This window comes from Danio aesculapii, chromosome 18, assembly GCF_903798145.1.
Source record: "Danio aesculapii chromosome 18, fDanAes4.1, whole genome shotgun sequence".
Classification (NCBI taxonomy): Eukaryota; Metazoa; Chordata; class Actinopteri; order Cypriniformes; family Danionidae; genus Danio; species Danio aesculapii.
In genome coordinates, this window is record NC_079452.1 from 35,604,767 (window position 1) to 35,748,945 (window position 144,179).

The 144,179-nt window shown below is 35.5% G+C and overlaps 1 protein-coding gene and 1 long non-coding RNA gene across 5 annotated transcripts; one reads left to right on the plus strand and one right to left on the minus strand.

Annotated features, from left to right (window-relative positions):
* The first annotated feature begins 4,316 nt into the window (after positions 1 to 4,316).
* Positions 4,317 to 88,137, plus strand: sema3d (sema domain, immunoglobulin domain (Ig), short basic domain, secreted, (semaphorin) 3D). 3 transcript variants are annotated; one of them, XM_056478218.1, is made up of 18 exons: positions 4,317 to 4,592; positions 23,326 to 23,525; positions 38,491 to 38,651; positions 44,502 to 44,564; positions 46,658 to 46,777; positions 46,904 to 46,997; positions 48,818 to 48,946; positions 52,523 to 52,665; positions 57,085 to 57,199; positions 57,369 to 57,438; positions 60,214 to 60,358; positions 60,678 to 60,900; positions 61,857 to 61,945; positions 62,025 to 62,066; positions 65,433 to 65,590; positions 72,621 to 72,685; positions 72,963 to 73,099; positions 86,958 to 88,137. In XM_056478218.1, the coding sequence occupies exons 2-18, from the start codon at positions 23,357 to 23,359 to the stop codon at positions 87,333 to 87,335; spliced, it is 2,301 nt and encodes a 766-aa protein (XP_056334193.1). In that variant the 5' UTR covers positions 4,317 to 4,592; positions 23,326 to 23,356; the 3' UTR covers positions 87,336 to 88,137. The 3 variants fall into 3 exon arrangements, with proteins under 3 accessions (XP_056334193.1, XP_056334195.1, XP_056334194.1); XM_056478220.1 differs by having other exon boundaries at positions 65,436 to 65,590; XM_056478219.1 differs by having other exon boundaries at positions 4,333 to 4,406.
* A 47,266-nt stretch (positions 88,138 to 135,403) lies between these two features.
* LOC130245801 (uncharacterized) lies at positions 135,404 to 143,440 on the minus strand. 2 transcript variants are annotated; one of them, XR_008839363.1, is made up of 15 exons: positions 143,110 to 143,439; positions 141,799 to 141,994; positions 141,447 to 141,508; positions 141,090 to 141,159; positions 140,680 to 140,757; positions 140,305 to 140,382; positions 139,926 to 140,002; positions 139,529 to 139,598; positions 139,131 to 139,208; positions 138,756 to 138,833; positions 138,377 to 138,453; positions 137,979 to 138,053; positions 137,163 to 137,214; positions 136,870 to 136,949; positions 135,404 to 135,656 (listed from the first exon to the last, which is right to left on the minus strand). It is a non-coding gene; the product is annotated as an uncharacterized LOC130245801 (long non-coding RNA). The 2 variants fall into 2 exon arrangements; XR_008839364.1 differs by lacking the exon at positions 136,870 to 136,949 and having other exon boundaries at positions 143,110 to 143,440.
* Between the last annotated feature and the right edge of the window lie 739 nt (positions 143,441 to 144,179).

Below are 144,179 nucleotides of genomic sequence, written 5' to 3' on the forward strand. Positions count from 1 at the left end.
ATTTGTAATTAAAATTCTCTTTGGATAATATTTCTTTTTCAATAAAAATAAAACATTGACACTGTTCTTTTCTAAAAATACATAAACAAATAATTAAATAAATAAATAATAAAAAATAAAATAAAGTAAATCCCAGTGAACCTTTTCAGACTTTGTTGACACCTTTTTACTATAACACTATTACATATCACATTTACAAATAGCAGACATTTAGGAAAGCGGCATAATGTATTAAAATTGAAGTTTCTGTATGTCTTTGTTAATGCTCCTATATGTCGTATTTCAGGAAAATAACAAAAAGCATATACAGTCACAATATATAGCACAAAAAAACTGACAAAGCCATAATGCTGAAATACTACAATTGTATTACTAAAATGAAAAATATAAAAATAAAGACGCAGGTGCTGTGATGATATACAAATGACACAATCCTATTGTGTTTTTTGTCCTTTTGTTTGCACACTCATAATGCATTGGCCACGCATTTGCATCTGGGTTTGTACACTTGCATGAAGGATGTTTCTGGCCTAACTCGCACACAGACAAACACACATTAAGGCTCTTTCCAGGGGAATATTCCACTTATTACGTCTTTGGCAGCATTGTGGGACAGCAAGCCACTTTTCTCAACAACACCCATTTGTTTTTACAAAGGCTGTCCTGCATTTTATCCAGAGCACAACCCAAAAAGGGTCATTTAGCTTTTAGCAAAGCCTTCACTTTTTAGGAGTTTCCTCGCCAGATTAATCATTTTTTGCAGTCTTTTTTTCTGCCAAATAATGCAACTGCTTGTTATAATCTCCATCAGAAAGGATTTGCTTTGATTAATATATCCAGAAGGGCAGTTGAGTTTAGATTCTGAAGCACTTTGAGTGCAATATGTTGTGATTAATTTATGGGGAGGGGAAAGTAAAACAGCTCAGTTTCAGTCTCATATACTGTACCGTATGTAATGCTACTCCAAATGTGGAAGTGAAAAATCACATCATTTGAGGGATGTCATTGCTCAGTGCGTTCTCTCTCACTGTGGGAGTCTTGCTGGCCAAAGGCTCATACAATGACTGAATTGTGCCTCACATTCGGTACAGTAACAGGCTTCTGAATTTATTGTATGTGTCAGCCTTCATAAAGAACTATACAAGTCACTGCACAAATGAATGGCATTAGCTACCGTTAAAGACGCTCACAGGCAAAAATAAATGACTCATATTGTGATCTCGACCAAGCCTTGGTTTTACAGCACAGATGTGACCACTTTTTCTGGTGGCATTGGATGCAGAATAATTTTTCCCATCAATCTTCAGAATCAGTAAAGAGTTATAAAAGGTAAACGATCATACATTCTTAAAAATAAAGGTTCCACAAAGAATATTTTACATCTGTGAAACTTTTTCAATGTATTGTACAAATGATTAATTGGTGGAAAAAGGTTCTTTAGATTATTAAAAAAGCTTTAAGAACTGTTCACTACAAGGTTCTTTGAGGAACAAAATAGTTCCACTATATGGCATCACTGCAAATCCTTCATTTTGCTATCTATTTGAGGGTATATTTAAATTAGTAGTTTTGTTTTGGTTTTGTTTCAGCTTTAATATCTGCTCATTTTTATTTACTTTTTTTGAAGTACCATACATTGTTAGACATTTTATTGTATTTTTGCGGTACTAGCAGCACTGTTGCCAGCAAGTTACCGCAGTTGTCCCATTACAGTAACCTACATGTAAATGTGTTTTACGGTAGCAGGGCTCAACTGCAATTTAATTTTTACAGTAAAATAGTCTTACCGCAACTTTTTTTATGGTATAATGCCCTTTACCAGGTTATACATTTAGAATATGACAATTTTTACAGTAGTTTTACTCTAATTTATTTACATTATTTACACTAGATGACGGTGACACAGTGGTGTAGTAGGTAGTGCTGTCACCTCACAGCAAGAAGGTCGCTGGTTCTGCTGGGTCAGTTGGCGTTTCTGTGTAGAGTTTGCATGTCCTCCCTGCGATCGCGTGGCTTTGCTCCGGTTTCCCCCACAGTCCAAAGAAATGTGGTACAGGTGAATTGGGTAAGCTAAATTGTTTGAGTGTGTAAGGATGTTTCCCAGAGATGGGTTGCAGCTGGAAGGGCATCTGCTGCGTAAAAACATGTGCTGAATAAGTTGGCGGTTAATTCCGCTCTGGCGACCCCTGATTAATAAAGGGACTAAGCCGAAAAGATAATGAATGAATGAACACTAGATGACAAAACCTTTATTTTTAGTATTTCCTATTTAATTTAATCAATTCCAAACAAGTGACAATTTTTTCATCAACTCTCATTTTTTTCATCAACTAGAATAACAGTGCTCGATTACTTTGATTACAGTAGAATATTGCAAATTACTAATATGCAGTAAGTTACTGTTTAAATTTTAAAATGACCCACATTGCAGTGCATATTACAGTTGTGAACTATAAAGAGTGAATGTGACATTTGACTGGGGGGTAAACTTGCTGCAAAGTCTAACAGTACTGGTGATTTTTACAGTAAATAACTGTAAAATTGCGGCAAAGTCTAACAGGTTACTGGGGGTTTGCCAGTAAATAACTGTACAATTGTGGCAAAGTCTATTCAAGGGTATATTTAAATTACTTTACAATTGTATTGGGGGACTTATTAGTTTTTACTTGTGTACTTTTAACACTGTTTTGAATAAAATGAAGTACTATAGAAACACTATAAGCTCTATAAGTAGTAGTACTTAAAATTAAGTAGTGCTGTAGAAGAATGTATTTAGGGATTCAAATAATCAATTTTTCATAGTGCGATTTTCTTTTCTTTTTTCTTCTTCTTTTTTTTTTTTTTTCACTGTACAGAAACGTGAATTGGAAAGGTTTTTTTTTGGAGACCCACAATCTTTGGAACCCACAAAGGTTCTTTACAATGGAAAAAGCTTATTTACTTTAGCTTTCACTAAGCAGAACCACAACAAAAATAGTGGATGGGGTGGGGATTTCTGTGGCATCACTTTCAAAAGCCCTTTTATAGTCTTCTTGGAATAATTGGAAAAAAAACTATTATCATCTTACAGCCCCGAATAGATCAGTTGACATTTCTGTGTGGAGTTTGCATATTCTCCCCGTGTTGGCATGAGTGCTCCGGTTTCTCCCTCAGTCCAAAGACATGCCCTATAGGTGAATTGAATAAACTAAATTGATGGTAGTGTATGGATGTGAATGAGTGTGTGTGGATGTTTCCCAGCACTGGGTTGCAGCTGGAAGGGCATCTGCTGTGTAAAACATATGCTTAATAAGTTGGCGCTTCATTCCGCTGTGGCAACCCCTGACAAATAAAGGAACTAAGCCAAAGGAAAATGAATATATGAATCAAACATTTACATATTGTCTCTTGTTCTACCTCAGAATTGGTTACTCCACCTCACCCTACCCCCCTCTCATCCCCTATTTTGCCCTTCTGTTTATCGTCTACAGTTATTTCTATACTGTAACTTGTTGTTTAGTGTGATTTGTAATGAAAGAATATATTTACACATTTGCACTGAGTAGTAAGATGCACTTAATCTCATCGCACATGTACAGTAAATATTGTACATTGTATATGTGTACATTGACAACAAAAGGCATTCTATTCTATTCTATTCTTCTCTAAAGTGGTGAAGCCATCTTCCCACGACATTCATTTACAGCGGTCAAGTTTCACCCCTTAGCAGTAGTTTGAAACTGGTCATGAAGCAGCCATTACCCTCACCACAGTAAACTAGTTAACTTTAATATAATTAATGTATTAATATAGTTACACTAAACAAACAACTAAACCCCAATAGTATAATAAATAGGTTAAAAAGTGTAGGATTTATAGGACTAATCAGCTTAAAAACAATACTGCATACTATTATTTCCCCCTGAAATAGATAATAATGGGTAATTCTAACCTCTTGCTCATAATTTTACTATGCATCAAGTCTGGTGTAGGCTACTGTGGGTCTAGTGAAGAAGCATTTCAAGCTTTCTCCTGTGCAGTCATGGAAAACACCTTACCAATGGGATGTTTCACTTCTAGCACCATAATAGGCTATTATTTACTTGTGTAGGACAAAATTTCGAGCTGTATTGAACACTTTTTGTCAGTGTTAAATTCAGATCCAATCTAACATTTTTTCATGTTACATAGCCTATATAACAAATAGCTTTCAATCAAATTTCAAACCAACTGCTCGTCGAAAAGGTCAGCATCTCCAGCTTATGGAAATAAGTGTGAATATTGAACATGAAGCGTGCGGTTCCCGCCCTCTTCCAAGCGCGCAGCCGCTAGCTAATTGGCGCTGTGAGCTGCAGCCAGCGGACACGACGGCACAGACGCGGAGCCCTCAGCCAAACTCACAGAGTCCAGTCACACCGACAGAACAGGTCACTAAATGTTTATTTGTTCTCGTTTTATGTTTCTCCCCTCATTAAGTTAAAGAGAGATTAGTTGTGGGACAGCGGACGCCCCTTCAAGATATTTCAAGCATGACTGTGGATAATAACGGATCTTGAAGTGTCAAACTGCGCCTCAGACTTCCAGAAAATAACGACAGACACCAGCTCTCACAGGTACACATAACAAACATGTTTAGTATTAATATTTAATTGTTTTGTGTATATATGTATTTCATTAAAAAGCATTTGAGTGATAAAGAAGTGTATAGTTTATAAGAATGCCCGTCTTTAGAAGTTCAAACATTTTAAGGCTCCACTTGGAAGTAAAATAGTTTGTGTCTTTTATTTTGATAGTGCTAGCTCTTTTCCATTATATTATATTATATTATATTATATTATATTATATTATATTATATTATATTATATTATATTATAAACTGTGGCGTTGTCTGCTGTGGGTGATAATGACTGTAAAATAAATTGCTCCCAAGAGGTGAAATATTTGTGCTGATGTTGTTTGTGACATTGGCTGATCGTTTCTCTAGTCTTATTTTTAGGTGATAAGAAGCATATTTAATTTCAGATTATTCAAATCCCAGCTGCGCTTTGTTATTTTGTTTGTGTAAACAAATATTTGATTTTAACAAGTGCATGAAGCAATTGTATAACGGCATCTTAACAAAAGTACACGTTCATTAACCTGTATGTTTGGCCAATGTAATTTTTATTTACTGTATACAGTGTTAATGTATTATTAAAATAATTATAAAAATAACGAATGTGTAATTAGTACATTAATTTAATTGGATAGTTTTGAGCACCAAGAAAGGATTACCAAAACTCAAAACTCGAAAAAATACAAAAAAAAAATATATATATATAAATAAATAAAATTGTTAAATAATTTTTATAATCCTTAATCACAACATCTGACATGCAGTGCTCAGCATAATTGAGTGCACCTCTTTTTGAAAATTTATATTTTTATCAATTTCTAGGTGAATATAGGCAATGGATTTTGGTGCATTTAAACAAAACAGATTTATTAAACAGATATATTTATTGAAATAATATTTTAGTCACTAAACATCTTTAGAAATTGAAAGATAATACAATTTAATTCAAGCAAAATATTGCAAAAATAAATTACAACCTACAAAATTTCAACAATTTTTTTTTTTTTTTTGCTTCTCTTAATTTTTCCTCTTTTTAAAATGTAATATTTTTTATAACATATAAATTTGGGTGTACTATTTTTTTGGACCGTTCTCATAAGTTATTTTGTTAGATAAGCTCCAGATTTGGCTTCATTACTGACTGATTTAATGTATATGCACAAATATAATATTGTATAGTTTCCTATTAGAAATATAAATTAAAATGATAGCTCTGTGAAAGGTGTACTTATATATGCTGAGCACTGTATGAGCCTAGCAAACTACATCTGTGTGTATATGCATACGCAACTTATTTGACAAGCAGTTTTATCTGTTCATTTATTTTTCATTAGTCTTGTATGGTGGTATTTTTTCTCATGGAATATATATTATAATGTATTTTAGTTCAGTAATGTATTTTATTTTTAGTTTATTTTATTGTGCTAGATTATATGTCGTAGTTTAATAAAAAAAATACATGTTTACCACTTTTTGAGTGTAGTTAAAAGTCTAGTTAGGTGAGTGTAGTTAGGTAAATGTTTTATATGCAAATTATGTTTTCCAAAACATGTTTTTATGACCTAATTGTTATGACCCTCAAAGCCAAAGCCATTAATCTTAACTGCCCCCCACCCCCTCTCACCTCTTTCAAATGTGAACTTGATATCTCAAAAAGTGAGCTTTTTTGGTAAGATTTTATTTTGGCACAGTAATGTTTCAAATTGAGATGAAATTAGTCTCCGAATTGCTTTCAGTGTGGTCACGAGGAGGAAGTGTGAAATCTTTTTTTTCTGTTAAAATGTCTGAAAAGCAAATTGTCTTACGTTTTCTTCCCAGCTGTGAATCATGATTTGTCAGTTGTTATCGTTAATCAGTGGCAGGTGGTATTAGAGGAATGGGACATGTGATGGATGTGGTGTGTGTTTGCAGGAGGTCATTTTAAGTCTCACAAAAGTGTGTACTGATGCAGGCTCAAGCACAGGCCAACATCACCAAATTAAGGGACACATACATAGACAAACCACAATGGCTTTAGGACAGCATCTGGAACATTTACCTCATGTAATAAGTAGTTTTGTTTACAAGTAGTATTTGTTACAGCTTTAATATCTGCTCATTTTGATCAACTTTTTTGAAGCAGTTAAACATTTTATTGTGTTTTTGCGGTAACCTTCTGACAGCACTGTTGCAAGCAAGTTACAACAGCTGCCTTTTTACAGTAACTTACCGGTAAATGTGTTTTACAGTAGTAGGGCTCTACCACAATTTCATTTTATGGTAAAGTGCCCCTTTACCCTCATTCTAAATGTACAGTATGTCAATGGTACAATCTTTTTACAGTAGTTTTATTGTAAATTATTTACATTACTTACACTAGATGACAACATTTTATTTGTAGTTTTTACTATTAAATTTAATAAATTCCAAACAAGCAAGATTATAATAGTTTTCATTACTTTTAGTTTTATTTAGTTTTGACTTTTTTTTAGTTAATTTTAATTCGTTTTTAGAGGGAGATTTAATAGTTTTTATTAGTTTCTTTATTTTGAAATTGCTTAGTTTTAGTTTAGGTTTTATTAGTTTCAGTATTAGTTTTAGTTTTTTTTTTTCTAAATAAGGATATTTGTTAGATGCAAGACTCAAAATCAACAGAATAAATATTGTATAATAAAAACTCAACCATACATTTAAAAAAAAAAACCTGTATTCAGCGGACATATGACCACTACCATCTACCACTGTCTACCATCTACCCAGCCTCAAATTCAAAAACAACAGCCCACAAGATAGCAGACGCAGCCTTAAGTACAATATGTGTGCAAGGCTGCTTCTGAGGTTAGCTACACAGTAGTGATGAAAGTTCAGATATTTACCGCGGATGTTAGGACTCAACATATTAAAATTATGTAGTCAACAATAGTAATTTCACTCAGTTAAAACATCATCATGATCTGAAAAATGTCTTACAGTAAAGTTTTGCAACCCAACTGAAGCATGATTCATTTAAATTGTATTACGATTTTCTGTTATGAAATAAAAGTAAAATTTTTTTTACCAGATCTTCTCATTTAAGCCCTCGGTTTACCCGCGTTGCAGTTGTTCAGGTTTAGTTCAGTCACAGCAGGCTGTCATGTACTGTTTGTGTTTGGTTCACTGAATCACACATGTGCAGTATTATCGGTTAACCTGCTTCTCAATTTGATCTCAGTGTAACGTTACTGTTCTAACAACTGAATAAGAGTATATATTGGATTATTTAGAGTTAGAGGGCAGTATTAGACTTGTTAAAAAGTAAGTAGTTTGTGGATGAGTGCTTACTGAAGACGCGAATTGTTTCAAATGATTCAGTTCGATTAGGTGAGCTAGTTCAGCCGGTTCACTTAGAAGATCCGGTTAAAAAGATTCATTTGCGATCGCGATACAGAAATAAAACCCATTATTGGGCACAAACGTGTTAAAGTAATAGTTTTAAGTCTCTGTATTTAATGCTATTACCGTGCTGCTGTGATGTCCACTCGTTGTTTTTGTCGCGGGAGCAACACCGAGGATGACTGGAGGAGAACCAGCTCTATCTGGCCAGTGGCAGCAGGATTACAGACTCTGAGGTGCCGTACGGTACGGGTCAAACACCTGCAGCGCGGAGTAAATAGATTTTCTTCTAAAAGGCTTACAGTAAGATTATGTATTTAATACATTTACAAAGACGAAAACGGAGGTTTTTGCTATAATTTTAGTTAGTTTCAGTTAGCTTTGTATGTACACAAAACAGATTCAGTTAGTACTAGTTTTTTGAAAACCTCTCGTTTTTATTTTTATTTCAGTTAACGACAATTATTTAATTTTATTTTTTGTTTTTTCGTTCGTTTTTGTTAACTATAATAACCTTGTGACAACTTTTTTTCATCAACTGTCTCATTTTTGTCTTCAACTACAATAACTTGATTACTTTGATTACAGTAGAGTACCGCAAATTACTAATATGCAGTATTGTTAAAGTTTTAAAATGACCCACAATGCAGTGCATATAACAGTCTAACAGTGTACTGGGGGTTTTGCAGTTAATAACTGTAAAATTGCGGCAAAATCCAACAGGTTACTGGGGGTTTTGCAGTAAATAACTAAAACTGCGGCAAAGTTTAACAGTGTTTTTGGGGTTTTGTGGTAAAATGTCTAAACGGTTACTGGGGGTGGGGGGTGGTTTGCAGTAAATAACTGTAAAATTGCTGGCAAAATGTAACAGGTTACTGGGGCGTGGGGGTATTGCAGTAAATAATTGTAACATTTCGGCAAAGTCTAAGTTTACTTAGTTTACTGGGGAGTTTACTGGGGGGTTTCGCAGTAAATAACTAAAACTGTGGCACCGTCTAACAGTCTACTGGGGTCTTTGCAGTAAATAAATGTAAAATTGCGCCAAAGTCTAGCAGTGTACTCTGGGTTTTGTGGTAAATAACTGTGAAATTGCGGCAAAGTATAACTGGTTAATGGGGGGTGAGGCGTGGTTTGCAGTAAATAACTGTAAAATTGCAGGCAAAATGTAACAGGTTACTGGGGGGTGAGGGATTTTACAGTAAATAACTATAAAATTGCGTCTAACAGGTTACTGGAGGTTTGTGCAGTAAATAAGTGTAAAATTGTGGCAAAGACTATCAGGTTACTGGGTGTTTTGCAGTAAATAACTGTAAAATTGCGGCAAATTCTAACAGTGAACTGGGGGTTTTGCAGTAAATAACTAAAATTGTGGCAAAGTCTAACAGGTAACTGGGGGGTTTTGCAGTAAATAACTGTAAAATTGCAGCAAAGTCTAACAGTGTTCTTGGGGTTTTGCAGTAAATAACTAAAACTGTGGCAAAGTCTAACAGTTTACTGGGGGTTTTGTGGTAAATAATTGTGAAATTTCAGCAAAGTCTAACCGTTTACTGGGGGATGGGAGGTGGTTTGCAGTAAATAACTATAAAACTGCTACAAAGTCTAACAGGTTACTGGAGGTTTTGCAGTAATTAACTGTAAAATTGCAGCAAAATCTAACAGTGTACTCAAGCACATCGAAGGCCTCTAAAACATAAACTCCCATGGTTGACTTTAAATTAAGAAAAAGATTAATAAGGTTATGAAAGCAGATACGGTTTATTTTCAAGCAGCTGGCCAGATCTGCTGGTGAGGAATGTTTGATGGGAGTAAAGCGTGTCTGTGGTGTCTGTCAAGGGAATGAAAGATGGTAGATTCTCAGTCTGCCTCTGGTCCTCCTCACACGTCTGCGCCAAACAGCTGAGCTGGGATTGGCGTTAACTCTCGGCTCTGCGCTTCTTCAGAGGAATAAGCAAACCAGAATGCAGGGCTTGAGTGGACGAGAGGGGGCTCTTTCTCTTCCCCGCGGCATTTGCCTCGTGTTAACGTGCCGGATAATACCTCTCTATGATGCACACAGACTTTATGGAAACTCTCACTCACACACCCTGCGGTTTTATGAGGTGAGACCAAAGAAAGACTCAGTCATAAGCCACAGATGCGGTATAGACACTTTACATATGTGAGTGCGTTTTGGTTATTTAGTGTTGACTGATTGAAATAAATATTAGTAGCTCATTAAAAAAATATGTAAAGTACATATGAGCATTGCTGTTTTATTTTATTTTATTATTTAAATATGTATTTTATTTTATTCTGTTATTTAAATATGCATTTTATTTTTTTTATTTAAATATGCATTTTGTTTTATTATTTAAATATGTATTTTGTTTTATTATTTAAATACGTATTTTATTTTATTATTTAAATATGCATTTTGTTTTATTATTTAAATATGTATTTTGTTTTATTATTTAAATACGTATTTTATTTTATTATTTAAATATGCATTTTGTTTTATTATTTAAATATGTATTTTGTTTTATTATTTAAATACTTATTTTATTTTATTATTTAAATATGCATTTTGTTTTATTATTTAAATAGGCATTTTGTTTTATTATTTAAATATGTATTTTTTTTATTATTTACATATGTATTTTATTTTATTATTTAAATATGTATTTTATTTGGTTACTTAATATGTATTTTATTTTATTTTGTTGTTTAATATGCATTTCATTTTATTATTTAAATATGTATTTTATTTTATTTTATTATTTAAATATGTATTTTACTTTATTATTTTATTTTATCATTTTATTTTATTTTATTTTTTAATTATTTTTTTATTTAATTTTTTGTTCGTGTGGGTTTCCATTCGGGGTGCTCTGGTTTCCCCCACAGTCCAAAGACATGCACTATAGGTGAATTGGATGAACTACGTTGGCCGTAGTGTATGAGTGTGTGTTTGTGTGTGAATCAGAGTGGGTATGGGTGTTTCCCAGTACTGGGTTGCGGCTGGATAAGCATCCGCTGTGTAAAACATAAGCTGGAATAATTGGCGGTTTGTTCCACTGTGGCAACCTCTGACAAATCAGAGACTAAGCCGAACGAATGGTTATTTTATTTTGAGGGAGCATATAGTTAAAGGGATAGTTCACCCCAAAATGAAAATATATTCAGTATTTACGCACCCTTAAGTGGTTTCAAACCTTTCTTCTGATGAACAAAAAAGAAGATATTTTGAAGAATGCTGGAAACCAGTAACCATTGACTTCCATGTTTTTTTCTAATATGAAAGTCAATGGTTACTGGTTTCCAGCATTCTTTAAAATTTCATCCCATGTGTTCAACAGAAGAAAGAAACTCTGGCATGTGACAAGTGAGTGATGAGTAAATGATGACAACATGTTCAGTTTTGGGGTTAGCTGTCCCTTTAAGTTCTCAATATTATGTTTTGATTTAGTTTAGCAAGCTGGACCTCTGACATATATTTGGAGAGGAAAACATGATACCAGAGAGGGTGGAGAGCTGGATTTCCTCTATGCTGAGGAATCAAAGTAGGACAGTAACTGGCAGAGAAATGGGTTTTAGTTACTGTGCTTGTGTGTGTGTGTGTGTGTGTTCGTGTCTAAGTGTGTTTACTGTGCGTCCATGGAGCATAGTGCCACCTGGGTGTTAAAAGGCTCTAGCACAGAAGTGCGACTGATCTTTAGACTTCTGTCTGTCTCTCTTGTACACTTTCTCCGACTGTCTCGCCTCACTGTCTCTCCTCACTACATCAGCAGTATATGAGTCAGTAATACAAACTAACCTTGACTCTTTTAAATCTTGGATTGCTTGACTCGTTTAGAAAGGCAGAAGGCTATGCATGTGCTTCTGTTTAAAGACAAGAACAATATTTTTCTTGCTTGCCATGCAAAAGTAGCAATCACAGTGCTTGTGGTTGTTACAGGGGTTGCTATGGTGTTGTGATGTGGTTACTAGGGTGTGGTTGTCCTACAGCATGTCTGTTGTTTTGGTTTCTCAGTATTGCCCTTCTTCTTGGTCAATTTACAAGCAGATATGAAGAGCATCTGATCACATAGAAAATGTGCATCAGAATTTGAGTTATCATTTGGCAGTTCACTATAGGTATGTTATGTAGATCTACGGAGGATTGAAAACTCTAATTTTAAGAGTTGTGTTAAATTTGACAAACAAAACCAATCTGAAGGGATTTAGATGAGCATGTTCACGTGTGTTTGAACGTTCTGAGGGGTTTGAAACAGATGATATTACAAAAAAATCCAGTTTAATTCAGTTCAAATGTTAGCTTGATTGAGTTTTTGTGAAGAAGTTAGAACAATTCACTTCTCTGCTGGAGATTAAGAGGTAATTATGAAAAAATATCATGAAATAAATTGTGTTAACAAGGCTGAAGAAAAAAAAGACAGGGCTTGCTGCTAAAGTTTGAGACAGCAGCTGATAGAAAATATCTGATAGAAAGTATTTTAGTGCAAGTGAATCAAATGAAATGATTTATTAGGCCTTAAAAGAAAACAATTGATTCTGTTACTGATTGTTGTTTATAATTTTATTAAACTTTTGAAATCATAAAAGATTTGACAATAAAAGAGTTTTTTTCATCATTTTGTGCTTTAACTAAAGATGGTAACAGGGTATTCCTAGGGTTTAAAAAGTCTTAAAAGGCCATAAAAAAAAAAAAAAAAAATAGGCCTTAAAAAGTCTTAAATTCACTGAAATAGTGTTGTAGGTCTTAATTCATTTAAAACAGGTCTTAATTTTTCTATTTTCATGTAAATCTATAGCCAATCGAGCTAACACCCATCCAATCCCTAACATTCCATCTCAATAAAAGTTTTACCAAAAGTTTATTTAATTACTCTATTAACCAACATGATTTAATTATCTTCCTTACAATAACATAATTTTAAATGTTTTTTAATGTTTTAACTGGGCTATTAGTACAGAAAGAATCCTTAGTGTTTAGGCTTGTGTAAGTTTGAAATTTCATTCATAATGGTCTTAAAAAGTTCTTTAAAAAGTCTTAAATTTCACTTGATGAAACCTGTAGAAACCTTAGCTAACCTCAAACCAGATAATACATCTTTGTCTAAAAACTAATTTTATGTATTTCCATCAGATTATTGTTTTTAAAATGTGAATGAGAAATTCACAGAAGTGTCACAATAACAGAGATGACACATAACTACTATTGGTGTATCTTAAACATTTTGTACAAATTAATGAGAGAAGAATATATGGCATGCCTCAACTCTTTCCAAAGCTTCCCACTAGAGAAAGTGACATAACTTGGAATTTACATGCTTTTTTTATAACGGGTGACCATAACAAAGGGACAGACACCAAATGTAAAATGAAAAATAAAAAAAATAGGTATTTCATACAATTGTTTACCGAACCAAGTTGAGTAAACACACCACAAAAAGATGAAAATTAGACTTAATCATCTAATGATAACTAAAGCTGAATGTGTGATTTAGGAGGCAGAAAGAGCCAACAATAGGTATAGTGTCTTTAAGTTAATATTTTGAAGACAAATTGTATATAAATATACATGCATTCATTAATTTTCATTCAGCTTAGTCTCTATTTCAGAGGTCGCCACAGTGGAATGAACCTCCAACTATTCCAGCATATGTTTTACGCAGCGTTTCACACTCCTACACTACGGCCAATTTAGTTTATTCAATTCACCTGTAGTGTATGTCTTTAAACTGTGGGGGAGCACCCAGAGAAAACCCACGCTAACACGAGGAGAACAGAACACAGAAACACCTCCTGGACCAGCAGGGACTCGAACCAGCGACCTTCTTGCTGTGAGGCGACAGTGCTAACACTGATCCACCGTGCCACCCCCAATATACATACAAACATTTTTTTTTTTTACATTATTTAAGGTGTGTTGTAATGCGACTGGAAGGCCATCCACCGCATAAAAACGTATGATAGAGTAATTGGCGGTTTATTCAGCTGTGGCAACATCTGATAAATCAGGGACTAAGCTGAAGTATTGTGAGTGAGAAAAGTTGTGTTATAAATCAAAACTTTTTCATTAATGTAGTTGGTTTTGAAAAATAATATGTGGTTTATCTTGGAGATGTAAAATGTACGCACAATAGGGTATTTGCAGACAAACTTTTAATTTTCAGTCAGCCAGCCTAAGCACTTCCGGTGAACTGTATGCCGTTATAAAATCGCCACGTTTAAGGTCTGTTCTCTTTAAAAATCACTGCCTGATTAAGGTACAATATAAAGTGAGTGTCAAACTGTACAAGAAGCACTGCACTAAATTACATTGTTCTGCGCCGTGTCTTTAAAATACAAACATTTATTTTTCCCCTAGTACTTTCAATGGAGTTTCAACGCTAGCCTGCTGATCCTAATGGAAAACGGCCATGTAAATGCCTTTTATCTCGCTTTACACTTGAACAACTAAATGAATGATTAAGTCTATTTAACGAATTATATTTTAATTACATTACAACATCGATGCTGTAAAGGGATCCGTAAAAAAATTGAAAAAAGTCATATTAACCGTTCCCCAGAATTTTATCAGTAGGGTTAGTTTAACATTAGTTGTACATATACCCTATTCCAGAATCACCTATATGTAACCTGAATCCAAGCTTTTCACTAGTGCTGTTTTTAGTGTGTGAAAGTGTCATCTTCAAATGACTGACTGACATGTTTCGTTCAGCCTTGTCTCCCTCAAAAGGCTCCTGTCAGTGACTTCTCACACCTGAATACTCTTGATAAAAAACAGAACAAGGTCCAACACCTCGTCTTCACACAGGACTAAACCTCTCACCATCCACCCCTTAATCACCTGTGTGTGGGTAACAGTACAATTTCTAATCCGCTCGCTCCAAACACAGCTAATCGACAGGAGACATTATCCCAGCACTTTGTCTGCTCTCCATTACGGCTATGGAGGTTCCTCTCAGGATGTATTGAATTACCCATAATTCCCTAAAGCTGTCACTCACGGACAGACAGACAGAGTGTCAGGTATTCCTGGCATATAATGAGGTTTGGGAATGTTGGCAGAGAGGAATTTCTTCGCTCTTTCTGCTCTGTTATTAGATATGCACCTGGCTTTCCTTGAGCTAAGTGCAGGTAAAACATTTCCTCCTTTAAAGATGAGAAGGGGGATTAAAGCATATGCTTAAACATGGACTTGGCACATACAAACAGGTCTAAGGACAAAGTATCACCTTTTTAATGTTTGCAGAGCACAGTTGAAAGTCTTTTTATGGTACTGTTGTCTCTGTATAACATTGGCGATACTTGATACTTCTTTTGAATCGCCTTTGCCATAGCAAGCAGAGCGCAACGATGCATGAATGATGATGATAACCTTCATAGGCGGCTGTGGGTATTAAAAAAAACTGCCTTAAATCAAACTTAGAGTCTGTAGGAAACAGTTGTTGAGGATTATAAATGAAATTGGAGATTGAATCTGTATGACATCGCCTATGTGTCTCCTTTTTTGTGCTGTGTTTAAGTTGAGGCCGAAGGACTGTCCAAAGTGTCATGAGAATACTATTCAGCAAGTTCAAGCAAAGGTCCGCTTTTCCATTGGCTCCATATGCAAGCTGTCAATCATTCAGTTATATCCTGAGGCAGATATTATGTTTTCACTATAAATGAGGGAAATGCGATTTTACATATGTTTTTGTTATAGGTATTAGCTGGGTTGTATACACATTACCGGGTCACAGAGTCACATGTACACTGAAAGTGGAGTTATGACTGAAATAAATGGTGCTTTTTGTAAACGAAGGACTCTTTATGTTAGTCTGGGCAAATGAATGCATTCAGTGGAGATGTCATCACTTTTATTTATGTAATGCTTAACATAGTTATACTGTTGATTTATTTTTCTCCGTGGTTTTTTAAGCATTCGTCTTCTGAGAAACTCTCATAGCTATTTCTATGTCTACTTGCAGTACGTTTTGCAAATTTTACATACAGTATGATCTAGGGATGTTTAGGGAGATCTCAGGCTACGAGATCTTGTAAGACTAAACTCCAACAAGATTTCACGTTGAGGTAAAAAAAAAGTCTTGTGAGTTGTGAGGTTATGATGTTATGATTCTTATTTTAGTCTTATTATTGAAGTGCAGTACAGACATGTAAAACTCCTGAAAAATTAAAAACCAAAAATTACATGATTACATACATTTAAAAAATAAAGTTAAATATGTGGAAAGCAGTTCGATTTTCAAGGAAAACTGTACAGGTGAGAAGCCAGTCAGTAGAGTTTATAGCTAAATATTTAGCAGTGTTTGCATGTCTTTTATGGCATAATTAATTAAAATAAATGTAAAATAACAAGTTAATTTAAAAAAGCACCTAAATTGTTTTGCCTTTTGTGACTTTTTTCAGGTGAATAAAATTCTATTTTCCATTCATATATTAGCAAAACTTTAGCAGTGTTTTCATGTCCTTTACAGCATAGACTTTGTTAAAATAGAAGTGAAAAAAAACTTTCATTACAAATTCATTTTTAAAAAAGCATCTAAATAATTTAGCTTTTTTCAGTTGAATAAAATATTTTCCATTCATGCATTTCATCATTGAAGATTTATGAAAAATGGTGTAAAAATCTCTTCTTGTTCTCGTGAACCCAATCTCATGTGTTGTCTGGAGTAGAGTAAATGTCTCATCACACCCCTAATATGATCAAAATATCATATTCTGCATTAGGGAATGCTCACATGATTCGTAGACTCCAGAAATCAGTCTATCGATAGTCTTAAGTTATTTTAGAATGTGATCACACTTTGCAGGATTGATTTGATTAAAACAAACTTTATCTCAATTGTTCTGTTAGTGTGGTTAGTTATAAGTGCATACAAACACAGCCATACAAACACTGCCATTCTGGTGCACACCAGTGAACGGAGAGTGCTACAAATATGGTTCTTGATCTGTTTTACATGGACAAAAGACATCTAAGTGAAAAACAGAACATGATGTCAGAAGATGAAACTTTAAAAAGGACTGAATGCTTAAAGGTTTTTTCTTGTCATAGTTCCCCATTGGCATGGTGGCTCAGTGGTTAGCACTGTCACCTCACAGCAAGAAGGTCGCTGGTTCGAGTCCCTGCTGGGTCAGTTGGCATTTCTTTGTGGATTTTTTCATGTTCTTCCCGTGTTGTCATGGTGGTCATGGTTGTTAAGGTGCTGTAGTTTCCCCCACAGTCCAAAGACATGCTATAGGTGAATTGGATGAACTAAATTGGCCATAGCGTATGTGTGTGAATGTTTCCCAGTACTGGGTTGCAGTTGGAAGGCTATCAGCTTTGTAAAACATATGCTGGATAAGATGACGGTTCATCCCTCTGTGGCAACCTCTGATAAATAAAGGGACTAAGCCGAAAGAAAATGAATGAATGTGTGTGTGTGTGTGTGTGTGTGTGTGTCTGTGTGTGTATAAGTGTGCATGGATGTTTCCCAGTACTGGGTTGCAGTTGGAAGGCTATCAGCTATGTAAAACATATGCTGGATAAGTTGACGGTTCATCCCTCTGTGGCAACCTCTGATAAATAAAGGGACTAAGCCGAAAGAAAATGAATTATTGTGCGTGTCTGTGTGTCTGTGAATGAGAGAATGTATGGGTGTTTCCTAGTACTGGGTTGTGGCTGGAAGGTCATCCGCTGCGTAAAACATATGCTGGAATAGTTGGCGGTACATAATGAATGAATGAATGAATAAATAAATAGTTCCCCATTCAGTTGAGCATAGATATCATGAACATGCCTCCTTGTAGCAGATCCTAGTTTTTGTGTGTAATTAATGATTTCATGGCACTTTTCTGACTGCTTTACACAAGTAAAGCTTTCTAAGTTCTTCATTAGTTCTCAAGTGAGAAAAATAGACAGCAGCATTTAGCCCAGAACACAACATTGTTTTGGACTTTTAGTGAAATCAGTAGCAAGAATAAAGCTGTAATATTTGGTCTGTAATATTTAGCCTATATTAAAAGTCAACCTATTGCAAAAAAATGTAAAAATAAAATAAAATGATACAGTGTAAATAGTTCAAGTCTTTTTTTACACAAAGTATAAATAGCCTTTGCTTTTTGTTTAGAGTAATTCAGCTTCAGTCATTATAATACAAATAGAGTCATGTGAAATAATAAATCAGTGCTGCCAAACTAATTTAGCTCCATTTGAGTTCAATCAGAACAATGTTTCTATTGTCTCTGGCAGCAACTAAACTGCATTTCTGTTTCTCATTATAACATTTTGCTTAGGTTTAGAATTTGTCTTTTTCAAATGAACAAAACAGTAGCTTTTCCTATGGTGTACATAATCCTCAAAAGTTTAATATGATATAATTTATGGAGGACGAAACCTGCAAAAACAATAAATAAATAAATATGCAAATAATTACATACATGTGTATAAAAATCCACAAATTCCTGCATAAATAAATAGAGAAATATTTAATAGTGGGGGCAGGTTGATTAAATAAATTACACGAATATAGGGGTCCTTTCAAATATTTATCCATTCTTGAACGTAGTTTCGTATTTACTTTTCCTCAGCTCAACATGCTAATGAGAGGGTGTCTGTCAATCATCAGAGGGCGGTCAAAAAAATCTAATGCAATTTTTTTTCTAACGATCAACCAATGATGGCATATAGACCGCCTTCTAATGATTAACAGACAGCCTCTCATTAGCATGTTGAGCTGAGGAAAAGTAAATGCGCCACTACGTTCATCAGTTTAGCATTTTCTTAATCCCTCAACATTCGTGTAATTTATTTAATTATTTACCTTCACAGCTATTAATTAATTATATATTTATGCAGTAATTTGTGGAGTTTTATATAATTTTTTTTCATATTTATTTATTTATTTATTTATAATAATTTATATTAATAAATTCAATTTATAAATCAATTTATAATGATTATTTACTCATTTATTTATATATTTATGTATTTATTAATACATTTTTTTGCAGGTTTCGTCCTCCATAATAATTTAGACTGAGGCTGCATTAAATATAAATACAAAAAACCCATATATCTGCAGAAGAATATTTTAAAGGTAACTCTGAGGAGGCAAATGATTGGATATTATTTACCTTCTCTAAAAACCAATGTTGGTCTTACAGACTCCAACTGCGATCTTGAAAATGATATGAATGTCTTGTGATGTATGAAGACAAATTCTCCTTGTATGTTATGATTATGAAAACATAACATGGCCTTGGTGTCTGTGTGCTTTTGTTGATGTGAACGTTATTTACACAGAGCAAGGGCTAACCCTTACACCCGACCACGACCACAGCGAAAAGATTGACCTCTGCCAAGAATAACACAAATACGTAACCTGAGCTCATAATAATGAACTTGAACTGACCTTTTGTGAAACTAAATGGTAAAATAATGTAGTGGACTGTCTGTGGTAGGTGTAGGAACCCGTCCAGGAGATGTTTGCTTGGCAAAAAAGCTTTAATGTCAAAGGATAGAATAAATGTGTTTTCGTTGAGGAAGAAAACAAGTTCTATTGTTTGATATATGAACTTACAAGACTCAGGCATTACCCAGGAGGCCCTTTGCTGATATCCCTGTGACACTTGCTCTCTGAAATCACCCCCACAGCCCCTTTAAATCTGCTCTACATGTCACAATAGCAAGGTTTTCCATCATAATCAAAGCTATCTTTGATGTCTTGTTCTTTAAATAAACAGACAAATCAGACTTATCTTTATGTTAGACTTAGAGATTTGTCTGTCTGCTGTGTTTCTGCAAATGTGCAGCATTAGAGGAACATTCTTTAGTGGCAATGTATGACCTTATCAGACATGTCTAAAAAAATACATAGACTGTGTTGCAGTAAATAAATGGACAGTATTTGCATTACATTGAATTGAAAAAGGGGTGCTTTAAAAGATGAATATAGAGGCAAAACATTTCTGGAGGGATTTTACAGTAAACACACCAAAGCACAGCAAGCTGTCAGCACGCTCAAACCCTCGCTGAGAAGTCTTAATTCATTTCCTTTAAAGGGCTAGTTCACTTCAAAATTCAACACCCTGGTGTTGTTCCAGTCCAGAATGCCACTTTTTTTTTTGGACCACAGAAATAGAAGTTTAAAAAAAATGCTCTGCTTGCTCTCGTCCCATTTGACATCCTGTTTTCCACATGTTATAGGGGTTTACAAAACAGTTTGGCAAAACGAACACTAATTTTATTAAAAAATCTAATGTCTTTTGTTCATTTATTTATAGAGCACATTTAAAAACAGACACAAGACTGACCAAAGTGCTGTACATAAGACAAAGTAAAATAAGAAGACAATATAAAAACATAAAAATAAGATAAAAGAAACGACTGAAACATTTTTTAAAATCATAGTAAAAGCCAAGCTAAATAGGTACGTATTTAGTAGTGATTTAAAAATAGGTTGAGATGGAACCATTCTAATCTCACAGGGCAAAGTGTTCCATAACCTGCCACAGAGAAAGCTCTGTTCCCTACGTTTCAGTCTGGACTGAGGAACTAAAAGAAGATTTTGATCACTTGATCTAAAACATCTACAGTATTCAGGAGTGTAAAAATGCAACAGCTCTGAGAGAAAGGTAGGGCCTAGATTATGAAGCGATTTATATACCACTAAAAGCTCTTTAAAACCAATTCTGAATTTAATGGGCAGCCAATGGAGGCCCCCATAAGCCGAGTTCAGACTGCTCGATTTTCAAAGTAATCGTGTCACAGATGTTTTCACACTGCTTGACTATTAGGGCTAGCGTTTTGTCGCTGCTTTGTTTACACTGCAAGATGGATCGGCGACAGGGGGTTTCACACTGCATGACTTTACAAAAGGAAGAATCGCCGACAACTTTGTCAAAACTATGCCTCACAACCAAAAATCATGCAGTCTGAACTCGGCGTTAGAAGAGGGGTAATGTCATATTTCCTACAATTACAAGTAAATCTAGCAGCAGCATTTTGGACCAACTGAAGGTGAGAAATTTAAGTCTTTAAGTCTAAAATGTTTTTAGTCTAACACCTACTTCTTCTAAAAGTCCACAAAAAGGTAGGGCTTGTTGTACAGATCACCTAGCCCAGTGAACCACTGATCTAAGGGTGCTTACAGACCTAGACTTTTTGTTTCGGAACCTGGCGCGTTTCCCCAGTTAGCGCGATTCACTTGGCATATGTGAATCCAGCAATTGCTCTCGGATCCGTGCCAAAACAATCGGTCCAAGATCACCTGAATGAGGTGGTCTCGGCTCGATTGAAACGAACTCTGGAGCATATCTATTGTAGTGAGAAAGCAATAAATCCGAGTCCGCTATATCACAGTCAATTATGGATATGTAATAGGCATATATATACGGCAATATGAAAAGGGAATTATGAGTAGGGCGGGATGTCATTCCTACCTGTAAATGTGCGTTCATGTAAAATATAAAAGTGAAAGCATGCTGAAATATTAACGAGAGCTGTTTATCCGTTAGGAAAATTGACCGCACTGCAGTCTTGGTTTATCTGTTTTTTCTCTCTATAATGTAAAGCCTATAATGCGTAATTCTAGCCAAGTGCTATGTATGAGAAAGTCTTACCTCTGATTTATATTTGGTGACGATGTCTGTGGGTGTCACCATTCAAAATGAAAGTGCAGCTTTTCTCTTAAAATGTCTTATTGCTCATTGTTATAAATTAATATAAGGAGGCATGACAGCTAAGCGGGACTCAATGTGAGGAGAGTTTACTTGCAAGCGACTTTGTTTTAGCTCTTTTGGTCCATTTAGAAACTTTGCCGTGTGAAAGCAAACCACACCAAGAACAAAGAGCAACATTGTAACAATTTTAATCCCTGTTTTGGATCAAGAGAATCGATTCACAGGTGTGAAAACACCCTTAAACCGTTCCTAATCCCAACCAAAAGTTTTTTTCAAAAGCAAACAGAAGAGAAAAGTAAACTGCTGCCAATTTTACATTGTTTTTATCTCTTTTGTGGAACCTGAGCACTCTGCATCTTAAGTGTAACATTATACAAATCAATTACCAACAAGAATATTCGATTCCAAATCTTAGACACTGTTAAGTGTTTTTTTGGTATTTATCTCATGTTGTGCAAAGAACTGTATGAAAATATTCATTTTTTTCGTCTATAATATGTCCTTGTAAATATCATTAGTATAAAAGGAACAAAAGTTGTTGGCATCATAATGCCCCTTAGCATTCATTTTACATTCAAACTGCTGTCAAACATAAGTTTGCATTTATGTTTCACAAAATATACACATATTTCCAATAAGTCTGTGTTGGACCAAAGAGGAAAGTATACAAGTATTTTATGTTGATTCTGTTTATCTTGATTTCTCACAGTTTGTGTGCTTTTCCTAATGGAGTCGTAATGAACTGAGATGCTACAGTAATAGTTTTTTTAATGCAAGGTAAAATGTAGAAGACTAGCAGAAAATAGGATATTGGTTAAATAATACAAGTTTTTTTTTTTTTTTTCACCAAACCTATTGTAAACTCCCAACACTTGAAATTAGTAGCACATGCTTATACAGTACATAGTTTAATCATTAAATCATGAATTGTACAAATACATGAGTGCATTATATAATGAACAACCTGGGTCTTTTTTTAACAATTAACTATTGTTTTCTGAAAAACGAAGAGTAATTGATAATGAGTAATTGATGACTTAATTTTAAGTTGATGACTTAAAAACTCTTCAAAAAATCTGCATAAACACACTATTTAGTCGTTGGACAACAAATGTAAAGTCTTTCCATCCACTCTTTCATTCAGTCATTTGCTTGTTTCTTTTATTCAAAATAATGGGACCCTTTTGAGAGCCCCTGCTCTGGAGTGTGTGAATCCGTGTTCTTCGTGATTCCCTGCCGAAGCAAATCTCCTAATAAAGACGAACTACTAGAGTTTTCTCCGAATTTCATGGCACTCTTTTGCCTAATGAAGCAGAGATTCAGACATGATCGTCGCCCCAGCTTCTCCCAATTCAGAATACCGTTTGTTATTCAAGCAAGAATAGGAGACGTGGACAGAACAGACGAGGGATGGTGTGAGAAAATAAAAGAGAGGCATTTGAAAGAGGGCTGAAAGTGGCCGTCCTCATCAAGCTGACCTTTTGTTTAGAGACAAACAGATTTAGAAAGCATGCGTGTTGGTGGACAAAAGAATGGACTTGAATAGAGCAGCAGCTGATGCGGGGCTGCTAAAATGCATAGACATGCCTGAAAGAGACCACAGTAAAGCAGCTGAACATTCGTTTGGGATTTAATAAGACCTCAGACGCACACACACACACACATACACACACCTCCCACAATGATGCTCAGACACTCCCTCTATCTAACTGTCCACTCCATCACAGGCCTACGGCTGCAGAAATCTTCTCGTCCATCATGAAGACTGCAGGGGAGCCAGACAGACGGAGACAGAGGAGACAGGGACAGGTCAGGACGGGACGGTTTTCATGTGCTTGGTGGTCTACATCGGTGATGCTCTTCTTCTCTCTGCCTGAGGGAAACTGCATGAAGGAAAGTTTGCCAAGAGTTAAACTCAGCTATAAAGGTAAAGTTTGTTTTTTTGTGTGTGGCTTTATTTAATATTCCATTTATTTCATTTATAGCTTTTCAAAATAATCTATTAATTCTTTGGTGTTTTGCCGAATTCTGCTGTGTTTATTTGAAACATCTGCAGGCATGTTTGTCATTTTTAGAGGATACGTTTTGAAGTGCATGTTGGAGTGTGATGAGAGGTTTACAGCTCACTTGTATGAGGTCAATATTTAGACTGCACATCTGACTGATTGAGTGTACATAAGGGATGTGCGGCATATCAGTAGCAGTACGCAAGCTTTGTGTTGTATTTAATTCAAGCACACATACTTGGATGGACTGGATGATAATATACGATGTAGATGTGTTTCGATTTTATATGAAGATAGTTTTAATGGCTGTAAGCCAAATAAATCTGTAATACAATCTTTAGAATTCCTTGAAATAATAATGTTTGTCTACAGTATATCCTATAATACAGTATGTTTGTATTTTGCCTTTGGACATTGCCTGGAATAAGCTTCCCTACCACCCCCCCCCCCCCCCCCCTTCCACCCCCGAAAACAATTGTTTCCAATTAATTATCCTGTTCTGTGACGGTTAACAAAGTGCCAATTACACTTTATTTTTAATGATACAAGTCAACATGGGCTTGTGAGTTTGCAGGTTGAGGTACAAATGATTGTGGGACAGTTTAACTTTAAAATGTACAATATTATTTCACAGATATGATGTATATTTTTCATATTAATCAATAATGAGAAGAATATTTAGAATATCCTTGTCACATCAGCAATATGCTGTAAGGGATAAAAGAGAGAATTAATTTATTTATTTTTTGCTGGAACAACACACAATAAAAAAGTCTTGCTGCCTTCATTTTTTTTAGTTTAGAATTAAGTTAACTTTTCTTGTCATCTCAATTACAATACATCAATCAAACTGACTAAAAATATTGAGATAAAATTTTGTATAAGCTTAAAAAGTTAGTTGTAACAATTCATTTATTAAAATAATTTAAAGTAACATAAAAACATTTACTGTCATGACTTTCAATATCTCATGACAGTTCGAAGCTTTTTGATTTAGTACCTAATTCATATGATTTTGTATCTCATTCATACAATTTAGTTTGATTTGCTGGGTGGGGTTTGGTGCCATGCCTACTTTTGAAACTGTACATTTTTGTATGACTGAACTCGTATGAATTGGCTTGAATTAGCCTCTAAACTGACAAAATATAAAATAGTTAAGGTTCCTCATGAGATCAGGTTTTGACGTTTTATCATCAGTGCAGCATGTAAATTAAATACAAATACAGATATTTTGCTTTATTTAATGTTTACATTTAAACTCTCTAATGTGTATTTTAGCCATACTGAAAGCAGTCATTCAATTTGTACTTTAACAGGGTGTTCACTGGGTCTTAAAAGTTGATAAATCAATGTAGAGAAATTTAAGGCCCTTAAAAAGTATTAAAAAGTCTTAAATGCTAATTTACAAGGTATTACATTTTATATCATTTTTTTATTATGCAATGGATGGTTGTATGCTAACGTTTGCCTGAAGTAAATCTGCGAATATCAGGTTGCTGTGTAGTTTCTGAAATCAATAAAATCCTGCTGGATTTGACATCATGCTGCTTTGTTTAATGCAGTAATCAAGACAACATCTTTATTTCTGCAGCTCTAAAGGTGCCAACCTGCTGAATTAGCTAAATTTAATAGATTTTTATTCAGTATACAAATAATGTTTTAGTTTTAGATTAGTTTACTACATCAATATTTAATAACTATACTGTAAGTTAAAATCTCGCAAGTGTTTCTAGGTGAACCCTAAATTGGTTTTAGGGTCTTAAAATGTATGGAAAGAGTCTTAAAAAGGTCTTAAAAGGTGTTGAATTTCACTCTCTGATTCCTGTATATACTCTGTTTAAATAATGCAAAATTTGTTTATATTGATAACATTGTAAGCATTATGTTAATTATACCCATCCAAACATTCATTATAGTTGCTCAAAGCCTTATTTTTGACTTTGTCCTGTATAGCAAGACCACTTAGCAAGGCCTAAAACACTACAGCAATGGTTTGGCAACCACCTGACATTGTGTAAGCAAATTTATGTAGAACCCCAAATCAGAAAAAAATTAGGATAGTATGGAAAATGCAAATTAAAATAAAAAAAACACTGGCCTACCTCCAGTCCTGACCTGTCTCCAATAGAGAATGTGTGGTGCATTTTAAAGTGCAAAATGCGACATCGAAGACCATGTACTGTTGCCCACCTTAAGACTTAAGTAAGAATGGGACAAAATTACACCTGAAATACTTCATACAAATGTCCTAAAATGTAAGTGTTGTGATAAGGAATGGCAATATTAAAAAGTAAATGCTTTACAAGAACCAAAACTGGAATACTTCATTCATTCATTCATTCATTTTCTTTTCGGCTTAGTCACTTTATTTATTAGGGGTCGCCACAGCGGAATGAACCGCCAACTTACCCAGCATATCTTTTACACAGCGGATGCCCTTTCAAGCTGCTACCCAGTGCTGGGAAAACGAGAATACTTGTTTATTTAAAAAAAAAAAAACAATAAAAATAATGAAGAGTACATTAAATAACATTTGTTGTGTTGTCTGCAAACAAATACAAGTCAAAGTCAATTTCGAAATCACTACTTTACTTTTTTATTTGCGTTTTCCATACTATCCCAACCTTTTCTGATTTGGGGTTGTAATAGCACCACTCACATATGAATGCATTGAACACCTGCATTTATTTGTTTGAGTACAGGACTGTAGGTTTTGCTGCGTCATAAGTTCTAAGACATAATGAGAGGTTAAAGAATGCCATGCCTATTATGGTCTGGGATTTTACCCAGTACCACACTGTAACTGGCCGCTTCTCTTGTGGTATTTGCTAACCACTGTTGCATGCTGTGAGCGTGTTCCCTCCCTCTACCTGTGGCTGTGTTTGATCGCTCTACTGCAGCTGCTGCTTCAAAGGTTTGATAAGTCAATAAGGCGTTAACGCTCTGATCTCAACAGTGATCCCTTGAGCACAGCACATTTTAGCTTATCACTGGAGTCAACACTGAAGTAGTGCCACACGCTCAAACACACAGGCAAGATAAACGCGTGATGCCATAAAGTGAGTGAGGCGTAAAAGCAACAACTGTTAAAAGTAACAGCATTTAAGTGCATTGACTCGTGCATTGTTAAAAGTCATGCATACTTTGTCCACTCTTGTAGATGTGATAAATCTGCACTGAGCTTTATAACATCAGTAGCACCATTGATGGATTCAAGCACACGTTTTTGATAGTGCCGTCCAGTGATAAAATATCTCCTTAATGTTCTTTCTAATCGACAAAAAGTGATAAAAGTCTCCATTTGTTTCTTTACTGTTTCACTTTTACATTCAATCCCTGTCTCGTTTTGATAATGGAGTGATTGTTTTATGCCACCGAGGGAAGTTATAGCTCCCTAAAAACTGACCCACAGCAGGTTAGCACTACTGAAACAGACCTTCATCCATATCAGGAAACTCGCGCCACTAAAAATATGAGTGACTGTGGTGAGCCGTCTGTTTATTTTCAGTTTCTCTAGCATAAAATCCTGCATGCTGTGCGTAGGTTTGCCATATTTTAGAAGCTGCGCTGTTGAGAATGTGACATGACCAAGAGCAGAGAACAGACAGATGCCTGATTTGTACATTGACAGAACTTTTTAGGAGATTTTCAATAAGAAATCAATACAAGATGTGTTTTGTGACTATTTAAAGATATTTTCTGAATGAAAAACATCAGGGCACAATGTGTTGTATTTTATTTATATATACAGCTGAAGTCATAATTACTAGCCTGCCTAAATTATTAGCCCACCTGTCCCCACCCCCCATTTGATGTTTAATGGAGAGAAGATTTTTTTGCCATGATGACAGTACATACTATTTTAATAGATACTTTTCAAGACACTAGTATTCAGTTTAAAGTGCAGTTTATAGGCTTAAGGCTAATTCAATTATCTAGGCAGAATAGAGTAATTAGGCAAGTTATTGTATAACGATGGTTTGTTCTGTAGACAATCAAAAAATATATAGAGCTTGATATAAGGGGCTGATCACACAGAACATGATTTTACGTTCGGATCAACGTGCGGTGCACTTTTTTATGTCAATAGGCAACAACTGAATCAGCTGTGTATTGTGCGCGAGTGTTATTGGTTATTGATATTGGTATAACTGTAACTGTAATATTTAATAATATTGTGATATTCAAGATTTGGAACATAATCCAGCTCTCGATAACTTAAAACAGCGACCGCTAGTCTCTCCTTCATTTTTAAGATTCTCCATAGTCGTCTTGACAACACAAACACTCACTGCTTTCATTTGATTGGAGAATGAAAACAACGAGACTGACGTAAATCGCTTTTTATGCTCAAAGTTGACTTTTTTCAACTGCAAACGCACATCGTGCAATGGCAAAAAGTACGTAAGTACGTTAGTAAAGTACGTTTTGTGAGATCGGCCCCTAAGAGCGCTAATAATTTTGACCTTAAAATGGAAATATATTAAAAACTTATTAAAAATTAAAAACTAACCGAAATAAAACAAGCTTTTTTTTCCAGAAGAAAAAATATTGTCGGAAATACTGTGAAAATTTCCTTGCTCTGTTAAACATCTGGGAAATATTTAAAAGAGAAAAAAAAAAAATCAAAAGAGGGCTGATAATTCTGACTTCAACAAGTATATTTCCCTATTCTTTTATTTCTTTTTCGTTCTTTCTTTCTTTCTTTCTTTCTTTCTTTCTTTCTTTCTTTCTTTCTTTCTTTCTTTCTTTCTTTCTTTCTTTCTTTCTTTCCTTCTTTCTTTCCTTCTTTCTTTCTTTCTTTCTTTCTTTCTTTCTTTCTTTCTTTCTTTCTTTCTTTCTTTCTTTCTTTCTTTCTTTCTTTCTTTCTTTCTTTCCTTCTTTCTTTCCTTCTTTCTTTCTTTCTTTCTTTCTTCTTGTGTATATAAAATTGGACAGAGAAAGTTATTTTAAAAATGTTATTGTGTGTATTATAAGTTATAATTTTGTATTTTAATCAGGGTGTACTTGACAGTTTTTTTAATCTTCTGTATATAGCATGATTCTCATATTTTTATTGCGTAGTTAAAATTGTAGGTCTATCAAGAACAACTATTATGAAGATAATCAATTTTTTACATCACTTTTTGCCTTTAGTGTACAATTTAAAGTACAAATATAGATTTGGTTTACACTGCAAAAATTATAATTTTCCCAGGAATATAAACTGTTATTTGCTAAAATATACTGGATGCCAAAATAAAATACATACAAATTCCCTGGCCTTATTGAAAATATTTTTTCTCTAATTAAAAAATAGCAATTATATTAATGGAAATGGGAACTTTATTTATTATGTTGTTTCTTAAAACTTTTTGACACATTGATGATTCAGTATTTTTTATTAATTTAGATATTGTTGTATAACTAGAATTAAGATATAGATATTTTACCTGGAGATAAACAAATACTATTGCACTTTTTTTGTGAGATGGAGATTATAAGATTATCCAGTCCTTTCAGCTACAGCGAGCAGGTCAGTTTGATCTTCCAGATCTCTCTTCCACTCCATGTTTGGTGCGTTTGGAGAGGATACAGAAGTACAGTCTTTCACAATCCATCATCTGAGCAGATGCTCTCATAAAAACATTGACGGCGTTTCTGCATCGGTGCACTCTTTAAAAACAGAGTGTGTCATTATCCAGAAGAATGCAGGACTGGTGCACACCTCAGGGTTCCTTTTTTTTCTCTTAAAACAGGGGAACATCTGATCTGCGTTAGATACATCCCATAATGTCCTCTGGAGTCATCTAAACAATATCCTGTCTGTCGAAACATCACTCCGAGATGACAATGTCCAGTGAAACACATCAAAATATTGTCTTAAAGTTGTGTAAATATTTCTATTAACACAGACTCCCTCAACTTAAAGATCCTGAGTTGATGGTTTTATGAGTGTGTTTTTTTCTTGAGTTTGACATACATGCGTACATGCACGATGGTAAAGACATGCATGACATAGCGTTCTGCAAACACAAATCTTTGTTTTGCAATAGGAACTCAAAGTATGCTATACAACGAATTTATAGCAAGCTCCCAGTTAGCTGTGTCTTTCTAAACAGATGTAAAACAACCAGGTTATAAATACAGCCGTGCGTCTTTCTAATGTACTGTACACAGAGTTACACTGGTTTCCATTAGTTTGGCTCTCTTCCAAACCACAGGCAGGATATTGATTACACCTAAGAGTGTAATTCGTTACCATCTGAGAAATCTTAAAACAAAGTCTCTGTGACATTAGTTTTTATATGTGTAGCTTGGTTTCGGGTCAACAGCCTTAATTTGTCATGGCCTCTAATTGTGCATTACTTCATAGGTTTGTATTTCACTCATCAGCCTTTATGCTTGGCTGTTGCCTGAAGACGAATGATGTACCTGCAGTGCTGTAATGGTTTGCAATGTGAAGGCTGAACTGTACAGCACAATGTAAAGATTGATCTGAACGGACAATGCTTTCTTTATGTTTCCACTGGGAGTCTGTGTTGCTTTTAGGAATAATTATTAAGTCACCGCGATCAGCAAACCGCAGAAGTGTGCCATTACACTGTTAGCTTATAAAACTGGACTGAGAAGTTGTTATTGGAGTTAGTCCACTCTGTTGCCTTTCTGGTCCTGGAAGTAAAGTTTGTACTGTGAATGAAACAGAATATAAAATGAAATTATAATGTAGAATTTTCAACTCCAAACTCAAGTATGCATTTACATTTATTGATTGATTTACATACTTGCCCATTTTCTGTTTGTTCTTTTTGGAGACATTTGCTACCATACATTTCCAATCCATATTTCAAAGTTTGAATTATTCATTCATTCATTAATTCATTAATTCATTCATTCATTCATTTATTCATTTTCTTTTCAGCTTAGTCCCTTTTTTTTAATCCAGGGTCGCCACAGTGAAATGAACCGCCAACTTACCCAGCACATGTTTTACGCAGTGAATGCCCTTTCAGCCGCAACCCATCTCTGGGAAACATCCATACACACTCACTCACACTCATACACTACGTACATACCATACCATATCAATATATAATAATAATAATAATAATAATAATAATAATAATAATAATAATAATAATAATATAATACATATCATATACAATACCATATCCATCTTATCCATCTCGACTCCCACCATAGGTATTTATTTTTTAGCTCTGGGTTCACCTTTGGGCCGCTCCAGCCAATAGCAGAGAAGCAGCTACTGGGGAGGTGGGGCTAAAGATAGTAAGGTCCCAACTGATTGGTCAAATTTAGATAAATATTCAGTGCATGAAATAAATGTCATTTATCACATGTCTGCGATATGTATGTGCATATACTCTTATTGCAATAATGATAATTTTGCGATTATATTGTGCAGCCCCAGAGCTGTATATTTAAAAATGCAAATAAAATAGAAATGTAAAACATATAACCAAGCCTATATGTTAACATGTTTTTAAAAAGGCAGATTGAACATAAGACAAACAAGCACACAAATAAATGCATACATAAAGTATTTGTATTTCTCATCATTTTAAATACTTTGTAGACATATTGACCTTTGTAAAAAAATGAAGCCTTACTTATTTCCAATAATCCTGTATACATTTCTGTCTTCTATTTATGTGAAGGTGAAAAAATTAAGATGTAAAACAAATATCTGGTGATTATTTATTTTTAATTTGCATGAGTTGTTTAAAACTACTTGCAATAAACTATTTTGTCCTTTCTGTTGGACAACATTGGTCCCCATTCACTTCTATTGTATGCAGTAAATCAACTTTCATATGTAATAAATCATATAATATTGGAAGGACTTAAGGATGAATAAATTGTAAGATTATGTTTTGTCTTTATTGCTTTAAAGCTGCCGTATTGACTGTTACATTTTCCCTCATTCTTTTTTTTTATTGCCTCCTCCTTGTACTGTCTCTGATATTACTTGATAATCTTTGTAATGTAGAGACTTGTCACTGCAAAGTTTAACTAATTGTCAAGCAGTAATGGATAGACCACTAGTGTGAAGGGTTTATTCCCCTGAGGGGTCCAGATAAATCTCTAGAGCTCTTCTTTGCTAAGCAGGGATCTTTCAGCAGGCCTCTGTCCTAATACTGTTTGCAGAGTAGATTAGTGTCATCTAGTGAGGCATTAGAATGAAAGAGGTATTATTTTGAAGAGGATTTTTTTTTTGTCTTACAAATAATGATCAGAAATGACCTGTCCTCGACCCTGAACCCTAAAAAAACACATACTTAAGTCCTAATATTTATTCACCTTATTGAGTTTCTATACTTTCAACCCTAACACATGATTCAACAATAATGTGCACTCAGATACAAACCTGATATATGGCAATCTATGCAAATTGCATTCAAGTTCATAATTGAATTTTGCCCATATAAAATGTCATATCCGCAACATTCATTCATTCATTTTCTTTTCAGATTAGTCCCTTTATTAATCAGGGGTCGCCACAGTGGAATGAACCACCAACTTATCCATCATTTGTTTTATGCAGCGGATGCCCTTCCAGCTGCAACCTTTCATTAGGAAACATACTCATTCACACACATACCCTACCCTACTAACAACTTAGCTCACCCAATTCACCTATACCGCATGTCTTTGGACTGTGAGGGAAACCCGTGAGCTCCACACAGAAATATCAACTGATCCAGCCGGGATTCGAACCAGCGACCTTCTTGCTGTAAGGTGACAGTCACTACAGTTGAGTGAACTGCCAACTTATCTAGCATATGTTTTACGCACCGAATGCCCTTCCAGCTGCAACCCATCATTAGGAAACACCCATGCACTCTCATTCACACACATACGCTATGGACAGTTTAGCTTACCCAATTCACCTCTAGCGCATGTCTTTGGACCAGAGCACCCGGAGAAAACCCACGCGAACACGGGAAGAACATGCAAACTACACACAGAAACGCAATGTGACCCAGCCATGGCTCAAACCAGCAATCTTCTTGCTGTGAGGCGACAGTGCTACCCACTTCACCACCGCGCCACCCTTATTATACTATATAATAAATAAATATAAATAATTAGACTAAAATCTTATTGACTTTTGCACAGCACTGTATGTTGCTTATATGTGAAATCCAAATATGAACTTGTATGTAATATATGTAATTTGCATATATTGTCATATATCAGATTTGTATGTGGGCAGATACTCAGAGGTACCTAAAAAGATGGAGATGACAAAATGCCAAAGAAATGTGTGGCTATGTGAAATTCAGAACTGAACAAAAAAGAGATTTGGAAAACACAAACGAATCTGCAGACCTGCTTACCATGGCATACACTGCCAGATTTTCTTGCTTTAAGGCTGCTGGCAGATGGATATGTTTGTGAGTATGGAGAGCAGAACATAGGGTGGAGAAATGTTAGGATTGTGTCCAAGTCTACAAAGACCGTGTGCTTGAGTCGAGCATCATGACGTGTTTCAAAAATATCTCAAGAATTATGTATCTAGAGAGTTTGGTTATTACACACCGAAGAGAATACGAACAAGGATTGACAACGTCACCTTTGCAGATTTTATGTTGGTGTTGATAGCCTGGAACGATTCTGCGTATTTGGGTTATCAAGACAGCTTTTGGCTTACCTTCAATCTATGCGCACACGCCAATCTTAACCGCATCTCAGCTGTCTAAGCGGCAAACCAGCATTTATCCACAAGAATAACAGAATGTGTCATTGCTCCCTCGGAGAGATCCAGAGGTGAAATATGAAACGTCCTGCAAACGAACCATCCAGCTAATCTGTCGTTTCACTGACGTGTGAGAAGTGATAGGTGGAGCAATTATATCCAGCTGAGGCTCATGGCAGGTGAAATGAGGGCTAGATGAGGGAGGTTTTAGGATGTTAAGGAGAAGCGTGAAACCTTATCAGGGTGGAATCTGAACACACAGATGACAGATAGCCCCGAGGTTATGATTACAGTATATCATAGCGAATATAGAGATAATGGTGCCTCTCAGTGTGTTAGGCGTGTGAGAGATTATAGGCAGAGGGCCATAGGGGAGAGATGATAAACTTTCTGATTTATTGTTACACTTCACAGTTATGCATAAACTCATTTTCACATAAACGCACATACAAGCCATTTATATTGCTTTGAAATTTCCTCTCTTGGGTTGGTGAAAGCACTGAAAGACTTATGCCGAGTTCAGACTGCATGATTTTAGCCCTGATTTTGACTTGCAGACAAATGAGAAATCGCCGACAAATGCCTGAAATCACAGGCAAATTGGTGCTCGTTCACGTGAGTAACAGTCACACAGTGTGAACTATCAAAGACTCGATCTGAGAGAATCACCGGTGAGTCGCTGACACCCATCAGATATTTGGCATGCTAAATAATTGGAGCTGTTGGCGATTCAAATCATGCCGTGTGATATGTGTTCTGATTGAAAATAACATTGGTGATCACCTACAGCCAATGAGAGAGCAGCATCCACTAGTATGGGTATCTGCAGGCCAGCAGGATGTTGGGGAGAAGTTAAAAGCGCTTATTTTCAGTTTATTTGGACCCAGGAAATGGAGGAAAAAATAGTGGAAATTTGGCAGGGGCACCCGTGTCTGTTTGACCTGTCATCTGAGCAATACCACAACCGGGTCGAAAAAAAAAAGTAGAGGAGAAATTGCTATTTCTCTTCAAAAGGCAAGTGAGCAAAATAAGTACATTTTCTACCTCACTAAAGGCTTCTTTCTCATTATGAAGTTAATAACAAAAGATATGTGACCTTGCGTTGTTTACATGTCACTTGACACGTTTGCGGACCGAGACAGTGTTGTTGGTTATTGTTCCTATTGCAAAGTCATGCAATGTGAAACCCCCTGTCACAGATTCATCTCTAGTGTAAACAAAGCAGCAACGAAATGCTAGCCCAGATAGTCATGCAGTGTGAAAACATCTGTGATATGACTACTTTGAGAATCGTGCAGTCTTGAACTCGGCATTGAAATACAATTTTTGGTCATATACTGTAGAGCAGTGGTTCCCAAAGTGGGGGTTGAGACCCGACAGCCTGATTGCCATACATTGAATGGGAGGCCACTTCGTGATTTCCAAAAATCCAATTCATTTTGTTAAATCATTAGAATTACCACATTTTATCCATAACCTATAGACTACAAGAGATTTAAAAAATTGCTAATAAAAAGCCATCAGCCTTTCATAGTTTTTTTTCATTGGATTGCGACCGCCAGGATGATTACATTATATTAAAGTCATATGCAGCAGATTGATTTTATGGCACCAGGGTAAACTTTCTGGCACATTTACTTCACTCACATACATTAAAAATAGAGGCCATGACTGAATTTGGAGGAAGGTCTGAGAGTGACGTTTTCCAAAATCATATGAAGAATAGACTTGGGCCTATTAGTGTGTGTGCACTGGTGCATGCAAGGTTTATATATTTATAACCACCTCAGAGGATATTGTGGGTCGAGAGTAACTGGCATTGTTATTTTGAAGGTCGCGGGCTGACAAGTTTGGGAACCCCTGATATAGAGTAAGACATCATTTGAAACGGTAATGGGTCTAATTGTGTACATTTATAATAGCAACAGAAGATGCACATTCTGCTTTCTCAGACTCACACCATTGAAATTGATAAAAACTCACAGATATAAGAATATTTTCATGCTTGGCAATTTGCTAAATAAAGGAATGATTGTATATTAATATAGCCTTTTTTTATCTTATTATTATTTTTTCCCCTTCCCTTTTTCCTCCTGAATCAAGTTAACAATAATGTGTCTGTTGCACTTTTCTCTTTGAACATTTATATGTAATTTTAGTTTGTCTCTGAAAACAATAAAAACTTGGTCACAAAAAAGTATATATATTCTGATGTACATGTCATTTTTAATTGAAAGGAATAGTACAGCCTAAAATAAAAATGTATAGTCACCATTTACTCACACTCACGCTATTTTGTAGATAGTTGGTAGCTGTTATGATTCAATACATTGTCTAGGGAGAGAAAACATAACATTTAGAATATTATATTATTACTAAAGAAAATGGCTGGAAATAAACAAGGACAGACAATCTTAACACTTAATTCGTTTATTCCTCTATAAGGTAAAATAATAAAGCCAGCAAAAGAGAGGCATGTATGAGCTTTGTACAGCGCACTTGAAAATAAATAGATGCAATCATGGAAATGTAATCAAACCAAAAGTTACAGAGGGGAAAAACCATTAGAGTGGTGCCAAAGCAAAGAACTAAATAGCCAACAACCAACAGCCACATAAACTAGAACACAAGATCCCCTCTAAACTTACAAATGAAAATCAAAAATGTGAAAAAGAAACTGAAATCTTCAAATCAACTGAAATCAACGTATGCAAGGCCAATGATGTACACTCCCTAAAATAATGAACAAAACTACAAAAAACAGCACTCACCCACCTACCTAGTGTTTTCGAACAATTCAAGTAACAATGGCCGAAATGTATTTTGTAATGTAATGTATATTTTTCCCCAAAACGGAATGATAAACTCTTAAACCAAATTGAATTTACAATTGTTTGGATTAGTTCAGAGACACGGAACAAATCATAATACAGAAACAGAAATGAGCGTACACAGCACAACAAACCCACACACACAGCACTGAACAAACAAGGTGTGCCAGTCAAATTTAAAGTCTGAGGAACAAAGCCTGAATGAAGAGTGACAGACTCCAATCAGCAGATACCTGTAAAGGCAAAGAAAAGTAGAACACAAGGTGATAGGGCGAGACAAAGAACGAATGATAAAGAACAAGGAGAGAGAGTGACAGAGAAGGAGAAAGCAACAAAAATCCAAACTCCAACAGACTGTAACAGCAGCCAAACAGTTAATGGTAACAATTGACTTTGTAGCATAGGGGAACAAATATTGTAATGTAGAAGCCAATGGCTATCAACTGTTGTTTGCCTTTTAAAATTCTCTAAAATTACTTATTTTGTGTCCAACTGATGAAATAAACTCATATAAATTTTGAACAAGTAAGTAAATGATGACAGAAGTAAATTTTTGGGTGAACTGTCCTTTTAAGAACTCTGAGATTTCAGCAAAAAACATCACAATAAATCAACAGAGCTATAGTTTATAGTTCAGGTTCAGAACACACAGTATTTTTGTCAATGTCTCTGATTATTTAGTTGTATTGTGGACAAAAAAAAGCATGTCATACCACAGTACATGTTTCTTCCTGACAAATCATCGCTTGGAATCTTAAACAATGTGTGTGATGTCATCAAGGAAGTTTAACAAAATGAGTATAAAAATAATACTAAGGAACATCATTAATAGGACAGGAAGGATTATTGTTGCTGTTGCTTCACGATCATTCCTGTATGTGGCATAATTCCACCTAGTAACACTAGTACCAGTTCATCTGTCATTCGTTATGCCATATTTGACAGCTGTGTATAGAAGAGCTGTGTACAGATGTCATGAGGTTACAGAGCCTGTCATGGAGGGCTGAATGTAAAATAATAATAATAATAATGTGCTGGTCTTTCTCTTAGGAAATTGTGAAGCATTCCAGATGTGGTGTTGGTTGTTGTAGACTATAAAACACTATCCGTTCTGTGCACCCTAATGCCTATTTATGTTAATAAATCAGCACAACACCCTATGTCAAACAAATATATACTGTATAGTCTGACTCCAATATTAAGAACTGAATGAATATTGGGTGCAACTTTACTGTAAGTTTCCATTAATTGTACAGCATGTATTAATCATTTTTCAACATTTACTAATGTAATATCAAATCCAAGTTGTGTTTGTTAACATTAGTTAATGCATTGTAAGTTAACAAGAACTTTATTGACAACTAACATCTTTTTTTTACCTAAAACTAAGGTTAACACAGATGAATAAATATTGCATTAAATGTATTGTTCATTGTGTGCTCATGTTAGTTAATACATTAACTAACAGTAACCAATGGAACCATATTGTAAAGTGTTCAAATTCAGATTGAAATCTCCTCTCACTGCAGTTTTTGAGATAGGGCTCTGGCTGCAGACTCGGTGCAGATGCAATCTGATCTGCATGCAATGCTTTTGATTGGGCTCACCTAACGCCACACCTAACCCCTACCCGTCACAGTGACATCACTAGCTCCATTGAGTGCATTGTGTCTGACATTGCATCTCAGAGAGATGCAATCTCAGCTTGCATCATAAAGGCTGGATCCAGATACTATTGGTTTTGGAGTGTAATCTGATCTGTATAAGACATTATTTGGTTTGCTTCTAATAATGATGACCTTTTCTTAACCTTTAAAATGGTACCTGATCTAAGTTATTTTCTTGTTTCTTGGCTTCAACCTGTTTGTATACAATAGGTTTGGTTAAGTGATGTTACATATTATTCTTGTCTTGATTAAAACCAGTTAATTCAGTCCATACCATTATAAGTTTACTTTTTTATTTAGAGAAAGCAATTGCAAGATAAGGATAATTTTGTTTTAAGTTTTGTAAATTAAGGGTGAATTTTAGGGGAAATATGAATATTTTTTGACAAACTTGCATTAAGTAGTTTCTGTCCTCATGTATAATATCATTACACATCTGATATCAGCCCAAATATGTTCTCCTAATACATACTGTAAAAGACTGTGGTAATTGGCATTTGGACATACACTTATGTCTTTGTGTCTATTCAAGAATAAAAAAAAAAAATTTCATAGTTTTGCTATTTCAAAAGTTTATTTAAATTATTTACTCACATTCTAACGATGTGTAAAAAATGATTGGTGATGAAAACTGACAGAAAAATAAGAATGATTATTTTGTGTGATTCTCATTCGTCTTCTCCAGAGCTGATCCATTCCCGAAGTGTGGTACCATTTGTGGGTTCCAGTGAAGGGCAGCAGTTTCAGACAGTCTTATTGGATGAGGAGAGAAGCCGATTACTGCTGGGAGCCAAAGACCACATCTACCTACTTGACCCAGACAACATCAATAAACACCCCAAAAAGGTAAACACACGCACACACCCTAAAAGGCTCACACCTGCAGACAGGCAGAATCTGGTCTCTGTGAGAAGGCACGTAATGACTTAACACTATGTGTGGTCTGAGGCAAAACCTAGCTTTTTTTTTCCATAAAATTATTTAGAAAAGCATTTACTCAATTTTAGACTGTTTGTTTCATCTTGCAAAAGCACCCTTGGATGGTGTTTTCAATAGAGAATAATGGACTTTTTTTCTAATCATTTTTTTAGGTGAAGCATGTTCTCCTGTCTCTTGATTGAAACTTACGTTGACTCTTGTCATTGATTTCAAACAGTTTGAAACAAGATAGATAGATAGATAGATAGATAGATAGATAGATAGATAGATAGATAGATGGATGGATGGATGGATGGATGGATGGATGGATGGATGGATGGATGGATGGATGGATGGATGGATGGATGGATGGATGGATGGATGGATGGATGGATGGATGGATGGATGGATGGATGGATGGATAGATAGATAGATAGATATACAATATGATAGATAGATAGATAGATAGATAGATAGATAGATAGATAGATAGATAGATAGATAGATAGATAGATAGATAGATGGATGGATGGATGGATGGATGGATGGATGGATGGATGGATGGATGGATGGATGGATGGATGGATGGATGGATGGATGGATAGATATACAATATGATAGATAGATAGATGGATGGATGGATGGATGGATGGATGGATGGATGGATGGATGGATGGATAGATATACAATATGATAGATGGATGGATGGATGGATGGATAGATAGATATACAATATGATAGATAGATAGATAGATAGATAGATAGATAGATAGATAGATAGATAGATAGATAGATAGATAGATAGATAGATAGATAGATGGATGGATGGATGGATGGATGGATGGATGGATGGATGGATGGATGGATGGATAGATATACAATATGATAGATGGATGGATGGATGGATGGATGGATGGATGGATAGATAGATATACAATATGATAGATAGATAGATAGATAGATAGATAGATAGATAGATAGATAGATAGATAGATAGATAGATAGATAGATAGATAGATAGATAGATAGATAGATAGATAGATAGATAGATAGATAGATAGATGGATGGATGGATGGATGGATATACAATATGATAGATAGATAGATAGATAGATAGATAGATAGATAGATAGATAGATAGATAGACAGATGGATGGATGGATGGATGGATGGATGGATGGATGGATAGATAGATATACCGATAGATAGATATAAAAACCGATTCTGATTCTGATTCTGATTCTGATATACAATATGATATATATACAATATGATGGATAGATAGATAGATAGATAAATAGATAGATAGATAGATAGATAGATAGATAGATAGATAGATAGATAGATAGATAGATAGATAGATAGATAGATAGATAGATACTGTAGATAGATAGATAGACGGACGGACGGACGGATGGATGGACGGATGGATGGATAGATAGATAGATATACAATATGATAGATAGATAGATAGATAGATAGATAGATAGATAGATAGATGGATGGATGGATGGATGGATGGATGGATGGATGGATGGATGGATGGATGGATGGATGGATGGATGGATAGATAGATATACAATAAGATAGATAGATAGATAGATAGATAGATAGATAGATAGATAGATAGATAGATAGATAGATAGATAGATAGATAGATAGATAGATAGATAGATAGATAGATAGATAGATAGATAGATAGATAGATAGATGGATGGATATACAATATGATAGATAGATAGACAGATGGATGGATGGATGGATGGATGGATAGATAGATATACAATATGATATATATACAATATGATGGATAGATAGATAGATAGTATGATAGATAGATATACAATATGATATATATACAATATGATGGATAGATAGATAGATAGTATGATAGATAGATAGATAGATAGATAGATAGATAGATAGATAGATAGATAGATAGATAGATAGATAGATAGATAGATAGATAGATAGATAGATAGATAGATAGATAGATAGATAGATAGATACTGTAGATAGATAGATAGACGGACGGACGGACGGACGGATGGATGGACGGACGGATGGATAGATAGATAGATAGATAGATAGATAGATAGATAGATAGATAGATAGATAGATAGATAGATAGATAGATAGATAGATAGATAGATAGATAGATAGATAGATAGATAGATAGATAGATAGATAGATAGATAGATAGATAGATGGGTGGATGGATGGATGGATGGATGGATGGATGGATGGATATACAATATGATAGATAGATAGACAGATAGATGGATGGATGGATGGATGGATGGATGGATGGATAGATAGATAGATAGATATACAATATGATGGATAGATAGATAGATAGATAGATAGATAGATAGATAGATAGATAGATAGATAGATAGATAGATAGATAGATAGATAGATATATAGATAGATAGATAGATAGATAGATAGATAGATAGATAGATAGATAGATAATGATCCTATAATGTAGATCCTACATGTTTAATGAAATAATATGGGTACAATCAGGATGTTTCTAAAAGGTTCTTCTCTGGTTTCTTTGTTCTTGACTCTTGATTTTATGTTGAAATATGTGTCTGTCTTTTGCCAAACAGGTGCATGTTTATTGTGGGAGGAAATTTATTATCTCTTTTTCACTATTAAACCACTTGACTTGTCAGCTGGTAGTACTCCTGCACTTGGACATCTTAATCTGGGTTGAAGTGCAAATCAAAACTGTTTATAGCTTTTTAATCTCACAAAAATGTCCGATAGTGTGGTTTGAGAGCCTCTGGATTTGTTTAGCCTGTGAATACATTTGTGGTGTTTGAGTGTGTTTCTGTTTGGTAATCTGCCCTAAGAATCTGCCTTTTCGTTCGCGTAATACTTTCAATCCAATCCAACTGATTTGAATGATATTCCCTCAGTCTCACCTCAGAGTTACTGACCTGACCCTTCACTATCACACCTGTCAATCACAGTGGTCCCATGACAACACCACATCATCATCACCTTCACACAAAACAACCCCCCAAAAAACAACTCTTCCATCATGGAAAGACATTCAAAGACATGCAAAAATAAAAGAAAATATTTATGAAATATTCTTGAATTAAACTGTAATATGTATAGATATTAATATGTATTTACTTATACAACATTATTTAACTTGATGCATTTAAAAAATAGCCAATACTTATAATCTAATAAAAGCTTAAAATTATGATTAGAGAAATGCTTTAACAATTTAGTAACTTGTATATTCTCATATTTTTTGGATTGTACTTGATTGTGACAGCAAAAATGTTTTTTTTTTTTTTTTTTTAAGCAAGCATCAGAGCAATACAAGTGCTATACTGCATTCAAATTTCCAGGAAGCAACTTCTTCAATTTTATTTTGTTCTATTATGCGTTTTTTCATAAAATTGAAAGTCCACGTGCACAAAAATGTTGTTCAATTAAAAAAAACGAATTATTTGATTATATAATTATACTTTTCTACCATCCTTTACCGATTTGTCAACACCTCCTAGTCTTTTAAATAAAAAGGCTATATGATCTATCATTTCATCTATCAGAATAATTATCTATTTTAGTAAGTTAAATGTCAGATTCAGAATAAATATGTTGTTTATATAAATAGGTTACAGTAAACATTGATGAAACAATATTTCACTGATATTTTCACATTTAATTTTTTGTTGAATATAAAAGAAAGTTTTGCAAACAAAAAATAAAGTATTGAGCAAAAATAAATAAATAAATGCAAATCTTTAAAAATCGCTAAGCGAAACTGCAAAAGGGAAAATTAAGCTTTGAGAAATAAAAATGAAATTTGCAAACAAAAAAATAGCTGCAAATAAAAATCAAGCCGTGCAAAACAAAACTATATATTTATATTGTCTTTACAAAAGCCATTTAGTCAATTGCAATGCTCATTTTGATTTGCTTTTAGTCAACCGTGCATTTGTGATGCTGTTTTTCCACTTCGCGCTTCATGGCCTGCTGTAAACGCCCAAGTTCCCTTGACTCTGCCCCCTTGTCAAATCAGGGCCAGAAAATGAAACGTGCAGAAAAGTGAAGTGCAATGTAAAAACAGCATTGCAAACTCATGGTTAAATATATGCTTTTTGTTTGTTTTTTGCACTGCTTGATATTGATTTGCAGTTCTTTTTATGTTTGCAAATTTCATTTTTATTTCTCAAAACTTAATTTTCCCTTTGCAGTTCCTTTTCTTTATTTTTGCTAGCAAAACTTTTTTTTTTCTTTTGGAGATTTGCATTTATTTATTCACCTTTGCACAATATTTTACTTTTTGTTTGCAAAACTTTCTTTTTTTTTGCGAGTATATATGGCCCTAGATTGACTCCATAGAATACTAGTATCTTAAAAAATATCTACACTGTAAAACTTGATAAGTTAAGCTAACTCAAACCGTTTAAGGAAACCGATTGCGGCAAACCATTTAAGTTTTGAAACCAAATACTTTGAGTACTGTAAAATATATATTGAATCGTATGCACGATTTGAGTATGCATAAATTATTTGAGTTCATATCGTCAAACATTAGAGTATTAGTTACTTATACAGAAATGATAACTGAACTTAAAATGTTTGAGTTCAGTTACTTTAACGATTTAAGTCAAACAACTGTATAGCTACTCAAACAGTTTGAGGAAACCGATTGCAGAAAATGGTTTAAGTTGACTGAACTCAAATGAATAAAGTTGGTCAACTTAATTGGTTTACCGCAATCGGTTTCCTCAAACCATTTGAGTAGCTATACATTCTAGTACCTGAACACAAATTGATTTGAACATGAAGCCAAAACTAATATGTTTAAACAAGAAGTTACATAAAAAGGAGGTATTTTAAGACAAATTTATTGAAATAATAAATTCATTTCAGTCATTTCAGTCAAGTATATCAAGTTCAAAACAAGTTAGCAAGTATTAAACCATAAATTTTATGAGATTAAAAAGCCTGTATAGTAAACTATTATTTACAGTCATCATGGCACAGAAAAAATAAATGTTATTAGAAATGAGTTATAAAAACATCATGTTTAGTAATGTGTTGAAAATATCTTCTCTCTGTTAAACAGAAATTGGAGCAAAAGTATACAGGAGGGCTAATAATTCTGACTTCAACTGCATACACACACAAAATACAAGTTTACATAAGACATGCAAGTGTGTGTGTGCGTTTTTAACTCGTCTGTTTATGGCTCTTTTGTCCCGTTTGTATGGTGGAAGGGACACACTGAACTGTTTTCAGTTTGCGGTAGGTACGACAATCTTCAAAAGCGGCGTCATGTAAAGTCGTCTCACGAGCGTGTGTAATCGTGGATTTCATATTACATGTAGAGACGGCTCTTGGAGGTCAAGGTCAAAGGTCAGCCCTGCGTATGCTAAGCGCTTAAGCCTTTTATAACACATGTTCGCAGAGACAGGACCAGCAGCCCCTTCATCACTCTTTATCTGAACATCGTCCTCCCTCTCATGTGTGTACAGTATTTCACGTGTACAGCTTTTCATCTCTTAAATACACAATGGATTACACTCTGTTTAAATTCCTGCTTCTGAGTCACGGCATGATCTCAGTCTAAATCGAAGTTTTGGTATGGTTTACACTACTTGGTTGATTTACTTTTCTGTTACAATGTCAGGAGAGACGATTGTAAACACTTTTGCTGACTATATATAAAGTTGTAAGATTTTTTCGTTTGCTCCTGCTTTTCATTGGCTTGTCTTGCTTTTGTGTGTTTCTTGTTTGCAGTTGAGCTGGCCGGCTCCGAGAGACAGGGTGGATATGTGTATACTGGCTGGTAAAAACCCTCTTGTAAGTATCAGTCAGAATATATGTCTGTTGAATGAACATTTTAATACACAGACTTTCCTCTGTATCTCAAAGCTGTCTGGTAAAAGAGAGTAGTAACATGTTTAACTTCAGCCTTACAGTTTTTTTTTTACTCCTGAGATTTATTACATATTTTTTTAATAAAAGTATATACAGGGTGCTTTGAAAAGCCTTAAAGTTTCAAAAACAAAATCTTACGCCTTAAAAAGTCTTTAATTCACTGAAATATTGTGTTGTGTCTTAAATCATTTTAAACAGCTCTTATGTAATTTTCCCCTATAAAGCTACCCAATCGAGCCGACACTTATCCAATCACCAACAATTCATATTAATAAAATCAGGGAAAGAAAACTAAAAACAATTACACAGTTCCTCATGATAATAACAGAACAATTTATCCCTTTACATTGCCTTCCATTCATACAAAAAAACTATTTACTGAAATAAGGGGGAGTAGACATAATATTTATAAATAGGCATGAAACTTTTATAAGAGAAATGCATTAGGTTAAATAAGGTTATACTTAATCAATTTGGACCAAAAGTCAACAAATATATATTTTTGATTATTAATTTAATTGCCTCCACAATGAATATACATTTAGCAATGTTAAACTTGTAATATAAAAAGAGAAATATTATTGGTAAATAAAAGTTTATACAACTACAATTTTCTTGTTTTGACACATTAAAGTATGTCACTAATAAATAATTACATTTGCTTGTTTTTGTGGCAAACCAGGCCATTACATATAATCGTTAGTGTTTAGGCCTGTATAAGTCTAAAATTACATTCATAATGGTCTTAAAATGGTCTTTAAAAAGTCTTAAATTTGACTTGATAAAACCTGCAGAAACCCTGTTTATATATTCACGCTAAGAGACAAAATTAACTGATGTCATATCAAATATTTAACAATGTTACGAAAGCTTTTTATTTATATTAATCACTGTTCTTTCAAACTTTCTGTACATCAAATAGGGTTTCAAAAAGTGTGTTACGATTTACACAAAATGAACCAGCATAAGTGTTTTAAATATTCATTCATTCATTCATTCATTCATTCATTTTCTGTTCAGCTTAGTCCCTTTATTAATCAGGGGTCACCACAGCTGAATGAACTTATCCAGCAAATGTTTTACACAGCGGATGCCCTTCCAGCTCCAACCCATCACTGGGAAACACCCATACAATCTCATTCACACACTATGGCCAATTTGGTTTGCCCAATTGTGCATGTCTTTGGATTGTGAGGGAAACTGGAGCAACCGGAGGAAACACGGGGAGAACATGCAAACCCACAAAAATACCAACTGGTCGAGCCAGGACTCGAACCAGCGACCTTCTTGTTGTAAGGCAACAGTGCTAACCACTGAGCCACCGTGCCGCCTTATTAAAACATTAAAACAAAATTATTTAAACACTTAAGCCCAGTGTAATCTTTTTTTAGTTTTTTGTTAAATAAACAACAGGGTGTTTTTTTACACATTTATGAATAAGGTTCCCTTTCTGATGTATAGTTTATGTGAGGAGAATACCTAAGGTTTGCAGTTAACAGTAATTTGCTATTATTTAACACTCAAAAGCACATTATAACCTGTTTTGCATCTGTGTTGTTGGTAGAGTACACACACACACATTCAGTACACACCATTATTAATGGTGTCCTGACGTTTTATCCTACCCATGAGATTATTCTACCAGCACTGTATTTAAATGGTTCTGAGGTTGGTAGGTTAGGGCGATATTACAGCTTCATATCACACTACTCCACATTAAAATTTACACTGGTAGCAAAATCTGATGGGTAGCATATTGCGTCACCAAAATGTGCTACCTACTTTTTGAATGGGAGGTAGAGCAATCTGACAAGATAGAACAAATCGATTTTAATTAATTAATTTTGGTCCTGGTTTATGTGCTTTTGTCACTTTGGAAATGAGCTGCTATGTCTTTGATTCAAATTTGGCACTTATTTTGCTGATATTTTGTTGTCTAATGCAGTGACATTCATACATGTTTTAAAACTAACCTAAACATTACTAAAAGATTTCCTCTCCTTCTCTTTCTGCAGACTGAATGTGCAAATTTCATAAGAGTTTTGCACAGCTATAACCGGACCCATGTTTACGCCTGTGGCACTGGAGCCTTCCATCCTACATGTGCCTTTTTAGAGATTAAAGGTCACAAAGAGGCAAGCAAATCAATTAAAGATTCAGTTAAAGGATTACTTGTCTACTTTATTGACTCATTTTCTAAAAAGAGAGATTTTTTTCTGTATGTATGTAAAGTTATGTTGTGTGTTTTGTGCACTGTGCAGGACAGCTGGCTGCAGCTTCACAGCAACACTGTGGAATCTGGCCGTATGAAATGTCCGTTTGATCCGCATCAGCCCTTTGCTTCAGTGCTCACAGGTGAGACCGAATTTAACAGCTATTCTCTAACACAAACCTGCTGTAAAGGGCAATTGACTCTTTACACAGCTTTCTCTCAAGAAAAAATCTGGTTCCTCTGTTCTGTCTGTCAGACATTTGCTTTTGGCTTCAAGTTAAACCAACCCTCATGTTTCCAATGGAGGGCTATAGAGAAATGTCACACCCTGTCAAGAGCACCAGCTGTAAACTTTCCTCTCTTTTTTTCTTTGTGTATTTCAGTTTTTGGGGGCTTGCATTGAAGCCTGAATTTTTCCAGCTGAGCAAAGTTTGATTAATTATAGCTATTAGTCATTACAGATCCTTCCTTCCTACCAGAAATTGTATTTCTGCAAAGTAATTTTCATAAAAAGACCTGGATAAGGAAAGTTTTCAAGGAGTAGTTTAAAAAGCTGTCATCATTTACTCGCCCTCATGTTAGTCCATGATTTAAATGACAAAATTCTGCATTAAAAGAACAATATATATATATAATTTTATTATATACTGTATATTATTTTATTTTTATTTTTTTCAATCAGTCAATCTGGGGCTGTTTACATCTGGTCCCTTCATGCATTTTTTCTGATCCGATATCTATCTGATCGAAAGACTATATGCCCTTTAAAACACATTTGAGACAGATATAAATATGATCACTGAGTCCACTCCAGGAAGTAGTCTGGGATGCATTCCAGACAATACTGGACAAGTTTAAATGCATCTGGTGTTGAAACCAATTTTAAAATAAAAATAAAATCATGTGGACGCACATGTTGTGGTCTATCTGATATACAAGCGCAAATGCACAACGGAAGGCCACAAAGGATAGTTTGAGATGTTTGTTTGTTTCATATATTTTAATATTTTCTTTTTGTTTCATTTTTGACTGTGAAATGATGAAAATGTTAATTTAATATCAAATGGCAGCATTAACAAACAGAGACTCAGCACACACCTTTATGCCTGTCACTATAAAGAGGGGAAGAATAATGGGAAAATATACCATTTTAAGCTCTTTCTGATTCTGATTCATTTCGTTCGTTTACAAAGGCAGGTTGTTTTGTTTTTGGGAGAGTAGGTTGTTCACAAATTAATGTAAACTCTTTACAGTTTTGAATGCTGTCTTGCACATATATCTACAACAAAAATAGGTGTTTCATTTAGCCTTAATAACAGTAATCACAGAGCTTTGTGTGCTTGTGATGATTTTTTACAGCCTGCAAAACTGTAGTCAATCAATCAATCAATCAATAAATCAATCAATCAATCAATCAATCAATCAATCGATCAATCATAAAAACCACTTAACTTTGAGTAAAGAAAATGCACCACTTTTTTAGTTGATAATGTAAGTAATGCAATCCAAATGTAAGTAATGCAATCCAAAGTAAGTAATGCAAACGAGGATTTAACTTTTGGGTGAACTCCTCCTTCAACAGTGTGGCTCAGTGTGTTTGTTTATTTGCACTGACAGACATAATTAACAGGGGAAAACTCTAGGAGAACACCAGTGTCAAAGAGATTTACTCCAAACCGCATAGAGAGATGGGTGAGGTGGGGTCAAGGCCCAAAACCAAATGTTAATCAGATCATTAAAAAAAAAAAAAAACATCATCCAGAAACCCCCGTTGTTTTTTTTTTTTTTTTTTTGTGGAAACTGCAGAGACAGTCATTTGTTTATGGAACATCAGATCTTGTTTGGAATTGTGCACGTGTGAGGAAAAAGGAAAGTAATGGTGATGGTTGATGGTCAGATGCTGTAAACGTGACTGACCGCAGGTCTGTGTTTATGCTGAGATGCTCTCGTTTAATGTTTTCAGATCAGTATCTGTATGCTGGCACGGCGTCTGATTTCCTGGGCAAGGACAGCACGTTTACCCGCTCTCTCGGCCCACCTCCAGGCCAGCAGTACATTCGCACAGACATCTCAGAGGACTACTGGATCAATGGTTGGCAACAGTCTGGTTTAATGCACTCATACTAACATTCACACATACTGAATGATATCCTAGCTGTTGCTGTTTATAGCATTTTCCTTCTTTTTTTAGTTGTTGAAAACTAAATAGGCACTAAGCTATAAATGTGGACAGTCAAATGTTTTCAGTTTAGTTTCACTTGATAGGCTGGGTTAGCTAAAGGGAGTTTTTTCCTGCATTTATTACTCAAAAGTTGCAAACATCATTATTATTAAGACTAAATTTATTTGCATAAATTAACAATAAAACAGCAACATTATTATAATTTATTCTTTTGTTAACTTAAAGTTTATGCATCATTTGTCCAGTATCTAATGCTGTGTAAACCTGAATGCTGCGTGAGTCTGATTTCTGCTGAATTGCTGCTCATTAACCATTTTTTGAATCATCAATGAAATTAGTTGATCTACAATTTTTTTTTTTTTTTTTTTTTTTTGTGCAGTTGTAATCTATTTTTAGGATTAATAATGAATAGAAAGTTAAACAAACATGGTTTATTTAGAACAGAACTCTTTTGACCATTATGTTGCTTTTCACGTGATCATTTTAATGCCTCCTTGTTGAATTAATTCAATAAGTTCAAACATTTGAACAGTAATGCACTGTAAATAAAAACAGCATTTTGTCCACACACTCATACTAACACACATGCAAAACCTAAATGACAGAATGAGGAAAGCCAAAACCACTGAAAATTGCACAGTCATTAATATGCTCTTACCACAAACTGATTTACTGTGAAAAATGTATTACAGCTTTAAAAGATGCCAAATGTGAGGATTGTTGCCTGTGTGTCTATGATATGTAGTGTAACTCTGATGATTAACAGAAAAAAAATACTTCAGTCATAAAATTGTCAAATCACTCCACAGGGAGGAATGAACGGATGGCTGAGTTGCCAAGGTGTGCAAAAAGAGCCTTTTCTGTTATTAACTCAACTCTAAGCTTTTATATATGCCCGTAAAAAGTGTCAAATAGTTCACAAATGTTATTTTTGGACTTCCACATCTTGCTATATTAAAACATGACACTAAAAATGTAATGCAGTATAGTACATCTTACTGCTTGAACTCCAATTCTTTATATTGCAAAAAAAATATTGAAAACTCTAGCACTTTCTTCTGATCTACCCTTCTGTCTTCTCACGTTCCCTTTCTCTCGCTCTTATTCATTTGTAGAGAGTCCAATATAATACAGTCTTTGTGTAGTCGGTGAGTTAATGACTGTCTTTCTTCCACCTTTTCTTTCCTTCTAAATGTTAGAGCCGTTCTAGTTTCTGATGCAATTTAATGGAGTTTAAAACCCACACAGTCTATTTTCCAACCCTAAACACCCATTTACTGTCTGCTGTGGGTCCAAAAGGAAATGCCTAGCATTTACGCTAAACATTAGGATACAGTTTTGTCTTTATACTCTCTCACACACACAAACAGCAGGGGTCTTAAACATTTTAATATGCTTTCAGGCTTTCTTACAAGTCTTATAAAGGGATTGTTGGATTACCATCACAGATATAAATTAAATCTGACCAGCTTTTCTCTCTCGTATCCCTACAGAGGGCAAGTTTATTTCTGCCCACCCCATCTCAGACACCTACAATCCTGATGATTGACGATTGTTGTTTGTGTTACTTTTCATGGCAAATTTTTCCTAATACACAATAGCCCAGTAGACTAAACAATTATAGCATTAAACAAGATATTTCTAAAAAGCATTTGAACAAAATTTTTTAAGACATTTACCAATTGAACATTATTTCGATCAGAATATTGATTGTTTTATCATTTTAAACTAATTAATTAAATGTTCTTAATAAAAAAAAATAAAAAAATAAAAAACACTTAAAGGTGCAGTATATAAGTTTGACACCCAGTGGTTGAACTAGGTATTGTACTTCTGGTTCAAAAAAACATGCAAGCGCAGGTTGCCAGATTCATGACACAAACAGGAGTGGGCCTGACTATCAAGCCTTAAGTCGTGTTCTAAATAAAAACAAGGGCATGCGATCAAAAGGAGATTTTCCATATTCATTCATTCTTTCATTAATTTTCTTGTCAGCTTAGTCCCTTTATTTATTTGGGGTCGCCACAGCGGAATGAACCGCTAACTTATCCAGCATCTGTTTTACGCATCGGATGCTCTTTCAGTCGCAACCCATCTCTGGGAAACATCCACACATACTCATACACCACGGACAAATTAGCCTACCCAATTCACCTGTACTGCATGTCTTTTGGACTGTGGCAGAAACTGGAGCACCCGGAGGAAACCCACGCAAACGCAGGAAGAACATGCAAACTCCACACAGAAACGGCAACTGACCCAGCCGAGGCTCAAACCAGCGACCTTCTTGCTGTGAGGCGACAGCACTACCTACTGCGCCACTACTATGCCATTTTCCATATTGAAAGGAGTTTTTGTTCTAATTCACACCCGAAAAACAGATTTTAGAAACAGCTTATATTTCTTGCAGCTGAACAACAGAAAACTGACACTGATCACCTCAGCTACACCTCATGTGCTTTATTCAGTGCTGAATGCTAACAATGTGAGTTTGAATGCCATTTTACAAGACATTTATTGCCATACAACTGAAAGCAGCAGCAGATAGTTCACCTCAGATCTTGAAAATAAAATAAACCATTTGAAATTGAAGTTGTGACTCAATGAAATCCAACACATATCAGTGATTCAGCATGTACATTTAATAATGTTAAAGAGGTTTAATATGTATTAAATAAATTATCAACCTTATCATTTTGTTGAAGTGCAGTAAGTGCAATATTCTGTGCTTCTGAATAGCTTTATTTAAATTTCTGTCATGTTTCGTCTGGTGCAAAAATTCAAGTTGCTTATTACTGCGACTCTCATCATGTAGCATGTTGTTAGGACACGACCACCTCATGTGGAACTCTGAATCTACATTTCATTTCGGAGTCTGCTACTGTCCATTGGAGGTCACATTTCGGTCACGGATCTGTACTTTGAGACCCTTTCTTCATTCATCTAAATGAATGAAATATGCTGTTTTACACCAAGGCACCCTGGGGTGCTGAAATATAATTGGCTAAACTGGCAGTTGGCGGGTTAAAGAACCAAAAGACATCTGTTCCGGCACGTAACTGACTTTGTCTGACTTTGTTTTTCAAACAAACAAAAATGTTCACTTAGCATGTTTCTTAAATATCTGCAAACATATTATGGTATTTTTATGCTTTACAAGAATCAAAAACGTACATACAGCACCTTTAAGCCTAGTTTTACTAACAGCCAGTGCAAAAGCTAATTTTTTGTGAAATAAACTGCATTCAGAAAAATTAGGCTTGGACACAATTTGTTTTGCAGCAGACTTTATCACATTTGCATTTATGTTAAAGGTTCCCTTGCTAATGTATAGTTTATGGGAGAATATTATTTTAAGTTTGCAGTTACTGGTAACAATTTTAATAAGCTTCCACACTTTCTTACAAGATTATAAAGGGATTGGTTGGATTACCATCACAGATATAAATGAAATCTGACCAGCTTTTCTCTCTCTTATCCCTACAGAGGGCAAGTTCATTTCTGCCCATCCCATCTCAGACACCTACAATCCTGACGATGACAAGATTTACTTCTTTTTCCGTGAGGCTTCTCGTGATGGGAGCACTACGGACAAGAGCGTGCTGTCTCGTGTCGCCCGGATCTGCAGGGTAAGGCCAGTCCTCACGCTGCCTGATCACAGAGACACTCGCCTCATCTCTCTGATCCTCCTCAGACCTGAAGATTAAATGTGCTTCCTCTGGGGAGGAGAGGCTTCCTGGTATGTTTCCCTTGATGTGATCTGCTAAAAGAGGACCAAACCACTGTCAGGCTGGGTAAATCATAGTAAAGGTCTGGCCATGTAATTGCTGCCTGAACTGTCATTCCTGATGAGAGTCCCTTGTGTTGGGAAATAAGTGTGTTTAGTGTTTTAGTATAATGTTTTTGTTTTGTTTCTTTGTTCTGTCAAACACAAAGGACGATATTTTGAAGCTAATATCCTGTAACCACTGACAATAATAGTTGGAAAAATAGGTAATGTTCAATTCAATTCAATTCACCTTTATTTGTATAGCGCTTATACAATGTAGATTGTGTAAAAGTAGCTTCACATAAAAGGTCACAGTAAATAGGAACAGTGTAGTTCAGTTTTTAGTGTATAAGTTCAGTTCAGTTGAGCTCATTTCAGTGTGGTTTAATAATCACTACTGAGAGTCCAAATATTGAAGGGCAAATCCAACGATGCACAGCTCTACAGATCCCGAACCATGCAAGCCAGTGGCGACAGCGGAGAGGGAAAAAAAACTTCACTAATAGCGAAAGTGAAGAAAAAAAACCTTGAGAGAAACCAGGCTCAGTTGGGCACGATCATTTTAATTTCTCCGCTGGCCAAAAGTCTTGTGCAGAGCTGCAGTTACAGGTTTCCAATATTCTTTTGTGTTCAAGAGAAGGAGGAAACTCATAAAGGTATGAAATAAGTATAGGGAGAGTAAATGATTACAGAATTTTCATTTTTAAGTGAACTACAGTATCCTAGGGTTGATTCGATAGACGATGCCATCGTCCATCACGATCCTCCGCAGCCAGCCGCTTGCAGAAAACACACTTAGGCCCCATTTACACTAATACGTCTTAGTTTTAAAATTTCATTTTAGAACTAAAAAAATCCAGGTCCACAGTGGTGTTTCATCTAGCATTTCTGAAAAGATGAAAACGCACATCACGTGACCACACACACACACACACAGACCCTCTGTCATTTGCTCTAGCATATGCGCACGTCTGAGCTCCAGGCAGTCACCGAGTACTTTGAGCACAAAACCCCAGAGAGCAGTGCACGTCGGACAGTTTTTCAAGGATGTTCCGCCGGATCGCATCTCACTATAGTTGTTAAACATAATTTTTAATTAATCTTGTCTCTATCTATCTTTTCGGTCTTCTAAATCTATCAGGTAACGTGTCACAGCATCAGTACTCTGCTTCAATCTTTCGCTTTCACGCTTGAACTTAGTAATTTTAGTGAAAACCTCAGATGCTGTTGGTTCCTGTTGGTTGTGCACCTTTTTTACCAACCAAGTTTGTTGACACCAATATAACGACACAGATCACTCTGACTACTCTGACTACCAGAGTCCCGCAGGAAAAAGTGATTGACAGGTGGTAATTTGTGTGTAACCTATCTTCATTTATTTATGTTTTGGTTATGGATAAAACAAAGACCATGCTGGTCTAGGTAGTTGAAACGGTAGGCTACAAATAAAAAATTAGTTATGATTTAATTATTCATAAATAATTAATTCACCGCCACCTATGACGACGATGCCATCGTCCATGTTTTACATTAGACATGGTATGATGCCAGATTGGTCGACAACACCCAACCCTACAATATCCCTTTAATTAGTGGTCCACTATGAGGACTTGGTGTCATTATCCATAAATAATGAAGTTGAATCATGTGGTAGAAAGTTTAAACATTTCATTGATTGCAAATTCGTCATTTTAACACCCTTCGAGGGCACCATTCTCAAGGATATTCCTGAGGAATGTTAGCAATTGAATCCCTTCCACAAGGTCATCACGAAATCATACAAAGGATGGAAGTAATTTAGGTAATGATCGCTCACCAAAACCCTGAGTTTGATTTAAAATGGTAATACTTGAATACAAAGCATGTGGTAAGACAAATACTGTACATATGGAAAGACTACTCTAGATCTGTGAAACGAATATTGAGTAGTCAGTTGGCCATTATTGTAAAATAATATTGTAAAACAAATAGAATGACCTATTAAAGAACTGCTTAAATGGACAATTCATGCCAAAGGGAAAGTTTTATTTTCTTAAACACAAAAGAAAATGTATACAACACAGTAGAAGGTATATATGTTAAATAAACGTTATTGTCCTTGACAGGAAATTTGTTATGGGCATCACCGTATTGCTGCAGACATTCCATAAAAACAATACAAGATACTGTATTTACAATAATTATAATGCTAATTAAGAGAAACTCTTGTTAAATAAACCCACTGAAATGGATACAAAGGGTTTCTTATATCAGTTCAACCTACACTTAGGGACTCTATATCTCCTAACAGAGGGAAGCAGTTCATAATGTGGAAACAAAAATTTAGTTGGATCATTTAGAATCCTTTCCACCTGATTAAGAACAATTCTTAAAGCAAGTTTCTATTTTTATTTTAAATGCAATTTTTATGTTCATCATTAGAAAAAAAAAATTCAAACAGGTTTAGTGAATAAAAATGGACTACAACTGAATAAAAACTTTCACTTTAACACAAAAAAAGGATATTGGTTTTTGATTTTTAAATAAATGTATTAGCTGAAAATAAAAGACCCCAGAGTGGTACAAAAAATAGGTAAATTAGTTTGTGGATATTAGTCAGTGACCATTTCTGGATCACACACACACACACCTTAGACCCTTAGACCCTAAGGTTGTGTGTGACTGATGAAGAAATGACCACTGAAAAGTTAAAGTGAAAACGACCAGTGAAAACCAGTGATTTTTTTTTTATTTATATAAATATATATATACAATACCGGTCAAAAGTTTGGAGTCAGTTTAATTTTTTTTTTTTTATTTTTTTTTTTTCAAGAAAACTATTCTGTTCATTAAGGGGGCATTTATTAAATGGAATTTTTAGAAACTGTTTTAAAGTTTTAAATTGCTGCTTTCTTATTGTATGTAGTTAAAAATGAAAATATTACTCCAGTCATTATTGCTTTTATTACTATTACCATTGATGATAACAATAATAATAATAATAATAATAATAATAACAACAACAACAACAACAACAACAACAATAATAATAATAATAATAATTAATATTAGAGTGATTTCTGAGGGATATTGTGACTGAAGACTGGAGTAATGAAGATAAATTTCATCTTTAAAATCACTGGAATAAATGAAGTAAATAGGGATAAGCTTATTTTAAAACATTTAAAAATCCTACTGACCCCAAACTTTTGACCGGTAGTGTATTTTAAAATGGAATACTGTAAATTAGAGTAACAGATTACAATATTGCTGCTTTTATTAAACAGATGAAACCTTGGTGAGCATACAAGAAAACATTTTAAACAATCTTATCAGCCCTAAACATTTTAACCTTAGAGAAAATGCTATATGTTGGAAATGGAAACAAATATTTCAATTTGTAATGCCTGCGATTGACCAATCAGAATAGAATATTGTTAAGAGCTGTTAGCTGATTTTAAATAACCGTTCGCACATGTCAGCTGTCATCCAGCAGCAATTATAAAACATCAATGATTTAGAGCAGTTTTCTTAATGCTATAGACTCATCCTCCCAGGCTGTATGCTATAAAAATTCCAAGCTGTATTGCAAAATTCTTGGTCTGAAGCGGGAGGGTTTTTATAGCTTTAGGAGAGAGCTGTAAAGCAATCCGAGGCCAGATTCCTCACTGGATAACTGGCCTAACACGAGAAGAGGGCATCTTTGAAGATTAAAGAATTTGGAAAACACCACTCCTAAACCTCTTTTAGGTCTCTTCCCCCCTTTTTTTTCTCAAGTGTGTGTTATTCAACAAGGAGAATGGCCGTGGAGGAATATGTTTGCTGCCTTAAGCGAGTGTAGATGAAATCATTGAAATCCTTTGATTAAACCCTTCTGGCTGTAATGAGGAGATTCGTTTAAGTGTTCTCAGCATGTCTTCTCTTTCTGAGACCTTTCAGTGATCTTTTGTGCATCTAAATACGTAAAACCTGCTCATGGAGAGGGTCATTATATTCCCTTTATAAACTCTCCTCGCTCGCTTTTCTCCATTTCTTGAACAGTCTTTCTTTGTCTCTCTTGTGTGTGCATTTGTGCTCCTCTTTAGCCTGTGTGTTACTGAAGGGCTTGTGGTTTGTCGTCGTCTTATGCTTAATTGAATAAGCTGCTTTAATCAGAAGCAAATGCTGGGTTTACATTTTATTATGAAAGTCTATAAAATATATAATAACAGAGGATTTAAATGATAAACACATGCTTTCAGAATGACTTCACTGAAATGTCCTATATTTGCTTGTGTCTGTGTGTGTTTTTTGCATGAAGAATGATGTTGGAGGTCTGAGGAGTCTTACTAACAAGTGGACAACATTTCTCAAAGCAAGACTCGTGTGCTCCATTCCTGGACCAGATGGAGTGGACACACACTTTGATGAGCTCCGTGAGTGATGTGTTTTATGTGACTTCTCACTCCCACAAACACACACAAATTTTAGTTTTATCAGACTTTTTTAAATGTGTGTGTGTGTATGTGTGTGTGCGTGTGTGTGTGTGTGTGTGTGTGTGTGTGTGTGTGTGTGTGTGTGTGTGTGTGTGTGCGTGTGTTACAGAGGACATCTTTCTTCTCCCTAGCAGAGATGAGAAAAACCCAATGGTGTACGGAGTGTTCACCACTACCAGGTGAGTGTATCAATATTTGATTCATCTTGGTACTGAAGTTTAAAAATCAACCTAAATGTGTTTAATCTGGTTAACTTCATACTTTATTTGTGTTATTTGACATTCTGTTGCCTAATACACAACTTTGCAGCTTAATGTCAAATTTCAGTGCAATAAAATGTATGTATATACACTGGCCACTTTTTTAGGTACACCTGTCCAACTGCTCGTTAATGCAAATTTGTAAACAGACAATCACATGGCAGCAACTGCATTTAGAATGGGGAAGAAAGGTAATTTAAGTGACTTTGAATGAGGCATGGTTGTTGGTGCCAAACGGGCTGGTCTGAGTATTTCAGAAACTGCCAATCTACTGGCATTTTCATGCACAACCATCTCTAGGGTTTATAGAGAATGGTCCGAAACAGAGAAAATATCCAGTGAGCGGCAGTTCTGTGAACACAAAAGCCTTGTTGATGACTGATTCAAGCTGATAGAAAGGCAACAGTTACGCAAATAACCACTCGTTACAACCGAGGTATGCAGAAGAGCATCTCTGAATGTTCAACACATGGAACCTTGAGGCAGATGGGCTACAGCAGCAGAAAACCACACTGGGTGCCACTCCTGTCAGCTAAGAACAGGAAACTGAGGCTAGAATTGGCACAGGCTCACCAAAATTGGACAATAGAAGATTGGAAAAACGTTGCCTGGTCTGATGAGTCTCGATTTCTGCTGTGACGTTCGCATGGTCGGGTCAGAATTTGACATCAACAACATGAAAGCATGGATCCATCCTGCCTTGTATCAATGGTTTAGGCAGGTGGTGGTGGTGTAATGGTGTGGGGGATATTTTCTTGGCACACTTTGGGCCCATTACTACCAATTGAGCACCGTGTCAACGCCACAGCTTACCTGAGTATTGTTGTTGGCCATGTCCATCCCTTTATGACCACAGTGTACCCATCTTCTGCCACAGCCATGTCACCCTGCAGCCCAAGACCGGTTACTCACTGAAGCTAAGTAGGGCTGAGCCTGGTCAATACCTGGGTGGAAGACCACATGGGAAAACTAGGTTGCTGTTGGAAGTGGTTTTAGAGAGGCCAGCAGAGGGCGCTCAACCTGTGGTTTGTGTGAGTCATCATACCCCAGTAAAAGTGAAGGGGGCACTATAATATCAGTGGGCACCGTCTTTTGCATGAGACGTTAAACCGAGGTCCTGACTCTCTGTGGTCATTAAAAATCCCATGGCACAATCCCAGGGGTGTAACCCCGGTGTCCTGGCCAAAGTCCCTCAATCAGCCCTAACGATCATGGCCTCCCAATCATCCCCATCCACTGAATTTTGCTCTATCACTGTCTCTTCAGTCCACCAATAGCTGGTGTGTGGTGAGCGCACCTCATCCATGCTGCTCACTGGTGGTGGTGTGGAGAGACCCCCGCCCCCTTATGATTGTGAAGCACTTTGGGTGTATGGCCATACATGATAAATGTGCTATATATATATATATACACATTACAGTACATTACATTACATACTTCCAGCAGGAGAACGTTCCATGTCATAAAGCGCGGATCATCTCAGACTGGTTTCTTGAACATGACTATTTGTTCACTGTACTCAAATGGCCTCCACAGTCACCAGAACTCAATCCAATAGAGCACCTTTGGAATGTGGTGAAACGGGAGACTTGCAGCCGGAAAATCTACAGCAACTGCGTGATGCTATCATGTCAATATGGACCAGAATCTCTGAGGAATTTTTCCAGTACCTTGTTGACTATCTGCCACAGAGGATTAAGGCAGTTCTGAAGGAAAAAGTGGGTCCAAACCAGTACTAGTAAGGTGTACCTAATAAAGAGGCCGGTGAATGTATAATATGATATTAAATGTATGTCCTTGCAAATTATTTTTAGCCTCCATTTACATTAAGGATTCTGTAAAATCATGTACAGTACACGTAGTCAACTGCATTCAATTTTCCACAAGATCACAATCCTCTCTACCTAATGACCGAACATGTTACCATTTTGAGATGTTTTGAGAGAAACTGCCCCAATACAAATATTCATACTTTGCTGTTCTGCATCAAAACACACACATTGAAATGAAAAATCATATTAGTCATGCACAACTATTTATTCAAGCGCATAAACCCATATGACCTGTATGACCCTGTATGACAAACCATAAATCATTTAGCATGGGTTTGTCATACAGTAGTGCATATGTGTCATGCAGATCTATTCATGTGACCATCGATTCGGGTTCATACGGTCATGGACAACCTGGAAAAGTCATTGAATTTTGACATGGCATTTTTCAGGCCTGGAAAAGTTTTGGAAAAACAGAAAAACCTGCCATATTTTGGAAGAGTCATGGAAATTAGTCTGTAATAAATATCTGTATACTTGAATATAGGTTAGTTGTCTTCTTTTCTGTCCTTGGCCATAAACATGCTCTCACATTATTAGTGCTGTGTAACCATTAACTAAAAAAATTAACATAGATATAAAAAAATAATCTGAAACTAAATAGATTGTTGCGTGTGTTATGATATGCTGTATTACAATTGAACATGCCTTGCTTTTCTTGTAATAGATATTACATGAAATATTAGGTCATGAAAATTTACTTGAAAGTCCTGTAATTTTGAGTATAAAATGTGTATGAACCCTGATCAATATAGGGGTTACAAAATATGGCAATCTATAGGATATGAAATTGCCTGTTTGTTAGGTGAAATACTTTTATTGTGGTCTTCAGCTTGTTTTCATGTGTTCTTTGTGTGGTCAGTTCCATTTTTAAAGGATCAGCAGTGTGTGTCTATACAATGGAAGACATCCGTGCAGCGTTTAATGGACCGTATGCTCATAAAGAGGGACCAGATCATCGCTGGGTGGAATATGAAGGCAGAATCCCCTACCCACGTCCGGGCACTGTTAGTAACACTCTTCTCACTCCACTTTCATGCTCTTCTCTCTCTCTCTCTCTCTCTCACTAGTTATCAGTGGCAGTCTATTTGAGGAGTTTCATACAACCCCACTAGAGGGAGTCATAACACTACATATGCTACTTATGCCCTCTGTGCTTCCAGTTATCATTTTTCTACTTACACACAACACTATAGTGGAAATATAATGCCTATTTAGATAATGCCATGCGTAGTTACATCACTTCATATGAGAATCACAAAATTACTTGCAGATTTGTTTTTTTTTCTGTTTTATTTTCTAAGCATCTTATTTTCCTTCTTGCAGTGCCCCAGTCGGACATATGATCCTCATATAAAAACAACTAAAGACTTTCCAGATGATGTCATCAGTTTTATACGACTGCACCCACTCATGTACCAGTCTGTGCACCCGATGACAGGCCGACCAATTTTCACTCGTATTAATACTGAGTACCGGCTTACTCAGATCATAGTGGACCGCGTGGCAGCTGAGGATGGACAGTATGCTGTTATTTTCTTGGGCACAGGTTAGAAAGACTTGACAAATCATATTAAACAACTACATTTATAATGGTGAATTTTCAGGGAAATAAGAAAATGTGATTTATATGTTTGATGAACTCTTAAAGGGATAGTTTACGTAAAAATTAGAAAGGTGGCTTACTATCTCCAGGTTGGAGGAAAGTCCCAGGTGGAGGAGTTGAAGTATTTTAGGGTTTTGTTCATGAGTAAGGGAAGAATGGAACATGATATTGACAAGCGGATCAGTGCAGTAGCAGCAGTAATGCGGTGGATGTACCGGTCCGTTGTGGTAAAGAAGGAGCTAAGCCGAAAAGCACCTGAGAGGAAGGTCGGAGTAGAGAGAAGTCTTCCACATCAAAAGAAATCAGCTTAGGTGGCTCGGGCATCTGTTTCGGATGCCTCCTGGACGCCTACCTAGGTAGGGGTTCTAGGCATGGGGAAGACCCAGGACACACTGGAGGGACTATGTCTCTGGGCTGGCCTGGAAACTCCTCTAGATCACCCCGGAGGAGCTGGAGGAAGTGTCTTGGGAGAGAGTCTGGGGTTCTCTGCTGGGACTGCTGCCCCCACAACCCGACCCTGAAAATGAAAGAGGATGAATGAATGAAAATTAACATGTAATCACAATTTACTCATCTTGATTTAAAACCTTTGTTAATTTCTTTCTTCTGTTGAACACATATGAAGATATTTAAAAGAAAGCTGAAAACCTGTAACCATCAAGTTGCATAGTAAAAAAATGCTATGGAAGTCAATGGTTGCATGTTTTCAAAATACCTTATTTTGTGTTCTGCTAAACAAAGAAACTCATAAAGGTTTGAATCAAGTAAAGGCAGAGTAAATGATGACTGAATTTTCATTTCGTGGGCGAACTATCCCTTTAAGAGTGTATGAGCTGTTAAACCAGCAGATGGCGGTAGATCTATATGAGACACAAATGTGTGCACGTGTGTTTGTGTAGATATGGGATCCGTATTGAAGGTAGTCAGCATCACTCAAGAAAACTGGTCCTCAGAGGAGATCATCTTAGAGGAGCTTCAGGTGTTCAAGGTAAAAGTCACAAACATTCAGATATGGAACATTTATGACTGAATAAAAACTAACAATGGTATATTTATTTTTCTCTCAGAGTCCCTCACCAATCCTCAACATGGAAGTCTCTTCAAAGCAGGTACTTCGTTCTAACCTACTAAATATTTATCTTGGGAATGACGAAAGAAAATAAATGGTTAAATTACAATTAATTGTTTTTCCTACAAAATGGCCAACAGCGATCATCAGCTAGCTGTTTTTGTTCTAGAGGTTTCACAGGACCATTTTCTAGTCATGTAACTGCAACTCCAAATCAAGTTCTCAAGCCTTGATCTCATAACAAATGCACTTGGGCCTCTATTGTTTTGTTCTGTTTTATCAGAGTCTTGCTGATGAGTATGTTGTTTCTGTTCTTGTGCCATTCCTTTCATTTTTCCTTCACACTCCCGTTTCTCTAATTATCTCTTATTATCTTTTGCAGTTCATGGTTGGGTTCGCAGTTCACTCGAAAGCTTTTATCCTCCTTTCTCTGTGCGCTCAGCTAGAACCGTAGGGTTACATCAGCAGGCCACTTGGCCAATTCTTTCTGTAATTATTTATTTTTAGGGCCTTTTGGCTTTTAAGAGCAGAGCATAATAGAGCACAGACAAGAAATTAAATGGAGAATACAAGGGGGATGGAAGGGGAAAAGATTGTCATAAAATACTTTGTTTTTCTACAAGCTGTAATCATTAAACAGTTTCACGTCATCTCTATTTATGTAGCTCTTTATGCAGTACAGATTGTTTCAATGCAGCTTAATAAGCAAAACAACTGAACAAATTTTAAAATTCTAAAACTTTTAAAATTCTAAAACAAGAGACACACTAATGTTTTAATAAATCGGCTCTATAAGATAAAATAGTGTACTTTTTAAGCTCTAGTCAGATCAGTGTGGTGATTTAGTTGATTATAATTCATCTATAAGCATCTCTGCAGAAGTTAGCATTGTCATTATGTAGCTTGAGTCATTTGAATCAACTGAATCAATTCAATTCAGTTCAATAACTGTGTCAGTGCTGCAACATTAGTTAGTTATGAAACTTAATTGCATTTGACTGTAATGCAGTTTAGCCAAACAGTGCCATTATCCTTCTTACCTCAGTTTTGATCTCACCCAATAGTGTCATTTTATATAGCAAGTGAATTTTAAAACCCACCAAAGCAAGCAATGCCAACACTGACAACCCATTTAGAAATCTAATATACAGTGCCTATAGAAAATCATCATAACCTGTGAAAATCTATACATTTACTCACTTTACGCCCTGCCTTCAGAAGGTCTTTGGGATAAAGTTGTAGAAAAGCACAGCTTAGGAGAAGGTTACAAAAACCTTTCAAAGGCTGGAGACGTTTTTTGGATTGTGATTTGATTTCAGGCTGTATGACAAATAAAGTAATTATTACAAAGTGGTATGATGATTTTCTATGGGCACTGTATACAAAGTACATATAATTCATGTTTGTTCACATTTATAAAATATGTGTCATAAATATTTTTCCAAATAGTGTAAAAATTGCCATTTGGTCATTTTAAAACTAACATTGGAATTGCAAATATGTACATATACTGTGTGTTCAATTATATCAGCTGTAATTTTACATTGTGTATATTGGTGTCACAGTGGTGCAGTGGGTAGCACAATTGCCTCACAGCAAGAAGGTCTCTGGTTAGAGCTCAGGCTTTGTCAGTTGGCATTTCTGTGTGGAGTTTGCATGTTCTCCCCATGTTCGCGTGGGTTACCTCCGGGCGCTCTGGTTTCCCCCACAGTCCAAAGACATGTGCTATAGGTGAATTGAATGAACTAAATTGTCTGTATTGTATGTGTGTGAATGCAAGAGTGTATGGGTGTTTCCCAGTTCTGGGTTGCAGCTGGAAAGGCATCCGCTGTGTAAAAACATATGCTGGATAAGTTGGCGGTTCATTCTGCTTTGGTGACCCCTGATTAATCAAGGGACTAAGCTAAAAAGAAAATGAATGAATGAATGTATATACATATTATAAGTAGAAAAATCAGTCCTGTGCTTCCTTTCCAATCAAATCGCACATAGAAAGTAAATCGCATCATACTAAACAACCTCAAGACATGGGCACCGTTTATAAATGCAGTAAACCTTTTGGAAGCAATAAACATGTCCAAGAAGATGTCCAAAATCTTTACACACAATGACCCAGAGTTTATAGACTGCATGTCACTGATGAGAAAATGAAGGATGTCGGCTGTATGATGACTAAAATCGCCAAACAGCTCTAAACAATCACTAAAGAATAAAGAATGAAAGGAAGGGCTGAATGAAGGAAGGGCCGAACAAGGAATGGAAGGAAGAACCGAAGGAAGGAAGGAAGGAAGGACTGAATCAATGAAGGAAGGAAGAACCAAATGAATGAAGGAAAGATTCAAGAAAGGAATGAACGAATGAATGAATGAATGAATGAATGAACAAAGAACCAAATGAAGGAAGGAACAAAAGAATGAAGGAATGAATGAATGAGAGAATGAAAGAAGATAGAATCAAAGGAAGGAACAAATGATTGAACGAACGAACAAACAAACAAATGAAGGAAGGACAGAACAAACAAACAATGAAAGGAATAAAGGAAGGAAGAATATAGGAAGATCTAAATGCACTACAGAATGTTACATTTACACATCCCTGCACAAACTGCATGTAAACTCATCAACTTTTCACAGCGTAATACTCACTACTTACTACACCTGCACTACTTACTTCCCACCTACACTACAGGCTATTTTTTACTCACTTTGAGTAATATTTACAACAGATACTTTTATGAGTATCTGTATTAGGACAAGTAATGGTACTTTTACTTAAGTATGATTTATCAGTACTCTCTACACCAGTGTTTTCCAACCCTGTTCCTGAAGGCACACCAACAGTCCACATTTTCAACCTCTCCCTAATCAAACACACCTGAATCATCTTATCATAACATCAGAAGAGACTCCAAAACCTGAATTTAATGGGTCAGATAATGGAGACATCCAAAATATGTACTGTTGGTGTGCCTCCAGGAACAGGGTTGGGAAACACTGCTCTACACCACTGAGCATATATGAATGTCATATGAATATACGCATGTTTTCATATGGCCACATATCAGATATAAGGTGACAGATTGACATTCAAATCAACAAACAGGATAATATGTTTGTTGAATTGAAATCTTGAACTTCATTTGTGTTTACAATGTTAAATAGTAAGGTCTGCTGTGGCTGCTTCATGCTGAGAGAAAAACAAGAGCAGGTTTTTTTTGTGCTTGTTTGTTTTATAGTTTATTTCTTTTGGGTTACGTCTACACATGGTTCTTTTTAGAGTTTGTTGGTCCAAAAAAGGCAGTAAACAAGTGACATTTACAGATAACGCTATTAGAGCAATTCTTCTAGTAAGCACTTTTTTGTGATTGCACCTGGTTTAGTACTTCTTTATGTGTGTGTGTTTGCAGCAGCAGCTGTTTGTTGGAGGAAGCGACGGGTTGGTGCAGGTGTCGCTGCACAGGTGCCATATTTATGGACAGGGCTGTGCTGAATGCTGTCTAGCAAGAGACCCCTATTGCGCTTGGGACGGCACCCAGTGCTCCAGATACATCCCAGCCTCCAAAAGGTAACACACACACACACACACACACACACACACACACACACACACACACAGGGCTGGGGTAGTAATGGATTATACAGTTGAGGGCAAAATTAATAGCCCTCATGTGAAGTTATTTTTCAAATATTTCTTAACAGAGCAAGGAAATTTTCACAGTATTTCCAATAATATATTTTCTTCTGGAGAAAGACTTATTTCTTACATTTTGGCTAGGATAAAAGCAGTTTTTTTTTTTACATTTATTAAAAACAATTTTATGGTCAATATTATTAGCCCTCTTAGGAATTTTTTTTTCCGACTGTCTACAAAACAAACCATTGTTATACATTAACTTACCTTATAAATTACCCTAACTTGCCTTGTTAAGATAATTAAGCTAGTTAAGCCTTCAAATTGCACTTTAACCCTTTGACTGCCCCTCTACCAAACGGTTGACGATGTTTTTACTGTTTTAAATAATGACTGTTAAAGTCATTTAAATAATGGCTTACACACACAGCATTGTTGGTTTACAAAAACAAAATCAAACAAACATAACCCTGTTGCACTAATACACTTGATTTTGGATTTATTGTAAAAAACAAACAAAACAAAAAACAAGGAAACATGTTAAATGAGAATCAAATATTTAATGGCACACTTAAAACAGGGTGATTTGGTATTCGAAAATGTTTTATTTTGAATATTTGTTTAAAATAAATAGGTCTTACACTTCATATTTTAGATTTTTCATAGTATTTGTATTAAGTCCGATACTTTTTATCATAAACTGACATATCAACTATTTGGTAGAGACTTTAGAAATTATGGGAGTTAAGAAATGCAGTCCAAACATTTTTTTTTCTTTGTGGGGCAGTTAAAGGGTTAAGCTGAATACTATTGCCTTGCAAAATATCTAGTCAAATATTTTGGACTGTCATCATAGCAAAGACAAAATAAATTAGTTATTAGAAATGAGTTATTAAAAATATTATTTATAGAAATGTGTTGAAAAAATCTTCTAAGCAGCACATAGGAAAATTTTTTTAAGAATTTAAATAATAATTCTGACTTTAACTGTATGTCATCTGGATATGTGTTTTCTGTTTGGCTTAGTCCCTTTATTCATCAGGGGTCGCCACAGTGGAATGAACCGCCAACTTATCCAGCATATGTTTTACGCAGCGGATGCCCTTCCAGCTGCAACCCATCACTGGGAAACATCCACACACACTCATTCACACACATACACTAAGGACCATTTAGCTTACCCAATTTACCTATAGCACATGTCTTTGGACTTGTGGGGGAAACCGGAGCACCCGGAGAAACCCACGCAAACACAGAGAGAACATGCAAACTCCACACAGAAATGCCAACTAACCCAGCCGGGGCTCGAACCAGCAACCTTCCTGCTGTGAGGCGATTGTTCTACCCACTGCGCCACTGTGACGCCCTATTTTAAATAATAATGTTAATAATTGAAATTAAAATAAAAAAGCTAATTAATATTATAAATATACATTTGACCACCCCTATAATTGTTCAAACCACTGTGAATGGATAATCGCGTCAATCACTCTACGAGAAAGAACTCATTCAACAGTCTGAAACCAGCAGATCTAGAGCACTGATAGACAACGTAACTGTTCACAAGACTGTTTTCTTATAAAATAGCTGTTTGTTTCTACATATAGCCTGAAACTAAAGTCAAATTAGATGCATAGTTTAACTTACAGTAACTTTAGAAGTAGCTAAAAGGATACTGTAGGTCAGGATACACAAAATGTCCCACAAAACACTGAAAACATAAATACATTTTAAATGTATTTTAAATAAATACATACATATCATTTGATTCACTGAAGCAGGTATAAAAAAATTACATTACCGAAAAAGTAACATTACCATTACATTACCCCCCCAACCGCACCCCTACTTTGAGGCGCACCTCCTCTTTGCCGCTGAAAGCATTAGGCTACTACAACCAGTCTTAGAGTTGCCACCATGGCAAGTGATAAAAATGCATTTCATTGCTGGAAATGTAAAAATTATTTCACCCTGAAATCCGAGAAGGGCACATATATAACAGTTCAGTGCAAAATTTGTTTGCCAGCTGTTAAAATACTTTCGACATCAAAAACTTCAATGTCAAACCCGAGGAAGCATCTACAGGTATGTAACCTAGCCTTTCTTTATTTTATAAAAGCAAATGGTTTTTGTCAATATCGTGAGTGTACAGAAATAAAAACAGACCCTTTCATTTCGAATGATATATTATGACTCACAAAGTTATTGATTTGTTAAATTCAGGCAACAAACTCCTCTTGCCAAAGCGATTTTATCACATTAACAGTGTTGGGCAATAGTGTTGCTACAAGTAGTGACGCTACTAGCTTAACTAGATTTCTCAGTAGCTTGGTGGTAGCATCGTTACTTTATAAATCAAACAGCTTTTCAGTATCGAAGCTATTTTATTAGTCACGTAGTGCAGTAGTGCCCACACAAGTTACATTTACCGATCGTGGAACGATAAGTGACGGCACTGACATTAACAGAGCTGTGAGGCTGGTCTAGCAGATGAAAGTAAATCCATATGATAGCAAGAATGGTGATTTCTTCTTCTTCCTGTTTTTCGGTGCTTGACAACAAACTTTTTCGTGCGTTACTGCCAATTCTCGCTCTGGTCCATGACATCGCCAACCAATTAGGCTAACATGAGAAATTTGCTTGATGAAAAGATGACTGAGGGAGGGGAGGTCTTTATATATAGTTTACTGTAGTAAAGGCTAAAGTATACTATGGTAATTACTTTGAGTTTATAATAGTTACTAATGATACTACATTATGTAGTGTAATTCATTAATAAAGAGTTGTAAATATATATATATATATACAATATGCAAAATTTAGATTTTGTAACAATAGTAAACTATTTTTTGTTATAAGGTCTGGTTTTGTGGTGGCTGTACTTTAAAATTAAATTAATATAATCTTAATTCAAGTGATGAAAGATATAGAAATTCTAACAGTAAACAGAGTGGTCACACCTGCTTGGTATAAAGGCTTGAAAATTATTTAGTTGAAAATATCCATTAGAAACTTATAAGTAATCAAAAAGTAATCAGTTACTTTACTTTTATAAAGTAATTGAAAGGTACGCTATTACTCCAAAGTAACCTCCCCAACACTGATGGTCATATGGATGTAACACTAAATATATAAAAAATATATAGGTCACAAAATACAAACTAAACTAAAACTAACAAAACCATTGAAGAAACAAACTAAAACAGAAAATATTTGAAATAGTATCAAAAAATATATTTATACTAAAAATACTAATACACACACAAACACACACACACACAAACACACACACACACAGACATATATATGCATAGTTGAACTGATTAAGCGATTGTCCCAAAGATGAGTCGATGCAAAGCCTTGACATTGATTTACAGAGTCAGCACTTCTGTCAAGTCAACGGTCTTCTTATTGGCACCTAAAGCCACATGTGTGTCCTGTGACATCCCTGAGATGTGCACCGTGTGCAGTTTGGTGTTTAGGATAGTGGAAAGTTAAAAGAGAGAGAGACTGGGCTTTGTGGTGCCCTCTTTCTGACCTACTTCTCCAGGGTGAGTTGTTTCCTGGAGTTCAGCACAGAGAAGAAAATGATAAATATTTGATTTTTCCTGTGCCATAGGGTGTAGTGGGACCGGACTGGACAGGCAAATTGATTAAAGTTGCTTTGTTGTTGAGATGATGTATGTGAGCTGCCAGAGAAGTTTTCTTGCCCTTTCTCTCCCCGGCTCTCCGGTCCGCCACTGACGCAAAGAGGCCAGGTCACTCCTGCAGAGAGAGGGAGAGAGAGAGAGGAGAGAAACACACAGAGAGGAATGTTAGTTTGTTTTGGAGATTGTTTGGCTGTCAGATGGCTCTGTTTGAAATGCACTTTGCGGCTTCATTAAGATTCAGACTTGTCAGTGAAGTTTGCTGGCTGAAAAATGACAACTGTAGAGCTGTTGTGTTTGAAGTGAAACAAAGAACTTAACATGAAATTTGCTTTGTTTTGTTTCTGTTCTTTCCTCTGAAGATAACCCTGTTTTGCTTATTATAAACGGTTAATTAAGTTAATTATTTCATGATTTGCTCTCATTGTCTACAATAACAATCATTTTTTTATTCTTGGTTTTGAAATTAAAGGAACTTCAAAATAACTGAGCAGTGGTTTGCTATTACATCTCTACGCTGCTGAAAGCAAAGTGTAGATGATTATGCTCTCTAAAAAACATTGAGTTATTTATTTAACCCAATGGTTGAGTTAAAAATATTTGGTGCTTTGTTGGGTTATTTTTAACCCAACAATTTTTACAGAGTGTAAATATTTCCTTTTAATATATATTAAACTACTTTGGGGCGCCACAACAAAATTCATTCACGCCACGGCTACGTTACACCTTCTTATCTTCTTAAAACCTTTAGTGGTTGCTGTTTTTTTTTAAATATAGCAGTTATTATCGCACCAACACATATTAAAATGTAGGTGAATTATTTACAGAACTTTCCTGTAATCATAGTAGTGCTGTGTGTTATTTGTTTAACCCTTTAAGGTTACATGCTGAATGACTGGCTGACTGACAGGTCTGCGCGATGCGCGAGTCCAGGAAACACAACGTAGCCTTCAGTTATGCTGAACACACTTTCCATAATTACACCTTATATATAGATAAAGGACTATGGTTCTGCATACAATGACTTTATCTTGCCAGAGTTTATGGCCGTTTCACTTTACTTCAGGAGACATCAATGCCATTCTGTAGGTCTATTGGAGACATTCATAAATATTCTTAGCAAATCTAATAAATGTGGGATCCATACTTGTTACATAAATGCACTTGAGAAGTGTTTATTTGAGAGCGCACAAGAAAATCGGTACTTGAGCAGCGTATATTTGAGGGCGTGCAAGAAGTTTTGTGCACAAACAGAGGAAATCGGCGCACAAGCAAAGAGATTCTCGTGCTCGTATTAGATGAATGCGATATCGACTTGTAATACTGCCCTCACAACATTTTGTCATAACGCCATAGGTAGTTGGAAGATCTGACACCACAGATCTGACACCACACAAGCAAGCAGCATTAATGTATAAAACCGAAATCTCTCAACAAACGTAATTTTTCCCTGATTTTTTTTTAATTATGTCATGCCAGTTTAATTAAATTCAATTCATCTTTATTTCTATAGAACTTTTACAATGTAGATTGTTTCAAAGCAGCTGAACATAGAAGTTCTAGTAAATTGAAATTGAAACTGTGTCAGTTCAGTTTTCAGAGTTTAAGGTCAATTTAGTTCAGTTCATTGTGGTTTAATTTTCACTGCTGAAAGTCCAAACACCGAATAGCAAATCCAATTGATGTGCAGCTCCGTTGTTTACTCACTTTTATTTGGCTTCTTCCCAGTTTTTGGTTACAGTGGAATGAATTGATAATTACTCTGGCATTTGTTTTAGAAAGCAGATGCCTTTTCAGTCACAACCCAGCATTAAGAATACAAACCTCAGTGCTGGGAAACACTCACACACCACAGCCAATTAAGTTTATCCAATTGAATTGGATAGCATGTCTTTGGACTGTGGGGAAAACCTGGAGAGAGGTCTGGATACAGACTTGGTGCATTTGCAAGGTGAGCTGCATACAATATTTTTTAATGCGCACACCTTACCCCACCCCATCCCTACCCTTCACAGTGTCATCACTTGCTCCATTGAGTGCATTGTGTCTGACATTGCAAGTTTAAGATATGCAGTCTCAGTTTGCAAATCCAAGTCTGCATCCAGATACTATTGGAAACCGTAGGAAACCCATATGAACATGGGAAGAACATGCAAACTCTACCGAGAAAGTCCTCCTCGTCCAGATTAGACTCGGACCAATACCTTCTTGCTGTGATTCAACAGACTGTAGCAACTTCTTCACTTTAAGCCTTGACATAATTCATAATTCAAAATTGATCAGCATTAGAATTCATTTCTACTTCGTATTGTTTTCCAAACAGTGACAAACCAGGCTGTTGTTGTTCTTCTTCTTAAAAAAAAAAAGACATACAAAAATGTTATCCCTGATTATTTTAAAGGTATTTTAAAATTCCTCCATTCATCCATTTTCCTTTGGCTTAGTCCCTTTATTCATCAGCAGTCACCACAGTGGAATGAACCTACAACTTATCCAGCATATGTTTTACACAGTGGATCCCTTTCCAGCTGCAACCCAGTACTGGGAAAAATCCACCCACACTCATTCACACACTCATACACCATGGCCAATTTAGTTTATTCAATTCACCTATAGCACATGTCTTTGGACAAATCAGAGAAAGAATAATCTCTTGAAAAAAAAGTCTCTTGAAACTTTAAATGGTTTTCCATCAATTTGTTTTTGTATTTAAGCATTTAGCAGATGCTTTTGTGTAAAGGGAATTGCATTGCATTTCTATTCTATATTCTATGTACTTCTAATATTTCATGCATTCCTTGGGAACCAAAGCCATAATTTTGGCATTGATTGTGCATTGTATAATCTACAGTAATGGAAGTTGGTTTTAATGCGTCTTTGCTGATATCTGTGTCTAAAAATGTTTAAACTAATAGGTAGACAGCTCGGCTAAAACAAGGCTGAACTTGGGCTGTCAGTGAAAATCTAATAGACATCTAAGAATTGCTCAAAACTAATCTAGCCATCAAATAGATAGATTAGACAGACTTTACGTGTGTAGTCATTCATTTCTGTTTGTTTAATGAGCAGTTTGATTTGATGAACTAGTGTAGTTTTAGCCTATTCTTAGACGTCTATTAGATTTTCACTGATAGCTCAAATTTAGCCTTGTTTTAGCCAAGACGACTATGTTTAGACGTCTATTAGACATCTATAAGACATCTTTTGAAAACAAAAAACGCTTTCTGTGTAACACATTGCTATTGATAAATTCTAAAATGCAATCGAGGTTAATCTAATGCATGCTCAATTAAAGGCTTTGTCCTGTGTGCTTACAGGAGGGCCAGAAGGCAGGACATTAAACATGGAGACCCATCCAGCCATTGTTGGGACACAGAGGATGGTAAGAAGGCTTGTGAGGGCATACAGTATATGTCTGTATTTGTGTTTGTGTGCGCGTGTGTGTGTGTATGTGTGTGTGTGTGTGTGTGTGTGTGCGTGTGCGTGTGTGTGTGTGTGTGTGTGTGTGTGCGCGCATATGGAGCATAAAAGCACTAAAAGCTCTGTTTTGTTTTAAGATGCTGCATTGTCCTGTGGGGCTCAGCTAATGGACCTCAACGTTAACCCAAAAAATGTCTTTTTGATATGCTGATCGCTCCCTCTCTCTTTCCCTTTTGCAGTGTTAGGGAGGAATGTCGAGGAGAAGGTGTTGTACGGAGTGGAGAGCAACTCCTCTTTTCTTGAGTGCGTTTCGAAATCCCAGCAGGCCTTGATCCGCTGGTTTGTACTGAAGCCAGGAGTGGACCACCGTCAAGAGGTATCACTATCATAGAGAACATCGGTGTGTGTGTGTGTATGTGTGTGTGGCTGTGTGTTTGTGTTTTATTCACCCACTTTGTTACTACACTGAAAATAAATATTTATTCGATTTACAATTTTTTTTAAGGTAACTGGTTGCAAACAATTCAACATAGGCTCATTCTGAAAACCTAGCCCTAAATACATTTCCGGAGATTTGGAATTATGTAGCCAGAAGTACTTCGTCTTTAAAGCGAACGCTACGGAGCAGTATGATGCCATTCCTTTTCGCGCTTACCAGCTGATAGCTCACTTCCATGTGGACGGCTTTCCCACTGTTACCAGTTTGCTCAGTGGCTTGTATCTTACATCGGCGGACTTGAGATGCAGAGAAGGGACGATGGGGTTCAAGTCCGGAGAAGAACAGTTCCAGAAAGCAGTTAAGACAAAAACAAAAGCCAAAAAGAAAATAAACAGGTAATAAAAGTAAATAACAGGGTGAGAATGTGGTCAAATCTGATAGCGTGGTGAAAATGAGGGGTTTTTGTTTTTCTGTATTGCTTTTCAAAACACTGTTGCTTGGGTTTAGGTAAGTGGGTGGACGCTGGTCAATCGGTGCGTTTAAAAACACTATTGGTTGGGAAATCTGAGATCTCAAAAAGCATACACAGCGGCCTCTGGTGGATTCGTGAAAGTAAAAACTGCAAAAAAACTTACCTCCTGGGAAGTATTTGGTGCTCTCCAGAAATGTATATAGGGGTACGTTTTCAGAATGAGCCTGGGTTGAAACAATTAATATGGGCTAAATTAAAATAAACAAATCAATTGAATTTCAATACTAAATTTGACTTGTTTGTTTAAAATCAGCCCATAATAATTACAATAATAACAAGTTACCTTAAAAAAATTTTTGTAAATGCAATAAATATTTTTTTTTCAGTGTAGTGACTATTAGTTAGCTTCACTACAGACTGCAGTCTGTTTAATTATGAAATAGATTCTATCATTTAATTCTAATATTGTGGTAAATATCTATGGCAGATATCAATATCTATCGAGTGTTAGCATTAAAACATCTTAAACTGTGCAAACACTGATTCACCCAAAATAAAAGTACTTTGAAATGCAACATAGGCTCATTCTGAAAACCTAGCTCTATATACATTTCTGGAGATTGCGAATTATGTAGCCAGAGGAACGTATGTCTACAGTTTGTCTTTAAAACAAATGCTACCGGGCGGTATGATGCCGTTTGCTTTCGCACTTACCAGCTGACCGCTTAACTCCGTATGGACGACTTTTCTGCTGTTACCAGTTTGTCCACTGGCGTACGTCGGAGGACTGAAGACGCAGAGCGGAGTTGACAGTGTCAACTGAGTTTGAGTCTGGCGAGTCTTTTCTTTTTCTGCATTGCTTTTTAAAACTGTAGGTTGGGTTTAGGGAAGTGGGTGGGCGGGTCAATCGGTGCTTTTGAAAAAATACTATTGGTTGGGTTTAGGGTAGGGGGTGGATGGGGCTATTGGTTGGTCTGTCAGTCGACAGCAATCTCTGGTGGATTTACGCGAGAACAGCAGACCCGAATGGCACTCGAGAGAGAAATTTGAGATCTCAAAATGCATACACAGCGGCCTCTGGTGGATTTGCGAAAACAAAAACTGCAAAAAACGTACCTCATGTGACGTATTTGGTGCTTTCCGGAAATGTATATAGGGGTACGTAATCAGAATGAGCCTGGGTTGTTAAAAAGTGGTTGTTTTTTGTTGTTTTTAAACTGACTCAGCATTGATACTGTAATGTATAGCCTGGCTATATTCCAGTCATATTTTCTCTTTTTAACAATGTCTTTTGACTTCACTGGGTTATTTTATCATTGGACACCCTCCAGAAACTGATTTACAGTAACTCTCAACCCTCTGATGCTTAAAAAAGTAAATGTTGCATAATTCTGAAGATATATTATCAAACAATTTGTTATAACAGAGAAATTGAGCTCTTTTGGGTATAGTGAAAACAGCCAGAAATCTGGTCAAACACAAACGCAGATGCAGAGTACATAAGAACTGTCCAGAACTGACCTTCACTTGTGGATTCATCCCTCTCTTTTACTGTTTTACACCTTCACATTTAATCTCATCTTATCTTCATTACTGTTCATTGTTATTATGCATGCATTATTATGTCAACATGCCCTCTGACCCAGTCGGGACTCCAGAAACCAGCAACCTTCTTGCTGTGAGGTGACAATGCTAACCACTGAGCCACAGTGTTGCCCTGTCTGATAACTTAAAAAAAGTACAAATTAGTCCCTTAAATGCATATATTAGTTCCTAAAAGTATTGGGAAGAGATGTTTTAAACCAAACAATAATTTAATTTTTAGATAAGATTGCAAATAGCTATTTTTCATTTGATGAATGAAACCATTCTGTCGTTTATTTCATTTTTTTTTACGAAAATTAGTGCGCATTTAATTTCCATTCATAAGGAATTTACAAATCATAATTAGTCCTCACTGGATGAGCTCACAAAACAGTAGTAGGGGAGAGTGGGAATGAAAGTAAGGTGGGACAAAAGTAAAAAAATAAATTTTCTCGAAGCCCTAACAACATTTGCTTTCCATGCTAGAACAGCACATTCAGCATGCAATCCTTGATGGAGCTGCCAAATATCACCTGATTCGAGACCGTGTCCTTCAGTTAGCTCCAAATTTCTGTTTTTAAGTGCAGAAAGTAAATTATTGTAGTGGTGTAATTATTGTAATTATTGTTATTTTTCGCTTCAATTAAATGAAAAATAAATAATTAAAAAAAAAAAAATTGTTGAAACTTTTAACTAACTGCATTGTTGGATTGCTTTTGAAACATCTGATAAAAGTGAATTTTTTAATGAAAATGCAGTTTAATATTTTTTGCAAAAATAAAGGACAAAAATGTTTACATAGTTAACATCAACAAGGTCATAGTCAGATATATTTAAAATAAATAAACAAGATTAAGCCAGTAAATCTAGCAAATATTGTTGTGTTACTTTTGACCCACCCTTGTTTCTTTTATCCCTACTGACGGGGTCAAAAGTAACAATATGCAATTTATGTTTAAAGTGAAATTATATTGGAGTTGTTTAAATTTAAAAATACTACCCAATATTGGTAGACTACACTTAGAAGTTAGTAACTACAGCAAAAATATATTTCTGTCTACATTATCTTTTAAAAATATTTTTTATGAAAAATGGTAGTTTTGTTATCAGCAGTTATCAATTAAGTAATGAAAAATTAATCATTAAGTAAATTATTTATGTGCTTTTAAGTCAAGAATGCAGCATTTGTAGCTAAACTGCTTACTAATGTCTATTAATGTAGACTTAATGCTTGAATGATGAATTAACTATTTGCTAATGCTTAATTTGTTAATGTGCAAATGTAGTATATAGCAAATAAAGTATTACCAACAGTTTTCTTCTAAAATTGCTAAAATATGTCAGATTGATTCAAAAAAGTGTTACTTTATTACTAAAATGTATTTTAACTAAATAAAAAATGAAATTTGAGAAAAGAAATGATTTCACAGATGAGGACAAAATTGATAGTACCGTTACACTGATAAAAAAAGAAAAAGAAAACCCTACAGTGGACATTGAAATAACTTGAAAATGAAAAACATTGTATTGATGATTAAATAATGATAATTAAACAAAAACTACTGAAAATGAAGTGATGAAAATCAGATGTTGCTTTCAAATTGTGGTTCAACTGAAGCATTAAAAAAGGCAAACCAGTAAACTGGCCTGGACAAAATTGAAGTGTACGTCTATATGTGGGCAGAGGATTGAAGTTCATAGTGCAGATACAGAGGTCAGTTTAACCTTGTGCTGTGTCTTTATTAGCTGTGATGAATAGACGGGGGCCAAGACCTGACTCTGGAGAGGTAGATCAGCATATCCTTCCATCGATCCATCTCCACAACAATTAATCCCAACAGGAGTATACGTGTGTGTGTGTGAGAGAGAGAGAAAGAAAGGGTTGAAGACACATTTGGGGAGGCATGACAGCAGAAGGTCAAATCACAGCACAAAAGTCACATGACGGTAGATGCAATTCGAGAAGAAATGTCCAGTTCCTGTAGTCCCATGTCTCAAGTAAACATCAGCCCTGCTGTGATGCATTCCTTTTGTTTTTGTTTCCTTTCCTGCTTTTCTTCTACTCCTTTCGTTCTCCTGTTTTTTTCCCACAGCAAAAAAAAAAAACGACTCCCTACTGCCCAGCTGCCCAAAACACCTGCGCCACACAAACACAATCTCGCATGTGTGGTGCGATGTTAACATATCAGCCCACACTTCACCTCGTAAAAGACAACAATGAGTGATAGAAGAAGTTTTCTAACAGCACTTGCGTGTTTTGTGTGAATGTTTATGGAGACTGAGTTTACAGAGATCTGGTTGTAATAAAATAATGGATGCTTCAGATCCTACGTAGCTGAGAACACAAGAAAAGAACGATAGGATAAGGAGGGTAAAGAGTTTATTTTGTCTGCTTCCAATTGTGATTTTGGTTCCTTAATTATTCTGTAAAAAGCACTTTTAAAAAAGCCTAAACACACACCCTGGGTTGATTTTGTTAAAGGGTTAGTTCACCAAATCATTCATTCATTAATTTTCCTTTGGCTTACTCCCTTATTTATAAAAGTTCGCCACAGCGCAATGAACCGCCAACTATACCGGCATATGTTTTACGCAGCAGATGCCTTTCCAGACGCAAACAAACACACTCATACACTGCGGTCAATTTAGGTCATTCAGTTCACCTAAATCCTTTCACCTATACCTACACCTATGTCTTTGGATGGTGGGGGAAACCGGAGAACCCGGAGGAAACCCACGCCAACAATGGGAGAACATGCAAACACCACACAGAAATGCCAAATGGCCCAGCCGTGACTGAAACCAGTGACCTTCTTGTTGTGAGGTGACAGTGATAACAACTGTGCCGCCCTCAAAATGAAAATCATCAAATCTGAATAAATAAGTTTATATTCTGCACACAAATGGTCTTTTTAGATGTGTTTAGATATACTTTGTTTTAGGTAAATATACTTAGAGTAGATAGACAAAGTTTACATTATTCAGATTTGGTTCTGGAAATTGTCGCATGCTTGCTTGATGCATGAAATTCATTTCAACACATTTCTTTAGTAAAGACTGAGCACTAGTAAATGTTTATATGTAAATAATATCTCAAATTAAAACTGGTCATCTTAAAAAAATAACTGTCTTTTTAGGAAGACTTAAAATAAACTTACACATATTTAATATTATAAACATAGAGATTTATTTTTTGTTTTGTATGTCAGATCATTCTAAAGCAGGGCTGCTCAACCCTGTTCCTGGAGATCTACCTTCCTTCAGAATTTAGATCTAACCCTCATCAAACACGGCAGTGTGGTGGGCGCAGTGGGTATCGCTGTCACCTCACGGCAAGAAGGTCCCTGGTTCGAGCCTCGGCTGGGTCAGTTGGCATTTCTGTGTGGAGTTTGCATGTTCTCCCTGTGTTGGCATGGGTTTCCCCCACAAGTCCAGAAACATGCACTATAGGTGAATTGGGTAAGCTAAATTGTTTGTAGTGTATGTGTGTGAATGAGTGTGTATGGGTGTTTCCCAGTGATGGGTTGCGGCTGGAAGGGCATCCGCTGCATAAAAAATATGCTGGATAAGTTGGCAGTTCATTTCGGTGTGGCTACCCTGATGAATAAAGGGACTAAGCTGAAAATAAAATTAATGAATAATCAAACACAATTAAACCAACTTGAAGGAGCACTTTGATCAAGGTTGCAGCTGAAATCTGCAGGAAGGTAGATCTCCAGGATCAGGGTTGGGCACCCATATTCTAAAGTATCAGTATCAGAGTTTGGGGTGATTAGCCTTTCAATGGAGGGAAAGACAGTTTTCATTTGAATGTATTCATTAAATCTTTCATTTCATTTATATTACCTTAAAAAATATCTTCATCTGAAAATTAACAAAAAGTCTTATGGGTTTATATAACAGCCTATGAATGAGTAATTAATGGCAGAAATTTAATTTAATGCCATTCAAAGGCAGCACACTGTTTAAAATATTTAGACCTGTATGTTTAAGATTTATGTATTTCAAGTGAATTTTACATTTGAATACATTTACATTTGAATACATTTATGAAGTAACAGACTTGTAATAAATGTTTGTCAGTCATTAATCAAACATCAGGTTTGCTGGCTAAGTCATCAAGATTGATATCTGCTTTTTAATATTTATTAAATAGTACTAAAACATTTACACATAACTGTATGTGTGTATATTTAAATTAATTTATTTGATCTAAAACATTTTTTAAATGTTTTGATTTGCTTCTAGCCGTATTTTATCTGTTCAATCTTTTGTACAGATTCAGTGTCACTGTTTTCACAATTAACATATTTATACCACAGGCTGAATAAATGTAAATAAACACGTTGCATTTAGAGTGTACTACATTTAAATTAAATGTATAATTTTTATTTACATAAAGAAATTTTGATATTTAGTCATTTATAAAAATAATGCAAAATACCATAATTTGTTTTTGAGTGCATATGATACGTTGCAACAAAAAGATTATCGTGTTCTTCATTTTAATAGTCTAAAGTTAAGGTGCAGTATGTAAGTTTGACACCCAGTGGTTAAACTAGATATTGCACACCTGGTTCAAAACACAATCAAGTGCATGTTGCCAAATTGACAACACCAACAGGAGCGAACCTGACTATTGAGCCTAATGGCTGATTTAAGTCATGTTGTAAATAAAGTAAACGGTACACAATAGAAGGAATATTTTTTATATAAAATTTTTTTCCTAACCAACACCTGAAATGTATATTTTAGAAATGGCTTCAGAAAACTGACTATGATCACCTCTGGTACACCTCGTGTGCTTTATTCAGTGTTAAATGCTAATAATATGAGTTTGAATGCCATTTTATGTGACATTTATTGCCATTCTTCTGAAAGCAGCAACAGATAGTTCACCTCAGATCTTTGTATATAAAATAAGCCATTTGAAATTTAACTTTAGAACTGTGACTCAGTACAAGCCAACTCATACCAGTGATTCAGTGTCTATATTTATTAACGTTAAAGAAGTTAAATATATATATATATATATATATATATATATATATATATATATATATATATATATATATATATATATATATATATATATATATTAATTAGATTATAAACCTTGGCATTTCATTGGAGTGCAGCTAGTTGACTATTCTAAGGGGTTAAAGGGACCAAAACACAGACAGATGTTCCAGCACGTAACAGACATTTTCAAAGCAGAATATCTGACTTTATTGTTTTTCAGATAAACAAGAATGTTCACTTAACATGCTTCTTAAATATCTGCAAACATATTATGGTATTTTTATGCTTTAGAAGAGTACAGGCAGCACCTTTAAACAGCTTTGATATGCATGCAAAATTTATTTTTATGTTCAACGAATGTTGGTGGAATAACACAGACATCCGAAAACCACTGGCAGGACTTTATGAAAACCCTTCCTGTATTATTTAAAAAATTATGGCTTTTTGCAGATTCCCACAATCTTTCCATACACTTGTGGGGTCACTGATAGGCCAGCTCGTATTTGAGAAACGAGACCGATCTTGTACTCTCTTTCTGAAAACCCACAGTCAGAGCCAGCAGGCCTCGTAACATGGGTTTTATGTCTTTGACCCGGCACTGAGACCAATGCTGAGCTTAAACCTGCATCTCTGATCAGAGGCCAGTTTCCTCCTAGCCCGCCAGTAAAACCTTCAGCCCTGGTTATACAGTGATATACTGCAGGGATACCAAACACAGACACACATGTTCACTTAAAGCACAAAGACATGGCAGAACATCTCCATGTCATGCCCACACGTTTCATCTTGACTCTCATGTGCCCTTGGTCCTTAAGTTTTAGTTCCAGCTGTCTCAGGTTACTGATCAAACTCAGAGACCTGGATATCAACACGTCTCTCTGCAACTGGGTTATGGACTTTCTGACTAACAGACCTCAGAATGTTAGATCAGGCCACATCTGCTCCACCACCGTCACACTCAACACTGGTGTACCACAGGGCTGCGTGCTGAGCCCCTTCCTCTACTCTCTCTTTACCATCGACTGTAGGCCTGTGAACAGATCCAACACCATCATCAAATTTGCAGATGACACCACAGTGATTGGTCTAATCAGCAATAATGATGAGACTGCCTACAGAGAGGAGATACAGCATCTAGCCACTTGGTGCACTGACAATAATCTGCTCCTTAACACCAGCAAGACCAAGGAGCTCATTGTGGACTTCAGGAAGGGACGAACAGGCTCGCATGATCCCATCCACATTAACGGGATGGCCGTGGAGCCTGTCTCATCCTTCAAGTTCCTGGGGACCCACATCTCTAAGGACCTTTCCTGGACCACCAACACCTCCAGCCTGGTCAAGAAGGCTCACCAGCGCCTATTCTTCTTGAGGCAACTTAAGAAGAACCAGCTTTCATCAGCCGTCTTGGTGAACTTCTACCGCTGCACAATAGAAAGCATCCTGACCAACTGCGTCACAGTCTGGTATGGAAGCTGCTCTGTTGCTGAGCGTAAGGCACTGCAGCGGGTGGTGAAAACTGCCCAACGCATCACAGGGACTACACTGCCAGCCATAGAGGACATCCAGAAGAAACACTGTCTGCGCCGAGCACGCAGTATTCTTAAGGACACCTCTCACCCTGCTCACAGACTGTTTTCTCTCCTGCCTTCCGGCAGGCGCTTCAGGCTCCCCCGGACAAAAACCAGCAGACTGAGGAACAGCTTTTTCCCCAGAGCTGTCTTCCTTTTGAACTCTGCCCCTCACTGACTCTTTTGCCCCTCCAATACACCCCCCACACTCCTCTAACTTATACTCCTCACAATCACTGCACTATTTAACATTTGCACATTTAAAGTTTGCACATATTCATTGCACTGATTCATTTATCTGAACTGGACATACCCACAGCACATGGACATTTGTAATTATGTTTATCTATCTGCACACTTCTGCTATTAATAGTATCCTGTACATATATTCATTTATTGTAAATCTGTTCATAGCTAATACAACCTGTATATAATGTTGATAGTACATCCATCTGTAAATATTACCATAGTTTTTCTATAACTGCACTTTATAACTTATACCTGTATCCTGCACTTGCTGCTATTGCACTGCTGGTTAGACCTAAACTGCATTTCGTTGCCTTGTACTTGTACATGTGTAATGACAATAAAGTTGAATCTAATCTAATCTAATCTAATCTAATCTCAGGTGCCAAACCACCCTGTTGCCTCTGATTCAAGGTATGGCGTGTAGTCATTGTCCAAATTTACAATGCAAATCTAAAATGTCGTTTAGCTATCGTATTTTCTAGATACGTCCTTTAAATGGCAGATAGATTAGCAAGTCAATGCCGCGGTAAGCATTTTGTGTGCGTTTTACAGGGACTCGGTATGCTTTGAAGCTTTCTTTCCCTCCTCTTCTTACTGCACAGCTGTATTGATTTAGTCCACGACAACAGCGTGACTAGCAGGAGAAATCAGCACGCTCAGAAACACAGATAACACAAAAAAAAGTCAAAAGGAGAGAGAACTAGGACAGGCAAACAAGAACAGAAGGAGAAGAGGCAAATAGATTAAGAATCTGATATTGAACAACGACTCAACGGATACTTTCATTGCAAGATTCACTTCACTAAATTGAAATATTTCAGTTCAACTAATCTTAATTTCTATAGCGCTTTTTACAATGTAGACTGTCAAAACAGGTTAACATAGATGAAGAAAAACGAATAAAAACCATAACATTTCAAATTGTGGAACATTCCAGCAATTCAGGCAGGCAGGAGAGTAGTGTAGAATGCTGGGGCCTAGTTAAAATGTCTAGTTGTGACTTAAATTGACACTTACTTACACACTACTAAATATTTTTGTGTTCCACCACTGAACTTAGTTTGAACTTAACACTACGTTCCAACTAAATCTTTACGGCAGCCTCCCCCATGTACCCACGGTAGAAAAGAGATGACGGCGAGCAGGGGCCACATGTACTTTTAGGGGGCACACTCTAACATGCATCACAAACTACTTAAACAATTATTCAAAGTAATTTTTTCATGCATCACTCTGCAGTCTTCAAAGAAAAGATGTGCATAGACTACGATGGAAACACTTTTACCAAATAAATTGCAGAATGTGCATTAAAAAAGTGATGGGATTTTGTTATAAGAGAGCATATGATGATAAAAATCTGTTTGAATGGACAAACCAAGTGGCTGAGCACATTGTAAAACATCTAAAATGTTGTTTTGGTCATTCTAAAACGCTAGTGTTATTAATGTTCTCCCAAATTCTGTGCTCCACCTCTCATGCCTTCAAACACCACCATGTGTTCATTGCGTGTCGGCATTTTGAGGCGCAAGTAATTTATTAAATAAAGAAAAGATTCGCACAGCTTCTCCTACCAAATTCAGTTTTTACTTTTGATATTTGGTGCCAGTTAATCGGGAAGAGACGATTCTGTTCTCTTTGACTCGTTGGATGGAAACACTGCTTTATTTGCACGTGTTTTATGCGAGATTCATACTTTTAATTCGCATGTTTGAATGGAAACATATCTACTGTTGAAGTTCAGTTCAGTTTAGGTCAATGTAATGCAAAAGACACTGCTGAAGGCACTGATCCACTGAGGATCAACTCCTGATGTGCAGCTTTACTATTCAATTAAGTAACAATTTGTCTTCCACAATTAGCCATCATTTAAAGCTTCACTAAAATTTTACTTTTGGCCCACCACCATTTAAACTGAAATCTGCATGTGTCTATTGGGATCCCATTGTTTTGGATGTGCTTCACTCTGCTCCTTTGCATGAACAACTTTGGTTCCAGCCATCTGTGTACACATGGACGCAAGACAGCTTATCATTATCTTTAGCTTGTTTTTAGAACGGGTATTTGGTATTTTGGAAGTTTGACGTTTTGAATGATCCATGCTCCATTTTCTTAGTTTGTTGACATTTGCGTGGAACATAAAAAATTAAAAAAGCTTAAAAGGGATATTTCACCCAAAAATTAATCACCTTTAGGGCAGCAACTTTTTTTTTTTTTTGTTTTTTTTTTTAGATTGAGCTAAAACCATGATTTTGGCAATCCAAGTAATCCAAGTCTATAGCTTTCAGCATTTCAATAGAAATATAAACAGCCATGTATGATACATTTAAGTTTTATGAAGTTAAAGGGTCAGTGTGTAGATTAGAAGAAACTGAGCATTAATTCCAATGTACCTATAGCTGTTGAAGTACATTTTATAAATCCACCATTTAAAAAAAATTAAGTATAGTCTTTTTCTACATTATATCCCAACACCTAAACCCAATACTCCCTCACTAACTATTAATAAGCAGCTAATTAGTTGTTTATTGAGCTAAAACTCAATATAATAGTGTGCATTGTACATTTAAATAAAGTGTGCAGCCACATACTACATTGCTTTAATAAGTTAAATTGTTAAATCTCTTATTATTCGACTATGCCTTGGTATACCCATATTTTAATAAGGGCACCTTTAACTTAAAGGGATAGTTCAACAAAAATGAAAATTCTGTCATCATTTACTCACTTGTTTCATACCAGTTTGAGTTTTCTTGTTCTGTTAAGCACAAAGAAGACATATTAAAGAATGCTGGAAACCTGTAACCACTGACTTTTATAATATTTGTTTTTACATATGGAAGTCTATGATTATTTTTTAATTTTTTTTTTTTTTGGCTGAACTGTACATTTAAACCTATTAATCAGTGATAAATATATTTTTAATCAGTTAATTAAAGTGTATTTTTTCTCTCTGTACAATCACAAACTAAGTTGTATGTTCTGCAAACACAAAGCACTTCCTACGCATGTCAGAGGTCAGCAGAAAGATGGACACCTTGGCCATAGATTAGCGCAACAGATCACACAACACCTTGAGTTAAAAGTAGACCCTGAAACCATAAAGGCAGAGGGCATGACACTTCTGTGGCCCCCTTTTTTCTTTTTTCTCTCGTTAGCATTAACATGTGGTCATCTTGTCTAATTTGTCTAATAAGACTCTAATAACCAATCAGATGTGTGTAATGTGAGGTCAACGGGAAGCAGAGCGCAGAGGTTAAAGACTGATCTCTGACCTTGAGGGAGTCTTGCTGTGGGCTCCTGGTTGAATGATTTATGGGAATAAACCCAGCAAGCGACACATAAATTCACTGCTTGGCTGTGATTAAGTTAAATAACTGTGATTAATTCTCTTAAAGAAACATTAGGTACATTTATAGTACATGGACTATAGCATGGGTCTTTAACTTTTTTTTTTTTTCCCGGTCAAGGACCCCTTATGTGATAGAAACATGGCACAGGGACCCCCTGATATAAAATGTGAAAAACACAGCCTCTGATATTAATAGAAGCCATCATATTACGCTAGTTATATATTTTTTAAGACAGTTAGAACTATGTTTTTGTTGTACATGACTCATTGTCTGTATATCTTCATATATTTTTAACTGTTTCAAAAAGATTTATTTATCAAGTTTTTTATTTATTACACAATTTATTAAGTTGTTTGCAGTTGTCTTAACTATTTACAATTTTATGCATTTTTCTTATACAGTCAGGTGAACTTTTATACTATTACATGAATTTCAGCTTTATGGATGCAATGGTTTAATTAAAGCTGTTAATATAATAATTATATTATTTTTACATTTTAATATTTTATCTTTGATGTTTTGACCCATGTTTATTTTTTAACAAAAAATATTTGTATTAAACATGATTAATGATCCAACATTAATGGAGTATATCCACACAGTCTTTTATTTTCAGTCAGCCAGCCCCAGGGCTTCCAGTGAATTGTCATCCCTTACAAAATTGCCACGTTTAAAGTCTGATTTCTTTAAAAAAACAGCAATCTTCACTGCCTGATTGATATACGTTATAAAGTGGGTATCAGACCAAACAAGAAGCACTGCATTAAATTATATTTTTCCCCACTATATCTTTAAAATATGGAAATTAAGTTTACCTCAGGATTTTTAGTGGAGTTTTTGCGCTAGCCTGCTGCTAATGACGACAACTGCATTTAAGCAGTCTTTCGTCTCTTTTTATGCTTTAACTACCAAATGGATACTTAAGTCTATTTAATAGTTTATATTTGAATTACATCACAACATCGATGCTGTTAAAGGAACAGTATGACATTAAAATAGTCAAGCTTTCACTGGAATTGATCCCATACTTTATTTCAATGTACAATTTTTGCTATTAACAAAATACAAACTGAGACTTTTAGCTCAATAAACTACTAATTAGCTGCTTATTAATAGTTAGTAATGTAGTAGTTAGGTATTAGGTAGGATTAGGGATGTAAAATAAGCTCATACTTTATTAGTGTTTATAAACCATTAATATCTTAATAATAGCCAGTTAATAAGCCAGTAGTACATGGTGTGAATTGTTACTTAAACTAAAGTGTTACTAAAAACATTACTATATAATTAGGGTTAATCCACAAGCTTTGGCAAACCGCTGGTCCCACTTTATATTACAGAGTACCTTTAATTAATTTGTACTTACATTTAAATTATTAATCTAGTACAATGCAGTGTTTATGTATGTACATGTTTTTACATTTGTACTTATATCTTTATTTCTGTAACTATATTTATAATTGCACTGTTGACGCATCCCTTACACCTTAACCCACCTTTAAACCTACCCAAAACCTACCAAATTACCCATACTGTGTCTGTTGCAGATTAAACCAGACGAGTGTGTACTGATAACCGATCGAGGTTTGCTGATTCGTTGGCTCCAGCGTGGCGATGCGGGTTCCTACTTCTGCACGTCTCAGGAGCACAGATTCACCCGAACCCTCCTCCACGTCTCTCTTCACGTTCTGGACCGCGGACAAATCAATGCACATCAACCTGCTGTACGGGAATCATCAGAAAACCCTGCTGTGACTGAACCCCGCCAGCGCTATAAGGATTATTTGCGCATGCTGAGCGGCCCTGCGCGATCTCTGGATGAGTACTGCGAAACCATGTGGCACAGGGAGAAGAAGCAGAAGCAGAAGGGCAAATGGAAACACGTTCAAGAGCTCCGCAAGAACAGAAACCGACGCCACCACTAGAGGTACCAGTGAGGCCTGGATATGAGGTTTGAAGAGTCGCAGTGCTTACAGACCCACTGAATGTGGATTAAACGAAATGTAAACCAAATATAAAGACATGATAAATGAACCAATCTCATTACCAGTATGTTTATACAGAGGAAAACATCACGAAATATCAGTGAAATGACACAAATCTTGTATTTAAGCAGTTCCTTGAAAGTGACCAACTGATTCTGTCATTTTAAAATGAACCAAATAATAAGTCATCTTGATTGATTTGAAAGATATGTCCTAATCTATTGGTTTTGTTAATGCCCTTTTGTGCGAAATATGGTACCTATACAAAAATGATAAACAGTTGAAGTTAGAGTTATTAGCCCCCCTGTTTATTTTTTTCCCCAGTTTCTGTTTAACGTAGAGAAGGTTTTTCCAATACATTTCTAAACATAATCATTTTAATAACTAATTTCTAATAACTGATCTATTTTATCTTTGCCATGATGACAGCAAATAATATTTGACTAGATATTTTTCAAGACACTTTTATACAGCTTAAAGTGACATTTAAAGGCTTAACTAGGTTAATTAGGTTAACTAGGCAACTAGGCAGGTTAGGGTAATTAGGCAAGTTATTGTATAACGATGGTTTGTTCTGTAGACTATCTGAAAATATATAGCTTAAAGGGGCTAATAATTTTGACCTTAAAATGTTTTTAAGAATATTAAAAACTACTTTCATTCTAGCGAAATAAAACAAATAAGACTTTCTCCAGAAGAAAAAATATTATCAGGCATAATGTGAAAATTTCCTTGCTGTGTCAAACATAATTTGGTAAATATTAAAGAAATATATATATAAATAACAAAGGGGGGCTGATAATTCAGACTTCAACTGTATATGAATCCAAAAAAAAACAACAACAACATGGCACCAGTTGTTTGCGCTTTAATTTTAACCAAGGATAAATTTGCATTCATGTTGAATGTATGTAAATATTTATATTTTTTGTACATGAGATTGTGCATGCTTTAGCATTATTTACATAGAATTCTCTTTTGAGATTACTGTTTTAACCAAACATTTAAATTTCACTGAGTAAAATACACTATTTTTGTATTTTGGCATCGTGCCTCACTGTAGGCATATGGACGTTATTTAAAATGACAATGGTGTTGAAATAAATTCTTTTTATTTCTACTTGACTTAATTCCAAGTCTTCTTATGATATACGACAGCTTTGTATGAAAATAGTCAATTTTAATCATTTAAAAAATGTGTATACATATTTCTTTTAATTTGAGGTTCGCATTTTATGTATATTTCTGCATATTTTATTTATATCCGTCTTTCGGATGAGACGTTAAACCGAGGTCCTGGCTCTCTGTGGTCATTAAAAAACCGATGGCACTTTTCGTAAAGAGCAGGGGTGTAACCCCGGTGTCTTGGGCAAATTCCCTCCATCGGCCCTTAACCATCATGGCCTACCATCATCCCCATCCACTGAATTTGGCTCTATCACTGTCTCTCCACTCCCCCACAAAATGGTGTGTGATGAGCGGACTGGTGCTGTTGTCCTGTGGCTGCCGTCGCATCATCCAAGTGGATGCTGTACACTGGTGGTGGTGTGGAGAGACCCCCCTCATGATTGTGAAGCACTTTGGGTTTATGGCCATACACAATAGATGTGCTATATAAACACGCATTACCTTACATTATATTACATATATGTCTAAGATGTTTTTGTCATTGTTTGTTCAAAAAAACTAAAGCAAAAATTCTATAGTTTATATATTTGTATTATATTTAGTCTTTTAGCAGACGCTTTTGTCCAAAGCGACTTACCATTGAGTAAGTCAAGTTTGCGTAATGTATATTAAATATAAATTATAATACATAAAATATACATTTTATTAAATACAAAATATATTAATATTAATATGAAATATTCATTAATTCATTTTTATTCGGTTTAGTCCCTTATTTATCTGGGATTACCACAGCGGAAAGAACCGCCAACTATTCCAGCATATGTTTTATGCAGCGGAGGTCCTTCAAGCCGCAAACTAATACTGGGAAACATCCATACACTCTGACATTCACACACACATTCATACGCTACGGCCAATTTACTTCATCCAATTCACTTGTAGCGCATGTCTATGGACTGGGGGAAACCGGAGCACCCAGAGGAAACCCACGCAAACATGGGAGAATCAACATAGGCTCATTCTGAAAACATAGCCCTATTTACATTTCCGGAGATTGTGAATTATGTAGCCAGAAGTACGTTTGGCTGCATTTCATCTTTAAAACGAACACTACGGAGCGGTGTGACGTTGTTCCTTTTCGCACTCCACCAGCTGACCGCTTACCTCCATATGGGCAGCTTTCCCGCTGTAACCAGGTTGTTCGGGTCAATCGGCCCTTTTGAAAACAATTTTGGTTGGGTTTAGGGAAGTGGGTGGACGGGTCAATCAGCACTTTTGAAAACACTATTGGTTGAGTTTAGGGAAGGAGGAGGGTGGGTCAGTCGATCGGTCAGTCAGTCAGTTGACAGCAGCCTCTGGTGGATTTAGGCAAGAACAGCAGGTGCGAATGGCACTCATGAGAGAAATTTGAGATCTCAAAAAGCATACACAGTGGCCTCTGGTGTATTCATGAACACAAAAGCTGCCAAAAAAATGTACCTCCTGGCATGTATTTGGCACTCTCCAGAAATGTATATAGAGGTACGTTTTCAGAATTAGCCTGGGTTGATGAGAACATGAGAACAAACTCCACACAGAAATGCCAACTGACCCAGCTGGGGCTTGAACCAGCGACCTTCTTGCTGTGAGGCAACAGTGCTAACCACTGAGCCACTGTGCAGCCTTTAATATTAAACATTAATAGTAAAATATAAATAAAAATAAAATATATTTAATATTAAATATAAAAATTAATTATATTAAACGCAGTCCAGGAATGTCTGTTAAAAGTAAAGATGTAGGTTTGATACAGATTTATTTAGATTACTATTTAGGGCCCAATCAATCATCGTTCCTCACTTCAGGCTCTCAAATGTCTACATCCCGAAGGACACAACCAATGGTTAAACACTAGACTTCAATATTTGTAATGTAATATAGATGAAACAATCGGACCCCATATCTCCACCGTGGCCTCATAATCACACACACACACACACTCCAGGCACAGTTATATCTCATATCCCATGACTTCACATGTGAACAAGAGTCACGCAGCACTGCTGTTATGATTAATCGGAGAGATTCATGGCTGGACGGCACTTCTCTAAACTCAACCTGCCACAGATCAGATTATAGTGGCAATGAACTCCTCGCGTACTTTACAATGGAGCGTGACCTCAGATAACCTCACTGCCTGAAGCTTGTCTGCTTGTGTTTTTGAAGGTCAGAGCTCCTCTCCGTCGGGATTTCTCATATATGCAAGCGTTTGGTCAGTAGTGCATTCGGCACCCTGCTAAGGAAGTCAAGGTCAGTGGGTCACACTCACAAACACTACTTGTTTTGCTAAAGGAATAGTTCAATAGCAGTTCAGCCGAAAATGAAAATTTGATGCTAATTTATTCACACTGAGGCCTTGAAACATGTAGGTGACCTTCTTTCTTCTGGCAAACATTAAAGAAGATTTTGAGCAGAAACTGTGGCTCGTGGTAAGTCTTAAAATGCACACAGTTCACGGGTGTCATCACAAAAATTGATCTAAAGGGATATACTGAGACCTGCAGGAATCAGCAATCTAATTAGTCTGCAAGAAACTAAAAAGAAAATATGGTCACACTATATTTGAATGTACAATAACGCTATTAACAAATATTAACCTATATTTTTGGCTCAAAAAACTACTAATTAGCCTCTTATTAATAGTTAGTAAGATAGTAGTTAGGTATTGGGAAGGATTAGGGATGCAAAATAGGCTAACACATTATAAGAGCTAATAAACATAAATAAATAAATATAAAACATAAAAAATAAATATAAAAATGTAAAAGCCAGTAGTAAATGATGTGAAAAACATTACTGTATTACAAGGGTGTAGGTTTGCACTTGACATTGGTAGGGACGGGTGAATCAAACAATATATATATATATATATATATATATATATATATATATATATATATATATATATATATATATATATATATATATATATACATATACTGTTATCATTTATTTAACTGCTTTTAAAATATATTAATAATTAATCCTCTCTTCATACAAATTTTTAAGTTTTAGGCCTGTAGCCAAGGGGGGTTTGGGGTGGTTCGAAAGACCAACAGTTGGATTATTATTATTTTATTTTTTTTCCTTACTATTCAAATAGCCAAATTCTGACTAAGGAAAGTTGAATGTATTGGCCAGTTTGTTATTATTATATTAAATGCACACATAAAATAGTATGGTAAACAATTTGACAAAATAGTTGGAAATATGTTTTGGTACATCAAAAAGCGTGGTTATGGTAACCATCCGACAAGCTAATCCAGCAAAAAATTGTTCTTAAAAGGTCACTAAAATGCAATATTTATACCTCATAATTAAATAGAAAATCAGGCAAATAACCAAGTTTTTCAGAAAAAAATAGCCATCCCTTTTAATAAGCTGGCTACAGGCCTGATAGTGTAATGTTTACTTTACTAATGTAAAGTTTATTAACTGATAAAAAGAGAGATTAATGAAACATGTCATCAATATTATGCCTATACACAGGCTGTATTTTTTCTGACAAATTCAGGGCATATTATTCACAGACTATATCAGTCTGCGATATAGCAAAACCTGTCTGTTAGGGAAGCAGACGGACAAACAAGGTGAGTAAATGATTAAAGATGTTTATTACAACAGCGGAGCACAAAAGGATATCGATGGAGAAGTAAATGAAGTTCGGTAGAGCTGATAATCCTTCTTTGGGGCAGGATGGATGACAGACACGGAGGAAGACCGAATGCACACACCAGAGGGCTTGCGGGGAAGAGAGACTGACGACACACACAACTCTGATAGGACACTGGGAATGCTGGACAGACTGGAAGGAAACAGAGATCAGGTAAATTCAAGAGACGAGTTAATCTGATAGCGAATACCAGGAGGTACTCTCTGTGAGTCCGCTTCATAAGAACGAGCCCGGACAATGAGTGAGGTGAAGGTGTGTGCTTATATAGTGAGTTGGAGTGATTGGGTGCAGCTGTGTGTGATTAGTACTCAGGTGATGATGCTTGTTGCATGATACTGGTGGAAGAGCCTGGCCAATCCGTGACACTGTCTTTAACCTTACCCGTATCCCCCCTCAAAAACAGCAAGTGTTGTGCAATACAAATACAAATGCATTAAGTACATTGCACCTTTACATTGCATATTTTTAAATGTAAGTACATTACCTTTCAAAAGTTTGGGGCCAGTTTTTTATTTTCATGTTTTTTTTTTAAGTAAATTATTCTGTTCACCAAGGCGGCATTTAATAAATGTAAAAAAAATACATTTGTTAAATATTTATTGCAATTTTAAATAACTGCTTTCTTATTGTATGTAGTTTCAAATTAAAGTTTCATTATTGCTTGTATTACTAGTACCATTCATAAATCATTAAATTAAATTATAAGCTACTTTTAAACAGTTATTTTATAGTGCAATAACATTTCACAGTTTTACAATTTGTACTGTATTTTTGATTAAATAAATACAGCCTTGGTGAGCAAGAGAAGCTTATTTTAAAATAGTTAAAAATCACACTGACTCTAAACTTTTGACCGGTAGTGTATAGTTAACGCCACTTAATATACAGTGTGACCCACATTGATTTAAAATAACTAATTACTTCAACTGTGTTTTATTGAACTACATTATAGTATGAATGTAATCTGGACATACCACAGTATATTCACAATCTTGTCATTATCAAGTAGCACTTGATTTTGCTGTCCTGTTTTGCATTTACACACTACAAGGAGTACTTATCATAGACTTTACACAATCTTGGTAATAACGTAAACCAAACCTATTTACCTTACATAATTCAGTTATTTTATAGGTAAGTATACTCTAAGTACACAAAAAAATTCAAAATACAAAAAAAACAAAATGCGTAGGTATTGTAAATTCTGACTGATTCGTTTAATGCATGCCCTGAATCACTGATGTAAAGCAAAAAATTCTTAACATTTTTGAAACTTAATGAAGATGTGAAAGTACAATTACAACAGATGTGAAACTGTGAAAAATGATGTGTTCAGTAAGTCATGCCAACAAATGTATTGTTACTTTAACTTATTAATATAGGTTCATCATATTTCAACTTTTTCAATTGCTTTGCAAGTTAACATTACTAAATTTAACTAACTAATAACTAAAACTCATTTTTAGCAGTGCTCAAACTGCTCATTTCCCTTTATAGCATCACACTATTTTGTATCACTGTTTTCGACTCTCTAGGTGACTTTTTATTTTATGAATCATCAGTGAAATTGATTCAGCCAAAATCAATCCAGGCTCTTTCTGATTGCATAGCCCTATATGCATTTCTGGAGAGAGCAAAATACATCCCAGGAACTACTTTTTTTTTTGCAATTTCTGTGTTCACGAATCTACCAGAGTCCGCTGTGTTCGATTTTTGAGATCTCAAATTTCTCTCACGACTGCCATTCTTGCCTGCTCTTCTCATGTAAATCCATCAGAAGGGGCTGTCAACTGATTGACTGACTGACCAACCGACGTTTCCCCCCCCCCCCCCCCCCCCCCCTTCTGTCCTTAAACCCAACAAATAATGTTTTAAAAACCACTGATTACAAACTGGTAACAGCGGAAAAGCCGTACATACAGAGGTAAGCAGTCAGCTGGTAAGCGAGAAAAGGAACAGCGTCATACCACTGTGTAGCGCATACCTGTCAACTCTCCCGAGATTCTCCCGTATTTTACAGTTCTATCCCGCTATCATCCCCTAAAGGTATTTTACTATATTTCTCCCGTATTTTCGTTCTTTCTCTGAAGGGTGGCAAATAAACATTAAAGAGCCAATCCTCCCTATACGCAACCCATACCGCCGAACCACAAGGGGCCGCCCTTGCTCTTAAAGGTGAATCTGTTCTGTGCTTTCGCTTTGTTTAGGCATGAAAACACTTTGAAATAAATATAAAAACGGTGGGATTCCCTTCCTTTTCATCACAGGTGCTGTCTCCCCTTCATATGCAATCCTCAAAACAGTCATATAGCAGTGCATGACTGTCAGTTGATGTGCTCCATAGTGATAAATAGACGCTGTTTCCCAAACGGATTTTGTACACGCGATTTGAAGTTTAGGTTTTGGGTGCGTGTTTGAACAGACATAATAATAAATAATAATAATTGTAATAATAATAATACTAATGATAATAATAATAATAATAATTATTATTATTATTATTATTATTATGATATCTAAAGATGTCGATCTTGGTGGGTTTTTTTCAAACACAACTAATTTCGTCGAATTCTTTCATTGTAACATTAGATGTGTGCATTTTAAAGTGACACCTGTTATTTAATGTAATCTAATGAAAAAATCTAAATAAATAAGAGAATCATTTGTTGCTCTTTAATCAGAATATGTAAGTTATACAGTACAGAAACAGCTAATGAGATTTTCATTATAATAGCTATTTATTTTAATATGCTGAATTGTTTGCTAATATGTATATTTATTTTTGTTTTTGTAAACAATAATAAAACATATTACTGACGATTTAACTGTTTATTTACAATGAAACAGCTCCAAATGAACATATTTGCTAATTTTGAGATGTGTTCGGTTTGGGGGTTGGAGTGGGTGTGGGGTGATCCCTTATTAGATCCCTTATTATGGTGGGCATATCCCTTATTTTCACATCCCAATGTTGACAGGTATGGCGTAGCGTGCGTTTTAAAAATGAAATGCAATCTCCAGAAATGTATACAAGGCTACTTAATGAGCCTATGTTGGCTAAAAATCATCTTTAAATAAGAGAAACAATGAAAAAGAAAGCTCACTGTAAAAAATGCCAGGTTCCACACAATTGATCTCTGTTGGGACAACATAAAGGGATTAAGTTAGCTTATTAGTTAGCTTATTCGTATGAATGCTGGAGCTAGCTCTCTGCAACTCTCCCATGGTCGCACACTGAAGCTTAGCAGGGCTGTGCCGGGTCTCCTCTCCACCAATCAGCTGGTGTGTGGTGTGCAGTCTGGTGCAATATGGCTGCTGTCGCGTCATCCAGGTGGATGCTGCACACTGGTGGTGGATGAGAAGATTCCTCCCAATGTGTAAAGTGCTTTGAGTGTCCAGAAAAGCGCTATATGAGTGTAAGGAATTATTATTATTATTATCATCATCATTTTTACAAGTTCAAGTGGATTGAACATAAAACAATTAAGTTGCCCCCCCCCCAAAAAAAAAATTTAAAATCATGAATTGTGTTGTTTCAGCTCATTTTAAATAAGTAAAACAAACAGAAAACATCATTATATCCTGGGTGGTCTAAGAGTGAGCAAATTAACAGCAAGTGGTCATTTTCAGGTGAATTGTCTGTTTAGTTTCCTAAAGGGAGAAATAAATGCCAATTAAAACCCTTACAGATCAACTTAAAAGTCACTTTACACAAATAAACAAGTGTTAAATTAACTAAAGTGCGCCAAAAAATGATACAGGATTTTGCTTTGCTCTGAGTTTGACAACAAGACCTTTTTGTGTGATTGGGGGCACGGCCCGGGATGATAGTGACAGCCACATGTGGAGAGCAGTGAAGGGGAAATGACTGCTTCTGGGCTGATGGGGGAACTCATTTATCAGTGCTAAAGTCTGAAGTAATACGCTTTCTCTTCCTGTACCTCCTGCCACGGCCAAGACAAGCAGAAAGTGATCTTTTCTCTCCAGCAGGCCCTCCTGTAGGGAGAAATGGCTGGAGCTCTTTATTGACAAAGATGCTCTGCTTCGAGTCATGCAGGTCAAAGGTGGAGCAGATTGACTGAATGTGACAGACCAGCCTGATCTCACGAGAAAACGTAAGTATTTTACGTTTTGACAGTTTAGTGGCTAATTCGTACGAATTTGTACGAGTTCAGTCGTACGAAATGGTACGATTTTAAAAAGGAGGCGTGGCACCTAACCCCGCCCCTAAACCCAATCGTCATTGGAGGATGAGCAAATCGTACTAAATTGTACGAATTAGATCGTACGAATTAGCCACTAAAAAAAAGTTACGAATTGCCGTGAGATTGTGTTGGACAGACAGACAGACAGATTCGAATCTGATAGAGTGTGCATTGTCCAGATTTAATTGTTTACTTGTGAGTTTGGAGAATTATAATATCTATATAATCATTATGGGTAAAGGTCCTGTGAAATTAAAATAAAAAATGTTAGATGTTAGTTTCAGTCTGTTAGTTGAGGATATCGATTAGCAAGTGTGCTCTAAAACAGTGACAAAATTCGCATTTAAAACATATAAAACTGATATAAACATCTAAAGCTTGCAGTTAGTCACTTCTGCCTAAATGGATCAACAACCGTTTTTTCCACGTCGCTTTATACTTCAGTTTCTCATCTAATCTTGACGAATCAAATGCGCTCTAGCATCTGATATGTCCTGCCCCCATACAAGACGCTTCTCATTTGCTTTTCATTTGATGCACTTGATCTCAACCACTCTCACTGGCAGAGCTGAGATAAAATCAAAACACTATTGGGTGTTTTTTTTAAGGGGAGGAGCTACTCTATGTCCCATCCTCTCTTCATTTTTCAGTTGAGATTACGTCAAGCATCGAACATAAAATGTCATTTCAAAGAACTTTATAGGACCTTTAAAAAGTTAGATTAGTACATTAGTTTTTAAATGTATCTATCAACAAGGCCAAGAACATTAGGTGTGTTAATAATTCTTTATTTTCTGTTTTAATACTCTACCTACTGCCACACAAAATGTTGTCAAATTATGTCAAATGTAGCACCTCATAAACTAGTTTCTTTGTCTTCTTGGAAATACATGCCTCAGCATATTTTTGCAAAACATAAAATATGTTTCTTAAGGTACGATGTGTTGCCCATTTCAAAGGACTAATCCATTAGATGGCGCTATCTACATTTTTGCAAATCTGAAATATGTTATCTATAGGGTGTGTTTTGTTGTAAGTTTTGGATATATGTCTGACATGTATTGTGTCTGAAACGTAATTGGTTACAAATCGTAGACACCGTTAAGTTTAACCCAGGCTCATTCTGATAACGTACCACTATATACATTTCTCGAGATCGACAAATATGTCCCAGGAGGTACTTTTTTTGCAGTATTTGTTTTCGCTAATCCACCAGAGGCTGCCGTGTACGCTTTTTAGATCTCAAATATCTCTCGCGAGTGACGTTCATGCCTGCTGTTCTTGCATAAATCCACCAGAGGCCGCTGTTGACTGACTGACTGACTGACTGACTGAATGACTGACTGACTGATTGACTGATCGACTGACCCACCCTCCTCCTTCCCTAAACCCAACCAATAGTGTTTTCAAAAGCACCAATTGACCTTCCCCTTACCCCTACTCCTCATTTTGCGCATTCACATAAAGGGGTAGGGGTGTCCCAATTCTCTTTAGTTTGAAGGTGTAGGACTAAGGGAAAGGGGTAGATACCCCTTGGAACAGATTTTTTAGGTCCACACTCAAAACCAAGGGGTAAGAAAATTTCCCAGAATACACCAGCCACAACGGCAGCATAGCTGCACCCGGAAGTAAGAAGATCCACAAGTTAGTGTTTTTTTGTCATTTTTACAATTTTTTACAACAAACAAGCATGTGTTAATACATTCATAACTGCGTTCATGTTTTAGCGTCATGCTTTTTAAAAAAATTTGGCTATCTATAATCCATAATAATAACTACTGTACAGCAGTCCCACAACATTCTGACACTCGATGACACTCGAATACCCTGTCAGTAAAGTCTAGTGGCTGAAAATGAGCTTTTTACAGTGTCTGCTATAATGTTAATATTGTTTTCATGTGTTTACATAGTTGAATATGGCCACAGTGTAAATGCACAGTACAGTTACGATCTTATTGCCACATTAGATCATTATGATAACATATGCCTTGAAGTGGCATATATTGATTTGCTGAACATAAATACCAAAAAATAACACAACTAGATTAACTAAAGCAGTCGTGATCGTCTGGTCTCATTTGAAGTAAGAGATCACGATGACATTTGATGACGTGTGCAGGTGCTGTAGTGGTGTCCCATTTCTTAGGGGTAAATTGTGAAGCCCTTCCTCTTAACACTCTGTTTCAAGGGCCAAGGGGAAGGGGTAGGGGTACAAAAAAGAATTGGGATTGGGCCTTGATTTCATGGCAGAAGTGTTTTGGGTTGTTGTTGGTTGAGGTTTGTGTGTTTGGCTCAGTCATTAATGCTCTGTCTAATCTTTTGGAAGATGCTGGGACTAAATTGGGCTGCAGTTTTGCTACTTGGCCCAGATTTGGCATATTTTATCAATGTTGGCCGCTGACTAATGAAAGTAAAGATGTTTTCTTCCAGCTACCATGTGTTGGGTTGGACTGTTTTATAATCATCTCTTATCTATGTTTAGTAATGCTTGCTGCTCACTTTTAGCCATGTTTTCTGTGTAAACTCACTAATACGCTGGTGCTTTAACACAGTTCTGATTTAGGCTTTCTTTATTTTCATGTGAAATTGAACAGCTTTACATACAGTAGAAGTCAATAAAAATGATAGCCCTCCTGAGAATTCTTTTTTCTTTTTCAAATATTTACCAAATGATGTTTAACAGAGCAAGGGTTTTTTTCACAGTATTTTCTATAATATTTTTGCTTCTGTAGATTTATTATTTGCTTAATTTCACACTTTTTTTTAAGGTCAATATTATTACCCACCTTAAGCAATATATAATTTTTTTTCGATTGTCTACTGCGGAACAAACCACTGTTATACAATGATTTGCTTAATTACATTAACTTGCCAAGGTAAGCCTTTAATTGTCACTTTAAGCTAAGTATCTTGAAAAAATATCTAGTAAAATATTATTTACTGTCATCATAACTAAGATACACGAAATCAGTTATTAGAATTGAGTTATTAAAACTATTATGTTTAGAAATGTGTTAAAAAAACTTCATTACGTTAAACAGAATTTGGGGAAAAATATACAGGGGCTAACAATTCTGACTTCAACTGTATGTTGCCCTTATATCTTGGAAATTGCCATTAATTGTATTGATGGTTTTAAAATATAACATAGAACCTTCCAACCCAGGCTCATTTTGAAAATGTAGTCCCGTGGACGTTTCTGGAGACCGCAAAATACATCCTGGTAGGTATGTATTTTTGCAGTTTTTATTTTTGCGAATCCACGAGAGGCCGCTGTGTGCGCATTTTCATTTTTCAAATTTCTCTCGCGAGTGCCGTTCGAGCCCGCTGTTCTTGCGTAAACCCACCAGAGGCCGCTGTCGACCGAACATCTGTCTGACTGACTGAGTGACTGGATGACTGACTGGCCGGCCGACCAATAGACTGACCCACCCTCCTCCTTCCCTAAACCCAACCAATTTTATTGTTTGACCCACCCACCCACTTACTTCCCTAAACCCAACCAACAATTTACAAAAGCCGTCCAGAAAAAGAAAAATCCTTGTCTGATTTTTACCACGTTTTCAGATTTTACCACATTCTCACCCTGTTATTCACTTGTTCATTTCATTTTTTGGATTCTGTTTTTGTCTTACCTGATTTCTGGACTCGCTCTTCGCCGGACTCGAACCCCGTCGTGGTTATCTCTTCCCTGCGTCTCAAGTCCACCAACATACACAACGAGCTACCTGGACAAACTGGTTGAAATGGGAAAATACCCATGAGATTATTTATTATAGCCTCCAGAATATGCCCATTTTGGTGTCTGACTACTGTCACGGTCACACAAGGAAGACAAGGATGGTTATATCTTTAAGGGCGTTTATTAGTGCAATGCAACAGATGCACTGAGAAGAAGCAGGTAAGGGGTGTAGCAGAGGGAGAGTGATCTCACACACAGTTCATATGGTAAGAATCAGATCTTCAGTCAAACACCAGTTAAGTTTAGTCACTTCCCTTAAACAGTTGTGCTTGCATCTACAGGCGAAGAGGAACATCCACGGAAGAATACGAGAGGTAGAGAAGATGATCTGAACCATTAAATGTCAATTCCAGCCGGTGAGTGAGAGAAGGAGGTGAGGATATGTAGTGTATGCTGATTGCAGGTGCAGGTGCGGGTAATCAGTATTCTGGTGATTGTTCACAGGTGTGGTAAGAGGTGGATGCCGAGGGAGAGCGGTGATTGGAGCAGCAGGAATGAGCCGATGGTGTGACAACTACAGTGTGGCTGTTTTTGTAGCCTGTGGCTTTAAATGCAAATGAGCTTCTCTCCGGCCACCGTTGCCATGTGCGTGTCTGCTTCTCATCATGCGTTACATCAGATAAACAGCAGTCAGTGATAGACAGACATGGAGGAAGCTGAAATACATTGGTCAAAAATACCAAGTAAGTTTATTTCATTTATTTGTGGTGTAGATTATTTCAGTCTTTCTGAAACGATGAGTTACACACGTTTGCAGTACACACACGCACACACATATATTTTAGCGTTTACTGACACCATGCAGCCGTGGTAATTATATCGGTTAAGAATTACAGTGATTTTACTGTCTTTAATACCAACATGCTCTGATTTTAAAAAAAGTTTTAAACTTTGTAACAAATATTTTAACCCCAGTTTATTTGCTAATTTTTTTTTTGGACGTGTATAATAATAATAATAATAATAATAATAATAATAATAATAATAATAATAATAATAATAATAATAATAATGCATTTTATTTAAAGGCGCCTTTCGTGACACTCAATGTCACAGGTACAGAACAGCTAGAACAATCAGTTCAAATAAAAACACAATAAAATAAAAAAAATACAATACAAACTTTTTAAAAAATGCAGTCGGGTTAAAGTGAATAAGCTGTTCTAAACAGATGTGTTTTGAGATTTAAATTGTGAAAGAGAGTCTAAATTACGGAGATCAGGAGGAAGTGAATTCCAAAGCTGCGGAGCAGAGTGGCTGAAGGCTCTGTTCCCCATGGTGACAAGGCGGACAGAGGGAACAGTGAGGTGAATGGAAGAAGAAGACCTGAGTGTTCAAGAAGGTGTGGCGATATGAACAAGATTAGCAAGTTATGGAGGAGCAAGATTGTGGATGGCTTTAAAAGTGAGAAGTAGGGGTGCGGTATACATGTTACTATGCAGACATGCCACCTGTCAATCAATTTGGTGGGTGGGGAAACCGCACTCCTACGTCACGTTGCGGTGGGCTTCAAAATCACTGGGATTTGGGTCCTATTTTAACAATAAGAAATTGTAAAAAAGATACATTGTGTGTATATCAATGTGTATTGTGTGGACACACTATACATACACACAGCTTACAAAATATGATTTTCATCATAGGTGGCCTTTAAATTTAAATATCATTTACTGCAAATTAATTTTTTTTTTGTTTTTGTTGTACAATTAGAGTAAAAGTGTCTGTTCTAAATAATACTCAAAGTATGAAGTAAAGGTAAAAAAGTAGCCCTTCTAAAAATACTGTGCTGAAAGTATCTTATTCAGAGGGCACGATGATATTACGCAGTGCCTGAAAATAGTGCCCAGATATCTAGGTAACATCTCTGTGTAACATCACTTTCAAAAAACACTGGAGTGTTTCTTTATGTATACACGTTGTCATTTGAATTTTGTCCTGCCTTTACATCATATACAGTAATAATGGTCAAATGAATGAATATACAGTTCATAAAGCAGACTACACCATCAAAATATCTGTTAATTAACAGTTTCCATATTGTGTGATTCACAAGTGTTTACTGTTTATTTACGGTTGTGAATTGCATTATGGAACCTTGATCTCTGCTCTGTCGACTGTTGATGTTGAGAATTCAACTCTACAGTTTAATAAAGTGACTTTTATTAACATTTTAGTAGTTTGAAATAATATAATGTATAAGAAATAATGTATAGAGGAAAAAACACTGTAAAATAACAGAAAATGTGCTGGCAGTTTAAGATTTTTGTACTGTAATATTCACCAACCCTGATAATTAATCAATTTAAACTATTATAAATGTTAGTAAAAGTCACTTTTTCAAACTTTTCAATGTTAAAAGTTGTTTGAAGGAAGATTAAGGTCCCATAATGCACTTAAGCATAAATAAACATGGAAAAATAAAAACATGAATCACAAAATACGGAAAACTGTTAATTTACAGATGTTTTTTTTTACAGTGGATGCCATACTGTAGGTCAGTCCAGTGCTGAACACAGAAAGTGCACAAGTCTGCAAAAATGAGTGTGAACAAGCAAACTAATGTATCTTTTAGTCTCCCAGTGGACGCAGGACACCCGCTGACCACGTCCTCTGCAGGACACAGACTAACAGATCACAGCAAAACCACATGCGTTATCATAGCTGTATGAAGCTGCTCCTGTATTTGAGGAATTTGCGGCTGCATCATCAGTGTTTTTGTGTGAACCATTCCCTCAGTTCTTCCGGCACATCGGGTTCACACATTCCTTACGGCAAGCCTGCGGTATCTAAAGGGGGGATACGGATAATTATCCCATCCTATCTTCATGTGGGATGGATGCTCTTAAACTTGAGCTTGAGTTCATTCTCATTTAGTGTGTTGAAAATGGTGAAAGGAAGTCTCTTATGTATTATTCTCAGCTCTGTTGCTGAGTTTATAGGAGCATTCGCTCTCTCGCTCTCTCTTTGTTAACAAAGCTGATGAATATTTCAGACTTTTTGAAGCTTCATACTTTATTTAATACACAGAACAAATCGGAGCACCTATCGGAGACAGAATGCAGAAGCCTAATGGAAAACTAGATGCCAGTTGTTATTCTTGCTACAAAACTTAGACCTTTTTAAACAATAATAATAAAGGGATAGTTCACCCAAAAAATAAAAATGCTCTCATTATCTACTATCCCTCAAATGGTTACAAACCCCTGTGAGGTTCTTTATTTTGTTGAACGCAAAAGAAGATATTTTGAAGAAAGCTGAAAACAGGTAAGCATTGACTTCCATAGTAGGAAAAAAAGTCAGTGGTTGCAGGTTTCCAACCAACCCAGCCTTATTCTGAAAACGTACCCCTATATACGTTTCTGGAGAGTGCCAAATACATCCCAGGAGCTACGTTTTTTTTTTTTTTTTTTTTTTTTTGCTTTTGCGAATCAACTAGAGGTCTCTGTGTACACTTTTTGAGATCTCAAATTTCTCTCGTGAATGCCATTTGCGCCTGCTGTTCTTGTGTAAATCCACCAGAGGCCGCTGTTGACTGACTGACTGACTGACTGAATGAATGACTGACTGACTGACTGACCATACGACTGACTTAACCTTCTCTAAACCCAACCGATAGTGTTTCCAAAAGCAATACATACAAAAGAAAAGCCCTCAATCAAAAAAAAAAAAAAAAAAAATATATATATATATATATATATATATATATATATATATATATATATATATATATATATATATATATATATATATATATTTGTTTGTTCAAACTACTTAATTAAAATGAGCTGAAACAACACAAGAGAGATTTCATTTGGACAACTTAATTTTTTTATGTTTAATAGACAAAAATTTGTTAAAAGTGTTAAGATTTGTGTTGGGTCAACACGAATGAATTACATTGAACCCTACATATTTTACAGTGCTTAAGGCCGCCAGATTTTTACCCCATTTTCAGATTTTACCACATTCTCACTCTGTTATTTAGTTGTTTTTTTTTATCTTTTGGATTCTGTTTTTGTCTTTTGTCTCTGTTGTCGCAGTCAACTCCACTCCAGGTCACAGGTTCACTGATGTACATGGCGAGCTACTGGGCAAACTGGTAAAAGCTGGTTCCTCTGGCTACATAATTTGCGATCTCCAGAAATGTATATAGGGTTATGTTTTCTGAATGAGCCTATGTTGATTCTGACTTTCTTCAAAATGTCTTTGATTCTGTTCTACAGATGAAAGAAAGAAAACAAATGATTGGCAAGTAAATGATGACAGGATGTTCAGTTTTGGGTGAGCTATACCTGTAAGTCTAGTATTAAACTTTGAACACAAATAATATTGCTTAAGAATTAATAGTAGTTTAAGATAGTTAGAGAGGTCAGATGAAGAAGTTAAATAGATGTCTAATAGACGTCAACACATAGACTGCTTGGCTGTAATCAAGGCTAAATTTGGGCTGTCAATGTGTAGGAATAGTCTAAAAATTTACTATAGCCATCAAATAGACAGGAATGAATGACTAGACGTGAAGTTTGTCTATTTGACAACTAGTCTATTTTTGGGCGGTTCATAGACGTCTATTAGACATTCACTGACAGTCCACATTTAGCCTTGTTTTAGCCAAGAAGTCTATATTTAGATAGACAAGTAAAAACAAAATTGCTCAGCGGGAAATAATAGTCAAATAAAAGTCATTATTATGATTATATTATATTATGATCTTGTTTTTGGAGCATTTTACTTTATCTTAATAATTAAGCACATCTGAATTCAATAAATTCGCCCTCTTAATGGAAGAGCCTCTTAAACTCAACCTTTTATTTTTTTGTCCAGCTCTACAATGTTTATGCCTTTTTTGAATTGCATTCTTTTTGAATGTTATTATTATTGTAATTATTATTATTATTATTATTATTATTACTATTATTATTATTGTTATTGTTATTATTTTTGTTTTTGTTAGTAGTAGTAGTAGTAGTGGTAGTGGTAGTAGTAGTTGTAGTAGTACATAGTAGTGTATATATATATATATATATTATCTGACTATAATGTATTTTTTCCTTTTCATTCCTCCTTAAATTATACAATTATAAACTATACATCACTTATTAATGATTATGTTTGCAAATAACAATAGTTATTAAGATTTATCTGGTTTGGAATTAGTAAAATGTGCTTGGGGAGTAAATATTATCAAAATATGGACTTGCATGGGTGTCACATGCGCAGTGGGCAGCACGATCAACTCATAGCAAGAAGAATGCTGGTTCGATCCTCGGCTGGGTCAGTTGGAATTTTTGTGTGGAGTTTGCATGTTCTCCCAGTGTTCGTGTGGGTTTACTCCAGGTACTCCAGTTTCCCCTATAAGTTTAAAGACATGTGATGTAGGTGAATTGGTTTGGGATGAAACTGGTTTGGGGGGAATTGGTTTGAGATTTATCTGAGATTTGAGATTTATTTGAGATTTATCAGGTTTGGAATTGGTAAGCTAAATTGTCCGTAGTGTACGTATGTGTGTGAATGAGTGTGTATGGATGTTTCCCAGTGATGGGTTGCAGCTGGAAGGGCATTCGCTGCGTAAAACATATGCTGGATAAGTTGTCGGTTCATTCCGCTGTGTTGACCCCAGATTAATAAAGGGACTAAGCCGAAAAGAAAATTATTGAATGAATGAATGAATGAATGACTTGTATTCTATTGTATTATAATATATATATATGCTCTATATGTATTATATTATCATATGAAGTTACATATAAAAGCACATGTACTGTACAGGCATTAAACACAGCAGCTGACAGGAATGACTTATCAAAACAAATGTCATGGAAAAAAAGCAGAATATTGAGATATCAAGGATGTACAAGGTGTTTTTGTGTGAATATTACTGGGCAATTACAGTCCTCCAGATGTGGAGCGCAGTGCTGACAGACAGAACGAGAGAAAGACAGCAGCTTCCTTCAGACCGCTGAATATTGATAGTGTCCTGAGGGAAGAAGAGCGGCAGGAATGTGTGACGGAGAGAGAAACAGTTGTTCCTCTGAGGGGGTAATGACTACCTGTGTGCTTCACACCTGATTTATGCCCAGATCTCTGTACCTGAGCACTGCCACGACACGCTCAACACACACACACACCTGAGGAGTGATGGCTTCATTCACAGGAAACATTTGTGGGTCTGTGTTTATAAGCATCTTTGTTTTTGGCTCACCACCATCTCTGATATTACAGGTCGCAGCTGCTTTAAGAACTATATGGGCCTGTATTTACAGCAAATTCCTTGCGGTTCACTTTGATGATGTTTAAAAGACACAAACCTCTCTGAAATAATGTCATAAATGTTTACTTACATTTTAAAAAGTCATAAAAATACTCTTAAAAATTACAACCCAGGCTCATTACGGATACGTACCCAGATCTACATTTCTGGAACAGCAAAATACATAACCAGAGGTACGTTTGTTCGCAGTTATTGTTTTGGAAATCCACCTGAGACCACTGTGTACGCTTTTTGATGATCTCAAATTTTTCTTGTGCATTTTTCTTGCATAAATCCACCAGAGGGCACTATATACACTTCAGCTTCCAGGCCAGCTTACTGTGGACTAACTGACTGACTGACCCACCCACACCTGTCCCTAAACCCAACCGATAGTGTTTTCAAAAGCAATCTAGAAAAAGAAAAGCAGTCACTGCCATGTGATTTCACAGCGTTTTCAGTCAGTTTTTTTTTTATTGTTTTTTTGTTGTTGTTTTTTTGTTTAATCTGCTTACTGGAACTGTTCTTCAACGAACTTGAACACGGTCAAATCAGCTTCACGTCGCAAGTTCATCGGCATATGTTACGTACCTCTGGCTAAATACTTCGTGCTCTTCAGAAATGTAGACAGGGCTACGTGTTCAAAATGAGCCTGTGTTGCCACATGATTATAAAATAAAAGCAGTTAATTAAATAAGAATATAAAATTAAACAATCACATAATTATTCAAATGTTGCTTTACAGATTTTTTTTATACTTAAAGTATGTTATACATATTTATTTTTTTTAAATCGGCATTCTGTATGTAATTATGTTATTACTATTAATTTATTTAACTTTTATTCATGTAACTTGTTATTATGCTATAGTATTTATATTTTAAAGGCCAAAATAGTGTACATAGTTACTTAAAGATATGAAAAATACTAAATATAAAGCGTGTTTTTCTTTCAATCTTGAAAGAAAAACAGATTTTATATTTAATATTTTTCATATTATTTTAAACAAATAATAGGCCCATTGAATTTTACTGTTGTATATTTATTGTTTCAAAATTATATTTTTTGTTTGTTGAGTGGATTTAATGAAACGCTAATGTGTATTTACCAAATTGTTGTTGTTTTTTTATCATAATTTACATGGCAGATCATGTTTATATATAAAAACTAATTTTAATAACAATGTTTGGTAAAAGCACAGGTATTTTTTTTATGTTATACAGATATCAAGTACATGTCAAGTAATATGGCAGTTATTTTTATATAAGAAACACATTTTGAAGTGGGGTTAAACGAAACATATACACACACACACTTGTACAGCTATCTTTATTGACCATTTTGAGGCATATAAACAAAAATGGTCCAAACGCATTTCCTGTTTTAGATATTTAATTTCTATAGCTTCCTGGATTTAAAAAAGAGTCACATATTGATAAATTATGTTATGATAGCTGTTTTAACATTAAGTTATGATTGAATTGCCTCTTGTTACAGTTACAAAATACTTTGAGAACAAATAATATTCATGGGCCAATGACATCACCACATTGAAATAGTCTATGGGGACTTCCTGTACAGACTGTATATTTTATCTCACTACCCCAACCCTATCCCTAAACTCAACCCAGGAAAAAAATCTGTGTTTGCACCTTTATAAAATATTTAATTTATTTAGGGCTGTTTTCCTCATGGTGAATAAAAAAAATTGGCAAAAATTTACCGGCATTGCTATATTTGTTTCTCCACAATGTAAGTAATACAAAGGCACACACACACACACACACACACACACACACACACACACACACACACACACACACACACACAGATATTAACTGTGATATTTGCATGTGTTTGAAACCAAATGATTGATAAAGATCAAATAATCGTGCTGTACTGAACTCATAATTAGCTGAATAGGTTGAGCTGATGGAGTTGTTTTTTGAGTTCAGAGGTCAAGTTGTTGAAGATTGAGTTTCAGCTCCTGCATAGACTCATCTGCATCGAGTTCTGGCCGCTCTTGATCATGTGTTCTGGCCAAATGTTTGTTGATTTAGGGTCAGCAGGAGCTTGTGTCCCTCACATCACAGATAACCAAGGCTGAGCATTGCTATGCAGGAAGATGAAAGCACATTTAATGGCCACGAACGTTTGGTATGATTTATCCATAATGTTTGAACTTTTGCGAATGATGTAATTTCTAATGCTATTAAAATGTTGAACAGTATCTTCATCAAGTTTTTAATCGCTTGAAAGGGCTAGTTTGCCCCAAACTGACATTTCTGTCATCATTTACTCACCCTACACTTGTTCCAAATCTGTTGAGCTTCATTCTCCTGTTGAGCACAGAATAAAACACGTTGATGTATGTAAGAAACCAGTAAGCATTGACTCATAATATTTTTCCCCCACTATGGACGTCAGCGGTGTCCAATATCATCTTTTTTGTGCGCGTGTGTTTTCAAAAAAAGGAAAAAAAAGAAAGTCATTTAGAATCACCCAGAGGTGAGCAAACTCTTATTTGTCATGAACCATACCTTTAATAACTTGCTGAATATTTAGCTGAACCATATTTTGAAGAACCTGACAGTTTGCTTTATTTGCAGACCAGTGGCTTGACCTCTGACCCTGCACTACTCGGGGTTGTGGGTTAAAGGTTGTGTCAGGGCACCAAAGCCTCTTCATGGATCACTCAATAGCCAGAAACAATGGCATTTGCATTAAGATTAACCTGATCTTCAGACATCAAGCAGGCTGCGTCTGACGTTTATTGTTTTTACAGTTGCTGAATTTCTCCTCATTAGCTGTGGTATCATTGCTTTAAAGAGGACGGATTTAGAAGCTGTCAAAGTGGGTTGTAGCACTGAGCATGTTACGGCTGTATTAGCTTGCTAAATTTGTTCCTTTAGTCTTTAAAAATAGTGTGTTGTTTCAACTCGGTATGGACAATATGGGCAAAGCCTGCAGCTGGGTTAAATTGTCTATGATTTACCCACATTTAATACCAAACCCTTCTGAAAAATCCAGCTTAAACCAGCCTAGGCTGGTTGGCTGGTTTTAGCTGGTTGACCACCCTGGTTTTAGAGGGGTTTTGGCCATTTCCAGGCTGGTTTCCAGCCATTTCCAGCCTAGTCTTAGCTGGTCAGGCTGGAAAATGACCAGCTAAAACCAACTTGACCAGCCTAGTTTAAGCTGGACATAGCTTGTTTTGGCTGGGCTCCCAGCCTGTCCAGGCGGACCAGCTAAGACCAGGCTGGAAATGGCCAAAACCCCTCTAAAACCAGGCTGGTCGACCAGCCAAAACCAGCCAACCAGCCTAGGCTGGTTTAAGCAGTTTTTTTTTCAGTAGGGAAGACACAACTTTACCATGGTAGCAGTTTGCAGCAACATGATATTTGCTAAAATGTATTCTGAGGTGCTCCAGTCTAGATTTTTATACAAAAAATAAACATTTATTAATAAATAATAAATTAATAAAAATTGTATACTGTTGAATTAAGCCAATTAAACAGATAGAGGCGACGCGGTGGCGCAGTGGGTTGCACGATCGCCTCACAGCAAGAAGGTCGCTAGTTCGAGCCTTGGCTGGGTCAGTTGGCATTTCTGTGTGGAGTTTGTATGTTATCCGCGTGTTCGCGTGGGTTTCCTCCGGGAGCTCCAATTTCCCCCACAAGTCCACAGACATGTGCTGTAGGTGAATTGTGTAAGCTAAATTGTCCATAGTGTATGAGTGTGATTGAGTGTGGGTGTTTCCCATTGATGGGTCATGGCCGGAAGGGCATCCGCTGCGTAAAACATGCTGGATAAGTTGGCGGTTCATTCTGCTGTGGCGACCCCAGAATGATAAAGGGACTAAGCCTAAAACAAAATGAATGAATGAATGAATTAATTAATGAATTAAACAGATAAAAAAACTGTATTACAGTAGTCAGTTAGTTGAAGCTTTTCTGCAGTGCTTGAATGTTTTAACTGTGCAGTTTGGTGTGTTAATAGATACATGACATCTTTTCAGCAGTACTGACGTTAACTAGAATGAAAACTGAGATGCAACTTTAGCGTGCTAATCACAATATGGAAAAAGTTCAAATGCTATCTGCAAATAATAGTTTAATTGTTGATTTTAAATCTTTCCCATGCTAATATAGCAAAATGCTAAAATTATTTCAACATTGTTGACTCAAGTTAAATGAACATTAAGATGGAACTGACAAAGCTAACAATAATAGGCTAACTGCTAAAATGTCCTCTGACAACTTTTCAAGAATAGTGGATTTGAATGGAATTACCCTACACTCTAAAACATTCTGGCTTGGGTAAATGATTGTTTATTTCAATTATTATTGTTGAAATACTGCCAGAAAGGGTTTTAGCATTTAGGCTACTGTGTTAAATGTAAAACATTGCCAAAGAGCATTTCAACTGTTGCCCTGTTGTTAGCATGCTAAAGCTGCATCTTGTAATTTGTTCCAGTTAAGTCATGCTAAAAGTTATTAGCATGTTAAATATTAGCATGCTAGCCTGCATCTCAGAGTTTTAACACTGCAGAAAAGCCAAATTTATTCAGCTCAACTAACTGACTAATTTATTGCCTGTTTAGTTGATTTGATCCAACTACTGTATATAAGATTACTGTTTGTGTAAGAGTTTGCATCTCAACAAGCATGTTGGGAACAAAACAGCCGCTGAAAAAAAACTTTTTTTTAGGAATTGGCAGAAAAGAGGCTAATTCACTTAAATTTACATGACTTCATTCATCCAAACATGATTTTAAAAAAGAAGAAATGGCTCCCAAACTGCACCCCTAAAGCCAACTATCATTGTGTTTAAGGCAAATCATACTAAAATGTATGAATGAGATTGTACAAATTCAGAAGAATTATTAGCCGCTAAATCAAACAGTTTCGAATTGCAATGTAGGCGGCACTGTGGCCTTAAAGCAAGAAGGTAGCTGGTTCGAGCCCCGGTTGGCATTTCTTGGATGTTCTCCCATGTTGGCGTGGGTTTCCTCTGGGTGCTCCGGTTTCCCCCACACTCCAAAGACATGGGCTATAAGTGAATTGGGTAAACAATATTGGCCGTAGTGTATGAATGTGTGTGTGTGAATGCGAGAGTGTATGGGTGTTTCCCAGTATTGGGTTGCAGCTGGAAGGCCATCTGCTGCATAAAACATATGCTAGAATAGTTGTCGGTTCATTCCGCTGTGGCATCCCCTGATAAATAAGGGACTAAAGCGAAGGAAAATGCATGAATTGCAGTGAGATTGTGTTGGCACCAAACATAATGAGAAAAAAAATGACATCATCTTCTAACAAGCTTCGTGTTGTGCACATAAACTGTGTTCCATATTAAACTGTAGGAATGTTCGCTTGCGTAACAGAGCCGCATACTAGTACAGTATGACAGGATTTTGGCTGTTTTTCAGAGCTGCGCTGTGGAAACCACAATGATCCTCTCAGTGCATGTCAGAGATAATTCCATTCAAACATTTACTGTCCTAAGAAAGTCATTTCCTATGCAGATTATTTAATACAATCACAATAGCATATGTATTTCATCTCCCTACTTCTTGAAGACAATACCGTAGAGCAGAACTGAACGGAATGCTCTCAGCCACTCTTTTGTTCTATATGGGCTTTCAACAGGCTTTAAAGCAGAATCATAACTATTCCAGTTTCACTTTGCCAAAGCTAGAGAGAGCTCTTGTAGATAAAGTCCAAATGCACAGATAAAGACAGTGGGTTTGACTTTATTTCATATATAGTGACTAAAAACTACATTTAAATAAGTACTAAATCACTACACTAACACACAGATTAGTGACGGAGTGTTTCCTGTGACAGGTGTTAGTGTCATATAGTCAACAGCACTGGGTGAGTATGTATTTGAGCTCTATTGATCACTGATACTCTCCACTCTCACTCATTCGCTTCAGGCCGAGACAGAGATCAGATTCAGCCCTGCACAGGAATTAAAAGCACATCGACTGGTAGCATGTTTCTGAAGAACACCGCAGAACTGGTGTCAGATTCTGTTTTGAACAAGATCATTTACTTCTCTTCTTCATGCAGTCTTCTTGCCACCACCATTTCTACAGTGTGTCTATGAATGGTCGAGGCTGTTGCAATCATCAATGAATGACTGAATCAGCATCTTTCTCTTAAGCATGATTGGTAGACTGACAGGTAATTTGTTTAATTTTCTTTTTTTTTGTCTAATGTAGTTTGATATATTTGATTTTAGTAAATTCTTAGCAATTTATTAGCACAACATTGTATTCATTGATTCTTGAAACTATTGGTTTGTGATATTTATCATATGATTCATTGCCATATTTATCTATGATAATATTTTAATGGGGTATGCACATGCACAGATTTAATTTCAGTCAGCCAGCCTCAGCACTGCAAAGTTTAGTAAAGGAGGTCGAGCCTTTTCATTTATGGCTCCTAAACTCTGGAATAGCCTTCCTGATAACGTCCGAGGCTCAGACACAGTGTCGCAGTTCAAAACTAGATTGAAGACCTATCTTTTTAGTAAAGCATACACTCAATGCATCACATGAATGATGTATGATGATCATGATGAATGATGTATGATGCATGAACATGCTCCACGCCGTTTATATACACTATGAACAGCAGCTACGCTAATTATTCTCTTTATTCTCTATTTCCACCTGGGGATCCTCATCCCGAGCCACTGATGCTATCCAAGACCTGTGAAGAGATGATCCCAAGGTTTCCACAATCCCGGACCAGGCAGTGTCCTGAGCAGCTGCTGTGGTGGCCATGAAGGAGTAGAGAGCATGCGTCTGATTCCTGTGAGACTCCAGGGACAGACGAGTCTTTGCTGACGCCCAGCGTTCTCCAGCCTCCGGTGCCTAGACTGCAGCTCTGCACGAGACGTTTGGCCATAAGAGAAATGGTCGTGCCCAACTGAGCCTGGTTTCTCTCGAGGCTTTTTATCCTTCACTTTCGCTAATTGATGAAGTTTTTTCCTTGCTGCCTGATAAATATACGATATAAAGTGGTTCTCAGACCAGACAAGAAGCACTGCACAAACTGAATTTATTCACCGCCATGTATTTAAAATATCTTTATTTTAGTTTATTTAACCCCAGTATTTTGCATGAAGTTTCTGCACTCGCCTGCTGATCCTGATGGCGCTATAAGTTACACAGTCTTTCATCTCGTTTTACGATTGAACAACTAAGGCCTCGTTTACACTGCCAGGTCTTGATGCCCAATTTCGATTTGTTGGCTATATCAGATTTTTTTGCCTGTCTGTTTACACGTTCTTTTAATTGTGACCCATATCCGATACATGTGTTTACACTTGCCATACAATTTACAACGTCGCACATGCATAAAGGTGGGTTCTAGCATCTGCACCACACTAGCCATGATGGAAGAAATTGTCTTGCTTTTAGCTCTGTGAAATATATGAAGATCGGCGAATTTTAAAATGATTTTGAGGCGGTGGAGGAGGGAAAGGGCCGTCATCGCAGCTTGTGCCTATGATTTATATATGGTGTCCTCCACCATTCAGAGGAATTTGTGGGTACGAGAAAGATCTCAGGTGTGGTGGGAGCAAATTGTGGCGACTGATCACTGTTTCCTCTGTTGTTGTTGTTTTCTGCGTCGTTGCCTTCACACACAATCTTCCTTCTATGTCATTAAACTGTGTAGAAGTTCCACAATGTCGCAAGTTTAATGACGTACAAAACAAAAAGCCTCAATAAATCCGATCTGCCTGTTTACATGATAGTCGCATTGTCACATATCCAATTTATATCTGATTTATTTCCACATATGAAGGAGGTCTGAAACCCATCTCTGAATATCCGAATGCATGCAGGTTTTTTTTTTTTTTGTGTGTGTGTGTTTACACTGTCATAGAACAGATCCGAGCTGTGTCACATATGAGCAAAAAATCAGAATTGGGTCACATTTAACTGGCAGTGGAATTGGGGTCTAGAAGAATGCTTAAGTCTTTTAAACTGAATGTATTATAATCACAGTACAACACTGTTGCTGTAAAATTAACCTTATTATATTGAAAATAGTCTTTCACCGGGGGTTTATAATTGCCTGAAAAACATTAGCTGTGCATATACCCTAGCCCATTAGTGTATAAATGTTGTCTGAACTGTCTTGTTACTCTGCAAAAATAAGTATATAAATGAATAAAATAGTGGATGAGTGTGATGTTTTATTCAATAGTTCAACAAACAAAAAGTAAAAACCAATGAGCTGCATTTTAGACTTAGTATTGTCTATTATAGCCTATTTGAAAGGATTCATTTCCATTCATAATGCTTTATTTTTAAATGACTCTGTTTCGAACGAATCGTTTAAGGAATGATTCAGTGAATCATTAAGACAGAAACAGAGGGCCACCTATTGGCGGATCTTTATGACAAGCCAAGACCGGCGCAAAAAAATCATATAAAAAACTCGCAAAATATTATTTTACTATTGTAAACAAAAAATACTGATGTTCTAAGTCAAAATTACTTGAAACCATTTCAAGTCCAAATTTGGTTCCTGTACAAACCTCACCCTCGCCACCTGAAGGAAATTAATGATTTCGGCGTTCAACATGTGAAGCAGCTACAGTAACTGCGATCTGAAAAGAAGTATAGAAGATCATCTGATACCAAAACATCACGGGATATTAGGCTGTACGTGACGCAAAATTAAGGTAAATCACTTCATTATTGTGTTTTGGTCGATATGCAGCAGGCCTCGTATTGTTTACTATTGCTACTTTCAAACAGGGATTGCCCGGAAAATATTAAAATAGTTCTTTGACTTGACATGTTTTGGATTCAGTATGAGATGTGAGAAGTGATATGATATATAGGCTACTGATGTAATTTCCATATAGATATCTCATTTATGGAAAGAAGTCTCATAACATACAACTTCATGGGTTTAGGATTTCAGATATTAAAAACATATGGAGACTATATCAAATAATGTCAGATATTAATACATTACATACAGTACTTGTCAAAAAAAAAAAAAAAAAAAAAAATATATATATATATATATATATATAAATATATATATATATATATATATATATATATATATATATATATATATATATATGTATATATATATATATATATATATATGAAGAAGAGCTCAGATGCAAAAACCTCTAAATGCCGTCTGAAAAATTCTCCTAAAATGAGCTTTTTCCCCCTCTGTCTCCTATGATTATGCTCAGTTATTTCACTTTAATAGCAACGAAAATAACTTATTCACCATAAAAGTAAAATTTGTCAGCCTACAAACAGGTGTCGGAGAAAAATGCTAATTTTAGAAGAAAATATCAAACTGCATTTAGAGGTTTTTGCATCTGAACTCTTCATATGTATATTACCTATGTTGTGTTTATGTTCATAACAATATATCAGATTTCCTGTGTGGGTTTAATGCGTATATATTATGACTGTTGAACAATCCTACATAAAAAATGGACACAATAATAGTAAGTTCTGTATATAGTGTATTTACAACATTTTGTTAGTAAATTCTACATCATACTGTAGTGTTAACTGTGTTGAACAGATACTTGCACAATATACTTTAGTTTTTACTACAGTAAATTGTGGTGTACTCTGGTATAATAAAAACTATAGTTGTAGAAAACGCAGTGAATTGAGTAATTAGTTGATTTACTATTGTATTACCACAGCAATTAGAATTACCACAACAGATTAATTCAAGTACTTTGCTGTAGTATGGTTTAAAAAGACTATAGCATTTATTATTAATTATTATAGTATTTTTGTGTGGGATGTTTTATTTTAAAGATGCAGTTTCTGATGGAAGTTTATATCAGCCCCAGAACTGTGGATTGATTTATGGATGGTGAAAATGGAAGCATAATTCTACTTTTCAAATAAATAAGAGGACCAATAATGCAAATATTACTATTATAAGCTGTTTAAACACAGTTGTGTTGCAACAGTGTTCGAATATAGTCAGCATCTAATGATAAAAATTAATTAATTCTCTTTTGTATAATCACACATAAAAACAGTCTGCAGAAACACTTTGATTGCCATTATCCCTTTGTACATGTCATCAGAGGGGGAAAGCTCCACCCATTAGTGATGATCTCTCCCTTATTAGCATAAACAGCCCTGAGTGAGAAGAAGCAGCTACCATGACTTGAACCATGGCTGCAGCTGGTGATCAATGAGATAAGCCGAGCACAGGCGGGGGCGGAGTTGAAAACGGAGCCGTCAAGCTGGACAACCGGACACTTCGTTGTGGCAGTCATGATGACCGATCACATGGCGTCATCATAATTTTTAATTTTATTTTTTTTATTTATAACGACAAAAGATTTACAGTACAAATAAAACATAATACAATCTCTACAAACTAGACAAGGAAATTATGAATTAAATATATAACAAACGCATGATAGACATAAGGGGAAACGAGAGGGTAAAATAAACATAAAAATGAATCGGCCTATTAAATACAAAGCAATAAAAACAAATTTTAGGAGTTTAAACATCCCTCTTTAGGTAATACTTGTTTGAATATGCTAAAAAGAGGGTTACATTTATTTACATTTATAGATATAAAGCTTTCCAATATATATTAGTGTAAAACCTAAAACAAGGTGTTTTGATTAAGTCTTAAACAATGATTAAGATTATTTTGGTCCAAAACAAAAGGAGCCACTCTTTAAGTAGAAATTTCCCAGAAAGAGCAGGTACATCAATGTCACTTCGGCTTGACAGGAAAAAATATATATTTTATAATCTCATATATATATATATATATATATATATATATATATATATATATATATATATATATATATATATAATTTTATTTTTTTTTTTTCCTGTCAAGTCATGTGTTTTCCTGTGTAATGATAATTATTTTATTATAAGTCTTGAGTTAATATTTAGGTTATTCATTTAAATAAATAATTTAAATCGTATATAGAGCTGAATGCAGTAAATAGTCTGTATAAAAAGGTCGAAAATAAACCTGTGCAAACAATCTAGTCATTATAAACAAATTAGTTAACAAAAAAGATGATACTGCAGTAAAATATTTGTAGTCTTTTAATAAGCATGATTTTTGTTTTGAAATTTGTGAAGCAGAAGTTGTCCAATAATAAACCTGAAACGCACGTGGTTGTTGTCATGCGGGGATCTTGGCCAATCATGTTATATCAGTGTTGTCATCGCAGCTCCTGTAGTCGCTCTTCAGATGCTGCTCCAGCTGAATCAATCGTCTGATCTCGGAGCGCTGTTGTGGTATTGTAATGCCACATGTGACAGTCACATGGCGTAAGCGCAGCATCAATCCGGACAAAATTTCTAACTGACATTCACCGCTTTAAGACCGATTTTGATCGATCTGCGCAGTGCTGCATGATGTCGAACGCACCTATAGACTTTTGTAGCTCCACCCTCTTTTTCAAAGAGGGCGTTGGGCACAATCCCATTTGAATTTAAAGTGACAGTCATTAAAATGGCACAATTTAGTTTCGAAGAGATACAACATTATTGGTGGGGTGTTGAAACTTCACATACACGCTCTAGGGACATCATAGACTTATTTTACATTTTGTAAACCAGCATTATATGTCCCATTTAGGGCTTTAAAATTTAAAGTTGTGGGATGATACAGTCATGCAGGTAATGGCAGTATTCAAGCAGGATCCATATATCATTAATATGATGACTACAGGCTATAATCATGATTACAATGTTAGGAAAATATTTTTAACACTAAAAAGTTGATTTAGAGTTGTTGTCATATGTGGATAATCCACATGTTTGCTAGTCATCTGAAATCTCTGGCAGATGCTGATCCAAACTCGACTAGCTGGTGGTCTCTCTTTATCCCAACAGCTGTGACTTTGAATTCTGATACAGTAGATTGTTAGTGTAACATCAGTTCTTATTTTAAACCATATCCCATGATTCACTTTTTAACCTCTTTTTTTTTTTCCTGATTTATTCTGATTGTGTTTGATGATTTGATCCAGTAGACTTGAGCATCGCATGAGACGGCATGAATAGGTGCATTCATATGTTGTCAGCGTAATGAAATCAGACTGCATAAGGCAGGCTGAACCCTGGATGTATTGTTAGTCAGCTGATTAGGGTCAAGACTTTTTGTCCAGGCGTTTTATTTCATGTTCCAAACCACAGATTACCCATAAACCTGCACTATTGAGTCCAGGAAAGCAGCCCAGTCCAGTCTATAAAACACCTTCACACATGTCCATGCATTCACATCCTCTTAGTTAAAGTACCTTCTATTATTCTAGATCTGAGTCTCTTTTATTAGTTTTTGAGTATCTTACATATGTTGATTAACTGAGCTAAGATAGAAAAACAGGCATATACTTTAAATATACACTCAAAGGCCACTTTATTAGGTACACCTTGCTAATCTTGGGTTTGACCCCCTTTTGCATTCAGAACTGCGTTAATCCTTCATGGCATAGTTTCAACAAGGTGCTCGAAATATTCCTTAGAGATTTTGGTCCATATTGACATAACATCACGCAGTTGCTGCAGATTTGTCGGCTGCACATCCATGATGTGAATCTCCCGTTCCACCACATTGAGATCTAGTGATTGTGGAGGCCATTTGAGTACAGTAAACCCATTGTCATGTTCAAGAAACCAGTCTGAGCATACCTCAATTGTAACGAGTGGTTATTTGAGTTACTGTTGCCTTTCTATTTTCTTTTTTTCGGACCATTGTTTGTAAACCCTAGAACTGGTTGTGTGTGAAAATCCCAGTAGATTAGCAGTTTATGAAATACTCAGACCAGCCCATCTGGCACCAAGAACCAGGTCACTTTCAAAGTCACTTAAATCACCTTTCTTCCCCATTCTGATGCTCAGTTTGAACTGCAGCAGATCGTCTTGATCATGTCAACATGCCTAAATGCATTGAGTTGCTGCCATGTGATTGGCTGATTAGAAATTTGCATTAATTATTAGTTGGACAGATGTACCTAATAAAGTGTGTAGATGTTTATCATTGTGTGTGTACTTGTTTATGTGGTTAATAAGGACACAGATTTGTATAATGACCTAGTTCTAGGCATGGGTAGGTAAAAGATTGGTTGGCCCAATTGGGTATAGCTTTACATGGAAAATGAAGACCCGTTTAAAATGATGTAAGACCTACAGCACAATGTTTCAATGGATTTTTAAGACTTTGAAGGCCTAATTTTATTTTTTTAATTTAAGACATTTTAAGACTTTTAAAGACCCCGCAGATACCCTCAGTAAACATGTCAAGCTAAACAATGTTTCAAAAACACAGATTTCTTTACAATTTAAAATAGCAGGGTCTTTTGACATTCAAAATGTCCCATAGGTTTCCTATGAAGGTTTTAGGGGTAGTGGTAGGGTAAGCCCATAATAAGAGTTTTTTTTTTTTAACAGTAAAATACATTTATGGCTATGGAGAGTCCTTGCAATCCAAGTATACGTGTGTGCGGATGTATGCTTAACGTTGTAAACAAATAATACAGTAAATTAAATTGAATCTTTTTTTGTTAATCGCTCAAAGAAACAAAGGCCTGCTCTGTTTTATTGAGGAACGCCTCCAAAAAATCCCTGTAAAAAAGACTAATTACTTGAAATCCTCTGTGTTCTGGAATTTGCATGAATGTTACATAAGCGAATAACCCCAGCTGAGTAAATGGGAGCTAACAGCGCCAGAAGAAACACTCAGCGTGATTGTATAATCAGGTAAACGTTACCTACTGGCAGGGAACGCATTAAAAGAGCTGCTTTCATTAGTCGTAGACAATGTCCCGCAGCTTTGATGATTTATTTTGATTTAATTCAGACTATTACGCTTTTGTATTAGATTATCCAATTATGTTCATAGGGAGTTATTAAATTTGCTCAAATTCATTTTTTTTTGTCCTTGACTTTTCATAGTTCCTTTTTTGTTTCTTCTAGAAGTGTTTGTTTTGTTACAGACTAAGCTTTAGCTTGTGTCTTGGTCTGTCTGAGTAAAACATACACATTATGCATTAGCTGACAACAAACAATGAGTTCTGCATGATGCTGGGAAAATATGTGATATGTTGTTGATTGTGATGTTGTTGTCATAACATCTTTAGAGAAATACTATTTTTATTAACTTTTTTTTATAAAAATTGATCATACTGATATAAACAGATTTTTAAAATCTAATTAAATCTTATTCAGGCTTAAAGAGCACACACTTATAACAGTATGAATGACTGAAAGCCTATAGCAGATATTCCCATACTTATTCACAGTTGTAATTTTCACTTGTCTTTACTCCCACCATTAGTATTTATTTTCAACTCTCTTCTCTAAGACACTATAGCTTCACCTTTGGGCCGGTCTTGCAAATAGGAATATAGAACCTACTGTTGTAGGCAGGTATAAAGATATTAACACATTTGACTAAATACACCTCTCTATAGACCATTTTGAGGTATGTAAACAAAAAACAATGGTTTTCTGGAGGTTCCAAGAATCAAAAAAACCACCACATATTGATAAATAATGTTATGTCAGCTGTTTTAACATTGTTATTATTGAATTGCCCCTTGTTACAGTTATGATAACAAGCAGGAAATATATCTAAATATATATATATATATATCTCGATAATTGGGATAACAGTCAATTTTAAACATATCATACAGCCCTGCTTTCTTTACAGTAATTCATTTTCTTTGTTAACATTATGAACTGCTGGTCATTGTTAGTTCATTCTAGCTGAGTTCAGTTAAATCATAATTGTCGATAAGTTATTTAAATGACAAGTTGTTTCAGATAATGTTGAAAGGTAATGTTAACTCAGGTTGATAAATGCTTTAAGCATTTCTGTTTGGAGTTTGCATGTTCTTCCCTTGTTCGTGTGGGTTTCCTCCGGGTGCTCCGGTTTCCCTCACAAGTCCAAAGACATGCGGTACAGGTGAATTGGGTAAGCAAAAAATTTGTCCGTAGCGAATGAGTGTGTATGGGTGTTTCCCAGTGATGGGTTGCAGCTGGAAGGGCATTCCCTGTGTAAAACATATGTTAGATAAATTGGCGGTTCATTCCACTGTGGCGACCCCAGATTAATAAAGGGACTAAGCCGAAAAGAAAATGAATGAATGAATGAATGAATGAACATAAAACAATTAAGTTGTCCACCCAAAAAAATGAAGAATTGTGTTGATTCAGCTCATTTAAAGTAATTAGCTTCAACAAGCAGCAAAAATCTTTTGAGTGTGTAAGTCAAACTTAAAAACATGCATTTACTGCCCATTGCATTTTGTAATATATGGTTTAAATAGTTTGTTTTGAAAATATTTTTTTTTGTACAGAAACAAACTATTTTTGTCACTCTTACAGAAAAAATAAACAAGATGAACATCACATAAGTTTTACATGTTCAACCAAAATGTGAAACACATAAAATGTGACTAATTGATCAAATTTTTCTCATGAATATGTTTGACTTTTTTCCACATTCAATTTTCCCCAAACCACACATTTCATGTTTATTTATGGCCTGATTTCATGAGGAATCACAAATATTTAAAGTTTTGTCAGTTTAGTGGCTAATTCGTATAAATTAAAATTAATTCAGACATATGAAAATGTATGATTTTTAAAGGTTCAAGACAGCCTGGAGTACTTTTTTGGAAATTTTAACAGATTTGTATGATGAGGATCAGTTAAGACAACATTAGCACCTGTCAGCGTTAATTGTTGGGAAAACTGGATAATTTAGAGCTTTTGTCAGGTAATTTCGTCTTCCGGCTTTAAAATAATTTTTGGGGAGGGAATCTGCTAGTGAAGTAATGACATGTTGGTTGCTCATTATTATTCATAGCAAAGTTTTCTTGTCCTATGAGAAGACCCTGCTTTTTAATTACTCATGAGAGCACATGCTTTCTGAAGGCAGGGCAGGCCTGCCAAGCTGTGAGACCCAATGACTGGGTGAGACCGCTTCCACACACGGCACGGGCTGTATGTGTTTGCTTCCATGATCCACGTGGTTTGTTGCATGTTTTTCCTGTGATTCTGTCAGGGCCAATACGGTAAAGCTGTTGGTTTGCAGAAAGCATTTTTATTGGGTGAGCTGTATGAGAATTGGAGAATGGCTGACTTTTTTATCAGTGGAGATTGTTACCATTTAGACACATCTCCTATATCTGTGCTGCATATGTTTAAAATCCCCCAGGTTATCAGCAGGGTTAATGGTTGAAATGGATAGGACAAGAGACCTGCTGCACTGCTATCCACTGTGTCTGCATTCAGACCCGGGGATTGAGGAGGATGAGAAGTCCTCTTAATTCATAGCGCTTATATAAACGTTATTATCTTTATGATGATATAGCAAATTGTGGTTGTGTGTGTATGAAATGATGAATAACAAATGTAGCAGGACATTAAAATACTGTTTATTTCTTTGCATTTTACTTTTGCTTCCTCCGTCCAAAGATATGTGGTACAGGTGAATTGGGTATGCTAAAATTGACCGTAGTGTAAGACTGTGTGTGTGTGAATGAGGGTTCATGGATGTTTTCTAGTGATGGGTTGTGGCTGGAAGGGCATCTGCTGGATAAGTTGGCGGTTCATTCCGCTGTGGCGACCCCAGATTAATAAAGGCACTAAAACGAAAAGAAAATGAATAAATGAATGAATTTTATAAATGTGTGACTAGATTATGAGTGATAGAATTGACAAATGAAACACAATGAGTTTACACTGCTGTTTACATTCAATAAACGTAAATACCAGGTGTAACACGAAGGAAGATAAACTGTGGGAAAATGTTAGAAAAATACAGCGATTGACTTCTGCAGTATTTTTTATATTCAAGTTCCTACTATGGATATCAATGCCCACCAAGCCACCCCCCCCCCCCCACGCAGCATTCTTCAGAATATCTTGTTTTGAAGTTTAGAACCATTTAAATGTGAGTAAATGGTGAGTTTTTGGGTGAACTATCCCTTAGTTGGGATTTGGGTTAACTGTCCAACTGAGCACAAGGTCTTTCAGCTGACAAATTTAGCACATTACTATCTGTATTGTGGTTTGTCTCATTCTTGACATAGGGTAATTTTAATGAACTTAGTGGACTCATTACATAAAGTAGCACCTCAAGAGTGTCATAGTCAGTAAGTGACAGCTCTGATGACTGTGGTCGAATGAGACGTCTCATCTCGAAACGGCTCACTAACCAGTGATTTATCACCGCTAATTAACATCTGAGAGCGAACAGATGTTTTCATTTCCATTAATGCACCTGAAATGGCACCAGAACAGCCATTTGTTGAGCGAGTGTTGAAAGAACCTTCGCTGGCACAAATATGAGCCTAAGCAGACTGAGAGGTATATTACTTTTTGTGGTTTACATGAATTTAAGACAATAGCGCATTCAGCTAGAATGAGTACACAGTGCCAACCGTGTTTAATATAGTTTTGCATTTTTAAATACGTTTTTATTTTGACACCATTTTTACATTTGATTCGCATTTGAGTTTAGTTTCAGTTTGATTCATTAACTGTTTTTTTTTTTTTTGTTTTAAACACAGTTTAGAAAATAGTGTTTATTTGTTACAATATCACCAATGTAATACAGAAAGACGCTGAGTTTTGATCCCTGTTTATTTATTTATTTATTTTTTTAAATTGTTTTGTAAGTGTTACGCCCCTTGTGGCTCGGAGGATGAAAAGGGTTAAACATAGCACCTGCTTCTAACCTAATGGATTAACAGAGAATCTGCTATGTGTATGTAAAATGTAGGTCATGTGACAGACTTCACTTTTATGTTCCTTTTAGTAGATTTAAGCAGGTTTAGGTTAATCTTTCAGAATAGATGTTCAACTCAAAAAAAAAAACTAAAGTGAACCAGAGAACAGGTCGTACATACAAATGTCACACAGAAAGACAGCGCAGTGACAAGAGACGAATGACCCCCCCCCAAGCTGGTCCGAGTCGTCACTGGAACGCTTAACCCCAATCCTCTTCTCATTGATCCACTTGTGAAAACTGCGAGCTAATTGGAAGACCTATATTTTAGAAGGACAGCAGACGCCAAATAAAAACAGAAAGGAGAGAAGGGAATGACAGAGCAACACCCCAGGCACACAACAGTTTAGTTGAGTTTTTAGTTTAATTTAGCTTTATTTATTTTGGATTTTAGTTCTAATCATTTTAGTTCTGTTTACCAGAATAAACAAAAAGTGTCGACCATAGAAATTGAGTGTTTCTACAGCTTAAATTAAGTCTCGTGCAAACTTAGTAATAACAATTAAACAAATGTTTGAACAATGAATCCAAAACCATACAAATGGAATGGATTATGAATAATAAAATTATGAATAATTCAGACAAACTTCTTCATATTAAAGATCATACTGTATATGTAATTAAACCCTGCTGGCATTTTTATTTTTTGACACAAAATGAGTTCTAATGGATTCTGAAAGTTATTATTATTTTTATTATTAATTTTGAGACCAGGCATGAACAAACTGTCTATACTAAATGTCAAATTGGACATTCTAGGTTGACTCTTTTGTATTTACTGAATAACGAAGCACCACCTAAATGTAATCACTACCAAGCTGCTCTTACCATGAAACATTTTGTTGGAATGTGGAAGTTTGAAGAAGAGTACTTTGGATGTTTTTAAAAAGGGACCAACAGGAAGAATCTTAAATTATTTGTCAAAAATTGAACTGAAAAACTCACATTTAACTTTAAATATATATTTGTGGGAATTTTATTTAATTCTATTTTATAGATTTGTCTAGGTAACTTTTAATTTAATACGAATTTTTTATCATGTAACATTTTTATGTATATCCATTTTGCCATGAAATTGCTATAAGTTGCTTATGTGGCAATAAAAAAATAACAGATTAAATTATTTTATTTCAGTTTTCATTTTTTCTAGCTGCTGTTGTTAGTTTTGTTTAGTTTTTTTTTTTCATCTTTCAATAACGGAAGTCATAGCATTTGGGAACAGAGAAGATTAGGTAGGTTACCGCTCACTGAACACAAACCTAACATATCGCTCAGATCTTTAGAATCAAGTAAACTAGAAATTCCAAGACTTCATTCAAAGCAGGGTGTATCGGCTTTCAGCATCTACATCCCCCGCTGCTGGAATCAGCTTCCAGAAATGATCAGATGTGCTCCAACATTAGGCACATTCAGTCCAGACTTAAAACATATCTGTCATTTACTGAATGATACGTCCGATGGATTGCACTATTATGTCTTTATTTTCTTTTTCATTCTTTTTTAACCTGTTTAAAACATTTTATTCTGTTTTTATCTGTTTTTATTCATTCATTCATTTTTCTGTCGGCTTAGTCCCTTTATTAATCTGGGGTCGCCACAGTGGAATGAACCGCCAACTTATCCAGCATTTGTTTTACGCAGCGGATGCCCTTCCAGCCGCAACCCATCTCTGGGAAACTTATCTGTTTTTAATTATTTTTAATTCTTTGTTTTTGTTTTTTTGTTTCTTTTATTCCTGTTTATGTAAAACACTTTGAATCACCATTGTGTATGAAATGTGCTATATAAATAAACTTGCCTTGCCTTCAATTAACAAAAATGATTTTCGACTAATAGTTTTAGTCTTAGTTTTAGTATGTGTTTACTAAAATTACCTTGGTGCCAATGTGTACAAGGTAACCTAACCTAAAAAAAATCTGAATTATGTTTCTGAAAGCAGAGGTTGTTTGAGAGTTTTTGTGCTGAAATATCTACAACATACCCTTATAAGGCAAACAAAATTGTGAATTTTTAATTTTTTTTTCATCTGCTGCCACAACAAAGTTTTTTGAGTCTAGAGGAGAAGTGAAAGTGATTGATGAGCGCTGTACTCGTGCCACCTCTCTCTCCCTGTCTCTCTGGCGGGTTTATTGGTTGGTTTTGGTAATCTGAAGCAGATGGCAGCGTTTTTGAAGTCTTTGCAGATGGTCATCATCTCTCGAGCACCTGAGCCGTGTGAGATCCAGACGACACACGGAGGCCTAACCTGCCAGAAGAGCTAAATTATCATTATGCGAAATGACCAAAATAACCTTTTCTGAAGGATGAGTCAAAACCACGAGCGCTAATCAGGTTTGGAGACCCGTCCAGTGTGTCAGGCATGATTAAAGATCTGACCGTGCTGTATGACCAGAATGTTCAGGTTAATATAATCTGGAGTGGCTATTCTAACGAAAAAGACCAACATTAGCATAACAGGAAAGCTCGTCCAGACGGCTGTTATTTTAGTCTTGCATTAACCTTCTTTTTTTTTCCTGGCACATCTCCATTAAAAACTTCATTTAGTCTTGGAGCATGGTAAACGTGTGTCTGGATTGGACCTATAGTATTAAGTTGTTCAAAACAAACATGTCCTCGGTGACACAGACTGTGCAGAGTGCTATACATTCTGGGATTAAAGCCAAACGCAGCTCTTCCTGGCGAGGAATGCACTTCTAGAGGAAATATGTAGTGATGGACCTAAATTTATATTCTGGACTCAGAACAAAAGCAAAAATTCTGCGTTCACTTGGCTAAAATTATTTATTAATTATTAATTATTTCTGGATTTTTTTTCAGTTTTTCATCGTTTTATCGTTTTATCGTTTTATCGTTTCATCGTTTTTCATCGTTTCATCGTGGATGGATGAGCCTACTAGTAGGCAGAGAAGGCCCCTACTGGCCCATATCTATCAACTGATAACGGCCATTCAATCTAGGGCTTGGCGATATGGGCAAAAAAAATCATATCTCTGTATTTTTAGAATATATATATATAAATATCCGGTATTTTCTCATAAATGGTTATTTGAGATTCAAAGCCTTTATTAAAACTTTATTAAACAGTTTTTAAGCAAAATATAATTCAAACACAGGGGTTTCCCTCCCTGCTATTATCATCATTATAATTATCATTCTTTTATTGTTATTTGTTGAAAGAATAGCTAACAGCGAGATATTAAAATAGAAAAAGAAATGTTTGGTAGACAAATGCATGTTTTTTTTATTTAACTTTTTCTTTTTTATAAAGTTTTAATAATCATTTAAACCACCAACCGTTTGTACACTAGGCACACACACAAATCAAATCACGTCTTCCAGTTAAGGGGCTAAAAAAATAAATAAATCAATTAAACAGTCATGTCACATGTAGTGATTAGGGTTGGGTACCGAAACCCGGTGCCATTATATCACCGGTACCTTTGTAACCGGTATGTACCGGATCAAATCAGTATGAATTTCGGTGCCTAATTTCAGTGCCACTGGTGCTGCGACAAGGACGAAAGAAAGGGGTGCATCAAAGGCACACATAGGCATGCGTTGTCACACCATCTCTAAACATTTAATTCTTAACAACTTTGAGGAATACAGACAGGCGATGTCAGGCATTTGTTCTGGTTGCTTAGGAAAGGACGCACGCAGTACAGCGCATTCGGTGAGTGAGAGCGACTCTTCAGATCAACATGCAAATCAACACGTATGTTCATCAAATTTGCTTTTAAGCGTTCTAAAGCATATTTTACAAGCAAGTATTCTGACACAACAACGTGAAGCAGATGATTTACAAAAGTTGCGTGTAAGGTGGAAAACGTCAAACTTAATGACACCGGTTGATGCCCAAATGGCACAGGTATAGTAATAGCTAATTTTTATCTATTTTTTTAACACTTTTAACATAGGAAGTGCTCGCTATCAAGAGACCCTTATCAATCAGAAATCTAGTGTACATAGTTTTACGTTAGGAAATGTAGTATTGAATTTACAAACAATTTAAAATTTTTAGTAAAATTTTAATTAAAAACTGCTTTTATTCAAGAAATAAACAATAAGATATACGACTTATTATGACTCAAGAACAATTATCAATTATTTTTTTTAGGAAACACTGAATTTTCCGAAACATTATTTTAAATGAATGGGAGGGCAAAAAAAGCAACTCATGTAAACACCTTGATCATATTATTGTCTTATTTAGCTTAAGGCAAATCATTAGATTACTGATAACCATGTAAACATAGTCACAAGCCCCAACCCTAGAAAAAAGGAGTTTAGTATTTTGATGACAGCCTTTCCACAGGTTAGTAGTAAGCTAATGTATTTTCATAATGCAAATCTTACCAACAAATGATCAAAAGAAGTATATTAATGTAATTCAAATATATAAAATAATAATTGATGTTTACTTTAAACTTTAGTTATATCGTTCTATTAAAATTAATTTTTAAAAGATTATGTCAAGTAAAAGATTTTTCTAAAGTCATCCACCTTAATTTTTCAGGCACTGTTTTGGCACCTTTTTAAAATTCGATTTAGCACCTGTATCGAATTAATCCCAAACGATACCTAACCCTAGTATTGATGGGTCGATCTTGAACGATTCGTTAATTTTTAACAAATCTTTTGTATGACTCATGGAGTGAATCATTCATTTGCACATGCGCTCATTTGTTCAAGTTGAGCTCGCGTGCTACCTTGGAGTGGTCTGTTTCGCACAGAATGCGCACGTGTGGCCTCAAACAATATTGATATGACAGATATTGGAAAATACAGCATCGCTTTGTGGAATCATATCAATATATCCCCAGAACTCGATATACTGCCCTGCCCTAATTTAAATGAGTGATAACATTAGAATCGGCTGTAGAAAAATGAGAATTCTGTCTATATTTACTCATCCTCCACTTGTTATGAAACCATTATGAGAAAGATATTCTGATGAAAGTTGGAAACAAGCAGCCATTGACTTTCATAGAATTTTTTTATACTATGAATGCCAGTTGATGTGTTTATTCCCCTAATATTCTGCAAAATATCTTCCTTTGTGTTCAACAGAAGAAAGAAATTCATTTTTAGAAGCACCTTAGTGTGAGGAAATGAGGAAATTTTCATTCTTCATCTCTTTAACTGATTTAAACGCATCTTTAACTATCTAAGTGTATTTAATGATGCAAAGGAAACCTTGTTGTAAAGTATTACTGACACATTTAAAGGCCACATACTGCATAAATTGGAAAATAGACATTCGGAAGGTTAAAAAAGGCTCTGAACATGAGCAAAGACTTGATCCGTGATGCCAGTAGTTAAAGGTTATCAAATTCATCTCCTGCTTTTTTGCTTTATTCCAACTGAGGCTAAAGTGTCATTTCATACTCTAGAAAGCATGAAGGAGACAGTCACGGGCACGGCAAAGACTTTCCAGCTCTCATCTGTGCCAAATACCTTATAGATCACTGGCATTAAACAGTTTGTCTGTCCTTCACGGTTATGCTAATGTGCAAAAAAAGATTATTCAGCACAATCATCATCGCTTTTTACATTTTTTCTTTCATATTGTCTGATGTTACATGCAGCGCTCAGAGAATATCATGTCAAAATGTCACCTGTGTGGTTCTGGGGATCGTGATCTGTGAAACGTGATATCTAACGTCACAATTCATCGGCTGAGCTGATGAGAGGATGTACTTGGCAGGAAAAGGCCATTGTGACACGTTCAGTAGTGTGTTGCCTTTTTCCTTTTGTTAAAGCTGGCTGGTGAAGGGCAGAGGGAGAAATAAACAGAAACTCTGGAAGTCCTGTGCCATTGTTCTTCTAAACTTAGTCACTTCAAATTTTAAGTTGTCTTAAATAGAAGCTCAGTTCCACCATAGGGTAAATATATACATAAACTTTATTAATTGCGTAAACTTTTTATAGCACATTTTTTGATTATTTTGTTGAAGTTATGAGTTTATATATCTGAATTCTGAATATATCTGAATATATCTGAGTTTTATTGAAGCTAGTTTGTGTATCACAATTTATATTTTTTGTGTGTTGCAAATCTGAGTTAAACAGGGCAGAAATGAGAGATATAAAATCTATTGTTACTACTAATAACTGTTCTATTGTGTTTTTAGCAATTATTTATTTATTTATTTTTTTCAGAATTGTGACCCCTGCAATTTAAAGTTTATAAACTCACTATTGCTTTTTCCTTCCCAGATTTCAGAGTTTACATATCTAAATTATGATTTGGATTTTTTTATTTTGACTTTTTGCCTTGCAATTAGACTACTGTGACTATTTCACAAGATTCTGATTTGAACCTTACATTAATGATTCGCAGTTTTTGAGGAAAAAGGTCAGAATTACAAGATAAGCGTTCTGATTTTTCATCTTGCATAGTTAATTTTGTATCTCTCAAATACATTTTTTTTCTTAAATTTGTGAGTTTACATCTTGCAAATCTGACTTTTTGAAGTGCATTTATAAACTGACTAAAGCAAGAAAAGTGAGAGATGAATAAGTCAATTGATGCCATTATTTTACTTTATTTTTATTCAATTTATTTTAAGTCTATTTATTTATTTATTTTATTTATTTATTTTTATTTACAGTGAATGAAGCTGGCTTCCATATAGCTTCAATTGTTTGCATTGAAAGACTTTAAGCAGAGATGTTTTCATTCTTAAATTCTCTGACACAGTTGACATTTGGCTTTGACATATAAATTATAAATGAGACTTGTGACTTATAGCTGTACTTTCCTCAGAGTGAGAGTAATCCTTCAGCTAGATTTTTTTAAAGGCCGTCTTTACACCTGTTGTTTTAGTTTGTTACTCAGGTGGTGCTGCTCGTGAGGTCTGGAGAGAGGTTCATTTAAATGTGGATATGTAATTATTATTGCTAAATTAGCTATCTAGGTATATATATATATATATATATATATATATATATATATATATATATATATATATATATATATATATATATATATATATATATATATATATACACACACACACACACATACTTGTTTTTGTGCATTGTGGGGGTCACCTGTCACGATGGTCACATAATGGGGACCCCCCTTTCTGATGATGTTAGAGACATAAAAAAAATAGTTTGCCACACAAAAACACGAACTATTCCGTAAAATCACGTCAGATTATGGAAATTCTGCAAATTTTTTTTTAGACATGACACAGTGGTCACTTGTGGGGACATTTCAGGTATTGTGTAGAAGTGGGGTCCGCCACACACACAAACGATTTTTAGACAAAGTGGGGACCAATTCTACACACACATTTCCGGTATTGTGTCAAAGTAAGGACCAGGTCTACACACACATTTCCGGTATTGTGTCAAAGTAAGGACCAGGTCTACACACACATTTCCGGTATTGTGTCAAAGTAAGGACCAGGTCTACACACACATTTCCGGTATTGAGTCAAAGTAAGGACCGGGTCTACACACACATTACCGGTATTGAGTCAAAGTAAGGACCGGGTCTACACACACATTTCCGGTATTGAGTCAAAGTAAGGACCAGGTCTACACACACATTTCCGGTATTGAGTCAAAGTAAGGACCGAGTCTACACACACATTACCGGTATTGAGTCAAAGTAAGGACCAGGTCTACACACACATTTCCGGTATTGAGTCAAAGTAAGGACCGAGTCTACACACACATTACCGGTATTGAGTCAAAGTAAGGACCAGGTCTACACACACATTTCCGGTATTGAGTCAAAGTAAGGACCGAGTCTACACACACATTACCGGTATTGAGTCAAAGTAAGGACCAGGTCTACACACACATTACCGGTATTGAGTCAAAGTAAGGACCAGGTCTACACACACATTACCGGTATTGAGTCAAAGTAAGGACCAGGTCTACACACACATCACTGGTATTGTGTCAAAGTAAGGACCAGGTCTACACACACATTACTGTTTTTGAGTCAAAGTAAGGACCAGTTGTACACACACATTACCTGTTTTGAGTCAAAGTAAGGACCAGGTCTACACACACATTACCGTTTTTTAGGAAACGTGGGGATCAGATCAGCACCTATTCTAATATTAAATTTTAAACCTCAATCAAGTAATTTGACAGTACACTCTTTTAGAATTTTCATTAAAAGAGCAGGTCAGTTTATAAAAAATGTCATTTGAATAGAGAAGGAACCTCAAGATCCAAACAGGAAATGGTCCAGAATGTATAGATTCAGTAAATGTTATATTTATTATAAAGAATTTTCACAAAACCTTTAGTAGTAAAATCAAAATCCATGAAAACATTTGTAAAAACTCATAACACCTCATGACTCTGGTATAAAACTCTCTAAAAGCAGTTCTCATTGGGAATAACAAGCTTCCACATAACTCTTCCATGTCTGCGTACACATTTAGTTAAGTGCAAAAGCAAACAGTATTAAAGGGTTAGTTCACCCCAAAATGAAGATTCTGTTATTAATTCCTCTCCTTCATATTGTTTCAATCCCTCGAGACCTTTGTTTATTTTCAGACACAAATGAAGATATTTTAGATGAAATGTGAGGGTTTCTTCATCCTCCATAGACAGCAGTGGTCCTGAGACACTCAAAGACCAGAAAAGACTAAACATTGTCAAAACAGTCCTTGTGGCTTCAATGCTATTGCAAAAAATGTAGTGAGGGCATCGGGACTGATACAGCTGCTGAAAACTGCGCTCTTTGCTGAAATTGCAATTTTGCTCAGGCTACTTCTCTTCAGTGGTTCTGTAATCATGTGAAGCTCCAAGAACATTTTTGTAGCCCCCAGCAATGCAAGACGCAAGTGTCATACTGTCTGTAGTAAACACATACCCATACCCATACTCATCTGACAGAACAGAATTTTATTTTATTTTGCCACACAACATTGTTCATTGAGCTCCATTTAATTTTATTTAAACCACTGAAAACACATGGAATGTTTTGACTATGTTTTTGGGTCTCGGGACCCTTGCTGTCTATGCAGGATGAGGAGTTCCTGCACTTCATCTAGGGTATCTTCCTTTGTGTCTGAAGATGAACGAAGGTCTTAGGGCATTAGAGTGAGATGAGGGCAAGTTATTAAAAATATAATTCACATTTTTGGGTAAACCATTAAAACCCACCAGTATGTTCTATTATTGTTGTATTTTAACTATTTGAAAAAAACATTAAACATTAAAACTACTTAAAAATATATTTATAAAGAATTAAACCCCACACATGCACAGAGACCTTCATCATATAACCAAGCCACCAAAACTCAAAATAGACATCATTTGTTAAGCATTAGTGCTACATTAATAGTAAGCAGTTTATTAACACAGCTACAGATGCTGTATTCTTCATTTATAAGCACATGTGTAATGTGCTCAATGTTTGTGTTTTCATACATTGTTTATAATAATTTTTTCATTACTAAATGAAGTATTGCATTATTTACAAACCAGTTGTCTAAGAATGGTTGGTGTTTTTCAAGATCATTAAGAATGAGTAAATAAATGATTAATAAACTATTTAAATGAACATTAATATATTTACTATTCAGGTTGTAATACGTTTTTCTGCATGTTAATAAATGCTTTATTAACTCAACTTTAAGCAGTGTTGTGACCTAATCTAAAGTGAGGACTATTGATGCTTTATAAATCCCTTATAAATGTCAATTAAAGGCTCAGAATCAAATAAACAATACATCTTTGCAATCGTATCTAAAAAATAAAATGACTGTAAAGTTTAAACATTGCTGAATAACAGGAGTGTCGAAATACAACATCATTTGATAAAACAACAATATAATAATTTAACAATATATTATGATACATTTCAATGTTATTTAGAGATAGTGATAGTGTAAAGCAATTTTATATTTAGACAAGATTGCAAAGATTTACTTTTCATTTGATACAGTTTCATTTGTGTATCTTGTAATGAATAGAAATGAATAAAGTCATTTATTTTCTTTTTTCCTGTTTAGAATATAATTGAGCTTTATATTGTCATTTATAAGGGATTTATAAAGCATAAATATTCCTCACTTTAGATTAGCTCACAAAACTGCATGAAGTTGAGTTAATAAAGCATTTATTAACATACAAAATAACTTGTAATTTGCCTGAATAATAAGATATAAATGTTAATTTAATGTTAAATGTTAATATCAAATGTTAAAACAGCAACTACTCTTAAATATCTGATTTGTTGATGTATTTTTCATTACTAAATTAAGTGTTGCATTATTTACCAAGAATGAAAACACAATTAAGCACATTATAAATGTGCTTATAAGTCAATATTTGTAATTTAAAATATTTATAAATATAATTTATAAATTGCTTACTAATGTCTATTAATGTGGCGTTAATGCTTAACAAACGATGAATTAACTATTTGCTAATGTTTCATAAATGATTCATAGTGTGCAGTTATTATAGTGTTACCCAACATTTATAGATCTTATTAATCAGGAATATAGTAATGGTTACTCTGTATGATAATAAATGCTTTATTAACTCAACTTCATGCAGTTTTAGGAGCTAATCTAAAGTGAGGACTATTTATACTTTATAAATCCCTCATAAATTAAAATCTCAGCTATATTGTAAACTGAAAAAAAAAGAAATAAATGAAAAGGATAGTGATTCAGATAGATAGACAGACAGACAGACAGACAGACAGACAGACAGACAGACAGACAGACAGACAGACAGACAGACAGACAGATAGACAGATAGATCAAGAAAAACTTAAGTGAATATTGTTATATTTAGCAATGTTTAAACTTTACAGTATTTTTTTCAGTAAGATTGTTTAAGATTTATTCGTCATTAGATACTGAGCCTTTAATTGTCATTTATAAGTAATTTATAAAGTATAAATGGTCCTTACTAGATTAGGTCACAAAACTGCATGAAGTTGTGTTAATAAAGCATCTGTTAACATACAAGGTTACAATTACTATATGCCTGAATAATAACATGTACAAATTTGAATAGTTTATTAATCATTTACTAACTCATTCTGAGTGATCTTAAAAACCACCAAGTACTCTTTTATACAAATGGTTTGTAAATAATGCAATACTTAATTTAGTAATGAAAAATAAATCAGTAACAAAGCATGAAAATACAATCAAGTCAAGTCAAGAACACAGCCTTTGTAGCTGTATTTATAAACTGCTTACCAAAGTCTATTAATGTAGAGTTAGTGCTAAACAAATGATTTATAGTGTGTAGTTACTATAAAAGTGTTACCCAGATTTCTCTTTAAAGAGACAAGATTCAGTTTTTAATATGAAAATCCAAATCTGACCAATCTCTGGTTTTTAGAACTAATGGTTCAGCTTTCACCACAGCATGTACTTCCTGTTTGCTCCAGGGTCTTCTCCTTATGGGACCTATGGGTGGTAAAAATATATAAAAGTGGTTTTAGTTACATAAATGTTCAGTCATTTTTACAACATGTGCTGCAATGTTTATTGAATATTGTGCTAGAAAATGCTAGAAAAATATGTTTGCCTTTTGTTAAAAATACTTAGGATGGAGCTTAAAAAAATACTTCAGTAAGCGTTAGTCTTATGTTTAGTAAGACTAACGCTCATCTGATTATCAGTAGAGTATTAGCAGACTGTTAGTTTAAGTTTAGCTCAAACACTACACTGTAAAACATCTGTTTATTACCAGTTTCTGTATTTTGTGATTTACAAGTGTTTTTTGTTTATTTGCGGTGGTGAATTGCATTATGGGATGTTAATCTCTGCTCTCTGGACTTCTAATGTTGAAAATTCAACTCTACAGTTTAACAAAGTGACTTTTATTGACATTTTAGTAGTTTGGAATAATATAATGTATAAGAAATATTATCTAGAGAAATAAGTCTTTAGTCTTACAGAAACGTACTGGCAGTTTATTACAAGGTTTCTGTAGCATAATATGCAACACCAACCCAAACAAAAAGTCACTTTTTTTACTTTTCAAGATTAAAAATTGTTGGAGGAAAGATCAAGATCCCATAATGCAATTCAAAAGCAGAAATAAACTGATTTCATAAAAACATGAATCACAACATATGGAAAACTGCTAATTTACTAATTACTACTTATTTATTTATCTATAATTTTTAGAGTGTAGAGTATTAGCTGACAGTTAGGTTAAGGTTAGCTCAATAAAACTGACTCTCATTGGTCTCAGTAAATAGTATAGCAGACTGTTAGGTTAGGGTCAAAATTAGTACAATATGACTAACTCTCATATGAATTTAGTAGAGCATTAGCAGTGTTGATTCTAACAGACAGTCTAATGGCTGTTAGTTGACAAGTAGTTGCAGTTACTTGTAGGTAGTAGTAGTAGTTGTAGTAGTAGTAGTAGTAGTAGTAAAGTGAACTATTAAAATAAAGTGTAACCAGATATGCAATTAGTATATTTTTCCAAAGTATTTAGCAATATTGTTTAACTAACATGAAATGGGACATCAAGTGCAACTGTACTGAAATCATTATGGAAGTAATGTGCTCCTGCCCTGTTTTACCCTGCATGTTATGTAAATGAGCTTGTGCATTTGGACTTTTACAATAACACAAGTCAGTCACAAATTAGCTTAAATGATCACACCTCTCTTTTTTTTGTGAATGCTGGGTCTGCTTCACTATCTTCACAGACACTGTACCATGGTGATGATACTTGAGGGGACTCTGAAAGTAAAAATCAAGTCTGAAAGTTGACTTCTCTGCATAAAGCTTACCAAAATGCTATTAATTTGATTTTGTGTTGTTCTTTTTAAATGGGTAAAAGCGTGTGATGATAGTTTAAAAATAGTTTTCAAACACAGCTCATACATATCATGATAAAAATAAACATTCTGAAACAAGAAATATTCAGATCAGAAAAATAAATAATATTTTTACCTTTTAGACTGGACTTCACCTCCTCCAAAAACACGATCCACTGTAACTTTCTCTGAATGTAAAAACCCACACAAAAATACATCATTTAAAGCAATGTGATATATGTTTGCAAATAAAAATGTCTCAAATCTGCCAAGCGTCTGTTTTCAAGTCCCAGAAAAACTGAGAGTTGTGGGAACAGAGCAGATCTTTTCTTCTCTTATATATATATATATATATATATATATATATATATATATATATATATATATATATATATATATATATATATATATACACACACAATTCGTATATATAATTATTTTATACCCATTTTACTATTTTTCCCAGTTACTACTGTAAAAAAAAAAACAGCATTCGGTACATACTTTCAGTATCACCTTTTCTAGAAATGACCCGATCTAATCCTGTTTATGTGAAATAAGCTGCTGCTCCAGAAAAGGTTTGAGCTCAAGACCTGTGGCTCGGATGAGTTTTGAAGAATGAATCTATCACGAATCGTGTCAAAGTGTTAATAACCAAATCCAGCTAACTGAGTAATACATGTACGAAGAATGAACCGCTGGTCCCCACTATGTCAGACCTTACTGTGTTTGTTTTCAGGACTAAGTGTTTAACACAGCATCTCTAACATGCCTCTGGTCCCCACAATGTTACACTAGTGCATACGTTCATAAATTAGGGGACACAGACTCGTTCATTTCTATACTTTGATTAAGTTATTTAGTTACAATTAAATACAATACTTCAACTAATAATAATATTAATAATACTAATAATAATAATTATTATTTTTTATTTTTATAATAACCATACCTCATCAGAGAGTTGTTGGACTCCTACTGGAGCAAAGCAGTTCTCTTGTGTCATATGGTCATTCTTCAATAAAAGCTGAATATAAAAACAATTAATTAGACCGCAGTACTCAAGGGTCCCGGTTCCCACTATGTCAGACCTTACTGTGTGTGTATCCAGGACTAAGTGTGTTTTACAGCTTCTCTAACATGCCTCTGGTCCCCACAATGTTACACTAGTGCATACGTTCATAAATTAGGGGACACACAGGGTTTCATTTCTATATTTTGATTAAGTTATTTAATTACAATTAAAAGCACTACTACAACAACAACAAAAACTACTACTACTACTACTACTTCTACTACTACTACTACTACTAATAACAACAACAACAACAACAACAACAATAACCATACCTCATCAGAGAGTTGTTGGACTCCTACTGGAGCAGAGTACTTCTCTCTTGTGTCATATGGTCATTCTTCAATAAAAGCTGAATATAAAAAACAATTAATTAGACAGCAGTACTCGGGGGTCCCGGTCCCCACTATGTCAGACCTCACTGTGTGTGTATTCAGGACTAAGTGTGTTTTACAGCTTCTCTAACATGCCTCTGGTCCCCACAATGTTACACTAGTGCATAAGTTCACCAATTAGGGGACACACACTCTGTTCCATTGCTATATTTTGATTAAGTTAAATAATTACAATTAAAAGCACTACTACTACTACTACTAATAATAATAATAATACTAATAATAACAACAAAAACAACAACAACAATAATAACCATACCTCATCAGAGAGTTGTGGGACTCCTACTGGAGCAGAGCAGTTCTCTCTTTCTGTCATTTGGTCATTCTTCAATAAAAGCTGAATATAAAAAACAATTAATTAGACCGCAGTACTCAAGGGTCCCGGTCCCCACTATGTCAGACCTTGCAGTGTGTGTATTCAGGACTAAGTGTGTTTTACAGCTTCTCTAACATGCCTCTGGTCCCCACAATGTTACACTAGTGCATACGTTCATAAATTAGGGGACACACTCTGTTCCATTGCTATAGTTTGATTAAGTTATTTAATTACAATTAAATGCACTACTACAACAACTACTACTAATATTACTACAACTAATAATAATAATAATAATTATTATTATTATAACCATACCTCATCAGAGAGTTGTTGGACTCCTACTGGAGCAGAGCAGTTCTCTCTTTCTGTCATATGGTCATTCTTCAATAAAAGCTGAATATAAAAACAATTAATTAGACAGCAGTACTCAAGGGTCCCGGTCCCCACTATGTCAGACCTCACTGTGTGTGTATTCAGGACTAAGTGTGTTTCACAGCTTCTCTAACATGCCTCTGGTCCCCACAATGTTACACTAGTGCATAAGTTCACCAATTAGGACACACACTCTGTTCCATTGCTATAGTTTGATTAAGTTAAATAATTACAATTAAAAGCACTACTACAACAACAACGACTACTACTACTACTACTACTAATAATAATAATAATAATAATAATAATAACAACAACAACAATAACAAAAATAACCATACCTCATCAGAGAGTTGTGGGACTCCTACTGGAGCAGAGCAGTTCTGTCATTTGGTCATTCTTCAATAAAAGCTGAATATAAAAAACAATTAATTAGACCGCAGTACTCAAGGGTCCCGGTCCCCACTATGTCAGACCTTACTGTGTGTGTATTCAGGACTAAGTGTGTTTTACAGCTTCTCTAACATGCCTCTGGTCCCCACAATGTTACACTAGTGCATACGTTCATAAATTAGGGGACACACAGGGTTTCATTTCTATATTTTGATTAAGTTATTTAATTACAATTAAAAGCACTACTACAACAACAACAAAAACTACTACTACTACTACTACTTCTACTACTACTACTACTACTACTACTACTACTAATAACAACAACAACAACAATAACCATACCTCATCAGAGAGTTGTTGGACTCCTACTGGAGCAGAGTACTTCTCTCTTGTGTCATATGGTCATTCTTCAATAAAAGCTGAATATAAAAAACAATTAATTAGACAGCAGTACTCGGGGGTCCCGGTCCCCACTATGTCAGACCTCACTGTGTGTGTATTCAGGACTAAGTGTGTTTCACAGCTTCTCTAACATGCCTCTGGTCCCCACAATGTTACACTAATGCATACATTCACCAATTAGGCGACACACACTCTGTTTCATTTTTATATTTTGATTAAGTTAAATAATTACAATTAAAAGCACTACTACTACTACTACTAATAATAATAATAATACTAATAATAACAACAAAAACAACAACAACAATAATAACCATACCTCATCAGAGAGTTGTGGGACTCCTACTGGAGCAGAGCAGTTCTCTCTTTCTGTCATTTGGTCATTCTTCAATAAAAGCTGAATATAAAAAACAATTAATTAGACCGCAGTACTCAAGGGTCCCGGTCCCCACTATGTCAGACCTTGCAGTGTGTGTATTCAGGACTAAGTGTGTTTTACAGCTTCTCTAACATGCCTCTGGTCCCCACAATGTTACACTAGTGCATAAGTTCACCAATTAGGACACACACTCTGTTCCATTGCTATAGTTTGATTAAGTTATTTAATTACAATTAAATGCACTACTACAACAACTACTACTAATATTACTACAACTAATAATAATAATAATAATTATTATTATTATAACCATACCTCATCAGAGAGTTGTTGGACTCCTACTGGAGCAGAGCAGTTCTCTCTTTCTGTCATTTGGTCATTCTTCAATAAAAGCTGAATATAAAAACAATTAATTAGACAGCAGTACTCAAGGGTCCCGGTCCCCACTATGTCAGACCTCACTGTGTGTGTATTCAGGACTAAGTGTGTTTCACAGCTTCTCTAACATGCCTCTGGTCCCCACAATGTTACACTAGTGCATAAGTTCACCAATTAGGACACACACTCTGTTCCATTGCTATAGTTTGATTAAGTTAAATAATTACAATTAAAAGCACTACTACAACAACAACGACTACTACTACTACTACTACTACTACTACTACTAATAATAATAATAATAATAATAATAATAACAACAACAACAATAACAACAATAACCATACCTCATCAGAGAGTTGTGGGACTCCTACTGGAGCAGAGCAGTTCTGTCATTTGGTCATCCTTCAATAACAGCTGAATATAAAAAACAAAAATATTAATTAGACCGCAGTACTCAAGGGTCCCGGTCCCCACTATGTCAGACCTTACAGTGTGTGTATTCAGGACTAAGTGTGTTTCACAGCTTCTCTAACATGCCTCTGGTCCCCACAATGTTACACTAGTGCATAAGTTCACCAATTAGGACACACTCTCTGTTTCATTGCTATATTTTGATTAAGTTAAATAATTACAATTAAATGCACTACTACAACAACAACAACAACTACTACTACAACTAATAATAATACTAATAACCATACCTCATCAGAGAGTTGTGGGAGCAGTTCTCTTCTGCAGTCATATGGTTATCCTTCAATGAAAGCTATTAAAAAAACAGCTTTGTTATACAGGTCATGTCATGACTATAAAGGTTTCACGGCAGTCTTATGAACACCCCTTAAAAGTAAAGCATTATCCAATTATTTGAACTTTTTTTTTTACTCATTAAGGCAAGAAGAAGTTATTAAGAGATTGATTTCATTATCTCTTATGGATAATGCAAACTCTATATTTTTTTAACAGATTTACCCTTAATCTATATTAACAATACAAAACTTTTAGCTTTGCTGAATGTATTGAAGATTAATGTATTAGGTGGTAAAAATGTCAAACCTTTCTCCAAGGCCAATCACATGCGCCATAGTCAAAAGTTATTTCCTCTCCAGGGAAAATGTCCCTGATTGCAAAAAGGCACAAGTGAGGTTTTTCTCTGAACAACAATCTTATTGACAGTGCAGTTTGGGTGCAGATAGTCATCATTCACCAGCCGGCCGAGGGTCCCGCCACGAGCGGCATCAATGCCGCAAAACTAAGAGAAAAAAGCAAATAACATATTTAATTATGCTCTCTCATAGCAATAATAAAAAGCTAAACTATGACATGAATACAAACACAATGATTATAATATATACACGTACATTTGAAGGGGGAAAACACTTAACCACCTCTTCTTGTTTTACCATTTAAAGTCAAACATAAATACAGTATTTTGATTAATATCTCATCTATGCTCTGCTTCCACAAGCTCTATCATCTGTACTCAACCACAAAACTTCCTTTAATAAATGTGCACAATGCAAACACTGATCTAAAAGATATTAATGAAACATATAGCGCTCAAAAATGACAAAAACCTCACATTAGCATCCTCTCTCAGTGTGTGAATTATAATACAGAACCTTTTGAAGTGGATCAGAACCTTTCCTCAAAGTTGTTCTAATACTATTGAACACCTGTTCTTTTTTCTTAGGACAATTTTAATTAACTTTTTCCACTTTAATCGTTTACAGGTCACACTTTACAATCAGGTTTCATTAGTTTATGTACTTACTAACATGACCTAATAATGAACAATGCATGTTCAGCATTTATTAATCATAGTTCAACATTTACTAATGCATTGTTAAAATCTAAATTCATGCTTGTTACCAGTAGTTAATGCTGTGCGTGTTCAACTAATAATGAACAACTTTATTTCCATTAACTAAACTTAACAGACATGAACAAATACTGTAATAAAAGTATTATTCGTTGTTCATGTTAGTAAATGCATTAACTAGCATTAACTAATTCAATCTTTCATTGTAAAGGGCTACCAGGTGACAGTAAATAAATAAGTAAATGAAACACGCACACACAATGTACATTTATGTACTTTTATGTATGTTTTACACTTGATTGGAGTTCATTATAATTATTAATCTTAAATAAAACTTTTCTAAACATCATAGAATAAATTAAGTATATTTCTAGGACCAGATGGCTCCACATTTTAATTATAACCTCTATATTACTACAGTAACGTATAAATAGTTTATAATAGTGTTATTTGAGGATTAAATGTTTAAAAAGGCTTGGATTTTTGCAAAGCAATTGTACATTTAACCACTTAAAAAGTACGATACAAAAACTATGAAAACATACCTTAGTAACCTTCTATATAATCGGTTTCCAGTGAATGGGTCTTGTCAGTGGAGCTGGTGATGTGTTTCTCCGCATCTTTTAATGATTTTATCCTCCGTCGATCCATTAAGCCGCCCGGGGCGTGGTGACCGTCCGGCCGCGGCTCACGCACTTCACTCCGGCCTCTGATTCACGCAGCACCGGGCAGTTAGCACGTTAGCACATTAGCGCGAGTAACTTTTACTCGTGTAAACAAGTTAAATTACATACCGAACTGTAGTTTGTGTCTTATCAATGTTTTATTAATACGTAATTTGAAACAACGTCGATTAAAACACCCAGGAAATTAGTTAAAACATGTAACTTTACCTGATAACTGTCAAAAGTATGCAACAGAAATATTCGTCATATAACCGATTTTATTACATTATGATGATGAAAAACATTCTAACTTACCCGCAAACCTCGATTAATTTGATGAACCTTAATTAATTTAATTAAAGTCGGATTTATTCAGGAGATCTGCGCATGTGCAATAGCTAGAGTGTGTATATTGCGCCAAGTGTGTGTGAGGGTGCAGTACCGCCATCCGACTACAGGGGCGCTATAGAGCAGTGCGCCGACACACACTCACACACTCAAATCAGGTGATTGGTCAAGGTGGGGATCAATGAAAAAAACAGCACTAGGCATATCAGCAACGCCCCCTGAGTCTTTTAAAGGCAAAACATAGTGGGGACCAGGCGTACGGTCCCCACTATGTTTTTGGTCCCCACTTTGTGAGTGTGCTAACATGCTGAGGTCCCCACCATGTAATAAAAACAAACACACACACACACACACACACACACACACACACACAGTTGAAGTCAGAATTATTAGCGCCCCTTTTTATTCTTTTCCCCCAATTTTTGTTTAACAGAGCAGATTTTTTTTTTAACACATTTCTAAACATAATAGTTTTAATAACTCATCTCTAATAACAGTTTTTTTATGTTTGCCATGATGACATTAAATAATATTTTACTCTGTTTTTTTCAAGACACTTCTATACAGCTTAAAGTGACATGTAAAGGTTTAACTAGGTTAAT

What these genes read in the sequence shown, in the direction of transcription:
- sema3d (XM_056478218.1), top strand. Translation starts at nt 23,357, where the DNA reads ATGAAGACTGCAGGGGAGCCAGACAGACGGAGACAGAGGAGACAGGGA. An exon ending in GGAGTGTTCACCACTACCAG is followed by an intron (nt 57,439 to 60,213) that starts GTGAGTGTATCA and finishes TTGTGTGGTCAG; the next exon opens with TTCCATTTTTAAAGGATCAG. An exon ending in TTGTTGGGACACAGAGGATG is followed by an intron (nt 72,686 to 72,962) that starts GTAAGAAGGCTT and finishes TCCCTTTTGCAG; the next exon opens with TGTTAGGGAGGAATGTCGAG.